At 46.1% G+C, this 126,574-nt stretch overlaps 1 protein-coding gene across 4 annotated transcripts; it reads left to right on the top strand.

Annotated features, from left to right (window-relative positions):
• The first annotated feature begins 11,335 nt into the window (after window positions 1-11,335).
• ZWILCH (zwilch kinetochore protein) lies at window positions 11,336-107,908 on the top strand. 4 transcript variants are annotated; one of them, XR_010985744.2, is made up of 19 exons: window positions 11,336-11,498; window positions 15,086-15,128; window positions 18,088-18,186; window positions 21,077-21,243; window positions 33,079-33,275; window positions 42,514-42,593; window positions 42,800-42,955; window positions 43,328-43,399; window positions 64,364-64,457; window positions 65,191-65,252; window positions 74,835-74,934; window positions 87,317-87,396; window positions 90,931-91,087; window positions 91,529-91,557; window positions 91,687-91,829; window positions 102,665-102,757; window positions 104,706-104,848; window positions 106,507-106,691; window positions 107,020-107,908. XR_010985744.2 is itself a non-coding variant. In XM_068126221.2 (18 exons), exons 1-18 carry the CDS (start codon window positions 11,461-11,463, stop codon window positions 106,593-106,595), a joined length of 1,842 nt encoding a protein of 613 aa, XP_067982322.2. In that variant the 5' UTR covers window positions 11,336-11,460; the 3' UTR covers window positions 106,596-107,902. The 4 variants fall into 4 exon arrangements, 3 of the variants coding, with proteins under 3 accessions (XP_067982322.2, XP_067982323.2, XP_078642159.1); XM_068126221.2 differs by having other exon boundaries at window positions 106,507-107,902; XM_068126222.2 differs by lacking the exons at window positions 104,706-104,848; window positions 107,020-107,908 and having other exon boundaries at window positions 106,507-107,017.
• Window positions 107,909-126,574: the final 18,666 nt, after the last annotated feature.

Genomic DNA, 126,574 nt, shown 5'->3' with positions numbered 1-126,574 from the left:
GACCCCTTTTGGTTCAGTCGTCGCTGACCACAGAACGCGCCATGGCCAGCAACGCGGTAAAGCTCCCTGAGTTTTGGGAAGTACAGGCCGAGGTATGGTTCGTGCAGGCCGAAGCACAGTTCCAGCTTCGAGGAATAACGGCGGACGAGACGCGTTACTATCACGTGATCGCCGCCCTCGGGCCCGGCACGGCCGCCCGAGTCGTGTCCATCCTGTGGCACCCACCGGCGGAGCACAAGTACACGGCGTTCAAACGTCTCCTCATCGCCACGTTCGGCCTCACGGAGCTCGAACGGGCGGACCGCCTCCTGGACCTTCCCGAACTCGGCGACACACGACCATCGGTACGGATGGACTACATGCTGTCGTTGCTGGGTGACAAAGCCCCGGATTTTTTATTCCGGGCGCTTTTTCTACGCCAGCTACCGGCACAGGTACGCCTCGCGTTGGCCGGTTCCAAAATAGGGGAACCCCGCGCTCTGGCCGTCGAGGCCGACAAGTTTTTCGCGGCTTGTGACACGCGGGCAAGCTTCGGTGCGGCCGTTGCGGATCCCGAGGCTGATGCGCATGCACACCTCATGGATCCCGAGGCTGATGCGCATGCACACCTCGTGGCCGCCGCCACGCCCCGCCCACCACCACTGCAGTGGCGAAAGCCGCGGCCTCCGCCGATCCCGCCGCAAGCCTGGTGTCGTTTCCACGCCAGGTTCGGCCACAAGGCTATGAAGTGTTGCCCGCCGTGCTCGTTTGGCAAGTCGGGAAATGACCAAGCCGACGCTCGGTAGCGGCCCTGAGCGTCGGCAATTCCGGCAGCCTCTTATTCATTACAGACACCTTGTCCGGGCGCCGCTTCCTCTGCGACACAGGAGCGCAGGTAAGCGTCATCCCAGCCCACGCGTCCGACAAGTGGGCCGGGGCCCCGCGTTGCTTGCAGCCAACGGTACACCCATACGCACATTCGGGAAGCGCTGCCTCTCCCTGCGGTTTGGAAGGCAGCGCTTTCAATGGTCGTTCGTAACCGCCAGCGTGCCCATGGCCTATGTGCAAATGGGTTGTTGGTGGACGTGAAGCACAGAAGGCTCATCCAGGCCGAAACCTTTAGCTCGCTCGCTTGTTCGCTGAGCAGCTCGTTGAGCGGCTCACTGAGTGGCTCACCGACCGGCTCACCAAGCGGCTTGCTAAACGGTTCCGTCCCGGCGAGTTTGGTTTGTACGCTTCCGGCAGCAGATGACTTTACCCGCCTCCTCGCCAGTTTCCCAGCCCTCACGCGGCCCACCTTCTCGGCGGTGGCCGTCAAGCACGGGGTGGAGCATCACATCCCCACCGTCGGGCCACCGGTCTACGCCCGGGCACGCCGCCTCGAGCCGACGAAGCTCGCAGTGGCGAAAGCGGAGTTCGCTAGGCTGGAGCGGCTGGCATCGTGCTGCGCTCCAAGAGCGCTTGGGCATCGCCGCTGCACATCGTGCCGAAGCCCGGCGGGGGATGGCGGCCGTGCGGGGACTACTGCCGCCTCAACGATCCGACCACCCCCGACCGCTACCCGGTCCCTCACATCCAGGACTTTTCCGCCCGGTTGGCGAAAATGTCCCTCTTTTCCAAGGTGGACCTCATCCGTGGCTACCACCAGGTCCCCGTTAGGCTGGAGGACATACCGAAGACGGCCGTCATTACACCATTCGGCCTCTTCGAGTTTCTGCGGATGGCCTTCGGGTTGAAGAATGCGGCTCAGGCGTTCCAGCGGCTGATGGACAGCATCTTGCGCGACTTGGATTTCGTTTACGTCTACCTGGACGACATCCTCGTCGCAAGCGCGTCCCGTGAGGAGCACCTCCGCCATCTCCGCACGCTCTTCGAATGCCTGGGCCAGCATGGCCTGATCATCAACCCCGCCAAGTGCCGGTTCGGCGTCGCCGAAATCGACTTTTTGGGGCACCGCATCACCAGGCACAGGGCCATCCCCTTACCGACCAAGGTGGAGGCGGTCAGGGGGTTTCTGGGCCCCCGCACGATCAAGGGGCTCCAGGAGTTCCTGGGCATGGTGAACTTTTATCACCGGTTCCTGCCCCGCATCGCCCAGCTCCTGCGCCCCCTGCATGAGGCCCTCTGGGGGAAGCCGGGCAAAGGTGATGTTGCTTGGACCGAGCCGATGGACGCGGCGTTCGCGGGCGCAAAGCTCACCTTGACTAACGCCACCATGCTCTCGCACCCGGCACCCGATGCACCGATCGCCCTCACCACCGACGCGTCGGACTACACGGTGGGCGCGGTGCACGAGCAATGGGTGAAGGCCGAAGGGAGCTTGGGAGCCGCTGGCGTTTTTCAGCCGGCAGCTCCGCCCACACGAACGGCGGTACAGTACCTTCGACTGCGAGCTCCTCGGGCTTCACCTGGCAGTCCGGCATTTCCGCCATCTGCTCGAGGGCCGTTCGTTCACGGCCTACGTCGACCACAAGCCCCTGGTCTTCGCGATGGCCAAGGTCGCCGAGCCGTGGTCGGCCCGGCAGCAGCGTCACCTCTCGGCCGTGTCCGAGTATACGACGGACATCCGGCATGTCGCGGGGAAGGACAACCCGGTGGCGGATTGCCTTTCCCGGTCCGTCGCCCACGCGGTCCACCTCAGGATCGACTATGCCCGGATGGCGGCGGACCAGACCGCCGACCCCGACCTCCATGCCTTGCGGACCGCCGTCACAGGCCTCCGCGTCACCGAGGTGCCGTTCGACGGCGCGGGCACGGCCCTCTTGTGCGACGTCTCCCTCGGCCGGCCTCGCCCCATCGTGCCCGCGGGCTGGCAGCGCCGGGTTTTTGACGTCATCCACGGCCTGTGCAACCCGGGCACGAAGGCCTCCCAGAGGCTGGTCGCCGACAAGTTCGTCTGGCATGGCCTCCGGAAGACCGTCCGCGATTGGACCAGGACGTGCCTCGCGTGCCAGAGCGCGAAGGTCCACCGCCACACCCAGGCCCCGTTGGCCACGTTTACTGTGCCCGAACGTCGGTTTGACCATGTTCATGTGGACTTGGTGGGACCTCTGCCCCCCTCACGGGGTTTCACCCACGTCCTCACCATGGTGGACCGCACCACCCGGTGGCCGGAGGCCGTGCCTTTGGCGGCGACGACGGTGGCAGACGTCGCGCATGCGTTCATCGCCACCTGGGTTGCCCGGTTCGGCGCCCCCTCGGACATCTCGTCCGACCGCGGCCCCAAGTTCACCTCAGAGCTCTGGGGGCGCGGTCGCGTGGGGGCTCGGCGTCCAGCTGCACCGCACCACGGCCTACCACCCCCAGGCCAACGGCCTGTGCGAGCGCTTCCATCGCTCCTTAAAGGCCGCGCTCCGGGCCACCCTCCGCGACGGCGGCTGGGTCGACAGGCTCCCCTGGGTCCTGCTGGGCCTCAGGACGGCGCCCAAGGACGACCTGCGCGCATCCGTGGCGGAGTTGGTCTTTGGACAACCGCTGCGGGTGCCGGGCGAGTTCCTCCCCGACTCCACGGCACCATGGTCCGCGGTGCAGCAGCGCTCCGCACTGCAGGAGACCGCCCAGAGGTTCGCCCCGGTGCCGACGGCGCACCACGGGTGCCCACCAACGCACGTCGCCCCGGAGATTCGCACGGCGGAGTACGTGTTCGTCCGCCACGACGCCCACCAGACACCGCTGCGGCCCCCGTACGACGGGCCCTTCCGCGTGCTGGAGACCGGGGCGAAACACTTCACCCTGGACATCGGCGGTACTCCTGACCGCGTTTCCGTGGACCGCCTCAAGCCGGCCCACCTCAACGTGGACCACCCCCCGCCAGTGGCTCGGCCCCCGCGTCGGGGCCGCCCCCCGGCGGGCGGACCCCCGGCACCGTCCAGCCCCGCCGGCACGCCACCGACCTGTCCTGCACCCATCCCAGATGCCGCCAGCGGCATCCCAGTCGGCATCCCGGCATCCCAGACGCCGCCAGCCGCCAGAGGGCGCTTCGGCCGGGTCATCCGTTTGCCCCGCAAACTGACCCTTCAGGTGCGCGGGAATTCTGGGGGGGGGCGCGTGTGGCGGACACGATGGCTCGCTGGCGCGGTGACATCATTCCGCGCACCAAGAGGGTGTCGGCCACGCCCGAGGGATAGGCGTGGCCTCGGGATATACACGGGGCTCGCAGCCCCGAGCAAGTCAGTGCTACAGTTTGAGCTTTACAATAAAGACTCTTTTGACCCTACGCGTTGTGGCTTACCTTCTTTGGCAAACAAGTTGCGTGCGTAGCAGTATGCTACAATATACCTTTTAAGTTTTAACCCTTTGGACTGCTGAGCCTGAGACCCTTCGACCTTTGATTTTGAAGACCCTTTAAGACACCCAAGATCCTTAAGAACCCAAAGAGCTAGAGGACCTAAAAGACCCAGATGATCCGAAAAACACCGAGGACCCAAAATACCCCGAAAACCCAAGACACCCAGAAGTGGGCAGGGACAAGTGAGGCCTGCGTTGCCTTTGCCTGGAATAAAAGATGGTGCTTGATGGTCTCTGCGTGTCCGCGTTTTTATAACAAAGACATTACAGGTCTTGGCATGCCTGCGTTTGTCCATCCGTCAACAATCGCCTCCCTTTCCCCTCCAATCTCTCCTTCCCCTCCCCCCATCCTCTCCTTCACTCCTCTCCTCTCCCCATTCCCTTCTCCTTCTTTCCCACTATTTGGGGTCTTCATGGGCTTTTGGGTCTTAAGGGTCTTTTGGTTCCTCTGAGTCTTTAAGAATCTTTTGGGTCTTCGGGGTGTTTTGGATCTTCAGGGTGTTTTGGGTCTTCGGGATATTTTGGGTCTTCGGTGCCATTTTGGGGCTTCAGGGTCTTTTAGATCCTCTGGGCCTTTAAGGGTATTTTGGGCCTTTGGGGTGTTTTGGGTCTTCGGTGTGTTTTGGGTCATCGGGGTGTTTTGGGTCTCCAGGGTGTTTTGGGGGCTTCGGGGTCTTTTGGATCTTCGGAGCCTTTTCGGTCTTCAGGGTCTTTTGGAGCCTCAGGGCCTTTAAGGGTATTTTGGGTCTTTGGGGTGTTTTGGGTCTTTGGGGTCTTTTGGGTCTTCAGGGTCTTTTTGGTCTTCGGGGTGTTTTGGGTCTTCGGGGTCTTTTGGGTCTTCGGCGCCATTTGGGTATTCAGGGTCTTTTGGAGCCTCTGGGCCTTTAAGGGTATTTTGGATCTTTGGGGTGTTTTGGGTCATCGGGGTCTTTGGGGTATTCTGAGTCTTCAGGGTATTTTGGGTCTTCAGGGGCTTTTGGATTTTCGGGGTCTTTTGGGTGTTTTCGGTCTTTGTGGTATTTTGGGTCTTCAGGGGTCTTGGTGGTCTTAAGGGTCTTGGGGGATTTAAAGGGTCGTCAAAGGTCTGGGGGGGTCTCAGCACTTCAGCAGTCTAAACGTAATTAAAAGTTCACGGACTGTGTTTTTGGCGTTAATTTTTTTTGAAGAAGAAGAAGACGTTTTGGTCGCATATAAACGGACATAACCATATACGTTTGCTCTTATAATAATAAGAAATGCCAACATTGGAAACAATAAAACTGGCAAAACACACATTGTGGACCATGATATCCATAAGGTCTGGAACTTGGTGGAACCCCTAACCCCATGCCATCCCCAGATCCATCCCCAGGAAAAAGATGATTATATGTATAAAGAAATACAAGGAACTTGGATAGAGGAGGAGAGGATTTGGACGATTGTGCCTGTGCTTCCTCCACTTCCCATCAATATGGAACTTTCAAAATGATGTACGATTGCTAAATGAGGCCTTCTGCTCTGCGTATGCGGTGTGTGTGTGTGTGTGTGTGTGTGTGTGTGTGTGTGTGTGTGTGTGTGTGTGTGTGTGTGTGTGTGTGTGTGTGTGTGTGTGTGTGTGTGTGTGTGTGTGTGTGTGTGTGTGTGTGTTTACAGTCACGTCACTCTGTTCAGCTGCCAGGCACTTTTCACCTGCCGTTTCCAGCACAAAAACTATAATAAAATGATCCTTTTAAAATAATTTTCAGAATTTACACGAAAGAGTGGCAATTTCAGGAAGGTTAATCATAATTGTTCTGTTTCCAAATGCAAATTGGACTCACGGAATTTTCGGGAACTACCAGGAGTACCTGGCGTTGTCCGGTGATGTTCTAATCCTGGTGGCATTTTGAAGAAATCCAATTTTGTTTTTTACCTTGCGCTCAGGAAGCGAAAAGCATGGTTAGGCATTCGGGTGCATGCGTGTGGCGTACGTGTGGTGCACGTGTGGCGTACGTGTGGCGTACGTGTGGTGTACGTGTGGCGTACGTGTGGCGTATCTGCATTTTAAAAACTCATTTTCTCAGCAACCGTTGTTCCGATTGGCACGAAATTATATCGTAGGAGCGCCTCCGCCTGTATAATTTTTTTATTCAAATTATGACGTCATAGGTCACGTGTTACGGACGCCATCTTGGAAAAAAACGTTACACAATCTCCCAAACCACTCAATGGAAATAGTTAAAACAAGGCTCATTGTCAAGTAATTCCCATGTGGAATAAGATATGTTGATGATGATGTCATCAGTGCCTTCGTTATGACGTCATAATTCGACAAGTACAACACTTGATCTGATTAGTATGAAAAAAAAATTCCTCTGCAACTGCTAGTCCGATGGACACGAAATTTGTACCATAGGTGTGACTCCTCCTTTAGAATTTTATAATGAGAATTATGACGTCATAGGTCACGTGGTACAGGCGCCATATTGGGAAAAAATTAACACCTCTATATCTCTGAAACCACTCCATGGAAAAAATTGAAACATGGCTCATTGTCAAATACTCCCCATGGGGAATAAGATATGTTAATGATGATGTCATCGGTGCCTTCGTTATGACATCATAATTGGACAAGCACAACGCTTGATCCGATCACTATTCATTCAGTTCGGTTTATTGAAGTAATTAAACACTGGACAAGGCAGTTCGAAGACTGAAATTTGTCAACTTTACAATAATAAAAGTATTTCATAAAACTTACAAATGTATATAAATAATAATAATAATCATATAAAATTACATTAATCAAAATATCAAAATAAGTAAAAGGAATGAACAAACATACATAATCAAACAACAATAAAAATATAACAAATTCTACCAACAAAAATATTTGCAACAAATAAACAATGAATTTATTTTCTCTGCAACTGCGCAGGGTACGTATTTCATGAATATGATCTAGTTTATATTTTCTTTGGGGGAGGGGAGGGGGGGGAGGGAGAGGTAAAAAATATGGGCACAGCTCGGACTTCCAGGAAGGAAGTCGGTATTTCAGAAAAGTGGATCTGGGGTGAATTAACGGGGGTAGAAAAGAGATTGAATCCTCTGCATTTAATTCATTTTATTCCCCTATTCCTCTTGCCATCCTTTGAGCTAGGAAGCTGAAATTTGGGCACAAGAGTGAGCACGTGCTTTGGCAAAAACGGTATTTAAAAAAAATTAATTAATCGATTGATTACTTACTATTATCGATTTATTAAGTACTTATTTATTTCCTTTCTCATCTGAGCAATATCTCAGGCACCTTTGGAGTTCGGAAGGTGATATATGGACACGACAATGACGACGTGATTTGGCTGCAAAGGGTATTTTTGATTTATTGATTAATCGATTAATTATTTAATTATTCGATTCATTAATGTATTGATTTTCAAAAAGTTACAGCTTCGGATGAAACACTGGTGATTTTGGTATTCTGTTAGCCAATTGATTAAGAAATTAATTATTTTTACGATTATTATTTATTACTAGCGGGGTCACCCGTGGGAATCCCACGGGCATGGATGTGTGTGACATTTCGACATATTGAGTTATATGCTGCACATTCATTTTTACAAAATGGTTACTGGCAAGTCATCAGATCCAGAAATGGTGTGAATTTAGTTATTTCACATAATATGTGACCCCTCACTCCTCTCCACCTGACACTCTCCTGTCTCCACCTGACACTCTCCTGTCTCCACCTGACACTCTCCTCTCTCCACCTAGCACTCCTCTCCTCTCCAAACCCTCACATCCCTCTCCTTTCCAATCCCTCACCTCTCCAATCCCTCACACTCCTCTCCTCTCCAATCCTTCACACGCCTCTCCAATCGCGCCTCACACTCCTCTCCAATCGCGCCTCACACTCCTCTCCAATCGCGCCTCACACTCCTCTCCAATCGTGCCTCACACTCCTCTCCAATCGTGCCTCACACTCCCCTCCAATCACTCCTCTCCAATCGTGCCTCACACTCCTCTCCAATCACGCCTCACACTCCTCTCCAATCGTGCCTCACACTCCTCTCCAATCGCGCCTCACACTCCTCTCCAATCGCGCCTCACTCGCCTCTCCAATCGGCTTTCCCCGTCTCGTTTCTCTCCTTTTTCTCCCGTCTCGTTCTTTTTCTTGCTCCAAATCGGCCCGTCGGAATCGGAAATCGGCCCGTCTCGCCCGTCGGCCCGTCGGAATCGGAAATCGGCCCGTCTTGCTTTTGTGCTTGTGCGTAAATAAATTGTGTTCATGACACCATTTCTGGTGTTGGGCTAGCGGCTAGGGTGCCGGCTTAGGATCCTGGGTTCGAATCTCGGTCGATCGCCGAATTAATGCCAGGGGGGTTGACTCAGCCTGTCATCCTTCCGAGGTCGGCTAATTGAGTACCAGTTCACTGGTAATTCCCTGTTTGTCGTTGAAGGCGGCAAAAAGGGTTGGCGTCAGGAAGGGCATCCGGCCGTAAAACATTGCTTCAAAAAGGGGACAAAAAAACAACAACTACCACGGTCCCCGAAAAGGCCAACCCCCGCTTTGCGGGGAAAAATGGCCTCTAAACGGTGGTTTTTACACCATTTCTGGATCTGATGACTTGCCAGTAACCATTTTGTAAAAATGAATGTGCAGCATCTAACTCAATATGTCGAAATGTCACACACATCCATGCCCGTGGGATTCCCACGGGTGACCCCGCAAGTTTGCATTGACGTTCGTCGATGGACTCGTTCGCCCGTCTCATTCGTTTTCTTGCTGCATCCTGTTCAAGTCTGCGTTCTTCATCGATCGTCTCATTCATTTTGGAAATAGAAGTTTCCACGCAGCGCATGAATTGTCACGATCCTCAAGAGGAATATGTCTCGTAATCATCAAATGATAAATGGCAAGTAAATTATATTGTGGAAAATTAAAGATTTCAAATAAACCTATTTAAAGTGTATTCGCACATAACTAATTTTAAAAAACGAAGAAATATCTCTCGGTAATTTCCTGAAACATATTTTACTTCCGGCTAATAATGTTGAATTAAATAAAAACGAAGAAATATATGTCGGCATCATTGTTGACGTTTTTGTGACGACTGTCATCAAACGAAAAAGTAATATATCTTAACGGAAAAGCAAAAGCGAATTTTTAATATATATCGACACGTTGCCGTCGGTGTCATGTTGGGCGGTGTATGATACACCATGACGCGATTTTTAAAAATATATCTCTGCATTTTCCCGCGTGTGTGGAATGTTCTCAATTATTGCTGACACCGAGTCCAAAACCATCGATAAAAATGAAATCATATGGTGAGTTAGATTGGAGATAAAGGCGTGAGAGAGACTCGATGGCCTTGAAGTTGAAGTTACAGGCGTTTGAGAATTCATTTCGTTCTATAAACGGCAACTTTCATTGGATTTCCTTCCCGTTTTTTTTCAACCGAGTCGAAAACTATGTTAGCGACTGTGAAAAATGAAATGATATATCGAATTTTTAATATGTATCGACACGTTGCCGTCGGTGTCATGTTAGGCGGTGTATGATACACCATGACGCGATTTTAAAAAATATATCTGCATTTTCCCGCGTGTGTGGAATGTTCTCAATTATTGCTGACACCGACTCTAAAACCATCGATAAAAATGAAATCATATGGTGAGTTAGATTGGAGATAAAGGCGTGAGAGAGACTCAATGGCCTTGAAGTTACAGGCATTTGAGAATTCATTTCGTTCTATAAACGGCAACTTTCATCGGATTTTCTTCTCGTTTTTTTTCAACCGAGTCTAAAACTATGTTAGCGACTGTGAAAAATGAAATGATATATCGAATTTAAAATAGATATCGACACATTGCCGTCGGTGTCATGTTGGGCGGTGTATGATACACCATGACGCGATTTTAAAAAATATATCTCTGCATTTTCCCGCGTGTGTGGAATGTTTGTGGAAAATTAAAGATTTCAAATAAACCTATTTAAAGTGTATGCGCACATAACTAATAAAAAAAACGAAGAAATATCTCTCGGTAATTTCCTGAAACATATTTTACTTCCGGCTAATATGTTGAATGAAATAAAAACGAAGAAATATATGTCGGCATCATTGTTGACGTTTTTGTGACGACTATCATCAAACGAAATAGTAATATATCATAACGGAAAAGCAAAAGCGAATTTTTAATATATATCGACACATTGCCGGCGGTGTCATGTTGGGCGGTGTATGATACACCATGACGCGATTTTAAAAAATATATCTCTGCATTTTCCCGCGTGTGTGGATTGTTCTCAATTATTGCTGACACCGAGTCTAAAAGTAAAACCATCGATAAAAATGAAATCATATGGTGAGTTAGATTGGAGATAAAGGCGTGAGAGAGACTCAATGGCCTTGAAGTTACAGGCCTTTGAGAATTCATTTCGTTCTATAAACGGCAACTTTCATCGGATTTTCTTCCCGTTTTTTTTCAACCGAGTCTAAAACTATGTTAGCGACTGTGAAAAATGAAATGATTTATCGAATTTGATTTGAAATAAAACTGGGGGAGAGCAAGACACCACGGGCCTACAAAACAGGACTCAAAGCTATGCGAGTTAATAAAATGGTGGATATTTGTTTATAGCCACTCCCAGAATGGGTGGAGCTATGGGTGGAGCTACTCTGCAAACCGAGTAAGCCACACCCCGGACAGACACCCAACAGATAGACAGACAGACAGACAGAATCATCTACGGCTATTATAATATAGATCAGTAGGCCTACTGTAGGTTTTACTGCATAACAGAGGTATGCGGGTATGCCTATGAACATTTTATTGGTTGTATCGTTTTGAATCCGACTATGGCGGTCATTTTTACCAATATTAACCGAAACGCCTCTTCGTAAACTGCTTCCTCCGCTTGCCGAGCGGCTTGCAAAGCGATACCAAGCCGCTTGCTAACGGAACACACCCAGGTAACTCCATGTAGTCTACGAATATACTCTAAAGGCTCAGACTCGATCAAACAATATCGAGTTTGCCGGTTCCTGCTGTGAAACCGCCTTTTGAAGAAGACGCGAGGTCATGAAAAGAGGAGGAAGAACCCTATGCTAGATCATGCAAATAAGAAGAAGAAGCAGAAGCAAACCGGAAGAAGATTCACTGCGCGGGAAATTTACAGTTTGTTTATTCGTTGCCGGTCTTTTCCTCTTTCCCCAGTAAACATATAAATAGAAAATGTTGGAATGTCTGGAGTTTTACAAAGTTTTATCAAAGTAAGTTCACTGAGGAGTGACGACATACTTTCACAATCCACAGACAGTTTTATCGCCGAACCTTCGGAAAGGACGAGTGAGCTATGAATGGCTGTTTATATGTTTATATGTTTATATGTTTATATTGATATAGTTTTTCCTGTTAAGGATGAAAAAGGGTTTGTTGGTGATTGTTGTGTCTCGGACCTCGCCGTGGTTTTGTTAGAAGAAAGAATGCTCTTCTTGGTGAATTTGATGGTGGCTTGTTCTTTGTGGTGCTTTTGTTGGTAACATGGTGTGTGTGCCTTCTGATGGTTTTGTTGGTGACAGGGTGTGTGTGCCTCCTGATGGTTTTGTTGGTGACATGGTGTGTGTGCCTCCTGATGTTTTTGTTGGTGACATGGTGTGTGTGCCTCCTGATGTTTTTGTTGGTAACATGGTGTGTGTGCCTCCTGATGGTTTTGTTGGTGACATGGTGTGTGTGCCTCCTGATGTTTTTGTTGGTAACATGGTGTGTGTGCCTCCTGATGGTTTTGTTGGTAACATGGTGTGTGTGCCTTCTGATGGTTTTGTTGGTGACAGGGCGTGTGTGCCTCCTGATGGTTTTGTTGGTGACATGGTGTGTGTGCCTCCTGATGGTTTTGTTGGTGACATGGTGTGTGTGCCTCCTGATGTTTTTGTTGGTGACATGGTGTGTGTGCCTCCTGATGGTTTTGTTGGTAACATGGTGTGTGTGCCTCCTGATGGTTTTGTTGGTGACATGGTGTGTGTGCCTCCTGATGTTTTTGTTGGTGACATGGTGTGTGTGCCTCCTGATGGTTTTGTTGGTGACATGGTGTGTGTGCCTCCTGATGGTTTTGTTGGTAACATGGTGTGTGTGCCTCCTGATGGTTTTGTTGGTGACATGGTGTGTGTGCCTCCTGATGTTTTTGTTGGTGACATGGTGTGTGTGCCTCCTGATGTTTTTGTTGGTGACAGGGTGTGTGTGCCTCCTGATTTTGTTGGTGACATGGTGTGTGTGCCTCCTGATGGTTTTGTTGGTGACATGGTGTGTGTGCCTCCTGATGGTTTTGTTGGTAACATGGTGTGTGTGCCTCCTGATGGTTTTGTTGGTGACATGGTGTGTGTGCCTCCTGATGTTTTTGTTGGTGACATGGTGTGTGTGCCTCCTGATGTTTTTGTTGGTGACAGGGTGTGTGCCTCATGATGGTTTTGTTGGTAACATGGTGTGTGTGCCTCCTGATGGTTTTGTTGGTGACATGGTGTGTGTGCCTCCTGATGGTTTTGTTGGTGACATGGTGTGTATACCTCCTGATGGTTTTGTTGGTGACATGGTGTGGGTGCCTCCTGATGGTTTTGTTGGTAACATGGTGTGTATACCTCCTGATGGTTTTGTTGGTGACAGGGTGTGTGTACCTCCTGATGGTTTTGTTGGTAACATGGTGTGTATACCTCCTGATGGTTTTGTTGGTGACAGGGTGTGTGTGCCTCCTGATGGTTTTGTTGGTGACAGGGTGTGTGTACCTCCTGATGGTTTTGTTGGTGACAGGGTGTGTATACCTCCTGATGGTTTTGTTGGTGACATGGTGTGTGTGTGCTTCCTGATGGTTTTGTTGGTGACATGGTGTGGGTGCCTCCTGATGGTTTTGTTGGTGACAGGGTGTGTTCTCTCCCTCCTGATGGTTTTGTTGGTGACATGGTGTGTGTCCCTTCTGATTGTTTTCTTGGTGACAGGGTGTGTATGCCTCCTGATGGTTTTGTTGGTGACATGGTGTGGGTGCCTCCTGATGGTTTTGTTGGTGGCATGGTGTGTGTGCCCCTCCTGATGGTTTTGTTGGTGACAGGGTGTGTGTCCCTCCTGATTGTTTTATTGGTGACAGGGTGTGTGTGCCTCCTGATGGTTTTGTTGGTGACAGGGTGTGTGTCCCTCCTGATGGTTTTGTTGGTGACAGGGTGTGGTCCCTCCTGATTGTTTTATTGGTGACAGGGTGTGTGTCCCTCCTGATGGTTTTGTTGGTGACATGGTGTGTGTGTGTGTGCCTCCTGATGGTTTTGTTGGTGACAGGGTATGTTTTCTCCCTCCTGATGGTTTTGTTGGTGACATGGTGTGGGTGTGTGCTTCCTGATGGTTTTGTTGGTGACATGGTGTGTGTGTGTGTGCCTCCTGATGGTTTTGTTGGTGACATGGTGTGGGTGCCTCCTGATTGTTTTATTGGTGACAGGGTGTGTTCTCTCCCTCCTGATGGTTTTGTTGGTGACATGGTGTGTGTCCCTTCTGATTGTTTTCTTGGTGACATGGTGTGGGTGCCTCCTGATTGTTTTGTTGGTGACAGGGTGTATATGCCTCCTGATGGTTTTGTTGGTGACATGGTGTGGGTGTGTGCTTCCTGATGGTTTTGTTGGTGACATGGTGTGTGTGTGTGCCTCCTGATGGTTTTGTTGGTGACATGGTGTGGGTGCCTCCTGATTGTTTTATTGGTGACAGGGTGTGTTCTCTCCCTCCTGATGGTTTTGTTGGTGACATGGTGTGTGTCCCTTCTGATTGTTTTCTTGGTGACATGGTGTGGGTGCCTCCTGATTGTTTTGTTGGTGACAGGGTGTATATGCCTCCTGATGGTTTTGTTGGTGACATGGTGTGGGTGCCTCCTGATGGTTTTGTTGGTGGCATGGTTTGTGTGCCCCTCCTGATGGTTTTGTTGGTGACAGGGTGTGTGTCCCTCCTGATTGTTTTATTGGTGACAGGGTGTGTGTGCCTCCTGATGGTTTTGTTGGTGACAGGGTGTGTGTCCCTCCTGATGGTTTTGTTGGTGACAGGGTGTGGTCCCTCCTGATTGTTTTATTGGTGACAGGGTGTGTGTCCCTCCTGATGGTTTTGTTGGTGACATGGTGTGTGTGTGTGCCTCCTGATGGTTTTGTTGGTGACAGGGTATGTTTTCTCCCTCCTGATGGTTTTGTTGGTGACATGGTGTGGGTGTGTGCTTCCTGATGGTTTTGTTGGTGACATGGTGTGTGTCCCTCCTGATGGTTTTGTTGGTGACAGGGTGTGGTCCCTCCTGATTGTTTTATTGGTGACAGGGTGTGTGTCCCTCCTGATGGTTTTGTTGGTGACATGGTGTGTGTGTGTGCCTCCTGATGGTTTTGTTGGTGACAGGGTATGTTTTCTCCCTCCTGATGGTTTTGTTGGTGACATGGTGTGGGTGTGTGCCTCCTGATGGTTTTGTTGGTGACAGGGTGTGTGTCCCTCCTGATGGTTTTGTTGGTGACAGGGTGTGGTCCCTCCTGATTGTTTTATTGGTGACAGGGTGTGTGTCCCTCCTGATGGTTTTGTTGGTGACATGGTGTGTGTGTGTGCCTCCTGATGGTTTTGTTGGTGACAGGGTATGTTTTCTCCCTCCTGATGGTTTTGTTGGTGACATGGTGTGGGTGTGTGCTTCCTGATGGTTTTGTTGGTGACATGGTGTGGGTGCCTCCTGATTGTTTTATTGGTGACAGGGTGTGGGTGCCTCCTGATGGTTTTGTTGGTGACAGGGTGTGTTTTCTCCCTCCTGATTGTTTTATTGGTGACATGGTGTGGGTCCCTCCTGATGGTTTTGTTGGTGGTTGTGCAGGTTGGCGGAAGACGACCAAGAAGATCAAAGAGCCATCTATAAGGTTTGTAATTTTTTTTGTTTTGTTTTTTTTATACACAAGATCAAGGCTCGTGTAAGAGCCAACATTAATGAAAAAAAACATAAACGGACACATAAAACATATAATAAATGGAGCAGGAAACAAGTTGGGGAGAGAGAGGGAAGCACACAAGTACAACAGTAGAGAACAGGGACATCGGGAGATCTGTGGGAGGGAGAAGCTTTGGGGGGAATGGGGCAGGAACGGGGTTGGGGGGCGGGGGGGGGGGGGAAAGGTAAAAACAAATTGACACTTTCTAGGAAAGAAGTCGCAATTTCAAAAAAGTGGATCTGGGGTGAATTAACGGGGGTAGAAAAGATCAAGGTTTTGGATGGGCAAGATAAGAGATGGTGGTGGACAGCTGTTTTAAAGACCTGGAGGGAGGAGTGGGATTGAAGAGAGTGAGGGAGTTTGTTCCAGAGGTGGGAGAAAAGAGGAATACAAGGGTGAAGGTGAATAGAGAGTCTTGATTTTGGCAGTTTAACCATAAGAGGGTTGCAGGCAGATCTTGTGCGCCCTGCAGGAATATTTGGGGGACAGAGCACAGACAGAGCTGTGGGAGATAGGCTGGAGAGGATTCTGTAGAAGACAGAAAGACCACCAACCTGCCTGTGATGAGAGAGAGACAGAGACAGAGACAGAGACAGAGACAGACAGACAGACACCCTCAGAATCAGCTTCATCGTGGGATATTCCAATTATTCTGAAGCTTTGGTTTCTCCAGCGTGAAGCCGAGCTTGGTGTGAGGCAGGAGCACCAGTCCAGAGGGGAGAGCAGTATTCCATCAAGCTGGGGATTAAAGCCTTGTATGTGGTGAGGAGCTCAGGTGTGCCAAGGAAGGACTCTGCACGACGGAGGATGCCCAGTCGGCGACTGGCTTTGGAGGCCAGCTTGGAAATGTGGTTTTCCCAGGAAAGATCATGGCAGATAGTGAGACCCAAAAACTTGAGTGAAGAACTTCTTGAAGAGGATTGTTCATAAAGTAGATGGGAGGGTTATCCAGATGGTCTTTTCTGAGTGACATCGTAAGAGTGTGACATTTGTCAGGATTGAAAGACATGTTCCACTTGTTTGACCAGTTTGTGATTTTGTCCAGGTCTGCAGAGAGTGAGGTCTGATCTGACGGATGAGGTATGGAGCGGCAGAGAGTGGAGTCATCAGCAAAGAGATGGAGAGGATTTTCCAGAGAGTCAGAGAGATCATTGATGAAGACCAGAAAAAGCACAGGGCCCAGAACACTGTGTTGAGGAACTCCAGACTGAACAGGAAGGGGAGATGAGAGAAATCCATTCAGGGCCACACATTGACTGCGACTGGTGAGGAAGTCCGCAAACCATGCGTGGAGGTTTCCATGGATGCCATAGGAGGAGAGATTGGTGAGCAGAGCGCGGTGCCAGACCGTATTGAAGGCATGTGATATGTCAAGGGAGACGGCTCTGATTTCCTTTCTGGCATTGAGGACCTCCATCCATTGTTGAGGACCTCCGTCCATTGTTGAGACAGCAGACGCAGCATGTCTAGAGAAGAGCGACCTGGTCTGAATCCAAATTGATGATCAGAGATCAAGCCATTGGAGAAGAGGAAGGATTTGATATCCGAAGCTATGATGGATTCCATGACTTTGCTGATTATTGGGAGCAGGCTGATTGGTCTGTATTTGCAAGGAACTGTTTTTGCACCTTTTTTGTGGGCAGCGGTAATGTTGGCTGATTTCCAAGCAGATGGCAGATGACCTTGAGCAAAAGAGAGGGTGAAAAGAACAGAGAGAGGGTGAGATAGAGCGGCAGAGCAGGATTTTAGGACCCGTGGGTTGATGCCGTCTGGTCCGGTTGCAGAATCAGAGTCGAAGTTTGACAGAAACTTCTCCACGTTGTCAGGAGAGAAGGACACAGAGTTCAGATGCAGCTGAGTTCGACTGGGTAAGGTGGGTACAGAGAGAGACAGGTTTGGGACACAAGATTTTGAGGCAAACACAGAGTTGAGGCATTCAGCTTTGTGACGTGAGGTGTCGGCTGTGTAGCCGTTTGAGGTATGGGAGGGGATGGAGGGGGAACAAACACCAGAAACAGATTTGACCAGATGCCACCAGGATTTGGAGGGGGGAGACAGGTTTGAGAGTTCAGTCTTGGGATTAGAGAGATATTGTTTCCTGGCTCTCCTGAGGGCCACACACACTTTTGAAGAGCCATCTATAACGTTTGCAGTTTTGAAGAGCCATCTATAAGATTTGTTTAATAGTTTTGAAGAGCCATCTATAAGGTTTGTAGTTCTAAAGAGCCATCTATAAGTATAAGGTTTGTAGATTTGAATTCAAAACTTTGCCTCGGGAGGGAAACTATAGGGTGGATCTTGAGGACGTACAATCATGATCCGATGTTATTAAAGACTTTATCTCATTTGAATTAAGTCAATGGACCAATGCTACAAACGTATGCAAACGGGTGTAATGAAATTGTGTCTAAGTTGACCCCAGGTGCTATGCTGCCTCTGTCCACTGAGGGGCTTCTATAAGAATTTGGACGGACAGCGCTCCGATGATTCCTGTGACATTTATTCTGTGTGATGTGGTGCATACTCAGATGGTGCGTGTTACTCTCGGTTCTCGGCTTGTACTAATTGCAAATCCATTACTTACTTCTATGATTACTCAATACTGATATGATGCTTGTTGGTTTCTTACAGGTATTGCTAGAGATCGATTCTGAATTAAACTCACTCTTGGGACAATGTTGTAACTCTGATTTTTACAACAACGGGTATCTCAAAGCAAGTACAGTGTTGTTGTTGCTGTTGATCGAAGTTGTATTTTCTCCTTTGTGAGCCGACATTGATGTGTACGTGTGTAACAGGTTGTCCTTTTCAGTGTTTCTTGATGTCATCATTTGGGTCTGAATCGGTGTGCGTTGTTAAGGTTACATTTCTGTGATTGTTGTTGTTGCAGAATCTTGCTGTAAAATGCTCACCGGCTGCATCCATTCACCCTTTGGGGTTTGTTTTACCAAAGGATGGCCGTTTCCTATTGGTCGAAGGATGTCCAACGGTATGCAGAGAATAGCCAAACATCTTGTGCTCAGAATTTTCCTTCTTGTCTTTCTCCCTTTCTGTTTTCCTCCCCCATTCCCTCCCTTCCTCCACCACACCATCCTCTCCTCCTCCCACACGCCCATTCTCTACTCCCAACCCCCTCTCTCCCTTCTCCACCCCTTCTGTCCACCACCCACTCTCTGGCTTCTTCCCCCAATCCTCGCTTCTTCACCCAACCCTCACTCCCTACCCCAACCCTCTCTCCCTACCCCAACCAACTCTCTTCCTCCCCACCCTTTTTCCTCCTCCCTCACACCCTCTGCTCCTCCCCCATCCTCAATTTCTACTCCCCCATCCCCACTCTCTACTCACCCATCCCAATCTCCACTCCCCATCATCGGCCTAGCTATATACTCAGGGAGCAAGGGGAGGGAGAATTGTTTGTGTTCTTCTTTTCTCTTTATAATGGGTGAGGTCCAATGGTACCAAGCTCCTGCCCTGCCTTGACCACGATACTCCTCTACTCCACTTTGTCCTCAGCCAACTCTCCCCACTCTGCAACCACCTCCACTTTACTGATATCCCTCTTCACACAATCCTCCCATCTCAACCGTGGTCTACCTCTTTTCCTCCTACCTTGTTCCCTCAACCAATCCACTCTCTTTGCCATTCTCTCTCCCTCCATCTGCACCACGTGTCGAGCCCATCTCAGCTGGCATTTCACCAATCTCCTCCTTCAGTACATCCATTCTCCTTATATCCACCCTCTTCACTCCTGCATTCCTCCTGACCCAGTTGTTCTCACAAACCTGCAGCCTCTGTTGTTGTCTCTCTGTCAGTGCCACCGCCTCCAAACCGTAAAGGTAGGCCGGCATTTCACAAGACATCAGAACCTTTCCTTTCAATCTCCTTGAAATCTGTCTGCCCTTACTCCCTCCACCCTCCTCCACGCATTCACCCACACCTGAATCCTCCTCTGCACCTCTGCCTCTGACTTACCATCCCCGGTCATTGTTCCACCAAGATACTCAAACCAACTTCCTTATCTGATCTCCTTCCCCTCTAACCTGATATTCATTTATTTTCCCTGCTGCCCAATCCACATCACCCCCATCTTCTCCACGCTTATTTTCAGCCCATGTTTCTCAAATGCCTCCTTCCACTCTCCCAGTACCTCCTGCATCTCCCGCCCACTCTACCCCAACAGCCAGATCTGTGGAGAGTTTATTGGGATATTCATCACAGCCATTTTAGATGCTGAATTGCGAATGATATACAACACACCAAGACACTCAGAGGAAGATCAAAATAAAAAGAATTTCTCACCCTCCCTTCCCCGTTTCTTCTTTCTTTTGATCAAACTGTCTGGGGTATGTATTCGGCAAGGGCCGTGGCACAAAACAAACTCTGAGGTCTCCTCGTCTCTGCCTTTGTGTAAATACTAAAAAAGCAGGGCTTTCTGTTTCCTCGGCATAGCTGTGATGGCTAATCTATGGAGCAACAACAACAGGCATTTTAAGGCAATTTTCCCTGCTAGAGCGGGGGTTAGTCTTGCGGTCCCCATGACAATCTTCTCCATTTTGCCCTATTTTCTGCATCTCTCCTTGTTAACCCCCTTGCCCGCATTTCTTCTTCCACCATCTTTAGCCAAGTCTTTCTCGGTCTTCCCCGTCCTCTACTTCCTTCTACATTCATTTCCATCACTCTTCTCAACCAGTCACTTTCATCCTTCCTCAACACATGACCAAACCATCTCAACCTGTTCCTCTTCACAGCATCAATCACAGGCTCTATTCCCATCATCTTTCGCAATTCATCATTTGTCTTCCTCTCTCTCAACGATACTCCGCACATCCACCGAACCATTCGCATTTCCACCCTTTCCAGCCTTATTCACACTCCTATGGAGCAAGAACAAAAAAAGGATTCCTGGAAGTTCTCTGAATCCATCATAGTTGGATTTATTGAAATCCATTAATCCGTTCTCAAGCTATAACACGATAGACAGACAGACAGACAGACAGACATGGCTCCATTTATAATATAGATTTTTGAACTCTCTTTTATAGTGCTGTATGTTCCACACATGAAGTTGTTACTCCATATTTAGAAACTGCACCTGTTATGTGACATGTCACATGGTTTGCCCGGTATGCTACACACTTGAGTTGTAACGTATGGCTCCATTTGGGTCTTTTTCTTGCTTGGTGTGAGAGGTGCATTGCTGGTGTGTGCAGATAGACTACACACTCGACTCGAGTCGTGGCACAACTTGCACCTACAAATCCAAGCTAAATGCTCGTCTTATCCCAACTTGAGGAATCACCTCCTTGAGTCTGTCTCGTTATGTTCCTCCCTCCACTTCATATACAAGATTTTTGCTATCATAGTTTCTTAACATCTCTTATTCCTACATTTCCTGATTTGTTCTTCTCTCACAAACTCGACTCTCCCAGTTGAACTGAACATTTCAATATCACATCAGATTTTCCTGTCCACTCACACGTCCTTTTTCTATTTATCACTAAGCTTCTTCGTCTTCCTTGATGGCCACAATTATTCCCACATTCTTGTGGTGTTGGCCGGGGGAGGTTTTCGGTCCAAGCCTTTCATGAACCAACTGGCCAGGCCTGACTTTCGACTAAGTAGTGAGGGACTTCTTCGAATCAATAGAGTGAGACGCCCTATATCAGCCACCCTATATATATCTATATATATCTATCTATATATCTATATATCTATATATATCTATCTATATACATCTATAACTATATATATATACCCTACATGTAGACACCCTATAATAAACACCCTGTATCACCCCTCTTGTCGCATGGTGTGGGTGGTTTCACCAATTGTTGAGACAAACTCAATAACTTTAAGTGCAGTCTTAATGTCCTTCCTAGAATGTATCTCAGTTCAAAGGAGATTCACAAAATGCAGAAGATTCTCGTGAGGATGAAGACTCTTGTGAACATGTTGAGCCTGGGCCGTTACCTGAGGATTGGACAGATGCTTCATTCATCGCCAATGAAAAGGAAAGCTTCACTTCGCTCCCTGTCCAAGATGCCAGGTAAGACATGAGTCGATGCACTTTGAGGTTGGAGGGTATGACGTCGTCATAGAGTGGAAAGCACACTTTGGTTTGTTTATTTATTTATTTATTTATTTAATTAACATTATCATTGATTTATTATTGTTTACTAGCAAAGTATCCGCCCCTACGGCCAATCTCTTGTTGACACCGTTGTCTTGCATTCTGACAAATGAAATCCGATCTTTATCTCGGCGCTTTTTGAAAAGGGAGGATATCGTAATCGGTTATATCCATCTGTCCGCCCGTCTTGCTATCTCCTCTGAAAGGGTTGGGCAGAAATTCCCCAAACTTGGTGGTTATGATCACCATGAAGGTGCAAGACCAGTGCAATTGTTGGCCACGCCCCTTGGGGTCAATATCAAAAAGGCAATTACAGGCACATTTTAAAATAAAACTTTGGATATGCAATCGGCATTGGGGGACGGATGAAATATGTAACAATATTTCGGTATTTGATCCCCAGTTTTTGCCCTATAGGGTGGGGATTTAGGGTCGCAGGGGTCAAAACGGGGGAAAACATTTAACGCTAAATTTTATATTGGGTCATTCCTGGTGGAACTTTTTGCCATCTTTCAACTTTGCTTTACGTGGGAAGCGTGGGGATTTGCGTTGGCACGCCATCGACCTCGCTTTTCGTTTTCTTTTTGTGCTGCTTTTGGCTTTTTATTGGCATTGTGATGAAATTGTGTGAATTGCCATTTATATTTTGCTGCAAGCAATACATTTTCCCAAAATAAACTTTCTTTTCATATTTCTTCCAGGAATTCCAGCCAAAGTATTCAATGTTTTCAACATCTGAATAGCTCCACCCCCACCAAATCGAACATTTCCTGCAGCTTTTATTTCATGACATTTTCTTCCATTAGGCCCCATCAGACTTTTTGAAAACTCTTCCCCTCCACCAAAGGTACAAAATGCCAAGATGCACGAATTTTTCGTTTTTTTTTCAAAACTTGATGGAATCGAGCAACTCGCACAGACGCAACTTCAGGATGCCCTTTGTTATCCCTGAAAGTTTCAGCTTATTCAGTCAAATCCTCTCGGATGAGTGGATGATACTTTCCCTACATTATATATAATATATAAATAGATTGTTTAACATCCACACCCTCTCCAACCACATGATCTGTGATTGTTGTTGAAGAAGCAATCAGTGCCCCAACTGTACGCAACACCGCTAATAAAAGTTTGACTTCACCTTTTACCTATTTCCTGGTACTTGTTAGATGATTGTGTTCCTTTTGACAACTTGTTAGGAAATGTTGTTTGTTCTTGTTTCACAGTTTCTTTATTTGTCAGTTGGCAAAGTTTTTCTAGTTTTTAACGTTACACTGGTGTGCACTAAAAGTAATATGGTGTTTGTCGACTCAGGTTCATGGCATTGCAACCCACTTGAATTTCCTGACACTCGCTTTTTGTTTGTCTTTCTGTGCATCTGGTATTACTTTTGTCTCCGAAGGTGGACGGAGGTTATGTTTTCACCCCTGTTGGTCTGTCTGTTTGTGAGCTGGATATCTCAAAAAGTTGTGGACAGATTCGGACGAAGCTTGGTGGACAGGTTGGGTATTTGACAAGAGCAAAACCGATTAGATTTTGGTTCAGGTCTGGATATCGATACCACCAATAACAAATTACTTTCTTATCGAAAAGGATTTAATTTTACTGTAACTGGGCGTTTCACTGGTGGAAAACGAAATGGTTAGACTGCTTCATTGTTTGCTTATCTCTGCCCTTTAAATCGTCTCACTCCCCTGTGTCCTTGAATCCCATAACATTTTCATGACATAATAGGGTTTTTATAATCCCAGTCCAAGACGACACATTATGCTTGTAAATTATCTCCATGACTATGCAGTCATTAACAGTTGGGTCTGCTTAAAAATAAATAAATAAACCGTCACGGCAAACCTTAAATAACAACGAACCTTGACACAGGAGGAGGTCATTCGGCCCATCATGCTTGCGCTACATCCCATACCAGACCAAACACATCCATCTTGGGCCATAGACCTAATCTCATTGGGGGTAGAGGGAGGTGCCATATATGTAACCAAAATATTATTGAAATTAAAATTATTAATATTATTATTACTAGATATATATATACTAGGGCATGCCCGTACTATATATAAGCTAGGACGTGCCCGTACGTGGGTGCCCGTTCCTTGCCAAAAAAAAAAAAAAAAAAAAATTTGTGTAGGGGTGTGTGTGTGTAAACATCCTAGGGCGTGCCCGTACGTGGGTGCAAAAAAACATGCGTGCAAACAACAACAACAAAAAAAAACTTTGAAACCACGTGGCAGTAACGACCACAGAACCCCCCCCTCTATTTACATGAATGGTTTGGTCCATTCGCAACGACCACAGAACCCCCCCCTCTATTTACATGAAATGGTTTGGTCCAAAGCGAACGGCTTGCGGTGTTTGGTAAAGAAATCGCCATAGCTCGGTAACTACTTGTCCGATTAATTTCAAACCTTGAAAAGGCACATCCTCGGGTCCCCAGCAATATACCTGGCAAGTTTCAAGTATATCGGACCGGTAGTTGTCGAGAAACAGCGGTCACAGACAAACATACACACATACACACATACAAACACACATACACACAGAGATTAATGGAATTATAGATAGATATATACACACAGTATTTCCGTTCCATGGGGAACAGAAAGGGGGGGGGGGGGGAGGGGGAAAGAAGTAAGATGATGGAAGACACCTTCCACAGACATCACAATTATTACCCTGCTCTCGCAAAGCAAAAAGCGGGGTAAGCGATCGGGTGCGTCCATACGTACGTATGTTGTACATACACATGTCGTAAGTACAGTCGTGGCCAAAAATATTAGCACCCTTGCACTTTTTTCAAATAATTCACAATTTTCTCTAAAAATAAGTTGAAATTGACAAAAAGTATTTGGTCTCCACAATTCTTTATTTCACTGTTAATATTACAGAACCTTTGTTTTTTTTATTCAAAACTTAATATATCCTTCTGAATCAGAAAATAAATAGATATGGCACCCTAGACTTAATATCTGGTAGCTCAGCCGTTGGACAAAATAACTGCAGTCATTCGCTTCCTCTAGCCATGAATGAGCTTCCTCCACCTCTGTACTGGCGGTTTGGCCCTTTCTTCTTTTGCAAACTGATCCAGCTCTCCCAGATTTCAAGGGTGCCTTCTGCCAAGTGCTGTTTTCAGATCTCCCCACAGGTGTTCAATGGAATTTAGATTTGGACTCATTGCTGGCCACTTCAAAACAGTCCAGCGTTTTGTCTTGAGCCATTCCTGGGTGCTTTTTGAAGTGTGTTGGGGTCATCGTCTTGCTGCAAGACTTTCATGACCTTTGATGGAGACACAGATTCCTGACACTGGGTTGAACATTGCGCTCCAAAATGCTTTGGTAATTTCCTGATTTCATGATGCCATGCAAACATTCAAGGCACCCAGTGCCAGAGGCATCACAGCAACATTAAAATATCACTCAACCTCCTCCATGTTTGACTGTAGGGGAAGTGTTCTTTTCTTTGAACGCTTAATTTTGTTTTCTGTAAACATAGAGATTATGTGCTTTGCAAAAAAGCTCTAATTTGGTCTCATCTGTCCACAGGACATTCTCCCAGAAGGATTTTGGCTTGTTCAGGTGTGTTTTGGCAAACTCCAGTTGGTCTTTCTCAGCAGTGGGGTCTTCCTGGGTCTCCTACCATAGCACCCCCTTTCATTGAGTTGGTGACGGACGGTGCGAGTTTAAACTGTCGTACCTTGTTTCTGAAGGTCAGCTTGAATCTGTTTGGCAGTTGATTGAGGTGCTTTCTCCACCATTCGAACAATCCTTCGCTGCAATCTTCGATCAAGTTTTCTCTTGCGGCCACGTCCAGGGAGGTTGGCTACAGTGCCATGGGCTTTAAACTTCCTGATAACATTGTGTACGGTGGACACAGGAACATCAAGGTCTCTGGAGATCGACTTGTAGCCTTGAGATTGTCCATGCTTGGCTACAATCTTGTGTCTGACATCCTCAGACAATTCTCTGATTTTCTTTCTTTTCTCCATGCTCATTGCGGTACACACAGTGACACAAAACAGCAGAATTACTTCTTTTCTCTATTCAAACTGGTTGAATGAGTGATTTTTATATTGCAGGCACCTGCAACTCACCACAGGTGAGTTCAATTCCAAACTAAAGAAGAATCACCTGCTTGAAATCTAATTCTTTCTAACAACTTCTAAAAGGTGCCAATGATATTGTCCGGGCCATTTTAGGATTTCTGTGTAGAATAAGCTACGATTTAGTAATTTTTCAGCTTTTTTGTTTTGTTCCACTGCAAACCAAAGAAATACATATGTGGATACCAAAATATATTTTTATTTCAACATTTTCCTGGAATAAACGGTGCATTATTAGAAAAAGGTGCAAGGGTGCCAATATTTTGTATGTCATACATGCGTGTCTGCATTTTTGCTATTCATTTGCTTGGCCGTTGGTCCGATTGACACTTATTTTTCACTATAGGAGCGCCTCCTCCTGTATAGTTTTCTTAGTCATAATTATGACATCATAGGTCACGTGGTATGAGCACCATCTTGGGAAAAATGTTGCACCTCTATATCTCTGAAACCGCCCGCTGGAAAAATTGAAACATGGCTCATTGTCAAGTATTCCCCTAACATGGGGAATAAAATATGTTAATATGATGTGAGCGATGCCTTCATTATTACATCATAATTCGACAAGTACAACGCTCAGTCCGATCAGTTTCAATGAGCGTGATCTACACAACAATTATATTGGAGAATTTAAATTTATGATCTAATCGGTCATGTAGTCAGACAAACATATTGGATCAAAGAAAAAAAAAACCCCCCTTAAAAAAAACAGAAAAGTTGGCTCGCAACAAGTTGACTGCGTGGTGAGTGAGTAAGTATTCTATGTATACCATCTAGTTAGAAATGGGAACCATTACCCACCCCCAGCACTTTACACTTGTTCAGCTTAAATTGCATCTGCCAATCTTTTGCCCAATCTATGCAATCCTCGGCACACCTGAGCTCCTCACCACATACAAGGCTTTCATCCGCAGCTCAATGGAATACTGTTCTCCCCTATGGGCCGGTGCTCCTGCCTCACACCTAGCTCGGCTTCACGCTGTTGAAACCAAAGCTTTCAGAATTATTGGAATCTCCCGCGATGAAGCTATCTCTGAGGGCCTTTCACTCACTCACCGCAGGCAGGTAGGTGGTCTTTCTGTCTTCTACCGACTCCTCTCCGGCTTTGCACCCCCAGCTCTCTCTGTGCTCTGTCCCCCAAATATTCCTACAGGTCGCACAAGATCTGCCAGCAACCCTCTGATGGTTAAACTGCCGAAATCTCGGCTCTCTGCTCACCTTCACTCTTTCATTCCTCTTTTCTCCCGCCTCTGGAACAAACTCCCTCACTCCCTTCAATCCCACTCCTCCCTCCAGGTCTTTAAAACAGCTGTTCACCACCATCTCTTATCTTCCCCCATCCAAAACCTTGATCTTTTCTACCCCCGCTAATTCACCCCAGATCCACCTTGTTTGAAATTCCAACTTCTTTCCTGGAAGTCCTGGCAGTGTCCATATGTTTTATACCTCTCCCACCGCCCCCTTCCCATGCCCCCCCCCCAAAGCCCTCGCCCTCTCTCAAATCTCTCGATGTCTCCATGTCTCTCGGTCCCTGCTCTCAAATGTTGTGTTTGTGTCCTTCCCCCTCTTGTCTACCGCTCCCGATGTTATATGTTTTATGTGTCGGTTTGTCTTTCTGTGTGATTAATGTTCGCTCTTTCACGAGCCTCGATCTTGTATACAAAACAAAACAAAACAAAACAAAAAAAAAAAAAAAAAAAAAAAAAAAAAAAAAAAAAAAAAAAAAAAAAAAAAAAAAAAAAAAAAAAAAAATCAATCAATCAATAATTTCCTCAATCTGATCATCAACCTCTCTGTGATGAACCTTGCCTCCAATCTTTGTGTCATCTGCAAATTTGGAAAGCCTACCCTTCACCCCCTATCCAAATTGTTGATGTAAATGATGAATAATACCCTGAGGTACCCCATTACTTGCCTCTGCCCAGCAAGACATCCTCTCACTCACAAGCACTCTTTGCTTCCCATCACAAATCCATTTTCCAATCAAGTTAGCTACCTGACCAGGCATTCCACAAGCCTTCACCTTGGTTAACAACCTACTATGTGGTACCTTATTAAACGCTTTCGTAAAGTCCAGATATACTATGTCCATAGCCATTCCCTCATCCACTCAATCAGAAACTACTTCATAGAACTCCAAAAAATTTGAATGCATGACCTGTCTTTCATAAATCCATACCGACTGCCTTTAACTAGTTTGTATTTATTAGTCCCCTACCGGTGTACACCGGAGGGGACTATAGGTTTGCACTCCGTCCCTCCGTCTGTCAGTCTGTCCGTCCGTCATGCAAAGAACAGTTTTCCGGACTTTTTTTCTAAACCCTTAATGCTAATGATTTCAAACTTAGTACATGATTTCCTCATGATAAGTTACAGATCAAGTTCGAACTTCACGACGTTTCGATCATTTTTGACAAAGTTATGGCACTTTGAACTTTGGGAATTCTGATAATTCTGATGATCCTTAACTCAGTGCCATTTTAAGTTTTAATTTCCTTTAAAAAAGATTTTCTCTGCAATAATAGGACCGATTGAGATCAAATTTTCACCGTATGAGGGACTCTGTCTGTAGAATATTTTAATGGTAATTATGACGTCACAGGTCACGTGGTTCGGCCGCCATATTGTTTTTCGCAAAAACACGAAAACCCCTTTTTCTCTGCAACGGCTGAACAGATCGAGGCCAAACTTTGCAGGCAAAATCGCATACCCATGACGAACAAAAAGGTCAGCGAGCATGACGTCGTGCGTCACATGGTTTCAGAGTTATGACGTTTTTAAGCATGAACCTTTAAAGCCGAGCTCCTCCCTCATTTTTGATCTAATCAAGGGGAAACTTCATAGATCTGTTCAGCATGTCAATCTACTAAAATGTCCTTTTGGAATTTGTGATAGGGCACGTGGTTTGGCAGATATCGTTAATTAAACGAAAATATTTTTTAAAAATGGATATCTCTTGTTTATTCTATTCTATTTTATTCTAGTTCTCCTCAAGCCGCACCACACGCCCTCAGCCTCGTCTCGCGAACGTCAACAGCGCGACACAGCGCGTGCTTTCCGGAGGGGCGGAGCCAAGCCGAGCAACATATATATATTCACATCGATTAATTGATCGTGAACCCGAAAATATAATAAATTATTGATATTTAGCGACTCGAAAGGTTCTTTATCAACAACCTATTTTCTCGTGCTTCTGCTGACCTGTCTGCAAGGTGTATAAATCGAAGTGCCGAGTGTGAATCACAGGTGAGCCCGTCCTGAGGTAATTAGCGATTGGGAACGATTCAGAACCTGTGGGTAAATAACCCTTGGTAATTTCCCCAACAGTTTTCTGGACGACAGACTGCCGGTAGGGGACATATATTGCAGCGCAATACTCAGAATGCTTGTTTTATTAGTCCGCTACCGGTGTACACCGGAGGGGACTGTAGGTTTGCACGCCGTCCCTCAGTCCGTCAGTCCGTCAGTCCGTCACGCAAAGAACAGTTTTCCGGACTTTTTTTCTAAACTCTTAATGGTAATGCTTTCAAACTTGGCGCATGGTTTCCTCATGATAAGTTACAGATCAAGTTCGAACTTCACGACGTTTCGATCATTTTTGACAAAGTTATGGCACTTTGAACTTTGGGAATTCTGATAATTCTGATGATCCTTTCTGATTCTGATGAGCTGGTCTGGCACCCAGCTCTGCTCACTAAACTCACCTCCTATGGTATTCAGGGAAATCTCCACTCATGGCTTGTGGATTTCCTCTCTGGTCGTAGGCAACGTGTGGCCCTGAATGGATTTCTCTCATCTTCCCTGCCTGTTCTGGCTGGAGTTCCCCAAGGCAGTGTTCTGGGCCCTGTGCTATTTCTGGTCTTCATCAATGACCTCTCCGACTCTCTGGAAAATCCTCTCTATCTCTTTGCTGATGACTCCACTATCTGCCGCTCCATTCCTCATCCCTCAGATCGGCAGTCTGCAGCCTCCTCACTCTCTGCAGACCTGGACAAAATCACAGACTGGTCAAACAAGTGGAACATGTCTTTCAATCCTGACAAATCTCACACTCTTACAATGTCTCTCCGAAAGGACCGACTGGACAACCCTCCCATCTACTTTCTCAACAATCCTCTCCAAGAAGTTCTGTCGCTCAAGCTTTTGGGTCTCACTATCTGCCATGAGCTTTCTTCGGAAAACCACATTTCCAAGCTGGCCTCCAAAGCCAGTCGCCGACTAGGCATCCTCCGTCGTGCGAAGTCCTTCCTTGGCACACCTGAGCTCCTCACCACATACAAGGCTTTCATCCGCAGCTCAATGGAATACTGTTCCCCCCTCTGGGCTGGTGCTCCTGCCTCACACCTTGCTCGGCTTTATGCTGTTGAGGCCAAAGCTTTCAGAATCATTGGAATCTCCTGCGATGTAGTCAACTCCGAGGGCCTTTCACTCACTCACCGCAGGCAGGTTGGTGGTCTTTCTGTCTTCTACCGACTCCTCTCCGGCCTTGCTCCCCCAGCTCTCTCTGTGCTCTGTCCCCCCAATATTCCTTCAGGTCGCACAAGATCTGCCTGCAACCCTCTTATGGTTAAACTGCCAAAGTCTAGGCTCTCTGCTCACCTTCACTCTTTCATTCCCCTTTTCTCCCGCCTCTGGAACAAACTCCCCCACTCCCTTCAATCCCACTCCTCCCTCCAGGTCTTTAAAACAGCTGTTCACCACCATCTCTTATCTTCCCCCATCGAAAACCTTGATCTTTTCTACCCCCGGTAATTCACCCCTGAGTCCTTGCAGTGTTCATATGTTTTATTCCTCTCCCACCTCCCCCCCAAGTCCTCCCGATGTCCCTGTTCTCAAATGTTGTGTTTGTGTCCTTCCCCCTCTCTCCCCATCTTGTCTGCCGCTCCCCTTGTTTTTTGTGTTTTGTGTGTCGGTTTGTCTTTTTGTGTGATTAATGTTAGCTCTTTCACGAGCCTCGATCTTGTATCCAAAAAAAAATAAAAAAAAAAATATCCTGAACTCAGTGCCATTTTAAGTTTCAATTCCCTTTAAAAAACAATTTCTCTGCAATAATTGGACCGATTGCGATCACATTTTCACCGTAGGGGGGACTCAGTCTGTACAATATTTTAATGGTAATTATGACGTCACAGGTCAGGTGGTTCGGCCGCCATATTGTTTTTCGTGAAAACATGAAAACTCCTTTTTCTCTGCAACGGCTGAACAGATCGAGGCCAAACTTTGCAGGCAGAATCGCATCTCCATGACGAACAAAAAATTCAGCGAGCATGACGTCATGCGTCACATGGTTTCAGAGTTCTGATGTTTTTAAGCATGAACCTTTAAAACCGAGCTCCTCCGTCATTTTTGATCCAATCGAGGGGAAACTTCACAGATCTGTTCAGCACGTCAATCTACTAAAATGCCCTTTTGGAATTTGCGATAGGGCACGTGGTTTGGCAGACATCGTTAATTAAACGAAAATATTTTAAAAATGGATATCTCTTGTTTATTCTGGGGTTCTCCTCAAGCCGCACCGCGCGCCCTCAGCCTCGTCTCGCGAACGTCAAAAGCGCGACACAGCGCGCGCCTTCTGGAGGGGCGGAGCCAAGCCGAGCAATATATATATACACCGATCATTGATCGTGAACCGGAAAATATAATAAATTACTGATATTTAGCGACTCGAAAGGTTCTTTATCAACAACTTATTTTCTCGTGCTTCTGCTGACCTGTCTGCAAGGTGTATAAATCGAAGTCGCGAGTGCGAATCACAGGTGAGCCCGTCCTGAGGTAATTAGCGATTGGGAACGATTTAGAACCTGTGGGTAAATAACCCTTGGTAATTTCCCCAATGGTTTTCTGGACGTCAGACTGCCGGTAGGGGACATGTATTGCAGCGCAATACTCAGAATGCTTGTTAGTTCCTCATCTGGTTCCCAATTAATATTTCAAACACCTTCTCCACATCTGAAGTCAACCTAACAGGTCTATTGTTCCCCAATTCTTAAATAATGGTGTTAAATTGTCTACTCTCCAATCCTCCAGAACCTGTCCTGACTCCAGTGAGCTTTTAAAGGTATCCGTTAACATCGCACGTACCTGCTCAGCCACCTCCTTCAAAACTCTCAGGTGCATATTATCTGGAGCTTTATCTACTCTTAGATTTCTTACCTGCTAATTTGCTTCCATCACTACTCTCTGGATCTCCTCAAAAAGCCCTTTCTCACTTCCTTGATAGATACTCTCAGCTATTGGTAAATCCTCTTTCTGTTCTTGTGTAAATGTTGAAGCAAGATGACTGTTTAATAAGCCTGCCATCTCACTTTCCTCACGAACCACCCACCCTTTGCTATTCCTCGATGGGCTCACACTTGTCCTAATCTGTTCTTTACTCCATGTGTATTTGACGAATGCCTTGTTATTACCTCTGCCACCAGAGGTGTACTAAGGTTATGTTCTCACCCCTGTCTGTCTGTTTATCTGTGAGCAGGATATCTCAAAAAGGTATTGACGGATTCGGACGATATTTGGTGGACAGGTTGGGTGTATGACGAGGACGAATTGATTACCTAGACTCTTATCTGGATATGATAATTTTAAAGTGATTCTTCACCATTGAGAGATGGGGCTAAAAACGGTACATAGCATGATATCTCAAAAAGTTTTGAACGAATTATGACAAAATTTGGTGGATGAGTTGGTTCGGTGACAAAAACAAGCCAATTAGATTTTGGTTCAGGTCCGGCCTATCAGTGGTAGACAAAATCTAAACTGTTCAGCTGGGAGGAGGTATGCACTCTACCGACTGCCGTTCTAGGTATGTTTAACATTCGTAGCTATGTCCTTCTCGTATTCTCTTTTGGATTGCCGAGTTATTTTCTTAACAAACCTCGGTTAACACCTGTTCTGATACAAGTCTCACTCTCGTCCTGTTATTTTGCATCTGGTAAATGGCTTCTGCTTCTCCTTTATATCACTCTTTATCTACCTGCCCATCCACCCTGGTCTCTTTCTGTCTCTGGCTTTACACTTCATTTGAATATACCTACTCTGTACCTTATACGTTTTCCCCTTTAAGGTTTCCCATTTCTCTGATGCTGATTGTCCTCTTGTTAACCTCTCACCATCTACATCACCCAACATCACCCAACACCATCTTCATCACCCAAAACCTAATAGCCTTACTCTACTATTCCGAACTCTAACTCTTAACAGTACTCTTACACGATGTTATTGTGACTTGTCCCTAAATTCTCTCCGACCTCCACCCCCTCCACCATACGGATCATTATAGAAAGTTTATCACTGCACCCTCTCCCACCCCCTCCTCATCTGCTCTAACCTTTCGCTATTCCTCGACCCAATATATCCTGGGCAAGTTACAATCTGCCTTAATCAATACTCTTCCCTTACCACATGCCTTTCATGAATTATTTATGTAACCTTCTTTTCTGCTCTTTCCTCACACCAGGAGCCCAATTTAAAATGTTTTGAAATTTTGAAACTTTTTCCTTTTTTTTGTTTGTTTTTTTTTTTGTAATATTTTTGTGATACTATCATTGTGGAGTTTTAAAGAGTGGGTGTTCATGCTGCCAGGTGTCTTAAATGCTGCAATTTATTTTTGCGAACACCTCTTGCACTTGGTGTTTGTGTGTGTTCAGACGCCTTCTCTCGTGGTTCTGTATTGGCCATAACAACCACATTTGGGACTCCTCCAGCAATCCACCCAGCTTGCCCTTGCCACCACTGTGGGTTCGCTGTGACATGAAGGACAAAGAGAGCATCTGCTGGATGGGGGCTTGTCCTATGGTCCATTCTTCATCCATTGAGATGCAACTATACACTGCAACTTGTAAAGGTAAAGCAATCCTCATCCACAGGCTGAAACCCCTATGTGAAGAAATCTATTTCTCGCTGTCCTTGTCCACGCTAACGTCTCCTAGTGCAGTGGAATATATCCGGCTGCATATGCCTCACCCACACCAACCTCATGTTTTTTTGGTCTGGTACGAACTACCCAAATGAGGACTATATATATATATATACTCATAATGCTTCGATTTTAGCGAACACTGATCAATTTGTAACCATCCATCACAACTCTGTTCCTCATCTTTGGCTACTTCATCTGCCATCATTTCAGCTGGCTGGGCGTTAGCTCTGCATTAACATTGCGACAAAGGCCTTCTGTGGGTCTGACCCAATCAAAATTTTAAAACTTGAACTTTTGTATTTTTCTGTAACTGTAACAGAAAACCTGTAACCTGTTTTTCAAGAGGTGTAGTGACATCAGGGGTAGACTGCAGGTGGTTCCTGACTTTAAATGTGCTGTCTGTGCAGGTAAACAAGTGGCACCAATCAGAGTGGAAAGATTCGTTTATGGGGACATATCCCTGGAATGTGTAGATATATTTTGTTACCTTGGTGATATGATTGCTGCAGGTGGTGGTGGTGCAGAGGCAGCGGTCTTTGCAAGAATTAGAAGTGGTTGGAGGAAGTTTAGGGAGTTGTTACCCCTATTGATATTGAGGGGGATCTCGAACTAAAGGGAAAACTTTCTGCAGCTTGTATTAGAAGCACGATGTTGTATGGCAGTGAAACCTGGGTGATCAAAAGGGAGGATGAACGGGAGGTGTGAACGAAATGAAATGAGAATGGTGACATGGATGTATAATGTGACACTGAACAACAGCACAGCAAATGTGGAATTATGAGACAGGTTAGGTATATAGAGCATTAGTGAGGTTATGCGTTGGGGTATGTTGAGGTGGTTCGGACAAATGGAATGGATGGGCAGCTGGGTGAAGAGGTGCCTAAATATGAATGTGAATGGAAGGAGAGCTAGAGGCCGCCCGAGGAAAACATAGGATGAGTTGCTGAAAGATGATCTCAGGGTTAAAGGATTAACAAGAGGGCAAGCAAATTGGACATCATTTTCTCTGAAACCGCTCAACGAAGAAAATGAAACTTGGCATATGTCATCAACTCCCCATTGGGTATATAGAGCGATCATGATGATGTCATCGGTGAAGTCGTATTCCAGCTGTAATTGGTTGCATTGAAATCTGTAAGGTTGAGAGTGAAGTATTAAATTTATAACATTCATAACCCATGCCAAGAAACTACGTGATGTAATATGGTGCATGGATGACTCGGGTATGTGGGCCATAATGGCAGCGTGTTCAGTTAATGATGGCAATCAGGAAGGGAATTTTTGTTCACAATGAACGCGCTAGGCGAGAATATGCACTCTACGAGCGCCATTCTAGTTTGCAGATGAGTTTACATTGTTTTGTGCAGTACCATTATCCCACCAACAGGCAGACTGCATCACCTTGTTTATCTGGAATTGATTAAACTAGGGCATTGCCCGTACTATATCTATATCTAAAATTATATCCCCCCCCTCTATTTACATGAAATGGTTTGGTCCAAAGCGAACGGCTTGCGAGTACGGTGACAATCCCCCCCCTCTATTTACATGAAATGGTTTGGTCCAAAGCGAACGGCTTCCGGAGTTTGGTAAAGAAATCGCCATCGCGTGCACAAACGCGCAGGAAAGCGAATGAATCGCAAATTCGTTTTTATTAGTTTTAAAACATAGTTTAACGCCAACATAGTTTGCAAACGTGAAATAAATGAATACGCTCTCAAATGTGCCATCCGAGGCAGAGTGTGTCCGCCACGTTCGGCACACGCGATAGTTCGCTGCTCTCTGATTGGTTGAATCGTTTTTTGGACATAGCTCGGTAAGTAATTGTCCGATTAATATGAAACCTTGAAAAGGCACATCCTCGGGTCCCCAGCAATATACCTGGCAAGTTAAAAGTATATCGGACCCGTGGTTGTCGAGAAACAGCGGTCACAGACAAACGTACAAACGTACAGAGATTACTGGAATTATAGATAGATGCAGGTCTGATAAACGGAACTTGTACTATTTCAATACTGGAAAATGCAAATCTCACCCTTTTGCTACAGGTGGATTGTCCAATGCATCCACCTATGTGTTTCCATGGTCATCTACTGGAAGAGTTTCATATTCTTGAACTTGTAGGCCTCACTGTCAGCCGTTACCTCTCCCTGGCTGACCATGCAGCAAAGCTGGCTTCCAAAGCCAACTGCGGACTGATCATCCTCCGTTCTTCCATATCAATCCTTGGAAAATCAGAATTGCTCACAGTCTACAAGGCCTTAATCAATCAGTCGCTCACTGAAGTACTGCTCTCCCCTATGGGCTTGTATCCCAGCATCACATCTGTTGGCTGATAGGATAGCATAGAGTTATGCTTACTCATGTCTGAGCTATCTAATCTGTGGTTGAATGTTGACCCAGATGTAAATTGTCATTCTGGTGTTTTGCAGGTGATTCATCAGTTTGGGTGCCGTCCCTCAGATGGACGTTTAATTAGGCATCCTGTCTGTCGGCATTAGTTACTGGACATTAAGATTCCACGGTGTCCTTCGCAAAGAGTAGGTGAGCTATTGCCGGTAACCTGGCCGAATTCCTTCTCTAACCGAAAGGAGGCATCACAGCTGCACCGCCAGTAAATTATACCACCTGCAGCCATGTGCTGCACATGAAAGAAGATCACATCTGCGTCGACTGTGAGGCCTACATCTGTGCATCTGTTGCAATCCAAAGATCTCAAAATTGTTGCAGTTCTGCGAACAGAGAAGTCTTCTTCCTCCCCTCCTTTGCACGGCAATGAGTACCACCTCCCATAACCCGAAACCCACAGACATGTAGGTTGGTAACCGTTGCACATTTTAGACACTATTTAATTCAGCTTCTCTTCTTTCCAGACACAGTTAGACACAGTTTCAATTCGGTATTTGCCTGTCCAGACACATTTGAGACATCAGTGCTACTTGTACTAATCATAATAAATAAATTATTTTAAATTTACCATTTAGTCCATATTTTCTCTGCATCCAGACACGTTTATTAAACAACAGCATCTCACACAAATCATATAGGAAAGCAGCATCGCCGCGCTCTGTTCAAACTCACTTTACAGGAACAGTGATTGATTTGAAAAACCGTTGCAAGGTCCAACAGCAGTGAATCCGTGCAAACTTTGGCACCGCGCCTCCCGCAATGATGATTGACAGGGAAAGGAGGGCGGTGCCTTCAGAGCGCACCAATGAAGACTCTCCGATGTGGATTACAGGTGGAGTCCTGACCTCTGCTTCCAGAAGCTCCGCCTTGTCCGAACTTTGATCCCACCGAGCCCTGCCCCGTTTAATTATAGGTGTAAGGCGGAACGCAAGGGGGTTTCGTCCCCTTCTGACTGGACTTGAGATCTGCTGCCAAGAGGAAGAAGAACCTGCCTGCCACTGGAGAAAGACCCGTTGAGCTGGAGAGAGACCCGTTGCGCTGTTCTGAGGAGAACATGGCGCGGAGGCAGGGTCGGCGTCATGGGGGGGAATTCGTGGGCCTTGCCCCCCCAAATGAGTTATTGTGCCCCCCCCCCCCCCCCCACCTGCAAGCCAAGCCTTTGGCGCCAAACTTTGCGTTTTATTAATTAATTTATATTTATCATATTAAAAGTGAAAATATTTTTGCTAAATGAAATGAAATAAAAACAAAAATAAGAAAAGAAAAGAAAACACCCTGTTGGTCATATTTGCATCAGGTCACATTTGAGGAAGTGGTGTGCTCATTGACGAGGAGTTTAATAAGGTGTGGGACATGGCCATGGCTGCCAGCGCATCACTGAGACCCGCGATCCCCAAACGGAGACGCAAAGCGAACACGAATATGGATGAGTATGTCGTTATGGGAACTATAGGACACAGGGATGATGACGAAAAAACAGAACTTCAGAGACTGCACTACAACACCATTGATTCGGTGCTTGGAGAGATGGATCACAGATTCAGCGAGCAGAACTCACACTTGGCCGGTGCACTTGTTGCACTGAATCCAGAAAGTGATACATTTCTTGATGTAAAGATTGTGAAGCATATTATGGACCTGCCACGATCGCCTATAATTGAGGCAGAGTACGAAGTTGCTAAACAGTTTTTCAGCTCACAAAAACAATCACAGCCAATCGAGAGGGATTGGACGACACAGCACATCCTCTCAGAGCACCACACACAGCTGATCGGAATGCCCAGTGTACTGACTGCTTTCAAACATGCCTCAACATTTGGCGCCTCCACAGCAATGTGCGAGAATTCATTCTCCACTCTGAGAAACGTATTTTCGGACCACAGACACGCAATGCTCCACAAGAGAAAGGCCCAGTTGGTTCAGCGAGCGTTTGAGAGAGACTTAACCCGAAAATGCACAACTGAGTGGAAAGGACGCCATTCTTAGGAGGTTCAGCACCAACACTCGCCGCCTGCAACTCTTCTGAAGGTAAGCCATGCGTTTCATTCACTTTATGATGCCAGCCTTGGCTTTCATGATTACTACGCAAAATGTTGAATGATTTTTGGGTCTGTCTGCATTTATTCGGTAAGAGTGGAGAAAAATAGTCTATTTCAAATGATGGTCCAATGACGCGCACAGTGCAGTGAGTGAAAAGTTTGAAGTAGAAAAAGTAAAAAGAAGTAAAAAAAGAAAGAAAAAAAAAAAAGAAAAAAAAGAAAAAAAAGACAGAGACGTGGCTTGCACGTAGGCTATATTTTGTGGTGTGTGTGTGTCTGTGTCTGTGTCTGTGTCTGTGTCTGTGACTGTGACTGACTGACTGACTGACTTTGCAGCATGTTTTAAAATAATTGTAACTGGGTTGGTGTGTTGATTGTTGACGGCAAACTTATTATCAAGCATTTACATCATAGATTGAGTTCTCGAACGGCAGTTTGTGCCCCCCCCCCCCCCCCGCGGTTACCCTAATGCCCCCCATTAGATTTGTTCTGACGCCGACTCTGCGCGGAGGTCGAGGCGGCGCTAAGACAAAGTGCCGTCCAGAGGTCTCTGGTGAAGGACGACAGTGCATTACTGATGTACACATTCTGTCTCTTGCTATCCTCTTTCTTAATGTTCTCGACCTCGTCTCCCTTGATGCACAAATAGCCTGCTGACCACAGAGCTAAAGTCAACAGCAGTCAACACCTTCAGCGAAAGAGCAAACAACAACTTGCCTCCCCTTTGGTCCAGGGCTAGCGTACTAATTAGCACTCCAGGGTTTCCTCTCCACTCACCACACAACAATACCACACTGACATTCCTTCCCCCTTTACCCGAACGCTGTATGAGGACCGGTACCGGTCCGTCAACGGTGCCTGGTGAGCCCAGTGGCCGAACCTACGCCCTGAACTTGACTATCTCCCCTCCTCTCTTCTTCCTATCTAATTTCCTTGGAGTGTGATTCTGCTGGGCCCATGTGATGTGTTAGATAACCAAGTCGGATTGTAGAAGGGGTTAAGAGTGAAGGGGAATAAGACTTTTGGGTTGTCCTTTTGGTTGTGTGGTTTATTTTATTGTTTATTGTTGCTTGTATTGATGATTGTAATTTGTAAATGTGTTGCTTTGATTCTGCTTTGTCAATGCCTCCTCTTGCAATTCTGGTAAACTGTTGATATTCTGGTAAAAATTCTGTTCCAATGTGCTAGTTTCATTTCTTTCCTATTGACTATATCAAGGTGTACTAGTGATAGACGGGACATTTTACCCCAACCAATTGTCTCTGTAACTTTAGCCGGTGCGAGCTTGGCAGTTCGCTCAGCTGCATCTGATTAAATAAGATAAGTATGTATCGAGGGTGTGAGCCCCCTTGATTGATATTGCACAGCATCGGAAAAGGAACGCACGTAGTAGCGAGAACCCTGCCAGGTTCAGCGGTACCGGCAGAGTTATCCATAGCCGGTGACCTCAGGTACGGGAGGAGTCCGAAAGGTCCCCTCGTGGTAAACCCCGAAACCCGGGTCCGTAACAATATTATCTTCCGCGACAATACCAAAGCACAATTCTTGTTGGTTTTACGCAGACAGGTCGGTGGCCTTTTGTTGTCCCCCGTCGCACCGCGGAGCGAAAGGGGGACTATGGTTTTCCCCTCCGTCCGTGTGTGCGTGCGTGCGTACGTGCGTGCATGTGAAGGACCGAATTCTAATTTGGTGTGTGGGTGCAACCCACGTCAAAATCCAAGATGGCCGCCGCCATGTATGTCTGACGCCATGTATGTCTGAACCTTGTGAGCGGAATATCTTGAAAAATAAGCGAAGTACCAACTTCTAATCTGGTGTGTGGGTGTATCTAGGCATAAGGAAGAACGCTATTGAAAATTGGGTCGCCACGTCAAAATCCAAGATGGCCGCCTTGCGTCTTCCACTTTGTCAACTCGCATCACTTCACCGCTGGGGGACCTCGGCGTAACGCTTGTTTTTGTTTTTAACCACCTTTCTTCGAGTCGAGCTTAGTCTGTGAATTCTCCTAAAAACCGATCCAATTTTACAATCATAGATTGGTGTCATTGACAAGATTTATGAACATGGATGAACGTTTTATTATGTTTTGGTGCCTTTTAGTGCAGCTGTAGACTTGGACACTTGCTTGGGAGTTTTTACCTGTCTTGCAACAGTTTGCTGGTTTTATTTGATTGTTTATTATCAGAAACTTCTTCAGAAGGTTGGTTGACTTGATTTTTGGAACCTTCCACCCTGATGTATGTCTTTCATTTAATTTTATTTGTCTGGCTTTGAATCTTGGCCCAGGTACCAACTTATTCTGGTGTCTCGCAGACAGGGCAAGGCATCAATGTGTGTGCCATCCCCGAGATGGGCTTTAAACTGGGTGTCCCGTCTGCTAGCATTAGTTTGTAGACGTTAACGATACCATGGTGTCCTTCGTGAAGAGCAGTGTGCAAGGTATCGTCGACACCATGAACAAATGACAAATTCCTGCCCTAACCTGCAGGGGGCATTGCATCAGCTGCACATCCACACCTTCAGCCAATGATTATACCCCACAGCTTTGTGCTGCATAGCAAACTAGAACGGCACTTGGTAGAGAGCATACCTCCACCGGGATGAACAGTTTGTTTTGTATCCCACTGATAGGCCGAATCTGCATCTGGACCTCAACCAAAATCGAATCGCTTGTTCATGTTCATAATCGCAAGTTTTAAGGCTGAATAGCCATTAATGGTTCATTTTTCAACTGGTAAACCTGGCTGAGCTATGTAGTTATTACATCTGTCCACCTGGCTATGTCTGCGGTAATGTGTGTATATTTACTCGTACAACATCCCATGTCATGCGTTGCGCCATGTGAACCTTGAACCTCGAGAGAGACAACGGTACGCTAAACCTTTGGCACAGTGATAGTTGTGGAAAAGTTCATAAAGTGGCTAAATTGTTTTGCGACTTCATGCATTACCATGTTTTGCACTGTAATGCTGTACTGATGTAATTTGTGGTCAGAGTATCACCTTTGGCACAAATGCAAAGATCATTCACCTGCCATTGCAAATGAACATTTCATTCATTCATCTGTTAGGTCGGATTCTAAGTGAAAGCATCTAAGTGCAAATGCATTTGATTGAATTATTGATGTGATTTTAGAAAATTGCGTCTTCGTTTGCTGATTCTACACCATTCCCCGACACCCCAAACACAGTATATCTGGCAATCCCTATTTTGTGACTTGATGTCTGAATATAGTAAAGATTTTTTTTTTTGTATAAGAAGTCAAGGCTCGTGGAAGAGTTAGAACACAGAACAGATCAGGAAGCAAGCAGAACAGAATAAAACGAACAGCAGGAGAAGGGGGAAATGCTAAAAGAATCAAACTCTCAGGAAGGAAAAACTGGTAATTTGTAATGTGGGCTCAGGGGAGAATTGAGGAGTCGAAATTATAATGGTTTTCTGTCTTGAAGACCTGGAAGGAAGAATGAGATTGAAGAAGATGTGGAAGTTAATTCCACAGGTGGGAGAAAAGAGGAAAATAATGAGTGGAGGTGAGAGTGAGAGTGATCCTGGATTTTGGTCTTTTCACCAGAATGTTCTTGCACCCTCCATCGCTGGTGGACCATGTATGCCCTGTGCAGAAGCCTGAGGGGTGGTGGGGGTACAAAGCAGGAAAAGAGCAGAGGGTGCAAGACCAGAAAGGGGGGGGGGGGGGTGGTAGAAGACAGAGAGACCATTGACCTGTCTGTGATTTTCTTAAGAGTTTACTAACACTATACAGGTGAATGAAATGAATGAATGATCGTTTTAAGGCCATTTTTCCCCGCTACAGCGGGGGTTAGCCTTGCGAGCCCCATGACAATCATGGTTCCCTGTTTGACGCAATGTTTTTATGGCCAGATGCCAATCCTGACGCCAACCCTTGGTCGCCTCTTACGATGCGCAGGGATACGGTGTACCTATTCTAAATCGGGGTACACACCGTGATCATTCATCCCAGCAAGCTGGTACTCAATTAGCCGACCTCGGAAGGATGACAGGCTGAGTCAACCCCCCTGGTGTTCAATTCAGCGATCGACCGGGATTCGAACCCAGGATCCTAGGATCCCAAGCCGGCACCCTAACCGCTAAGCCAACAACCTTCAACACTATACAGGTGGAGGGTTATTAATAAATGCACTTTTTGTGTTGACTAAGAGAGGTCTGGATGCCAGGATGGTTAAAAGAAAGTCGATTTGCTTTTGAGCTGTACATTGTCTGGGTAGAATTGTCCACCTGAGTGCTGTTTCGCAGGTAGGGCATTGCATAAGTTTGTTTGCCGTTCTTTGGAGTGCTCTTGTTTGCTGGTGGAAGCAAAATTCCCATGTTGTTTTTCCTCTTTTGCAAGAGTAGGCCATTGTTGCTGCCTACGAAAGGAAAAGTTATCGGTCTATTCCTTACCATACGATTGGCATGACCATCAAATCAATGCAGCTTGTCCAACAATAGTCGAATGTTTCTAAGGAAAGTCGAAGTTACTGCCATGAAATATACCACCATGGCCATTTACCTATGCTGTATTGAGTATGTCCGAGAACATTGTGTACGTGGGCCTACTGATATTTTGTAACATAGCATTCATTTGTACTGGAGAATCCAACGGTCGTACTTGCCTCGTATTGTTGCGCAGTAATGTTTGCTTGATGTACAACAAGCAAGGCTCTGACTTGTATAGTTCACCGACTTCTGCTTTGTAGGGCCACTGGTGGGGACATCTGCCCTTCCCAGCCTTGATGAAGTGATTTTGAAGCACAAGGCACGGCATCGAGTGAACAAAGTGAGTTTCTTTGCTGTAAATTTACCGTTAGCGGGAAAAAAACAAAAACAAACAAACAAACAAAAAATCCATCATGTCCGTATGGAAAGGTGAGGAGCTATGGCCTTGCCACTGTTTAAGAGAAACAGGAAGTAACTTGTCTGTTTGTCCATATATTGTGCACTATGATTGTACTTTTTTTTTTCCCCTTCATTCCTTGCCCACAGGTGAGGACTACAGGTTACACTCGATACGTCTTGTTTGGGCCACCACAGGGTAATACCAGCCTCTTCGAGAGGTGCAGCAACATAAATGTTGAGTTCTGGTGGAGCGATGTGAACCACCTGTTTCAGGTTCCACCAACTGATGCCACCGCAACTCTGGTGAGTTGAATTTTTATTTCAATCTAATCTTTTATTTGAGTCGAGGGGGAGGTTGTTGGGAGTGGCTGGTTTTGAATAATGGGCTATCGATGTGGAGTACAGTATATAGTTTGTCGAAATATTAGTGTTTTGCCTTAAGTCGAATAGTTCCACTCCCCAAATAAGTCATCTTCTATAGTCAAGTGAGCTTGGAGGAGAGTGAGAGAAGGTAAGGTGAGCTCGGTTCACACAATGAAAGGTTAAAAACCGAGTCAGTTTTTCTCACTTTACAAATTCCCTTTTTTACATTTCAGCCCGTTATTTTAATGGCAAAGACACCAATTGTGTTCAGACTGGCTGTAACTTTATTGCAATATTCTGCCTTCACTTCAGCGCATCAGAGTTGAACCTGGAGACGTGCGGAGCCCAGTGCATGCTGCATACAAAGAGCTCAATTTCCTTGCAGTGAGTTTTTGAAATTTTTCATTTGTATTTAAACTACATTTAGCATTTTACTTACTTTAGCTTCTTCTGCCTCCCTCACTTTTATCACACAATATATTTTCTTTCTGCAGTTATGTTTTAAATAGTGTAATACGTTGTATTATTATTACTAGGACGTGCCCGTACGTGGGTGCCCGTTCCTTGCCAAAAAAAAAATAAAAAATGTCTTCGCCCATGCATGCATGGGCGTGCCCATGGGCGTGCCCGTAAGTGCGTGATGTGACCGTACAATGAATGTATCGTCCCGACGCCGCAGCTCGGATGGCGCTGCAGTTAATCGGGCCTGTATCGGCAGAGTTATTATAAACGTGTACTACAATTGATCGTACCTTACAGCGTCTGCTCGCCACGTTCAGCATCAGTACGTCGTCACTATGACTATCCGTAAGTCCGGAAGTGACGTCCTCATTTGACTGTCCGGAAGGTCGCATATCGCAGTTACGATGAATCGCAAAGACCTCATTTGACTGTCCGGAAGGTCGCATATCGCAGTTACGATGAATCGCAAATTAGTTTTAATTAGTTGTAAAACATAGTTTAACGCCAACAAAGCGCCAACATAGTTTGCCAACGTGAAATAAATGAATACGCTCTCAAATGTGCCGTCCGAGGCAGAGTCTGTTCGCCACGTTCGGCACACGTGATAGCTCGCTGCTCTCTGATTGGTTGAATCGTTTTTTGGACATAGCTCGGTAACTACTTCTCCGATTAATATTTAGTTTTAAAACATAGTTTAACGCCAACATAGCGCCAACATAGTTTGCCAACGTGAAATAAATGAATACGCTCTCAAATGTGCCGTCCGAGGCAGAGTCTGTTCGCCACGTTCGGCACACGTGATAGCTCGCTGCTCTCTGATTGGTTGAATCGTTTTTTGGACATAGCTCGGTAACTACTTCTCCGATTAATATGAAACCTTGAAAAGGCACATCCTCAGGTCCCCAGCAATATACCTGGCAAGTTTCAAGTATATCGGACCCGTGGTTGTCGAGAAACAGCGGTCACAGACACACATACACACACACATACACACAGAGATTACTGGAATTATAGATAGATATTTTGCATATAATATTTTTATTTTTATACACAAACTTTGAATTTTGCATTGCTCGATAATATATACATAATGTTAACAGGGGTTTGACTTTAGAATTTCTTTATTTATTCAATCATAGTCTCATTCAATCATGACTTGTATCTTCATTTATTTTTCGGTCGAGGTCAAATTTACGAGCATCAAACCAGAAATAAATATTTTGGGGAATAACCTTGTAAACAAGCTGGTTTTTTCTGACAGATAAGAGAGAAAATTGTTGGTTTGTTTTCCATGCGTCTTGGTAAGTTTCCTCCTGTGTGGAGTATACCCATGACGTTCCACATTGTTTTTTCCTTGAATTTTTTATATATATATATTTTGTGTAATTAAATACCATGTATATATGTATACTATATATATATATATGTATACTATATATATATATGTATACGTGTATATATATATATATATATATATATATATATATATATATATATATATATAAAACCACCTTTAGAGGCCATTTTTCCCCGCAAAGCGGGGGTTGGCCTTTTTCGGGAGCCGTGGTTGTTGTTGTTTTTCGGTCCCCTTTTTGAAGCAATGTTTTACGGCCGGATGCCCTTCCTGACGCCAACCCTTTTTGCCGCCTTTAACGACAAACAGGGAATTATATATATATATATATATATATATATATATATATATATATATATATATATATATATATATATATATATATATATATATATATATATATATATATATATATATATATATATATATATATATATATATATATATATATATATATATATATATATATATATATATATATATATATATATATATATATATATATATATATATATATATATATATATATATATATATATATATATATATATATATATATATATATATATATATATATATATATATATATATATATATACATATATATATATATATATATATATATATACATATAATATACATATATATATACATATATATATACATATATATATATATATACATATATATATATATATATATATGTATGTATATATATATATATATATATGTATGTATATATATATATATATATATATATATATATATATATATATATATATATATATATATATATATGTATATATATATATATATATATATGTATATGTATATATATATATATATGTATATGTATATAGTATATATATATAGTATATATATATAGTATATAGTATATGTATATAGTATATATATATATATATGTATATATATATATATATATATATATATATATATATATATATATATGTATATATATATATATATATATGTATTATATATATATATATATATATATATATATATATTGTTGCGGATATGAGGACTGTATTTTTTTGATTGTGTTGTATTGTGGTAAATTGGTGATTAATATTGCTTGAGTCTGCGCCTCCTGCCTCCGGAGCTGTGTAAAGGTCAAAAGGGCGTCCCATAATTAGTCCACAAGCATACACGTCAGCCAATCATAGAATACCCCTGTTCGATAGTTATATCTTATTCTGTGTTTTAGGGTAAGGCTGTGTCTCCCATTAATAGAAGTACTCCATTGCACCAAGTGAAAGAGATAGATTCCCTTCATTCCCATTCCCAAAACCTCCATTCCCCCTTTTCGTCGATTGGAAACTACCTCCGCTCCAATTGCCGCCATTGACCACGAGGCAGGGTTGGGGAAGAAAGGCGGGTCCCCACCTCGTCATAGAGGGGAGGAGTGAGTCAGCCCCACTCAACCAACCACGAACAAGGGGTTGGACTTGGAGAGGGTGTGGAAAGAAACATCGAGGAGGTTCGCGAAGGTTGAGGGGTGGGGCCTATATAACCCACGGCAGGGCGTTTCCCAAGTGGCAGAAGAGAGATGAGCCTTTACAGCAGACAAGGGAGATGAGCTTTGACGACAGAGAAACTGCGAAAGAAGTCCAGGGTTGAACTGCAGCTCGAGCCACCGAAACTGCACTCACTGCAGCTCGAGCCACCGAAACTGCACTTGCTGCAGCTCGAGCCACTGAAACTGCATTTGCTGCAGCTGGAGCCACCGAAACTGCAGCCACAGCAGCGTGAGGCCTGGACGGCAGTTTGGAGCAGGGCCGCGAAGGAGCGGCGGCTGCCCACGAGTCGATCAGCTGCAGGACCAGTTGGACCTCCCTATCCCGCAAGCCATCCATCACCTGCCATCCCTATCATCATTCCCCGTGTAAGTGTGCTCGTAGTCTGTCTTTTGTCTTGTCCCTGGGTTAGTTAAGACTGTAGGTAAGCTAGCGTTGCACTGTGTATCTAATCTCGTCTGTAAATAAACGTGACTGCTTTCTTCTTGATTATATGTGTAAATAATAAATCCAATTACTCTTCTGTACGTCTTCTCGTCTTATTCCTTTTTCCTCTTTGTATTCGTTCGCTTTAGAGTTTTCCCGATTGAATAGCGGTGGCGCGATCCAGCCAAAGTTTGGGGTAAATCGGGTGTTAGAGTCGGGGAATAACTGTTCGGTCGCGGTCATACCAACCGCTCGGTAAATAACATCTTTAACCGAGTCCGTAACAATTTGGTAGTCAGGAGTTGGGATTCGAACCTGGGACTAAATTTATTTAGCCCAAATTTCGGACCCCAATTGTGTTATTACCGTAACAATTGGTGTCGAGGAGTGAGATACGGACCCGAAGCGCGCTTAACGCGCTCAAAATTACAAGCTGCTGGAAATTTGTGTTGTAAAGCAAAACCCGAATTTTGAAATCACGCCATGGCTGGTCAAGGCGATCGGATGCCGGTGGGTGAGCTAGAGGAGGGGTTAGGAGTAACCCAGGATCGGAGGGACGAAGTAGAGGAGAACATTGGCAATGTGGTTGAGGGAGTATCAGACGCACAAAATGGCGTCCTCGCGCACGTGGGTGTAGCGGCACCAAATTTTGCCGCGCCCGTGACCGTAGCAGCGCCACTGGTGGATTTGAACCTTTTTATGATGCAAATGAAGGCCCTTATGGAAAAGAATAGTGAGCAATTGGGAGACCAAATTAGAGGGTTGAAAAGCAGTATGGGACAAATGGGGAACCGGATGGATGCTCAGAGTGAGCAAATGGGAGCAATGAGGGACGAATTGGGGGGCAAAATGGGCGAAATGGGGGGGCGAAATGGGAGAAATGGGGGGCAAAATGGGAGAAATGGGGGAACGGCTAGAAGCTAAAATTGAGGGGTTAGACAATAATCTTAAGGGATTAGACAAGAAATTTGAGGGGTTAGACAATGGGATAGAAGGGGTGAAAGATGGGTTAACGGGGGTGGAAAATAGAATGGCTGCCCAGGAGAATCAGTTAGAGGGGGTGAAAAATGGGTTAATGGGGTTAGAAAATAGGATGGAAGACAAATTGCGGGAAATAGGGGAGCAATCCGCCCGGGAAATCGAACAGATGGGGAACCAGATGGAGGAGATGAAGGAGGAGATACGACGAGGTGTAAGTGAGGAGGTCTCGGGGGTACGCGAGGAGGTAAAGCGAGGCGAAAAGCGTATAGAGAAAGAGGTGAGGAATAATACGGCTAGGTTACAGGGGGGCATAGAAGATCTGACGGAGGAGGTGGAACAGCTGACGGAGGGACAAAAAGAACTGGTGGAGCAGGTACAAAAGAACACTGCGGTACTAGGAGGGTTAAAGGCGACACAAAAAGAAATTAAAAATGACTTAATAGCGACACAGAGGCAATGTCAGATGGTACGTGAGGGACTGACAATGAGGTTGGACGAGGTGACAGAGGTAATGGAGACGAAGGACCGGCAGGTGAGGATGCACATAGAGACGGTCACGGTAGCCTTAGAGGACGAACTTGAGGAGACGCACCGGGAAATAAAAGAGGTGAAGCAAAAATTAGAGGAAGTGGAAGAAGAGGTGAGTGAAATTAAGAAAAGACGGACAGAAACTAAAAGAGAAATCCAGGAGGAGGTGATGGAATTGGTACAAGGTCGGTGCTCAACTCATAATGTGATGCTCACTAACCAAATAAAGAGTTTGCAGGTGGCGAAGGAGGTGAGGAGACGAGGTGCCAAGGTGAGTGGCGATATACGTGAAAATGCATATGATGTGAGGGGAGCTTCAGTCGGCTTGGGGGTTGTTGTGGACCCGGGTGTTCGTGAGAGGCCGTTGGTGAAGTGTGCGACAGGTCTGGTGTGCGAAAAAAGAGGTGTGCGAGAATGTCCGACCATGGGGTGTGAGGAAAAAGTGCGCGCCGAGGAATGAGTGTGCTGTCGAGAGTGAGTCGGTCGTAGCGCGTGTGCGAGGGAGCACATGGAAGCGCGTAGTGAGAAGTGTTACAGAGGATGTAACGGAAGCATGCACGCCTGTGGTGAGTGTTACGGAGGAAGTAACGAAAGAGTGTGCGCAAGAGGATGCGCGAGAAAGGTGTGTAACGGACATGTGCATGGGGAAAGAGTGCGTTGTCAAGAGTGAGGGAGAATGCATGCCTGTGGTGAGTGTTACAGAGGGTGTAACGGGAGAGTGTGCACAAGAGTGTGCGCGAGAAAGGTGTGTAACGGACAGGTGTATGAGGAAAGAGTGCGCTGTCGAGAGTAAGGGTGAGTGCGCGACCGAGAGTGGAGGTGAGAGTAGTGAGAGTGGCACGGAGCGTGAGTTAGTTGTGACAGGTGAGCGAGGATGTACACCTGGCATGGAAGGACGCACACCTGGAATGGTAGAGCGTGTGTGGGAAAGCACACTTGAGTTGGTCGTGAGGCACGTGGTTGGGTGTGCGAGTGAGAGCACACCTGTGATTGTCACAGAGGAGGTGACAGAGGAGGGGGCGCGAAGAGGTGTGTTGGTGAGGTGTGCGAGCGACGAGTGTGTGCAAAGGTGTTCGGTGGTCAGGTGTGTGACCAAGTCTGTGAGCGGAATGAGTGTACCGAGGTGTGTAAGGAAAGGTACGAGGAGCATGGGAACAGCTGGATGTATGAGCAAGGAACGGGCTGCTGGGTGTAAGCATGCAGGTGAGGCATCGACGGTAACCGGGTTAGAGGTTAGAACGACATTTAGCCGAATCGGGCCCTCGGTGCGCGTCGGGCAGCTTTGCGTGCCGCGAGAACCAGCGGGGATCCGAGCCACGGCGGGTTCGAAAGGACCGCCGTACGCGATCCACGCTGGGCCGCGTTTCGAACGGCCGCGTCCGTGCTCCACTAGGCGGAGCGGGCATCCCGATAGGAAGGGTCGTCATGGCGACCCCCTTTTGTGGAGACGTTCCGGCAGGTCGAGATCGGGCAATTGGATGGCTCCGCGCCGAGGTGGTGCGTAGGATCTCGGCACGGGTAAGCCCCCGTCCCTGCACCGAGTGCCGGACGCATCCAGCCGCCGGCACCAAAGAACCCGCATTCATTGCTCGGCTGTACGAAGCCGAGCTTTCGAAGTGAATTGGCGCACCGAGAGGATCTAATAAGTAGACAGGTGATGAGGTTAGTGGTTTGGACCCAAAATTAGAAAAAAGCAAAATTTGATGATTGGTAAAGGATTGGCAGAGTGATGATTGGCAGAGGATTGGTAATGGTACAGTGATTGGCAAATTTTTGATTTGTTGGATTTGGAAGAGCAAAATTTACAGTAAGAGATGCCCCATGTGAAGGGATGGCCAATCCACCATCCCTCACAGAGGGGGGCAAAGGAGCACTAGTTTATGGGGTTTATGGCAGTGTAAGCTCGCCGAGGGAGGGTTTGGATAATGTGTAGGGATCTAGCGAAGATGACATTAGGTAACGTCAAGGTTAGTTAGTGACAAGGATACCTGTAGTGGGGACGCAGGTAGATTAGTGTGGATTATAATGACGGGGGAGCGCAATAGTTTAAAGGGACGACTGGGAAGCGCAAGTTTCAGAGGGGAGTAGTTAGCTGAGATGATGCCGAGTGTGTGAGGATTGAACAGGTGTGATTGCACAGGTGTGCAACTGAACAGGTGGATGGAGCAGTGTATGAGTGAGAGTAATAGTGATCAGTATTGTGCTGACCAAATGGTCCAGGAAGAGGAGGAGGGTGCAGGTGGCACCAGGTGATTGCACAGGTGTGCAACAACAGGTGTATGTGGCTATGTGGAATAAATGGTAGTGTGGAATATCTGGAGTATTAGAATGGATGGTCATGGAGTGAGTAGGATGGAAACTATGGAGTGGAGTGGATGGTGCGAAGGTGTGAATGGGGGAAGAGTGGACCCCCATCACGAATACCCGGGGCGGGTAGTGTAAGTGTTAGGTAGAGGGTATAGGTAAATTGTGGTTGGATATTGGCATCTGTGGTGCGAGGTGAAAGAATGGTATTTGGATGGGTGCATTAGTGTTGTGGAAATGGCTGGGCGTGTAGCCTTTTAGTGTGTGTAGTTGGTTTGGGCACTCCACCACTGTGAGGATGTCGGCCAGGTGAGGCCGCAGGTGGGCTCTGGGAGCCGGTAGTTGTTGTGGATGGGGCCTGAGGATCCGGAGGACGGACCCGGGTAGCCCAGTGCCAGAGGGCACCGAGTGGGGTGACAGAGCCAGGAGGGGCCTTCCCCAGTTAGTTAGGTTAGGGTGAGGAGCTAGGTAAGCTCGGGTGGCAACTGCAGTGGTGGAGGTGTGCAGGTGGGTAGACCTGCTGGGAGAGCTACACGTCACAGCCCAGAAATTGTGCAAGGGCACCGGGAGATGAATCGGGGGAGTGAGACCCCAAATTGAGAAGCACCACAGTTTGGTCAATGGGAATTGGTTTTTAGAACCCATAGTGTAAGTGGCCAATGGATTGGCAGGGAAAGACCCCGGGTAGTGTAAAGTGTGTTAATGTCATTTAGAGGATAGTTAGGATTGGAGTCTCCTCGCACCATCTGCATCCACTCACCTGAGATGAGGTAACTCCACACCATGCCATGTGTTATTATTTTTCATTAATGCAAATGTTTTGGATGTGAGACGCATCATGACGTGGGTGTGACATTGTGCTTGATGTTCCATCTCTTCCTCCTTATGAGGATTGATGATGAATTGGGTGATGGCAAATTTTGGTTAGAGGGATTGTGGTGACGAATTTGGTGTAGAGGAAATATGGGGAGACGTGACAGTAGCGACGGATTGGTAATGTGTAGATTTTGTACATATGGGGTAAGGGCAAGGGTAGTGTAGGTGACAGGGGGGTGACGTACGGTAGGGACGAGCTTTCTCACTTCGCCCTCCGTACGCATTTCGCCTTGCATTGCCTTATTGATGTGTACCCTTGTGACCTTACCCCTCGCTCATTTGTCTCTTTTGTCTCCCACATGACCTGTGCGCCATTGGGCGCCGAGGGGAGCGTGCGTGAGTCGGCCATTGTGCGCCCGGCACTCTCAGAACCAGCTGTCTGCATCGATGCACCACATTATGGACCACATGTCTGTGGCCGAGCACCACTTATGGACCCCATGGGTTGGGGCATGGCCCCTCTGCTGGAACCGGCCATGAGGGCCCGAAATCTTGCTGGCGGACCTTGGCCACAGGGCACCGATGCCCTACAGGTGAACCACACGTAGTCGGCCCTGTGGGCCATAAATAAAATAAATAAAACGGACACATTAGGTGCATTCTTTTATTGCAAATAGGCCGCCAGTAAGACAATGAAAGAATGACAACAACTGGAAGACATAATAATAGCCAGCAGAGGGAGCCGAAGAGCAAGAGATCACCTGCAGGGTTAGGGGTTGTTGATTTATTTTTATTGTTGAACTGTGGTGACTGCACCGATTGGTGCTTGAGGGTGCTTTGGTGCGTTTTTTGGGTGCTTTCATGGTGCATTGATGCAGAGCAGACTGTCTCCCCCCCAGAAAGAACAATCACAGGTCCTGGGTTAGTCTTGTAAATAAAAGCAGAGTCATTGTAAATAATGCTCCCCACCGTCAGTGTGTAGTTTGAAGACCATTCCGCAATTCAGTTAACTGTGGGCGTAAGTCTGTTAGGCAGGGTACAATGGAGCAGCGGGACACATTTATTTATGTTTTAAAACTGTCGCACTCAGGGTCAGGTTAAAAGTAGAGGGAACTACACCTACGTGTCACACTAAATAAAAGTTGTAGGCCTGGGACGTGCCTAAGAGGAGGAGGGTGCAGTGTTGCGGATATGAGGACTGTATTTTTTTGATTGTGTTTTATTGTGGTAAATTGGTGATGAATATTGCTTGAGTCTGCGCCTCCTGCCTCTGGAGCTGTGTAAAGGTCAAAAGGGCGTCCCATAATTAGTCCACAAGCATACACGTCAGCCAATCATAGAATACCCCTGTTCGATAGTTATATCTTATTCTGTGTTTTAGGGTAAGGCTGTGTCTCCCATTAATAGAAGTACTCCATTGCACCAAGTGAAAGAGATAGATTCCCTTCATTCCCATTCCCAAAACCTCCATTCCCCCTTTTCGTCGATTGGAAACTACCTCCGCTCCAATTGCCGCCATTGACCACGAGGCAGGGTTGGGGAAGAAAGGCGGGTCCCCACCTCGTCATAGAGGGGAGGAGTGAGTCAGCCCCACTCAACCAACCACGAACAAGGGGTTGGACTTGGAGAGGGTGTGGAAAGAAACATCGAGGAGGTTCGCGAAGGTTGAGGGGTGGGGCCTATATAACCCACGGCAGGGCGTTTCCCAAGTGGCAGAAGAGAGATGAGCCTTTACAGCAGACAAGGGAGATGAGCTTTGACGACAGAGAAACTGCGAAAGAAGTCCAGGGTTGAACTGCAGCTCGAGCCACCGAAACTGCACTTGCTGCAGCTCGAGCCACTGAAACTGCATTTGCTGCAGCTGGAGCCACCGAAACTGCAGCTGGAGCCACCGAAACTGCAGCCACAGCAGCGTGAGGCCTGGACGGCAGTTTGGAGCAGGGCCGCGAAGGAGCGGCGGCTGCCCACGAGTCGATCAGCTGCAGGACCAGTTGGACCTCCCTATCCCGCAAGCCATCCATCACCTGCCATCCCTATCATCATTCCCCGCGTAAGTCTGTCCGTGTTTGTTCTGTCCCTGGGTTAATTAAGACTGTAGGTAAGCTAGCGTTGCACTGTGTATCTAATCTCGTCTGTAAATAAACGTGACTACTTTCTTCTTGATTATATGTGTAAATAATAAATCCAATTACTCTTCTGTACGTCTCCTCGTCTTATTCCTTTTCCTCTTTGTATTCGGTCGCTTTAGAGTTTTCCCGATTGAATAGCGGTGGCGCGATCCGGCCAAAGTTTAGGGCAAATCGGGTATTAATCAAGGAAGCACTGTTCGGTCGCGGTAATACCAACCGCTCGGTCAAAATAACATCTTTAACCGCGTCCGTAACAATATATATACAGTATATATATATATATATATATATATATATATATATATATATATATATATATATCTATATATATATATATATATATATATATATATATATATATATATATATATATATATATATATATATATATATATATATATATATATATATACATACATACATACATACTGTTGCGAATATGGAATTTGGCCTCCATATCCGCTTGTAAATATTCCCCTATTTCCCCAATACTCCCCAACTATCCCCAATCCCCCATTCCCTAGTCCCATTGCCTGTAAATAACACTCTGTAGAACCGACCTTCCCCTTTTTCCCCCATTAAATGTCGTGCCCAGGTCCACCGCATCTCACGTAGACAACTTTCGGACATCTTGCTAGTTATTCTTAGTCTATGTCAGTTAAGGACTCGTTTCCATTAATTCTGACTCTTCGTTGCACCAGAATGTGATTATATGGCACCAGTAGTGAGTTTAGGACCTTCCCATGCCTCCTCCCGTCTTCTTCCCCAAACAACAACAACAACAACAACAACTACAACTACAACTACAACAACAATTACAACAACAACTACAACAACAGAGGGGCGCGGCGTGCGGGGAGTGTGCGTCCTCACTCCGGCTCGGTTAGCCGCCATGACCATGCGCTCCGACGGGGTTACCACGAAGGGGCTCCCTGTCAGCCCCTCGTCAAGGGCGGAGCCGGTAACCCCCCCGCACGCACCCAATGAGAAGCAACGGGCCGATTCCATCTGGGGCGGAGCTAACGAGCCGAGGGCGTGTCACTCCCCTCCGGATATACGCGGCGACTTACCGGATGTGAGGTCAGATGCGCCTGAACTACGGAGAGCAGAGGAAGCCACCGCCACCCCCAGCGCGACGATACCTCCCCGCATCTTTGGACCGGACCGAACCGGGTCGATTCTGCCCTGAGCCCAGGTGCACCTGGAGCCATCGACTGCCTGCCTTTCCTTGCCATCAATCCCCGTGTGAGTCAGCCTTTTGTCCCGTTTATCTGTCGTCTGTTGGGGTTAATATAAGAGTGTGTCTAAGTGCTTGTCTTTCTATGCTGTCCCTCTCATTTCTGTAGTCTAACCTTCCGCCATAATATAACCTCCTCCGGAGGTCTTGAGAACTGAACCCTTGGTGTCGTGTCATTTGAATCCAGCAGTTGTGTCCTTTTCCTTCATTGATCTAGCGTAGCGCGACTAGTCAACGTTCGAGCATAATCGGGTAAACTGTGCAGACGTGGTCATACCAAACCGCTCGGTAAACTAACATCCACCACCGCGTCTGTAACAATTGGTGTCGAGGAGTGGAATTCGAACCCGGGACTAAATTTATTAGGCCCAAATTTGTAGTAGAATCGATTCGGAGCGCGTTTCCCGCGCGAAATTATAACGGCGAAATTTGATTTTGTTATACGGAAATAAAAACCCGAATTTTGAAAGTCGCGCTATGGCAGACCAAGACAGCTGGGGTCCGGTAGGGGAGAGTGAGGCAGGGTCGGTCCAGGACCAAATTGAGGGACGCGAGGAGAGCGAAGCAGTGAGGGCGGCAGGGTCACAAAATAGCGTTGTCACGCACGAGGTGGCCACGGCGTCCACGCCCGCGACCGTGGCAGCGCCCCTGGTGGATCCGAACCTTTTTATGTTGCAAATGAGGGCCCTTATGGAACAAATGGGTGAGCAATTGGGAGACCAAATTAGAGGTTTGAAAAGCAGTATGGGACAAATGGGGAACCGGATGGAGGCTCAGAATGAGCAATTGGGGGTAATGGGAAACCAAATGGGGGTAATGAGGGACGAAGCGAGGGGTACCGGTGAGGGGTTAGACAATAATTTTAAGGGATTAGACAAGAAATTTGGGAAGTTAGACAATAATTTTGAGGAGTTAGACAAGAAATTTGGGAAGTTAGACAATAATTTTGAGGGGTTAGACAACGGGATAAAAGAGGTGAGAAATGGGTTAGAGGGGTTAGAAAACAGGATGGAAGGCAAATTGAGGGACATGAGGGACCAAGCGGAAAGGGAAGTTAACCAAATGGGGCAGCAGATAGAGGGGGTCAGAATGGGGGTAGAAACTAAACTGGATGCTCACAGGGAGGAAATGGAGCAGATGAGGGTGGCATCTGGGCAGGACAAAGACAATATCTCGGGTCCGCCGGAGGTTCTATTGGGTGAATATGGGGCGCGACATACAGGACTGGTGTCGGAGATGCGACGCCTGTTCTGCCAAAAAGGGACCAGCACGGAGGATGAGGGCCCCCCTTCAATTACATCAGGTGGGGGCCCCCCTTGAGCGGGTGGCTATGGATATTCTAGGACCGCTGCCCCGCACCCGCCAAGGTAATAAGTATATCCTCGTTGTAATGGACTATTTCACCAAGTGGCCGGAGGCCTACGCCCTCCCCAACCAAGAAGCAGGGGTGGTAGCGCAGGCCTTCGTGGAAGGATTTGTGTGCCGGCATGGGATTCCACAGGAGTTGCACACCGACCAGGGACGAAATTTTGAGAGCAAATTGCTAAAAGATGTGTGCAGTCTCCTGTCAATTCGGAAAACAAGAACCACGCCCTTGCGGCCACAATCTGACGGGATGGTGGAACGGTTCAACAGAACATTGATGCAACAACTGGCACTGTTCACCGCCACCCGTCAGGATGACTGGGACGAACATCTCCCTTATCTGCTTATGGCCTACCGAACCAGCCAGCACGGGGCCACCGCATGCAGTCCAGCGTTGCTTATGTATGGGCGGGAGTTACGGGCTCCCGCCGACTTGCTATGCGGTCCCGTGCCAGACACAGTGGTTAACCCGCCGAGGGAGGGGTACGCACGTCACCTAGAGGAAGGCATGGAGCTAGTCCATGCCTTCGCCCGCCGCCAACTCCATCTGGCGGGGGAAAAGATGAAGCGCAGGTACGACGACCGGAGCCAGGGGAGTCAATACGCTCCGGGGCTGAAGATTTGGTTCTTTAATCCCCGGAGGCGGAAGGGAAGGTGCCCAAAACTCACCTCCCCCTGGCAAGGCCCAGGAGTCATCCTGTCGCAAATCTGTGACGTGGTCATTAAGATCAAAATGGGGCCACGAGCCCTCCCTCGGATCGTCCACGCCGACCGGATAAGACCTTACACCGGCGAGCAGGCGCCTCCGTGGATTGCCTCGGCTTTAGATGCCGAGGCGGGACCCAGTACCTCTGAATAAGGGGGGCTTATTAGTGCCAGAGGACTGGGGAATTGAGGAGCGATAGGCCCGGTGGGTAAGGGTGGCATCCCTGCCACCCTTCCCATGGGGGCAAAGGAGCAATAGCTTATGGGGTGTATGGCAGTGAAAACTAGCCCGGGTGGGTTAGGTTATATTGATAGGGCCCTAGAAGATGACATTAGGTGACGTTAAGGTTAGTTAGTGACTGATACCTGTAGTGGGGACGCAGGTAGTTTAGTGTGGATGATAATGACATGGGAGCGCAATAGTTTAAAGGGACGACTGGGAAGCGCAAGTTTCAGAGGGGAGTAGTTAGATGAGATGATGCTGTGTGAGAATTGAACAGGTGTGATTGCACAGGTGTGCAACTGGACGGGTGTGTGGAGCAATGGATGAGTAGTGAGTGTTGTGGATCAGCGCGAATGCGCTTGGGGAGAGAAGGGTGCAGGCGGCACCAAGAGTGAGAGCACAGGTGTGCAAGTGCAGGTGTGTGGAGAGAGTTGGAGTAAGTGGTACGGAGTGGTGTGCATGGTGCGAAGGTGTGGATGGGGGAAGAGTGGACCCCTTTCACGAGTACCCGGGGCGGGTAGTGTAAGTGTTAGGTAGAGGGTATAGGTAAATTGTGGTTGGATATTGGCATTTGTGGTGCGGTTGCAGAATGGAATTGTGAATGGGTGCATTAGTGTCGTGGAAATGGCTGGGCGTGTAGCCTGTTAGTGTGTGTAGTTGGTTGGGCACTCCACCACTGTGAGGATGTCGGCCAGGTGAGGCCGCAGGTGGGCTCTGGGAGCCGGTAGAGTTGTGGATGGGGCCCGAGGATCCGGAGGACGGACCCGGGTAGCCCAGTGCCAGAGAGGGCACCGAGTGGGGAGAGCGCCAGAGGGCCTTCCCCAGGTAGTTAGGTTAGGGTAAGGAGCAGGTAAGCTCGGAGGCAACTGCGGTGGTGGAGGTGTGCAGGTGGGTAGACCCGCTGGGAGAGGTACACGTCGCGGCCCAGAAATTGTGCGAGGGCACCGGGAGATGAATCGGGGGAGTGAGACCCCAAATTGAAAAGCACCACAGTTTGCTCAATGGGAATTGGTTTTTTAGAACCCATAGTGTAAGAGGGCCAATGGTTTGGCCGGAGAAAGACCCCGGGTAGTGTAAAGTTGTTAAAGTCATTTAGGAAATAGTTAGGATTGATGAACCTGTCGCACCATACGCAGCCACTTACCTGTGGTGATGATGATGACTCCACACCTGTGTTTTCTTTGTTCTGTTGCAGGAAATGAGATTGCTGTGGATTTGTGAGACGCATCACGACGTGGATGAGACATTGGGGTGATTCCATCTCTCCCTCCCTAGGAGGGACTGATGATGAATTGGTGATAGCAAATTATGATGTTCAGTTGGAGATGGCAAATTTTGATGAAAGTTGAAAATGGCAAATTTGATTGGTTAGGAGGGAGAGAAGACGAATTTGGTTTATGGGAGGAACGGGGAAGACAGTAGGGATGTTTGTTGATTTGTAAAGTAGATGTTTATGGGTAGTGTTGTGTTTTGTGGATACAGTAAGGGGTAAGGGAGGGGCCATGTAGGTTACCTGGTGGGGTGGGGGGGCGTACGGTAGGAACGTACCTGTCTCACCTGGTTCCCATGTGCCCCCAGTGTGCATTACCTTACATTGCGTGCACTTTTGCGCCCTTACCACCTTACTCACTTGTCTTCTTCTTTTGTCTCCCACCTCCGAGGATCTGGCTTTGGGGCAGAGAGAGAGGAGAGAGAGGTGCTGGCTCCGCAGTTGTGGGCCTGCACTTTCGCTGCTTGCTGCTTGGATCGATACACCATATGGACCGCAATGTTTGTGGCCACCCACAATGGACCGCAGTTCTTTTGCGGCCAAGCACCACCCATGGATGGACCTATGGGTCAACGTGGCACCTATGCCATACAAGGTGAACCACTAACAGTTGGCCCCCTGACGGCCACAATAAAGAAATGGACGCGGTTGGCGCCTTTCTTTATTTTTCTAAGGAAGTAAGAAGGCCAAGTGCACCACACGAAGGCAAGACCAGCGGCAGAACATCGGCCGGCTGCGACACCACACAATGATCACTAAACACTTTATTGGTGCACCGGATGGTGCTGACTGTGTGATGGGGTGGTGCTTTTCGTGCTGGGAAAGGGTGCTCTGCACGTTATTAAAGGCCGTAGGCCACAGAGCACTCGTGGGTTGGTGTATCGATGCTGGCATGCGTGCTCTCTCTATGCATAACATCTGCATGTGTCCCTCCAAAAACAGGTCCTGGATCGTAGTGTAAATATCAGCGTAGTCTTGTAAATAATGCTCCCTACTGGCTGTATGTTTAGTTTGCGAATTCTTTCCGGATTCGGTTATCCTGTGGGTGTGTTTCTGAGAGGAGAAGGGTGCAACGTCGCAGGGGGACATATTTACTCATTTGTGAATATCTGTAAAACTGTCGCACTCAGGGTAGAGTTAATAGTAGTGGGAACTACATCTGAGTGCCACACTAAACTAGGTAAAAATTTATCGGGTCGGGACGCCCCGAGGGTAGAGAAGGGTGCAATGTTGCGAATATGGAATTTGGCCTCCATATCCGCTTGTAAATATTCCCCTATTTCCCCAATACTCCCCAACTATCCCCAATCCCCCATTCCCTAGTCCCATTGCCTGTAAATAACACTCTGTAGAACCGACCTTCCCCTTTTTCCCCCATTAAATGTCGTGCCCAGGTCCACCGCATCTCACGTAGACAACTTTCGGACATCTTGCTAGTTATTCTTAGTCTATGTCAGTTAAGGACTCGTTTCCATTAATTCTGACTCTTCGTTGCACCAGAATGTGATTATATGGCACCAGTAGTGAGTTTAGGACCTTCCCATGCCTCCTCCCGTCTTCTTCCCCAAACAACAACAACAACAACTACAACTACAACAACAATTACAACAACAACTACAACAACAGAGGGGCGCGGCGTGCGGGGAGTGTGCGTCCTCACTCCAGCTCGGTTAGCCGCCATGACCATGCGCTCCGACGGGGTTACCACGAAGGGGCTCCCTGTCAGCCCCTCGTCAAGGGCGGAGCCGGTAACCCCCCCGCACGCACCCAATGAGAAGCAACGGGCCGATTCCATCTGGGGCGGAGCTAACGAGCCGAGGGCGTGTCACTCCCCGCCGGATATACGCGGCGACTTACCGGATGTGAGGTCAGATGCGCCTGAACTACGGAGAGCAGAGGAAGCCACCGCCACCCCCAGCGCGACGATACCTCCCCGCATCTTTGGACCGGACCGAACCGGGTCGATTCTGCCCTGAGCCCAGGTGCACCTGGAGCCATCGACTGCCTGCCTTTCCTTGCCATCAATCCCCGTGTGAGTCAGCCTTTTGTCCCGTTTATCTGTCGTCTGTTGGGGTTAATATAAGAGTGTGTCTAAGTGCTTGTCTTTCTATGCTGTCCCTCTCATTTCTGTAGTCTAACCTTCCGCCATAATATAACCTCCTCCGGAGGTCTTGAGAACTGAACCCTTGGTGTCGTGTCATTTGAATCCAGCAGTTGTGTCCTTTTCCTTCATTGATCTAGCGTAGCGCGACTAGTCAACGTTCGAGCATAATCGGGTAAACTGTGCAGACGTGGTCATACCAAACCGCTCGGTAAACTAACATTCACCACCGCGTCTGTAACAATACATACATACATACATACATACATACATACATACAGTCATACATACATACATAGTCATACATACATACATGCACACATACACACATGCACACATACACACATACACACATACACATATATATATACACATACACGAGCCTCGATCTTGTATACCAAAAAAAAAAAAAAGAGGAAACCTAATTACGGATGTGGCTTCAGGACGATCTTTATTCAGACAAGCTTTCGGCCAAGTAGGCCTTCTTCCCAGTCTCACCCTCACTCTTGTTGAGGAAGACCAGGAAGAAGGGCTATTTGGCCGAAAGCTTGTCTGAATAAAGATCGTCCTGAAGCCATGTCGTAACCCATTTTATTACTTCGCCTATATCGCCTTTATCACAGGCACTCTGAACCAATTGTAAATTTCTGCCCGAATTTGTAGATGCACTGCATCAGTAATGATGTAACCAGTGCACTGAATTCAGAATTGAATCACAGTCCAATATGCATGTGCTTACAACTGTGCTTAATGTTCAACTGTCAAAATTGTGCTTGATAAGTATAAAGCTATGTTGAACATTTACTCCCTTAAAATAGTAGTATCCCAAACAAAAGCAAGAATGATGATTTTTTATTGGCTGAGTGGGATAGGATGGGGACTTTTAAGGTTGCAATGACTTTCTTATTAATTACTTTGTTCCATTTAACTATTTTTGTGTTGAGCACTTTTTTTTGGGCACCCTAAATAATACCTTGGGATGGTGTGTCATCAATCCGTCTGTCCGTCAGTCCATCCGTAAACACTTGCAACTTCTCTGAAACTGCTGATCAGATTGTGACCAAACTTGGCTAAAATTATCTTTGGTGTGGTAGAACTCAAGTTTGTACATGGCATCCTTCCCCTCCACCTATAAGTAAGGTCATTGTTTGGTTTAAATTTCCAAAAAGCATTTGAATTTGATTACCATACAGGAAACCTTTTAACGATGTTCTTCTCTGAAATCGCTTAGCTGATCAATGCGAAACTTTACTTTTGTGATTGACATCCCATAGGAAATGTAATTTCTTCAGAATGACATCATCAATCATATTGTATGGCAGCCATATTGGATCCAAGGAAAACTTTAAAATTCATCATCTCTAAAATCGCTTAACCGATCAATACAACAACAACAACAACAACAACAACAACATGCATTTTAAGGCCATTTTCCCTGCTAGAGCGGGGGTTAGCCTTGCGGTCCCCATGACGATCTTCTCCATTTTGCCCTATTTTCTGCATCTCTCCTTGTTAACCCCCTTGCCCGCATTTCTTCTTCCACCATCTTTAGCCAAGTCTTTCTCGGTCTTCCCCGTCCTCTACTTCCTTCTACATTCATTTCCATCACTCTTCTCAACCAGTCACTTTCATCCTTCTCAACACATGACCAAACCATCTCAACCTGTTCCTCTTCACAGCATCAATCACAGGCTCTATTCCCATCATCTTTCGCAATTCATCATTTGTCTTCCTCTCTCTCAACGATACTCCGCACATCCACCGAACCATTCGCATTTCCACCCTTTCCAGCCTTCGTTGCTGCTCTACATTCATTACCCATGTCTCACTCCCATAAATCATAACAGTTCTCACACATGCAGCATACACCTTTCCCTTCAGCTTCAACGACACTCCCCTCCTCATCAGCATGCCACTCAGTTCCCAAAACTTCTTCCATGCGCATCTCACTCCAGCAACCGTTGCCGAGTCTGATCCACCTTCTCCATTCAGCACGTCTCCGAGGTAGCAAAATGTTTTCACCTTCCAGCTTCACGCCGTCTCCAAGATCCAACTCAACATTTCCTCCATCTGCAGCTCCCTCTGTGCACACCTTACATTTGAATGTAGCTGCCACACTGGCTAATGACCCTCTCGGACCACTACATTTTTGATGAACCCACTCAGCGCACATTGTACATTGAATGGAGTTCACTCCGACACCCTTCCTGCACACAGCACATGGCCACTTCCCAGTTCTTTCCACCTCACCACATGCCTTACCACTTGCCATCACCTTCGTCTTTCCGATATTCACCTTCAGACCTTTTGTCTCCATACATTCCTTCCACTTGTTCATCTTTTCCTTCAGTCCATCCATACTTTCCGCAATCAACACCAGATCATCTGCATACAACAACTCCCACGGTAAACCCTCCTTTACGTTCTGAACCAGCACCTCCATCACAGCTACAAATAGTAGTGGACTTAGTACCGACCCCTGATGCACTCCCACCTTCACCTCAAGCTCACCACTGTTCCCGTCCTTCTTCCTTACAGCTGTGCGCGCTCTTTTGTACATTGCCATCACTACTCTGATCAACCATTCCTCCACTCCTAACTTCCTCAATGCCCATGTCAATACTTCGTGTGGAACCCTATCGAATGCTTTCTCCAGATCAACAAACCCAAGAAACAACTTCTTCCTCTTCTCCATGTACTTCTCCTGCAACTGCTTAACCGATCAATGCAAATCTTAAAATATATGATCGACTACTTATGGGAACATTTGATTAAACGAAACTGATCCGAAACACAATATGGCCACCATTGAGTCATAATACAGAAGTTCGGCAATATCTTGAAAAATATGAATTATGGACACCTTGGAGTTGCACCTTATCAAATAGGGCTAGTTTTGACACAACAGGAAGTTATATCATCATGCCGGAAGTGGATAATATCTCGAAAACTAAGGCGTATAGACAGCAGGGATTTGCACTACTGTAAACATCACGTCAATCCTACCTGACCTAAAATGTGTGTACTAAATCCAGCTCTTAGTTTTACCCTAATCCATCCAACACTCCACTTTTTGGCAACCAGCCAGGTAAGCTGCAGGAATTGGTCCTATATTTCTTTCTAATTGTGAGAGGAGCAAGTATGGCTTGCTTGCATTTTGCCCCCCACCCCCTCCAAGAATGACTTGGTAAGTCTTCCATATGATGGAGGGTTATAGTTTAAACATAGGTGCAATACCCCTGGCGCTCACCTGGTAGAAACTACAGTATACTACACTGACTAAAGGTATTTTAAACCAATTCAATGGTTGCTAGAAGACAGGGCGGCATGGAGAATCATACCAACATAATCACAAGCCTTTAAACAAACAAACAAATAAAAAAGACCTATTCTGGGGGGCAACCCTCCGATTTTCTTAGTGCCGTGAACAAACTTCGGTACATCATGGGGGTGGAAGGTTGTGGTCAAGTTTCATCGAAATAGTGTGCATAGTTTCAGAGGAAAAAGCAAATTCCTATTTTGGGGGGTCAAACCTGGATCCACTTTGACCCCCTGGAGACACACTTAGACCCCGATTTTTTTTTTTTTTTTTTTTTTTTTTTTTTTTTTAATTCTGTGAACAAACTTTAGTCACAACATAAGTCTAATTTGTGCCAAATTTGGTCACAATCCCATCAGCGGTTTCGGAGAAGAAGTTTCAAGTGTTTACGGACGGACTGACTGACGGACGGACGGACAACACGCCATCGCATAAGTTCCCCTGAACTTCGTTCCAAGTGAGCTAAAAACCAATGATGCTCTGCTCTGCTGTGTCACTAAGGGTTTAGCTTTAAATGTCATAAAGCATTTTTCACTTTTCATTATTCAACACGGTTCTGTAAATCGTGTTTCTCTTCTTTTTTTTTTTAGAGGGTCATTTGTGGTCTACAGACAGGGGAGATGGACTGGTGTCTGGGAGATGAAACCCAGACAGCTGCCACACTTGTGGAGACTTTAATCAATGGTATAGTACAATGTTATGTTCAAGGACATGCTTTTATTCCTTTAAGCTAAGCTGTCTCATCCCTACTGAGAACTCGACTGAGCATCTTGATTGACCTCCAATTCCACTTCCATATTGATGATGGGGCAAAAAGTATTGTGCACAATGGAAGGAAGGACATTTCAATAATAATTTTGCTGTTAAAATCGTGAAAGGCACAGAAATTTATTGAGAAACTCCAACCACTGTCCCTTCTTTGTTACCCCGACACGTCTCAACCTCACATTGTGACCCACCATCGATCATCCATGCAAAACACTCCTCAAAAGGAATGAGATGTTTGTCCGTCACTGTGGTCTCCATTCTTAGACGGTGTGCGTCGTAGCGCCGTCTGTTCACAATCAGACTATTCCTTCCCTTGCATTCTGATCATAATTAGATCATGCCTCACTATGCTCACTTTTGGTGCAAACATTTCTAACAAGTACGATTATAAAGTTTGTGCCTATAGCATAGAGTTTTGCAAAAGTAAGCAAACACGTCTGTGAGTGCAATTTTCAGTTGAAGCTGACTACCTTCTTTCTTGACTGAGAGAAGATCGAGGCTTCAGAGGAAGTGTTATAGGAAAATGATAAATTGGATGAAAGAAAATGTGTTTGAGCTTCAGAATCTCATTTCCAATCGCTAAATGTTTGTATAAATATTTCCTTTAAAGTTCGCTGTCATTCTTTTCATGACTTTCCTTTCTTTTCAGAACTCAAGAGCTGCCAGAATCCTCTGCAGGGCTATGCAAAAAAAGAAAGTGAAATTGTAGAGGTGATTTTAATTTCTTCCTCTCGTTACCTTCGCCACCAAAAGGAGTTCTTTTCTGTCTGTCTTGTTTGTCTGAGCAGGTTATCTCAAAAATATGGATGGATAAAGATGAAACTTGGTGGACTGGTTGGGTGTGTGACAAGGACGAATCGATGAGATTTTTGTGAAGATCTGGATCCAGATTCTAGAATCTTCTAAGTTATTCTTCACCATTGAGAAATAAGGCTAAAAACGATATCTGATATCTCCTATCTCATGAATCAATAGCATGATATCTTACGTTTTGAACGGATTCAGACAAAACCAGGTGGATTGAGTTGGTTAAGTGACAAGAACATGCTGATTAGATTTTGGTCCGGATGCAGATCCGACCTATCAGTGAGATACAAAACGTAAGCTGTTCAGTCTGGTGGAGCTATGCGCTCTACCGTGTGCTGTTCCAGTTTACGATTGCATGTTTTATTTTAGTAAGGGCATTTTATGAGATATTTCACAAATCTGTTAACTAAATTGTTACCAAAAAATTTCTTCACCAATATGTTTGTAAAGGTGTGTAATAACATGTGTTAAAATGTTGAAGTTCAACTCCCGTGGGAAACCCAGAAAAAAAGCTGTTGAATTCGGGTACCGAAAAAAAAATTTCGAGAATTTTTTTTTTTTTAATCGGCCCTTAAGTAACTTATGAGGGGTCAAATAAGGGTTTTTCATGATTCTGAGTTGATTGTTAACATTTATATTTTCACTTTTACATTTACACACAAAGTAGCTTTTATTTCACATACATATATAATACTCAAGAGTTATTTCTCATTCACAATGTCAGAAGTTTCAACAGTCATTGTCTATGTCTTCTTCAGACTCAACAACATCATGACTGCAGTTTCTGCATGTAATGCCATTACAGACGCCACAGGCCGAGATGCACGTGACCCCATTCTTCTTGCAGCTGCATCGCCGGTTGCTGCAATCTCCATGACAATTACAGCTCGTGAACTGCAATAGCTCCTCAGGAGCCGTGGGGTCCAGTGTTGGAACTGGCTCATACCATTAGGGTCTCCTTCAATAACTGGGAGGAACTCGATCTGTGTGCTCTGCTTTGCATCATTAGCATGGATTCTCTTCATCCAGCCATTCTAGTTGGAGTGTGGGAACTCAGGATCGTTGGCTTTGATCACCCACCCCGTTGCCCAGAGTGTGTCACCTGGAGTGAGGAGTGGCTGATCATGAGCCAGGGAGGAGGAAAGCTCAGCGAGGGGGAGAAACATGATCGCGTTCGTTCCTATCTGTTTCCTGTTCGTAAATGGAATAATCTTTACTTAAGTTCCTCTCAGGATCTTAGCTTTGTCGAGTGCCTTCGACTTCACCCGGGGGAAAGCTGCTGTTTGTGGATCTGGCAAAGGTGGTGCCGGAGAGGTGACTTCGATCCAACCCATTGAGTGAAAGGGAGTGTTTCCGTGAATAGAGACAATGTTTAAATCTATATTGTCTCCAACAAACTGAGTGACTGCATTGTTTGTTTCCCCAACCTCCATAAAGACCACCTGATCATTACTTGACAATTCACTTTCACTGGCTGGCACTTTGGCTGTCATCACTGATTGATCCTCAAGCGCAGCATCAACCGCAACCTCATCATTGATCTGTTCATCGGTTTCCTCCACAATGGTGTCAAGAGTGCCAGAAGTATCTGGAACATCATCTCCACTCCTACTATTAAGGAAGCAGTATTTGTAGTTTTGTGTCTCCGTGTAAGACTCAGTGTATCCCAGCCGGTGGAACTTGTTGAGCATCCATTTTGACCCAAATCTATGATCAAGTTGTATGGCAAGCCCCATTTGGTGTGGCAATACTCCAGACCGAGGTCGACAGGCCTTAATAAAATTCTGCCCCCAAACGGCAACTCTTTCGTCTGTCTTGACAATCGGTCTCAAGGACATCTGAAGGCTTGCAGGAACAAGTGTCAGCTGACTATCGATGTCAGTCATACTGTGTGTGGTGGGGTATGACTTTGGACCTAAATCAATCAAGGCAATATCATTGGATATGAACTTGAGTGCCGTCTTTATGATCTGAGTCTTCTCATCTCCATGGTCAAGATTAGCATGATGCACTCGCAGAATATTGTCGGTGCCATCTTTGAGACAGAGTACATCTGCCCTTCTTTCCTGTGTTGTGAAATACAAGGTGTCTTCGTATTTCTCTAGAAGTTTTATCTTTAGCCAATGCTTTGAATAAGAAAGGCTCTTCTCTGGTGACTGATCAAACTCCTGCAGCTTTTCATGGACTTGGTCCATGTTCATTACCCCATGCTCTAATTCTGAGTCTAACCATTCGCAGAATTCAATAAAAACTGCCTCTCGCTCCTCATCAATACTCCTCTGTCCTCTCTTCCTTTTTCCTTCCTCATCAGTCTTGGACAAACTGTCACCTCTCGCAAACATAAGTTTGCATCGCAAATGGTACAGTGTTTCTTCTGCTACCAAGTCGTTGATCCCTTCCAGGCGTCCAGTGACTTCAGTGCCCCAGTCATCCCCGCGACTCCGTGCTGTCTTCAGCAAGCTTGCCTTCAGTGTATCTGCAGTCAAATTATCTGGCACTCTGTATTTCTTTCTAGCTTGTGCTGGATTATTTTTGTAGAGCTGGGCTGGTTGGTTGCAAAGAATGCATACATCCTTATACAGGAGGTCAACTGACTGTGATCTTCTAGAACTGCAGCCAGTTGATGAACTGAACTCACAAGTAGTGCGTCTTCTCTTCAACTTTGATGACTCTTTCTCTGCCTTTGATGCTTGAGCTGACTTCTTGGTGGTTGCAACAAAGTTGTTGTACAGATCATTTTTACACTTCTGGTGGTACCTCAGTTTTCCTTCCTTTTGAGCCTTCTTCATACGTTCCACAACAGTAACATTTTCGACAGTTTCTGCTTGTTTCAATAAAGTTGAGTATCCCTTTGGAGTTGCCTGTATGAGCCTTTCAGCTGGTGTATCCGAGCGTGCACAGATGAAGCAATTGAGCACAGGTGGAGTAACGTCTTCATCCATATTGCTAGACTCCATGTCCTGCAAAGTAGAAAATGAGATATATTTAGAAATTATTTTTCCACAAAGGAGTGTCTGTGGTGAAATATAAATGTTAACAATCAACTCAGAATCATGAAAAACCCTTATTTGACCCCTCATAAGTTACTTAAGGGCCGATTAAAAAAAATAAAAATTCTCGAAAATAATTTTTCGGTACCCGAATTCAACAGCTTTTTTTCTGGGTTTCCCACGGGAGTTGACCTTCAACATTTTAACACATAATAATAATAATAATAATAATTCATTTATTTTGTATAGCGCTTTTCCAGAAGCCCAAAGGCGCTTTGACAGAGTGGAAAACATAATGCATAACAATACATGAAAACAACAATTGCAAAAAGACAAGAATCAAGAAAACAAACAGCAGCGATATACGGCATATATATAAGACAAGAATAAAAAAGACAAGACAAGAATCAATAGGGAAATATTTAAAGCAAAAGGAGGGAGAAGGAGAAGAGATAGTCAGGGGTTAAATGCTGTGGGTTGAATGTTGAATGCAGCGTTGAACAGGTGGGTCTTTAGTGATGTTTTGAATGTGGTGAGTGAGGAGGAGTCTCTGATGGTGTGAGGTAGTGAGTTCCAGAGGGTGGGAGCAGCGATGGAGAAGGCCCTGTCCCCCCAGGATCTGAATTTGGTCCGGATGGAGGGGGTCAGGAGGTTGGTACCAGCAGAGCGGAGGTTGCGGGTGGGAGTGTGTCTGGAGAGGAGGTCAGCCAGGTAGGATGGGGCCAGGTTATGGAGGGCTTTGTATGTCAAGAGGAGGATTTTGTACTGGATTCTCTGGGGGATGGGGAGCCAGTGAAGCTTGTAAAGGACGGGGGTGATGTGGTCACGGGTCCGGGAATGAGTGAGTAGACGGGCAGCGGAGTTCTGAATGTATTGGAGTTTATTGGTGATTTTTGAGGGTGAACCATAGAGGAGGCTATTGCAGTAGTCCAGACGGGAGGTGATGAAGGCGTGGATGAGGGTTTCTGCAGCCGTGGAGGAGAGGGATGAGCGGAGACGGGCAATGTTTTTCAGGTGAAAGAAGGCTGACTTTGTGATCTGTTTAGTGTATTTGTCGAAGGAAAGGGTTTGGTCAAAGATGACGCCAAGATTCCGGATGTGAGGGGAGGTGGATACTGGGATACCGTCGATGTTGAGGGCAAAGTTATGGGTGGATTTTGTGAGCGTTTTTGGGCCAATGATGATTATTTCAGATTTATCACAGTTAAGCTTGAGGAAGTTGATTTGAAGCCAGGATTTTATTTCAGTGATGCAGTTTGTCAGGATAGAGTGGGTGTCGGTGGAGACGGACTTGGTGGAGATGAAAAGCTGGATGTCATCGGCGAAGCAGTGGAATTGGAGACCATGACGGCGGATTAAGTGACCGAGCGGGGACAGGTAAAGGATGAAGAGGAGGGGGCCAAGAACTGAACCTTGGGGGACACCTTGGGGGAGGGGAGCAGTGGGGGATTTGCAGTTATTGATGGAGATGAACTGGCATCTGTCAGAGAGGTATGATTTAATCCAAGAGAGGGCAGTGCCGGTGACGTTAAAGGTGGATTCAAGTCGGGTGAGGAGGATAGTGTGATCGATGGTGTCAAAGGCAGCGCTGAGGTCGAGGAGGACGAGAATGTTGAGGTTGCCAGCGTCAGAGGAGAGGAGAAGGTCGTTGGTGATTTTGAGGAGAGCAGTTTCAGTACTGTGGTTGGAGCGGAATCCGGATTGGAATGTTTCATACAAGTTATTGGCAGAGAGATGATGTTTGAGTTGAGTGGCTACAGCGCGTTCCAAAACTTTTGACAGAAAGGGTAGGTTGGAGATGGGTCTGAAGTTGTTTAGGGTGTCAGGGTTTAGACCAGGTTTTTTTAGAATGGGGGTAACAGCAGCAATTTTGAGGGAAGGTGGGACGATGCCTGTAGACAGGGAGGAGTTTATTGTTGCAATGATAAGTGGAGAGAGAGCAGGGAGGGAGGCTTTGACAAAGCTGGAGGGGATGGGGTCAAGAGTGCAGGTGGCAGTTTTCATTCCTATGAGGAGTTCAGAGAGGTCAGTAGGAGAGATTGGGGAGAACCGAGACAGGGGATGGCAGGACAAGGGGGGGCAGGTGGTTGGAGGGGGAGCGGGTGCGGCGGTGGTCAAGCTGTTGTAGATGTTGTCAATTTTGCGTTGGAAGAAAGAGAGGAAGGAGATGCAGTTGTCTACTGTGAATGACTGGGTGGTGGTGTTCAGGGGGCGGAGGAGTTTGTTTATTGTCGAGAAGAGTGCTTTTGGGTTTCCGGAGCCAGAGTGGATAATTTGAGAGTAGTAGGCAGAGCGGGCGCGGGAGAGGGCATCTTTGTAGTGTTGTATGTGGTCCTTGTAGGCTTGGGAGTGAACTGTGAGACCCGTTTTATTGCGGAGTCTTTCAAGTTGGCGAGCACGAGTTTTCATCAGGTGGAGTTCAGGGGTAAACCAGGGAGCAGAATGGGTGAAAGAAACTGTTTTGGTTTTTACAGGCGCAAGCTGGTCAAGGCAGGAGGAGAGAGTGTGGTTGTAGTAGTCAGTGAGGTCGGAAGGGGTGTGGAGGTCAATGAAGGGAGAAGTGGACATTTTTTCAGAGAGGGTGGATGAGAATGAGGTAGGTGAAAGAGCGTTTAGCTTACGGAAGTTGATTGTGCGATAATGCCTTGGTGTTGGGGCGGGGATGTTGATGGTCAGAGTGATGGCTAAGTGGTCAGAGAGGGTGAGGTCGGAGCCATAGAGATGGTGCAAATTTAATCCAGTGGAGCAGACAAGGTCCAAAATGTGACCACGGATATGGGTAGGAAAGTCGATATGTTGAGTGAGGTTAAAGCAGGTGAGTAAATCAGTGAAGTCAGTGGTTATTGTGGAGTCAGTGGAGTCCATGTGGATATTGAAATCACCAAGGAGGAGGATTGAGGGGGAGAGGGAACATAGCTGGGTCAGAAAGTAGGAGAAGTCAGACAGGAATGATGGGTGTGGTTTGGGAGGGCGGTAGACGACAGCCATGACTGACTGCGTGTGACCAGAGAGTTTTAAAGCCAGGTGTTCAAATGATGGAGCAGATGAGATGGAGATGAGGTTGGTCTTGATGTCTTGACGGTGGATAACGGCAATTCCACCACCTCGGCCCTCCGAGCGTGGTTTATTGACGTAGGAATATCCATTGGGTGTGGTGAGGTTGAGTGTGTAGTAGTCCAGAGGTTGTTGCCAGGTTTCGGTGAGACAGAGAAAGTCCAGTTTGTTATCCAGGATGTATTCGTTCAGGATGAGGCATTTATTGTTGAGGGACCGGGTGTTGAACAGGGTGAGCTTGATGTTGTTTTGAACAGCAGGGATGAATTCAGGTGATTTAGCCAGGGTTCGTAGGCAAGAGGTGCGATCGTGTGGGTTGCTGTGACCAGGTGCGCTGGGACGAAGAGTGAGAGTGCGCTGAGCCGACCAGAGGACGGGGATGGAGTGACCTGATTGCAAATTGCAAAATTTGTTATTACACACACATGTTATTACACACCTTTACAAACATATTGGTGAAGACATTTTTTGGTAACAATTTAGTTAACAGATTTTCATGTTTCCCTTACTATTTATTACTTGGCAAAAAAAATTTTTTGACAAGTGTGTGTGTGTGTGTGTGTGTGTGTGTGTGTGTGTGTGTGTGTGTGTGTGTGTGTGTGTGTGTGTGTGTGTGTGTGTGTGTGTGTGTGTGTGTGTGTGTGTGTGTGTGTGTGTGTGTGTGTGTGTGTGTGTGTGACTGCCTCGACGCAACTGAGGTTGTGGATCCACTGATTTACCATCAATTGATGTGGATCCATGATCGAGGTTGTGGATCCGCCGTTTGGAGAGGTCCTGGGCTGAAAGGATTGAAACCTCGAGGAAGAACGGTGCCCAGCTGATGATCCATGCAGTCGGGAAACTAGTCAGTTGCTTACGGGTTAAAGTTCTTGCTTTAGGTGGAGAAACTATGTTTGAGGTTTACAATTTAAATAAAGTTGAATATGGGATGTTGTAAAATTAACATCATTTACAACAATCCTTTCAATTATTTAAGTTTAGGAACAACAACCGATACTGTACAATTAATTGAGTGTGTGTGTGTGTGTGTGTGTGTGTGTGTGTGTGTGTGTGTGTGTGTGTGTGCGCGCGCTCACTTATACTTGCCTGCAGGTGACAATTTTAAACTGATCTTCACGAAACTTAACCAAATGGTAGAGTTGGTGGTCTGACAGAATCCTATTTATTTTTGAAGTCAAAAGGTCAACCTATGTTGCTATGCCAAAGGTCAACCACCTTTTTCAAATTTCTAGAATTTTCAATTTCTATCTGATTGACTTGAAATTTGAATACGATTTGCATATGAGCTAATGAAATTCAACCACCAACTATTTTTTTGAAGGTCAACATCGGTCGCAAGGTCAACATAGGCCTTTTCTCAAATTTCTAAAATCCTCAAATTGTCATCCGATTGACTTGACATTTGAATAGGATTTACATGTCAGCGAACTGAATTCAACCACCAACTATTTTGGAGATCAACATAGGCCAAAAGGTCAACATAGGCCAAAGGCCAATAACCTTTTCTAATTTCTAAAGTTCTCAATTTTCATCCAATATCTATCTATAATTCCACTAATCTCTGTGTGTATGTTTGTTTGTATGTTTGTATGTTTGTCTGTGACCGCTGTTTCTCGACAACTACCGGTCCGATATACTTGAAACTTGCCAGGTATATTGCTGGGGACCCGAGGATGTGCCTTTTCAAGGTTTTAAATTAATCGCAGAAGTAGTTACCGAGCTATGTCCAAAAAACGATTCAACCAATCAGAGAGCAGCGAGCTATCACGTGTGCCGAACGTGGCGAACAGACTCTGCCTCGGATGGCACATTTGAGAGCGTATTCATTTATTTCCCGTCGGCAAACTATGTTGCCGTTAAACTATGTTTTAAAACTAATTAAAACTACTTTGCGATTCATCGTAACTGCGGTTCGTAACTGCCGTTCGCTTTGGCTTTGCGAATGGACCAAACCATTTCATGTAAATAGAGGGGGGGGATTGTCACCGTACTCGCAAGCCGTTCGCTTTGGACCAAACCATTTCATGTAAATAGAGGGGGGGGATATAATTTTAGATATAGATATAGTACGGGCATGCCCTAGTACTTGAAATTTGAATAGTATTTTCATGTCAGCTTTCTGAAATCAACCACCAACGATTTTTAAGGTCAACATAGGCCAAAGGCCAATAATCTTTTCAGATTTCTAAAATCCTCAATTTTCTTCCAATTGACTTGAAATTTGAATAGGATTTGCATATCAGCTAACAGAATTCAACCAACAACTATGTTTGAGGTCATTGTAGGCCAAAAGATCAACATGGCCAAAGGTCAACAACCTTTTCAAATTTCTAAAATCCTCAATTTTCATCTGATTGCCTTGTAATTTGAAGACGATTTGCATATCAGGTCAATGAATTGAACCACCAATTATTTTTGAGATCAAAAGGATGCTCTATAAACCACCTTTTAGAGGCCATTTTTCCCCACAGAGCAGGGGTTGGCCTTTTTCGGGCACCGTGGTCCCCTTTTTGAAGCAATGTTTTATGGCCGGATGCCCTTCCTGCCGCCAACCTTGTTGGTCGCCTCTTGCGACACACAGGGAATTACCAGTGAACTAGTACTCAATTTGCCGACCTCGGAAGGATGACAGGCTGAGTCAACCCCCCTAGCGTTAATTCAGCGATCGACCGGGATTCAAACCCAGGATCCTAGGATCCCAAGCCGGCACCCTAACCGCTAAGCCAACAAAAGGATGCTCTATGAGTGCCATTATACTTTGTTCTCTTTTGCCAAGTGTCGCTCTATGAATGATGTTTCATTGTTGTGTTGATGGTAAAAGTTTATTTGCAGGTCATATTGGAGTTTCTTTATGAGCCCTGCGATTGTCTGCCACATATTCTTTGCATGTATAACATGTACTGATAGCTAATTGACCTTGCTTTCAATGGTCAACAATGTCGTTTTGTAGTCGAATTTAGTAAGTATTCATCTCATGGAATCTTCGAATTTGCCGTTCTGATGTGGCACATTGCATTTGAGCCTTTACCCGATTTATGTATTGTCGTCATCTGGCCGATGCTCTGGCTTCATCCATTACTGAGATGATTTATAGGATTTCATTGCCCTTTGACCTTTTATTCACATAACCCTTCATTGAGCTACACAAATGGTCAGCTAATACTTGCATGTGCCCACAGCAGGTGCAGGTTTTCATTTCGATGAATCGTCATCTGTTTTTCAGCTTAAAATTGTGCATTTCATTTAGTCATATAACTTTGAGAAGTGTATAATACGTAGTTTGTTAGTTTTTTTTTTATCTGATTGAGGTTGATCAAATGTATTGCAAGACTTTTTAACATTCACTTGTTTAAAAACTTCTCAGAAAAGCATCCTTTAACCTGCTAATGGTTCTTTTTCAGCTTATTTATTACTGTACTTTGTTTGTGGTGCGGGTTCACAGACCCCAGCTATGGAAGCTGAAGTGGTCATGCAGTCCAACGCCATCCCTGAGAGAGAAGATTTGGATTTCTGTGAGCAGCTGTGGTTTAAGATGAAGTCTGGTAAGTCAAAAAACAGACATATCCATTTTTGTTTTTTGTTTCTTTATTTATTCTTTTTAATTCAAATAAACTTGGTAGTAGGAAAATCTTGTTAAGAGATACAGTCTTTGTGCAGAAGATATTGGCCAGAAAAATAATACCAACAATAAATTTAATTACAGTATTGATCTTTCAGCAAAATTTGTCTGAGAGACACTTCCTCTGAAGTAAACATTGATCTACGATGTTTTTTTATTTGGTTTTCAATGTCTAGTACTTCGATAATAAATTAACTTTGCACCAAACCCATCTGATGCCCGATGCGGTGAAGCACAGAGCTGTGTGGATTTTTTTGATGCAATATTGATCAAGTCAGTCCATGTAAAGTGAATCTTCTCATCTGACCTACTGCATGGGCCTATTTATTTAATGTGTTATCTGGTGATGTTTCCAAAGTTATAGCATCCAACTACTCATGTTATGGAAAATGTGGCTTCAGGGGTTGGGCTTCTCCTCCGAGGCCAAAGCATTTTATTTTTTAAACATTTTCCAGCAACTGTATTTTCAATTATTTGAGACATCCTCCCAAAATGTGTTGTGCAGCTTGCCAGCCTTGTATAGATCGCAACCTCTACGTGAGGCTTGGCTAGGATTTTCCTATCATGAGGCTTGGCTGGAATTTTCAATCCCAGTCAGGCAAAATCCTTGAAAATCTAAATTGTGACAAATCGCAAATTACATTTTTGGTCTAAGTTTGAGATATAAACTTCCCCTGTTCAATCATTTTCAATATTTTCAATCATTCAAATAATATTCCTGGATGACCGGGTCATACTTCTTTTCATAATTTACAGTATACCTCGGTACACACTCTCTCCCCGCCCCCACCCCGACTCTCACCTTTATTTAATTAGGCCAAAATATGAGATGTGACATCAGCAAAGCACTTTTTATTTGGGAATCCTTTGGAGCTCACCTTAATCTATAGGTGCTGTGAATGTTTAAGAAAAAAATTGCTAATGTATAATCTAGGCTTGTGGAAGAGCGTGGTGACGGAGGATATAAGATAATTCACTGACAGTAGGACAACATGTGGATGCAACAACGGGATGAATGAACAGAAGAACCACCTTTAGAGGCCATTTTTTCCCCGCAGAGCGGGGGTTGGCCTTTTTTGGGCACCGTGGTCCCCTTTTTGAAGCAATGTTTTATGGCCGGATGCCCTTCCTCCCTGTTAGTCGCCTCTTGTGACACACAGGGAATTACCAGTGAACTGGTACTCAATTTGCCGACCTCGGAAAGATGACAGGCTCAGTCAACCCCCTGGCATTAATTTAGCGGTCGACCGGATTTGAACCTAGGATCCTAGGATCCCAAGCCGGCACCCTAACCACTAAGCCAACACCAGATGAATGAACATGAGGAGGAGAGAAAATGGAATGAAACAAAGCAACCTGAAAGTAGATGCAGAGTGGGTTAATGAATATATAAAAGGTCATGGATTGGGATGGAGGATGAGGTGGTGCACTGCCAACTTCAATACTTGAAGTGAAAATATGGATTGACCAGGCTGAGGAAGGAGGTTCCACCATTGGTACAAGAGAAGGAACCAAAGGAGTGGAGATGAGCAGTAAGTTAGTAAATTTGATGAATGTAATCTTTTATTTCAAAATTAAATTGATAACATCTGTTCTATTTTGAATTTGCAACTGCTGTCTAAATCTATAATAATAAAAGAAACGGTGTCAGTGTGTCTCCTCCATAACTCAAAAAACATGACACGTAGCGGCCCCAAACATTTCATGGACACTAAGGGAATTCCAAAAGAGTGTATGAATGAAAACTGGGTGTTTAGCTAAATATAAACACCCCTTTTGAAGAGAAATAACAGCTTACTTTCCTAATAGGCTTTATCCACAGTCAGCCCAACATCACCTCACAGGGGTCCTAACCGCCATTTTGTTTCTGCCTATTAAAACGTGCCTTGCCTTGGAAACACGATCTACTCTGGCGGACTAATTAAAGTGTATAATTGAAATCTGTGTTTGGGTTTGAGGATCGCATCTTGAGGACTAAATAAGTGTCAATCTGGAGTGAAATCTGAACATTAAAATAAATTTGTGATTCTTATAAGTGTATTTCTTTATTTATTCAAGAATGGGTGTCATCCCTCCTTCTGCTCTGTCATCTTAATTCATACCTCCATAGGATAGGGTGTCACTCTACTGGGACCTGCCATACTTGGAGGAAACCCGAAGATTTGAACCATTTGATTTTTAAAATTCCCTCCATATGACGGACCCAGATTGAGTGTATGGTATTTCAAAGCATGAAATAAGTGAGGATTGGCGGATCGGATCTGTCGAACATTTTTGCCCATTTGAACCAGAAGCATTCACGACTCGGCATGGCGGTTCTGAGATTTTAAAAAGAGAGTGGGAAATCCATAGAGTATTATGGATTACCTAAAGGCTCCTTCATTCACCGTTGTTGTTTCTGGGCGTGTGGTGTATATAGAGCCTAATGGCTCTGAAAACACCATTATCCTTAAAAAGACAGAGAAGATCCCTCCTTCATATTCAGCGAAACGATGGGTAGAATTTGCTGGTGACAGGTGGTATTTTGAGAGACACCCAGGGTGCGGCCCCTTGGTGTTCACACACGTCAGATTAACAATGCAATCAGTTTGCTATTACTTGCCAAGCCAGATGCTCATGATCAGCAGTTTCTTTGGAGTGCTACCTTGGGTGCTTAAGCCAATTGGTGAGCGCTGTTCAAGCTTATTGCTAATGAGGAGGGGAAGAGGAAAGGGGTGGGAGAAGGAGAAGAGGGAGGGTATACCCGCTCACACCTTCTCCTGCTTGCCCGCTCAGTCCTCCTGTTTCCCGCTCACTCCTCCTGTTTCCCGCTCAACCCTCCCCCTGCTCCACGCTCACCCCTCATCCTGCTCCCCTCTCCCTCCTACTTCCCGCTCACCCCTCCTAATCCCTGCTCACCGTCCTCCTACTCCCTTCACTGTTCCTCTTGCTCTCCCCCATCTCCATCCTCCTGCTCACCCCCTCCCCAACCTTCTGCTCTCTTTCCCCCACCCCTCCATGTCCTTCTCCTGTCTCCCCCTTCTCCTCCCTTCCTCTACTCTTTTCCACGCCTCTTATCCCCCCCCCCCCTTCTCTCATGCCCTCCCCTCCCCCTTCCCTTCCCATCTCCCACCTCTCGCCCCTCTTCCCTCTCCTCCCTCCCCCTCTCCCCTCCTTCTCTCTCTCTCCCTTTCCCTTCTTTCTCTCCCTTCCTCTCCTCTCTCTACCCCCCTCTCTTGATATTCCCATCAGCGAAGCAACCCCGCATTGCCCGGCAATGCCGGTTGCCTTTGCTATAGTACATAATAAATCTAGAGAGTTCATACAACACCTTACCCCACACAGTCTTGAGAAACAAGGATATGGCGAGGTCTGCGAGTGGCAAATTTGATTGGTCATGATGGTGTAAAATGCTGTAATAATTTGTCCAAGTACTGCTAAACGAAAGTTTTGAAATTGTCACAAAGGCGATTTGTGTTCTCGTGTTCATATTGTTGCGGATCTCGAGCCCGTCGACGTACAGAGGGGGGTTAAACCCTTTTCCCCCTCGGGCCTTCGAGTCCACGAGGCCGCGACCCACTTTATACTCTTGGGGCGGATTGCAGAGCAATTCCAGCCGCCACCCCTGTAGCGAGTGTGCAGAAGGGTATCGGGTCGAATCCCCACGTACCTTTGGTACACACGCTGCCACGAAGACGGGTGCTGGACCTCGCACGGGTCACGCCAGTCGGATACGCCCGAGCGGTTTGCGTATCACGTGACTCGTGCCGTTAATTCTTATTGAACCCGATTGAGCGGTTTTATTCGTGCAATGCGAAGCCAATGTTACGAAATGACGTGGACGGCCAAATGGAAGGAAGAACGCAGGTTTTTTTTTTTTTTTTTTTTTTTTGTATACAAGATCGAGGCTCGTGAAAGAGCGAACATTAATCACACAGAAAGACAAACCGACACATAAAACATATAACATCGGGAGCGGTAGACAAGATGGGGAGAGAGGGGGAAGGACACAAACACAACATTTGAGAGCAGGGACCGAGAGACATGGAGACATCGAGAGATCTGAGAGAGGGCGAGGGCTTTGGGGGGGGGGGCATGGGAAGGGGGCGGTGGGAGAGGTATAAAACATATGGACACTGCCAGGACTTCCAGGAAAGAAGTTGGAATTTCAAACAAGGTGGATCTGGGGTGAATTAGCGGGGGTAGAAAAGATCAAGGTTTTGGATGGGGGAAGATAAGAGATGGTGGTGAACAGCTGTTTTAAAGACCTGGAGGGAGGAGTGGGATTGAAGGGAGTGAGGGAGTTTGTTCCAGAGGCGGGAGAAAAGAGGAATGAAAGAGTGAAGGTGAGCAGAGAGCCGAGATTTCGGCAGTTTAACCATCAGAGGGTTGCTGGCAGATCTTGTGCGACCTGTAGGAATATTTGGGGGACAGAGCACAGAGAGAGCTGGGGGTGCAAGGCCGGAGAGGAGTCGGTAGAAGACAGAAAGACCACCTACCTGCCTGCGGTGAGTGAGTGAAAGGCCCTCAGAGATAGCTTCATCGTGGGAGATTCCAATAATTCTGAAAGCTTTGGTTTCAACAGCGTGAAGCCGAGCTAGGTGTGAGGCAGGAGCACCGGCCCATAGGGGAGAACAGTATTCCATTGAGCTGCGGATGAAAGCCTTGTATGTGGTGAGGAGCTCAGGTGTGCCGAGGAAGGACTTCGCACGACGGAGGATGCCCAGTCGGCGACTGGCTTTGGAGGCCAGCTTGGAAATGTGGTTTTCCCAAGAAAGATCATGGCAGATAGTGAGACCCAAAAGCTTGAGCGACAGAACTTCTTGGAGAGGATTGTTGAGAAAGTAGATGGGAGGGTTGTCCAGTCGATCTTTTCGGAGAGACATAGTAAGAGTGTGAGATTTGTCAGGATTGAAAGACATGTTCCACTTGTTTGACCAGTCTGTGATTTTGTCCAGGTCTTCAGAGAGTGAGGAGGCTGCAGACTGCCGATCTGAGGGAAGAGGAATGGAGCGGCAGAGAGTGGAGTCATCAGCAAAGAGATAGAGAGGATTTTCAAGAGAGTCAGAGAGATCATTGATGAAGACCAGAAAAAGCACGGGGCCCAGAACACTGCCTTGAGGAACTCCAGCCTGAACAGGAAGAGGAGATGAGAGAAACCCATTCAGGGCCACACGTTGACGACGACTAGAGAGGAAGTCCGCCAGCCATGCGTGGAGATTTCCATGGATACCAAAGGAGGAGAGTTTGGTGAGCAGAGCGGGGTGCCAGACCGTGTCGAAGGCACGTGATATGTCAAGGGAGACAGCTCTAATTTCCTGTTTGGCATTGAGGACCTCCATCCATTGTTGAGACAGCAGAAGCAGCATGTCCAGAGTAGAGTGACCTGGTCTGAAACCAAATTGATGATCAGAGATCAAGCCATTGGAGAAGAGGAAAGATTTCATATCCGAAGCAATGATGGATTCCATGACTTTGCTGATAATTGGGAGAAGGCTGATTGGTCTGTAGTTGCTAGGATCTGTTTTTGCACCTTTTTTGTGCAAAGCAGTGATGTTGGCTGATTTCCAAGCAGATGGCAGTTGACCTTGAGCAAAAGAGAGGGTGAAGAGAACAGAGAGAGGGTGAGATAGAGCGGCAGAGCAGGATTTTAGGACCCGTGGGCTGATGCCGTCGGGTCCAGTTGCAGAATCAGAGTCGAGGGTTGACAGAAACTTTTCCACCTTGTCAGGAGGAAAGGACACGGAGTCCAGGAGCAGCAGGGTACGACTGGGTATGGTGGGTACAGAGAGGGATGGGTTTGGGACACAAGATTTAGAGGCAAACACAGAGTTGAGGCATTCAGCTTTTTCACGTGCGGAGTCAGCTGTGTAGCCGTTTGAGGTAAGGGAGGGGATGGAGGGGGAACAAACACCAGAAACGGATTTGACCAGACGCCACCAGGATTTGGAAGAGGGAGACAGATAAGAGAGTTCGGTCTTGAGAACGGAGAGATATTGTTTCCTGGCTCTCCTGAGGGTGGACACACACTTGTTTCGGGCTTTGTGAAAGGAAATGAGATTTCCTTCCGTTGGATTTGCTTTCCAGGAGACGAAGGCAAGTTGTTTCTGGGCAACAGCCTCACCACAAGATTCCGTGTACCATGGACGGGTGAAGGGTATGACAACTGAAGACGAGATGGGATAAATCTGTGCATGAGAGAGAGCAATTTACTTTGGAAGAATTCCCAGGATGAGTTGATGTCAGAGGTGGTAGAGATGGGAGACCAGTCCAGATGATTGATGGCTGCTTGAAGACCGTGCCAGTTGGCCTGAGTGAAATGCCAGACTCGTCGACGCTGAGCAAGCTCCCTGAGGATGGTCAGAGAGATGTCCACTTTAACAAGGACATGATCAGATGATCCGATTGGAGCAGAAGAAGAGCAGCAGACATTTTCAGGGAAGTTAGTCATAACCAAGTCCAGAAGAGAAGATGTTCCGTTGACTGAGATCCGGGTCGGGAAATTGACAGATTGTGTCAGTCCCAGTGAGTCGCAGAAGTCCTTTGCTGAGGAGCCATGGCTGGTGAGAGAGGTACCCACACCCAGCCAACTGGCATGATGACAGTTGAAATCACCACATATGAGGAAGAGAGAGTTGGGATGAGTAGATAGAAGTTGGTCTATTATACAATTTACAATGATCAGGGTAAAGAGACACAGAGCAGATACTTAATCAGTCTTATCTTAAATCCCGGACAAGGGCCCACTCACTCACGCGGGGAAAAGGAGGAAGGAAAATTACGCGCCCCAATCGCGGTCGTTGGCGCCGTTCGCCCCGGTCAGCTCGCTGGGCGTGTCCCTTGGGATGTTCGCAGCACGTGCAGGGAGCCCAGGTAGGAAGGTCGTTGGCGTAGGTGGCCCCGGTAGAGACCGTCCTCGCAAGCGCAATGGACCGACAGCAGAGCGCAGGGCAGGGAGAGTTCGTGCACACAGAGCCTCGATCACAGAGAGCTAGTTCGGGGGCAGTCTCGGGCAGTCTCTCACCTCTCTCTGTCTCTCTTCCTCTCTCTCTGTCTCTCTTCCTCTCTCTCTGTCTCTCTTCCTCTCTCTCTCTGGGGCCCCGGGGCCGGGTTTTATATAGCCCCTCCCCAGAGTCTTACCCGAATGTTCCAAGCCCCTCCCCTGGTGGTCGTTGTTAGCCACTCCCCTTGAGCTTCCATTGGCTGCTTGCCGCTTACTGGCCACTCCCCTGCAGCTCCTCCCTCCTCCCTCCTCCCTCCTCCCTCCTCCCTCCTCCCTCCTCCCTCCTCCCTCCTCCCTCCTCCCTCCTCCCTCCCAGACTAGTTCCAGTCTCTAGCACATGGTAATCCAGCCCAAAGAGCACATGGTAATCCAGCCCAAAGAGCACATGGTAATCCAGCCCAAAGAGCACATGGTAATCCAGCCCAAAGAGCACATGGTAATCCAGCCCAAAGAGCACATGGTAATCCAGCCCAAAGAGCACATGGTAATCCAGCCCAAAGAGCACATGGTAATCCAGCCCAAAGAGCACATGGTATTCCAGCCCAAGGAGCACCGAAGCCTACACTTACTCGCCTGCTCCAACGCATACTAACACAGGAAAGGACTATGCTTACATTTAATAGGAAATAACTAAACTAAGCGAGGCTACATGTTGTGGTGCAACTAACTAAAAAGGGGGGGTTACCTTTATTCCCAAAACTGCAACACTACCCCCCTCTCTCATCAGACTCGTCCCGAGTCGACCCCAACATCGGAACGACCGGTAGGGTCTGGCATGCAATTTTACCATTACTTTTAATGTGACACATAGGTGTAATCCCCCTAACATTTATTCTGACCCATGTGTGCGACATTTTTAACACTAGATATGTCCCTCCTAATGCGTTGAGCAGCTATTCTATCAGACTCACACCCACAACTATCCCAGTATTTCCGGAATTTTGTAAACTACACACATAGCCGGTGGGCAACATTCTTATATTTACAGGCACATATATTTACAAGCACAAACGGAATCTTTATTTACAATGCTATGATCCAGGACCTGTATTTTAGGAAGAAATTGGAGGAGAGAAACAAAGCACTCAATGTGGCACTTGCTGCTTGCATCTTGCATCTTGCATCTTCTGTGTGTGGCTAACAAAACCGGCTGGCCCTGACCGGCATACAGGCCATATGAAGCATCGGGGCCATCTAAATCTTCCATCTTCCTTCTTGGCACACAATAGCACACAATTTCTTTTTTTTATTTGCCAGCAGGGCCACTCTCACGTGGTCCAACTGCGTGGCGTCAGTGCCACTCAACAAGTGGTCCGAAGGTGCAAGATTAATTGCAGCAAGATGCTGCACAGCAGAGGTGCGGGCCACAAGGCTTGTGGTCCATAGGTGTAGCAAGGGTGCAGCAAGGTGGGGTTGGCAGCAAAGTGCTGCACAGTTTGGCTGCACAGGTGTAGCAAGGGTGCAGCAAAAGGACTGGCAGCAAGGTGCTGCACAGGTTGGCTGCACCGGTGTAACACGGTAGCATGGATGCTGCACAGGTGCGATGGTGCTGCACAGTTCGGCCTCCATAATGATCCTGGGGCGGGGAGGGAAGACAAGGCGCAACAAGCAAATGGAAAGGCACACGGAAGCTCACGAAAAACAAGGTGACCATGCACCACCATACCTGGTGCAGTGTGAGGGACGCGGTAGAGCGAGCGGAGCAAGCTCGTCCCTAGCCGTCCGTACCCCCCACCGTTGGCTACCCTACCCTAGCCCCCCTTGTATTTAGAATTCGTCTATGTCTTGTCTCCCATATCCCCCTCTATACCAAATTCATCCCCAAATCCCTCCCAGGAAGGAAGGGATGGAACAGAACAATGTCTCATTCACGTCATGATGCGTCTTACTTCCAAATGGCATACAGAGCCCTGGTGTGAAGCTCATCCTCCTCGGTGACTGGCTGTGGATGGTGCGAAGGGATCTCACATCCTAACGACACTAATAGCATTACACTTTTAAACTACCCGGGGTCGTACCCTGCCAATCGGCCTCTTTAAACTAAGTGGTTCTAAGAACCCGAATTCCCATTGCCCACACTGTGGTGCCCTCCAATTTTGGGTCTCACCCCCAACAAATTTTTGCACTGTGCCCTCGCACAATTTCGGGGCTGGGTCGTGTGGCTCCACCAGCAGGTCTACCTACCTGTGCACCTCCGCCACTGAAGCCGCCTCCCGAGCTTGCCTGCTCCTGACGACTACACTAACCGGGGAAGGCCCTCCCTGGCACTTACCCCCTTTATGCCCACCTCGGCATCGGGCAACCCGGGTCCTCCCCTGGGATCCTCGGGCCCCACTCACACACTATCCCAACCGGATCCCAGAGCCTACCTGCGGCCTTACCTGGCCGACAAGCTACCAGTGACGGAGTGGCTCAATAACCACACGCGCTAATTAAGCCACACGTCCAGCCATTCCACAGTCTACTGCACCCTACAAAACACTACTTCCTACGACCCGCACCACAGGTGTCAATATCCATGCAATCTACCTATGCCCTCTACCTGGCTTTACACTACTCCACTCCACACTCGCACAACCAGGCGCACACGCGCCCCTCACACACTTCGCTATCGCACAACTAGGGAGCACACGCGCCCCCCACACACTTTGTTGTGCTCTCTTGCTCGCATTCCGGTGCACACATCTTTTGCACACTCGGTCATCACACACTCTTTTTCCACACACTCCGATGTGCACTCCTTCTCCACATACTCTGTGATCGCAGACTCCGGTGCACACCACCCAGGCGCACACGCACCCTTCATACACTCAGCTATCGCACACTCCGGTGCACACTCTTCCCACACACCCTCTGGTGTGCTCTCCCGCTCACACTCCGGTGCGCACTCCTGCTCCTCGCACTCCCGCTCCTCGCACTCCAGTACGCACTCTCTCTCACGCTCCGTACCACTCTCTCGCTCCACGCACTCCGGTACGGACTCCCTCTCACACCGCCCAATGGGCCCTTCGCGAACGCCCAGGTCTCGCCTCTCTCCCAAGCTCACCGAGCACCCATTCCCGCCAATCACATTCCCCCCATCAGTGCCACTCACCTCGGGGCTCTCCTTCCCCGGCTTCTCCGCCAGCACCTGCAAACTTTTTATGGGGTTAGCAAGCACGGCATCACGGTGCGAATACGAACTTTGTGCGTGTTCCATTTCCACCTCCCGTGATTTATTCCTCATCTCTTCTGTCTCTTTAGCCCCAATTATTTCTTCTTCTAACTCGACGATCGTCGGCGCCCCTAAAATTTCCTTTTCCAACTCGGCCTTCGCCCGCGCCCCTAAAATTTTCTTTTCGAATTTGACGATCGTCGGCTTCTCTACACCCCGCGTCACTACTCCCATAGCCCCAGTCAATTTGGCTGTGCTACGCTTTAACTCACTCTCCATGCGTTCCTCGTACCGCGTCACCTCGTCACGTACCACCGCAACCTCCTCGCTCAGCTTGCGCCCGATCTCCTCCCCCATTCTTTTTATGTCCTTTTTTTGACTTTGCTCTCATTTTTTCCATACGGCCTTTCTTGATTTGTCCCCCTGGGTATCCATTTTGTTTTCCAACCCATCCTTCATTTCCTTCATTTCCCGGGTGGATTTGTCCCTCATTTCTTTCATTTGACCACTCATTTTAGTCATTTCCCTTCTTGATTTGTTCATTTCTTCACCCATATATGCCCTGAGTTGCACCATAAAAAGGCCCATATCCATTGGCACTGCGGGCTCGGCTTCCGCCCCCACGTGCGAGGCGCCGCCATTTTCTTTACCACCTGCCGCACCCTCATCAGCTCACTCCACTACCAACTCTCCCTGCTGGTCCTGGGCCATTAGTTCGTCCTCATTCATTATTCCCACCGGCATTTGGTCGCCTTGGCCAGCCATTGTACGAATTTAATTTAATTTTTAAAGACTAAATTTCGTCCGCTCGTAATTTCGAGCACGTGAAGCGCACTCTAGGTCCAATTATCCCACTCCCAGACACCAATTTGTTGCGGATCTTGAGCCTGTCGACATACAGAGGGGGGTTAAACCTTTTCCCCCTTGGGCCTTCGAGTCCACGAGGCCGCGACCCACTTTATACTCGTGGGGCGGATTGCAGAGCAATTCCAGCCGCCACCCCCGTAGCGAGCGTGCAGAAGGGTATCGGGTCGAATCCCCACGTACCTTCGGTACACACGCTGCCACGAAGACGGGCGCTGGACCTCGCACGGGTCACGCCAGTCGGATATGCCCGAGCGGTTTGCGTATCACGTGCCTCGTGCCGTTAATTCTTATTGAACCCGATTGAGCGGTTTTATTCGTGCAATGCGAAGCCAATGGTACGAAATGACGTGGACGGCCAAATGGAAGGAAGAACACAGGTTTATTATACAATTTACAATGATCAGGGTAAAGAGACACAGAGCAGATACTTAATCAGTCTTATCTTAATCCCCGGATAAGGGCCCACTCACTCATGCGGGGAAAAGGAGGAAGGAAAAGTACGCCCTCCAAGCGAGGTCACAGGCATGAATAACTAATTAATGTAATGTGTCGTCCTAATTACGGGATAACTAATTAATGCACATGTTCTACATTACAATATATATTAGTTAAGATAGATTTGGTTGAGGTTTATTGCAATTTTTGTACACAACAGACAATGAGGCTATAATGACTAAATGTAGTCTCGAGGTTATACGATCCAAAGCAGCTATAAACAAGAGAAAAATGACCACAGTGTGGTCACCAGCTGCGACATGTAGAATCATGAGGATATCCGTTGCAATATGCACTACCAAATTCGACCAGTCATTAAATTATACGCATGCACTAGCATCTTTTTGTCTTTCAGCTAAATTTATTCTGGTTTCTTCAAACAAATCGCGATTTTAGTCCGCGATGTTCTTACCTCATACCAACGCACGTCCGAGTGTATGCGCATGCGCTATTCAAAAAGGCACTCCAACAACAAGAACAACAACGCGGTCCTCTCATAGAGCTGCTCGTCGCAGCTAAAAAGACATTTAGGACTTATTCTGGAAGAAGGCATTAATTCCAAAACAGTCTCTGGGTCTTTCTGCTCCAGCCTGTACTTTCTTTCCTGAGTAGTAAGTACAATTGGGTTGATGAAAGGAATCTGGTCGAGAAAGTAAGCATAGCATCTGGTACTGCCCCTGTGTGCAACCCTGTGCTGTCACCATGTGTGGATGTTCTAGACTCTAGAGGGTTCAGCAACATTGTACAATGAGAAGGTTAATGTGCTGCTGTCTTTATGCCCCTGGCCTCCCTACCAAACCAATCCAGCCGTGTTTTCATACACATCTATTCAGGATTGCCTTAACCTCGTGCTCCAAGCTCTGGCAAATCAAGAAATTCAACCTTGGGTGAGTTTTATGGTTATTGATTGATCAGAAATTTAAAGCATAAGTTGATTATTCATACTTATGATCTATTATGAATTTGTACCAACACCCTATAAAAAATATTTTATGTATCCTCTAACTTCCTGAATACATCGACACATTCCACACCATTGTGGTAAATAAAAAAGCTGACATTCAGGGTCTACTGGTGATGTTCTATCCCTAATCATGACGATGATGACGGTGTGATAGTGTGGTGCGCCGTGTTGGGAGAGGTGCGTGTGAATGCTCATGGTGCGACAGAGGAAGTTGTGAATGCGAGTCAGTAACCCAGCACTGAACGGGTCAAGGGTGTAATTGTTGAATGCTCTCATGCATTCCAACTTGCCAAAATACTCCAACAGATCTTTCCAACAGACAACAATTCCAATAGAAATAGGGATAGAAAAAGAAAGTGCGAGTCAGTGTTTCGGCCAGCGCGTCCTGGGAAAACTCCACGGCTTGTCAGCTCTCGCTCCGTGGCACCAGCCCATTCGTTCCCTCAGGAGCGAAGGCTTGCTCTCGAGGGTTCAGCCTGCCTCTCGAGGGTTCGGCCTGCCTCTCGAGGGCTCAGCCTGCCTCTCGGATGTTCACTGGATGCATACCAGTCCCAGTCATGGAATTCTCCATCCGTATAAAGCACCTGGTAGAGGCGTGTTCCAGGGACTGACAGCTCCTCGTGCAGTTTCCTGATTGGTGTGTTCTTGTTGCCATGTGGTTCTCATTGGTTGAGGCCATGGTCCTGCAGTGGGGTCGACAGGCAATAACGCCCTATGCGGTGCTTTGTTCAGCCACTTTTCGCCATTGAGGAGGTTCGCTTCCCTGGTCCACACCACTTTATGCCGATGGCTGTTGGATTTCTAATGATGTAGATTTTGTAAAATGTAATGTTGTGTGTGTATGCGCTGCAAAGCGGTGCAGAGAGAGAGAGACATAAGAAGAGAAGGGATTTAGAAAAAGAAGAATTGGAAAGGGGGGTTTGAATATTGCTCCACAAACACAAAGCACTTCCCTGTCCACTGATACGAGGGGAGGGTTAATCTAACTGAACACAATACTACAGATATATCTAAACTTCAGGGTTCCTTTGCGTTGGATGAGACTCCCAGGGGTTTCCGAAGCCACAACAATGTTGTCATGGATTGTACTCTGAGGGTCTCACACAGGTCGTTCCACCTGAGGGTACTTTTAGTTGCTCTACACGTTTGGCAGTTTCTTCCCATCCATACACTTATCTGTCCAAAGGACTAAGACTAGATGAGGTACAGTAAAGCCTCGTCCGACGTGGGTATTCACAACGTGGATTCGTTTGTACACGTGGGAATAAATGTGATGCTTATTTCCTGAGCGTGCATAAAACTTGATATCAGAACGTCATAAAACTTGATTAGAGCCTCCTCACCGGATGAGACTATGGGTTTGCTCTCCCTCTGTCTGTCCGTCCGTCCCACCTGTGGTTTTCCAGACTTTTTTCCCATACCGTTTAACATATTCAACTGAAAGAAACTTGGTCGATGCCTTTATTATGATAAGTTACCGAACAAGTTTGAGTGTCAGGGCGTTTCGTCAATCTTTCACAGAGTTATGCCCGTTTTGGACTTATAAAATATCACATCGGTGGTGGACATGTATAGCAAAGCACGGACAGAGGAATGCACGGGACACAACACTGGACTATTAGAGGAAACAAACCCCCCAGGCATTGAAAGTTCGGAAAGTGCCGTCACTTTCCGGGCCACTATGGGTACAAGCAGCGTCACAACATTGGCGCTCCTCCTCCACATGGATGCCAGCCAATGGGGATTGTGCATGTCTCGTCCTTTTAAATGCTGTTTTAAAAGTCTTTGGTATTACTCGGTCACGGTTTGAACCACCGACCTCTCAGACACTTAGCAGACACTCCGACCATTACACCACCGAATTTGGTTAACCACCACCGCCGACTCTTGCTTCACAATGTAACTAGATGGTATTCATAGAATACTTACCCTGTGCAGTCAACCTGGTGTGAGCCAACCCTTCTGGTTTTGAACGTTTCTTTTTTTTTTGATCCAATATGGCTGCCAGACCACGTGAGCGATGACATCATAAATTTATATTCTCCAAATAATTGTTGCATAGATCATGCTCAATTAATTTCAAATTGATCAGACGAAGCGTTGTCCCTGTCAAATTATGACGTCATAATTATGGCACCAAAGATGTCATTGTTAACAACACCTATTCCCCGTATGGAGTTATTTGCAATGAGCCACGTTTCAATTTTTTCCATCGAGCGGTTTTGGAGATATAGAGGTGCAACGTTTTTTGTTTTTTTCCAAGATGTCGCCTGTAACACATGACCTATGAAGTCATGATTATCATTAAAATATTCTAAAGGAGGAGGCGCTCCTATGGTGAAAATGTCGTGTCCATCAGACCAACAGTTGCTTTAAAAAAAATTCATAATGATCGGATGGATAGCTGTTGTATTTGTCGAATTATGACGTCATAACGAAGGCACCGATGACATCATCATGTGGAGTCGGTGACAATGAGCCAGGTCTCAATTTTTTCCATGGAGTGGTTTAAGAGATATAGAGGTGCGACGTTTTTCCAAGATGGCACCTGTACCACGTGACCTATGATGTCATAATAATCATTCAAATATTATACAGGAGGAAGCGCTCCTATGGTGAAAATTTCGTGTCAATCGGACCAAGAATTGCAGAGAAAAAAAATTCATACTGATTGAATCAAGCGTTGTACTTGTCGAATTATGACGTCATAATTAAAGTACCGATGACATCATCATGAGCATATCTAGATAGTGGGGCATCTCAAGCGGAGTACTTGACAATGAGCCATGTTTCAGTTTTTTTTCTCATGGAGTGGTTTCGGAGATATATAGGTGCAACCTTTTTTCGATTTTTCCAAGATGGCGCCTGTACCACGTGACATATGACATCATAATTATCATTTTTGAAATTCCACAGGAGGAGCCGCTCGTATTCTGAAAATTACGTGCCAATCAGACTAACAGTTGCAGAGGAATTTTTTTTTTCATACTGATCAGATCAAGTGTTGCACTTGTCGAATTATGACGTCATAATTAAGGCACCGGTGACATCATCATCAACATATCTTATTCCCCATGGTGAGTACTTGACAATGAGCCACGTTTCCATTTTTTCCATTGAGCGGTTTGGGAGATGTAGTGTAACGTTTTTCCAAGATGGCGCCTGTACCACGTGACATATGACGTCATAATATACATTAAAATATTCTTCAGGAGGAGGCCCTCCTTTGGTGAAAATTTCATGTCAATCGGACCAACGGTTGCCGAGAAAATGAATTTTAAAAATGCAGACACGGCACACACACACGTATGTACGTACGTAACTGAATGCTTAACCCCGCTTTTCGCTTCGTGAGCGCAGGGTAACAATTCTGTTAAATTGTTTTGCTAATCAAAATATCGCTGGTTTTGCTGTTAGTTGTATATATCTTGCCGAGTGTTGTGCTCCACCATTACAGACCCATCGAGACAACAGCAGTCTATTGAGTGAAATGGTGCAACAGTCTTGCACTGGCGCTATGAAGTACGTGCCACTTGTTGGAAAAGCTCCCCTCGAAATGCTGGCACAAATAGGCCTGGACAAGATACATCGGGACTATCTCACCTACTTCTTGGGTTTGTTGTTCATCAAGGCACCATCTCATTTTTCATATCGGGGAAAGTTGAACGTTTTCCTTTTTTTTTTTTTTTTTTTTGGGTGGGAGGGGGCAGGGTTTGTATACATAGTCGAGGCTCGTGGGAGAGCTAGTACTAGTAAACCGAATGGATCAAGACAAGAAGGAACAGCAGAGTGAGAGGGAAAACACCAACAGCACAGCCGAATGCCAAGATGGAGGGAGGCGGACAAACATTTGGTGTGGGGAGACATGTGGGCAGGAGAGAATGCATGGGGTGGACAAGGTGGATACAGAAGGAAACTCTCAGGAGGGTAAACTGGAAATTTGGAGGTAGGAGAGGGTGGTGGGGATTAACGATGGTATTAGTTGCTCCCATTTTATATCCTGTTATGACAAGTGTCAAACATGCCTCCCATACCCATCCCCACCTTTCCCCCAGGACAAGAATTGACGACATTGAAGCACTTGGTGAGCTGTTTAATCTTGTGTTAATTTCTACCCTTTTGCACATTTATACCAACGCTATTTCAAATATTATCAAGTGACATTTTCCCCAGCTGTACATCTTTGTCGTTCCTCTCTCACGCTCTTCCTCAGGAGTATTTCTTTGGGATGCGTAGTTCCCTCGGACTTCAAGAGCAGTTGTGCCGTCTCACGAGGCTGGAACACATTTTTGAAGTCGTGGCGATTTGTCGTACTTTTCTTAGCATTCCTCACGAAAACCTTTTCCTCCTGACAATGTAGGTACCCTCGAAAGTGTGCAGCTTTTTATCGTCGCTCGTTTCATTCACCTGCTGCTTACCTTTGCTCCTTGTTGTGATGTTGTTTTCTTTGTCTGAGTTGCATTCTTCGGGTAATTACACCCTCAACAAAAATTGCATCGCACAAAAAGTACCCACAATGCACCAGATGGTTCCACGTGATCGCAAATAAACGTATATACTGTACTATTTGCTTTGAGGTGAGTAGCATATACATCGAGTTGCATTCTTCGGGTCACGATTGGTTCAATGCAGTGGGGGATTTTAGTAGGATCACGTGCGGCTTTAGTTTCCCGTGAGGTGTAGGTTGCTGTTTTACCTGGCCTTGGTTATCCTTTGAGATTATGCCCACCTGGTGCTTCTACCTTTTAATGCTGTTGATTGCCTAGATTTGCATCATACACATCTCGGATCAACCAGGTTGTGTTTCTGAAAACGTTATCAAGTGTGATATAATTGTCCAAAGCTGCTGTTGATGTACATCTATCTATAATTCCAGTAATCTCTGTGTGTATGTATGTATGTATGTATGTATGTATGTATGTATGTCTGTGACCGCTGTTTCTCGACAACCACGGGTCCGATATACTTTAAACTTGCCAGGTATATTGCTGGGGACCCGAGGATGTGCCTTTTCAAGGTTTCATATTAATCGGACAAGTAGTTACCGAGCTATGTCCAAAAAACGATTCAACCAATCAGAGAGCAGCGAGCTATCACGTGTGCCGAACGTGCCGAACAGACTCTGCCTCGGACGGCACATTTGAGAGCGTATTCATTTATTTCACGTTGGCAAACTATGTTGGCGTTAAACTATGTTTTAAAACTAATTAAAACTAATTTGCGATTCTTTCGCTTTCCTGCGCGTTTGTGCACGCTATGGCGATTTCTTTACCAAACTCCGCAAGCCGTTCGCTTTGGACCAAACCATTTCATGTAAATAGAGGGGGGGGGATTGTCACCGTACTCGCAAGCCGTTCGCTTTGGACCAAACCATTTCATGTAAATAGAGGGGGGGGGGATTGTCACCGTACTCGCAAGCCGTTCGCTTTGGACCAAACCATTTCATGTAAATAGAGGGGGGGGATATAATTTTAGATATATATATAGTACGGGCATGCCCTAGTTCTTATAAATCCACTTGTATTTTGTACGCTAGAAGGAATAACAAGAAAATTATATGCAGGAGAAGGCCATTTGGCCCATCATGCCTGCATTACACCAACATCAGATTCTTTAAATCCATCAATGGCTTAGCGGAGCCTGGTGTTGGCTTAGCGGTTAGGGTGCCGGCTTGGGATCCTAGGATCCTGGGTTCGAATCCCGGTCGATCGCTGAATTAACGCCAGGGGGGTTGACTCAGCCCGTCATCCTTCCGAGGTCGGCAAATTGAGGACCAGCTTGCTGGGATGAATGATCCCGGTGTGTACCCCGATTTAGAATAGGTACACCGTGTCCCTGCGCATCGTAAGAGGCGACTAAGGGTTAGCGTCAGGAAGGGCATCCGGCCATAAAAACATTGCCTCAAAAAGGGAACCATGATTGTCATGGGGCCCGCAAGGCTAACCCCTGCTCTAGCGGGGAAAAATGGCCTTAAAACGATCATTCATTCATTCTTCAAGCTAATGACTTCATTTCATTGGAGGGATGGGGATGGGAAAAGTGTTGCAGGTTCAGGGATATGGGGGGGGGGGGGGGGTATTAAAATAACAATCCTGCTGTGAAAAGGGGAACTTGCATCAACTGGTTATAGTCCCAGCTCTCTAACAACCCCATTTGAACCAACCCTAATCACCTTATGGTCCACATTTGCATTGGTTGTAAAGTATACGCTCACAAATAAATGGAGAGTGTGTACTGGAATGCTGTACGATTTGTAATAACTAGCCATACCAACAGTGGTCATTTCGTTGATGGGTCGTTAATCAAAGACGACAAAGTGCAGGGTTCGGCGCGCGTGAACACCCGATCGCATGTGAACACCTAATCGGCACTTGATCCTTCCAGTTCATCGAAGCTAAGTTCCCCGGGCCTGATACGTTGTGTTTTGTTGTTTTTCTATTAAAAAGCCTGTCAATTATGACTGGTTGGAACAGTTTATTCGACGGTGCAGCCTCGTTAACGTGCCAAAGTCTAAAGCCTCGGCCTGGTGTCAGGTGTGCTTATATCTTCTTTATTTATTTTACATCCTACGGATGTAAATTAACACCCATTTTTATGTCAGGGTGTTGCACATCACGTGCAGTGAATTTCACCTCCCCGCGCCTTGTATTTATTATTATTTTTTAAAAAACACTTCTGTACACCACTATTGAGTCTTGGTTTGCAAGCCACCGTCTACATTTCCAATAGGAGACATAATTACTCTTTTATGGAAAAGGTTTTTCGAGTTTGTTTTATCCTCAAAAATAGGCCATAGTTAACAAAGCCAAACAGTTCAATCTTGGTTTCATCAGAGCACAGAATCTTGTTTCTCACAGTCTGAGAGTCCTTTAGATGCTTTTTTGCAAACTCCAAGCGGGCTTTCATGTGTCTTTCACTGAGGAGAGGCTTCCGTCTGGCCACTCTGCAGTAAAGCCCAGATCGGTGGAGTGTTGCAGTGATGGTTGTCCTTCTGGAAGTTTCTCCCATCTCCACACAGGATCTCTGGAGCTGAGCCAGAGTGACCATCGGGCTCTTTGTCACCTCTCTTACCAAGGCCCTTCTCCCCCGATTGCTCAGTTTGGCCGGGCGGCCAGCTCTAGGAAGAGTCCTGGTTGTTCCAAACTTCTTCCATTTAAGAATTATGGAGGCCACTGTGCTCTTGGGAACCTTCAATGCGGCAGAATTTTTTTTGTAGGCTTCCCCAGATCTGTGCCTCGACACAATCCTGTCTCTGAGCTCTGCAGGCAGTTCCTTCGACCTCATGGCTTGGTTTTTGCTCTGATATGCATTGTCAGCTGTGAGACCTTATATAGACAGGTGTGTGCCTTTCCAAATCATGTCCAATCAATTGAATTTACCACAGGTGGACTCCAATCAAGGTGTAGAAACATCTCAAAGATGATCAAGAGAAATGGGAGGCACCTGAGCTAAATTTCAAGTGTCATCGCAAAGGGTATGAATACTTATGTAAATGTGATATTTCAGTTTTTTCTTTTTAATTAATTTGCAAAACTTTCCAAAATCCTGTTTTCTCTTTGTCATTATGGGGGTATTGAGTGCAGATTGATGAGGGAAAAAATGAATTTGAACGATTTCAGCATAAGGCTGCAACAAAACAAAATGTGAAAAAAGTGAAGGGGTCTGAATACTTTCTGAATGCACTGTATGTATGAATGAATTTTTTTTTTTTTTTTTTTTTTTTTTTTGTATACAAGATCGAGGCTCGTGAAAGAGCGAACATTAATCACACAGAAAGACAAACAGACACATAAAACAAATAACATCGGGAGCGGTAGACAAGATGGGGAGAGAGGGGGAAGGACACAAACACAACATTTGAGAGCAGGGACCGAGAGACATGGAGACATCGAGAGATCTGTGGGAGGGAGAGGGCTTTGGGGGGGAGGCATGTGAAGGGGGGGAGGCATGTGAAGGGGGGGAGGCATGTGAAGGGGGGGGGGGTGGGAGAGGTATAAACATATGGACACTGCCAGGATTTCCAGGAAATAAGTTGGAATTTCAAACAAGGTGGATCTGGGGTGAATTAGTGGGGGTAGAAAAGATCAAGGTTATGGATGGGGGAAGATAAGAGATGGTGGTGAACAGCTGTTTTAAAGACCTGGAGGGAGGAGAGGGATTGAAGGGAGTGTGGGAGTTTGTTCCACAGGCGGGAGAAAAGAGGAATGAAAGAGTGAAGGTGAGCAGAGAGCCGAGATTTCGGCAGTTTAACCATCAGAGGGTTGCTGGCAGATCTTGTGCGACCTGTAGGAATATTTGGGGGACAGAGCACAGAGAGAGCTGGGGGAGCAAGGCCGGAGAGGAGTCGGTGGAAGACAGAAAGGCCACCTACCTGCCTGCGGTGAGTGAGTGAAAGGCCCTCAGAGATAGCTTCATCGCGGGAGATTCCAATGATTTTGAAAGCTTTGGATTCAACAGCGTGAAGCCGAGCCAGGTGTGAGGCAGGAGCACCAGCCCATAGGGGAGAACAGTATTCCATTGAGCTGCGGATGAAAGCCTTGTATGTGGTGAGGAGCTCAGGTGTGCCGAGGAAGGACTTCGCACGACGGAGGATGCCCAGTCGGCGACTGGCTTTGGAGGCCAGCTTGGAAATGTGGTTTTCCCAAGAAAGATCATGGCAGATAGTGAGACCCAAAAGCTTGAGTGACAGAACTTCTTGGAGAGGATTGTTGAGAAAGTAGATGGGAGGGTTGTCCAGTCGATCTTTTCGGAGAGACATAGTAAGAGAGTGAGATTTGGCAGGATTGAAAGACATGTTCCACTTGTTTGACCAGTCTGTGATTTTGTCCAGGTCTTCAGAGAGTGAGGAGGCTGCAGACTGCCGATCTGAGGGAAGAGGAATGGAGCGGCAGAGAGTGGAGTCATCAGCAAAGAGATAGAGAGGATTTTCCAGAGAGTCAGAGAGATCATTGATAAAGACCAGAAAAAGCACAGGGCCCAGCACACTTCCTTGGGGAACTCCAGCCTGAACAGGAAGGGGAGATGAGAGAAATCCATTCAGGGCCACACGTTGACTACGACCAGAGAGGAAGTCCGCAAGCCATGCATGGAGATTTCCATGGATACCATAGGAGGAGAGTTTGGTGAGCAGAGCTGGGTGCCAGACCGTATCAAAGGCCCTTGATATGTCAAGGGAGACGGCTCTGATTTCCTGTTTGGCATTGAGGACCTCCATCCATTGTTGAGACAGCAGAAGCAGCATGTCCAGAGTAGAGTGACCTGGTCTGAAACCAAATTGATGATCAGAGATCAAGCCATTGGAGAAGAGGAAAGATTTCATATCCGAAGCAATGATGGATTCCATGACTTTGCTGATAATTGGGAGCAGGCTGATTGGTCTGTAGTTGCAAGGATCTGTTTTTGCACCTTTTTTGTGTAAAGCGGTAATGTTAGCTGATTTCCAGGATGCTGGCAGATGACCTTGAGCAAAAGATAGGGTGAAAAGAACAGAGAGAGGGTGAGATAGAGCGGCAGAGCAGGATTTTAGGACCCGTGGGCTGATGCCGTCTGGTCCAGTTGCAGAATCAGAGTCGAGGTTTGACAAAAACTCCTCCACCTTGTCAGGAGAGAAGGACACAGAGTCCAGGAGCAGTTGGGTTCGACTGGGAAAGGTGGGAACAGAGAGAGATGGGTTTGGGACTAAGGATTTCGAGGCGAACACAGAGTTGAGGCATTCGGCTTTGTCACGTGCGATGTCAACTGTGTGGCCATTTGAGGTAAGGGAGGGGATGGAGGGGGAACAAACACCAGAAACGGATTTGACCAGACGCCACCAGGATTTGGAGGAAGGAGACAGGTTTGAGAGTTCATTCTTGAGTGAGGAGAGATAGTGCTTCCTGGCACTCCTGAGGGTAGACACACACTTGTTCCGAGCTTGGTGGAAGGAACTGAGATTTCCTTCAGTTGGATTAGCCTTCCAAGAGGCAAAGGCAAGTTGTTTCAGGGCAACTGCCTCACCACAAGATTCAGTGTACCATGGACGGGAGGAAGGGTGAGACAATTGAAGGCGAGATGGGATAAATCTGTGCATGAGAGAGATCAGTTTGCTTTGGAAGAATTCCCAGGAAGAATTGATGTCAGAGGCAGTGGAGATGGGAGACCAATCCAGACGATTGATGGCTGCTTGAAGACCGTCCCAGTCGGCCTGAGTGAAATGCCAGACTCGTCGACGCTGAGGAGGCTCTCTGAGAATGGCCAGAGAGATGTCCACTTTGACAAGCACATGATCAGAAGAACCGATTGGAGCAGAAGAAGAGCAGCAGACATTAGCAGGGAAGTTAGTCATAACCAAGTCTAGAAGAGAAGATACTCCATTGGCTGAGATCCGGGTCGGGAAATTGACAGATTGTGTCAATCCCAGTGAGTCACAGAAGTCCTTTGCTGAGGTGCCATGACTAGTGAGAGAGGAACCCACACCCAACCAGGTGGCATGATGACAGTTGAAGTCACCATATATGAGGAAGAGAGAGTTGGGATGAGTGGATAGAAGTTGGTCCATGTTGTCAGACATTGAAATGTAGATGGAGTCATCACTGTTTGGGGGACGGTACAGAACACATATGAACAAAAGGTGGGAGCGGAGAGGAAGCCGTAACCAGAGGTACTCCTGCGGGTGAGGAGGAAAGAGAGCAGTGCAAGGAGAGTGAGGAAGAGAGTTTTTGACAAAGATAGCCACCCCACCACCAGGCCGAGGCTCAGGTCTATCATACCGGAGGAGGGAGTAACCAGGAAGAGATATTAAGGAATCAGAGACATCTTGAAGGAGGAAAGTCTCTGTTAAGCAGATCAAGTCTGGATTGTCAGAAGCAACCTGTATGGAGAGATCAGTCAGGTTTGAGCGAAGGCCCCGGATGTTTGAGGTCCATACCGTTAATGAAGAGAGAGGGGGAGCATCGGGTACAGGACAGGGGAGGGGAGGAGTAGGGTAAGATGAAGGATGAGAGGGGGAGGTAGGGAGAGCAGTTGATAGTGTTTCAGATGTTGCAGAAGAGTTCCAAGAAAGGGAAGGATGAGGAGGATGAAAGGTTTGATGGTGAAGGGATGCGGCACAGTGAGGGGTTGTTTGAGGGGGGGCAGAGGAAAGTAGAAGGTTTGGGGGGGGTGGAGGTATGAGATAGAAGGGAGACGAAGTGGGGAGGAGGCAGCTTGGAGGAGGAGGGGGAGGAGAGAGAATTGGAGAGGAATGGTATGGGGGGAGAATTGAATGGGAGGGATTGGGGGGGAGTTTTGAAGGGGAGGAGTGAGGGGGGAGTTTAGGAGGGGAGGGGCAAGGGGGGAGTTTTGGAGGGAAGGGGAAAGGGGGGAGATCAGGAGTGGAGGGGCATGGGGGGGGGATTAGGAGGGGAGGGCCAAAGGGGAAGTTTAGGAAACAGAAGGTGCAAGGGGGGAGTTCAGGAGTGGAGGGGCAAGGGGGGAGTTTAGAAAGTGGATGATTAATGAAAGACGAACATTGATAACAAATTGGGTTTGTTGTGATTTTCAAGTTAGCAATCCGGTTCAGAATGATGGAGGAGGGATGGAATGAATGTGAATTTAGACCATGTAGTGAGGGAGACGTATAAGATATTGAATTTCTTTTTTTTGAAGTGGAATGAGTTGGAGAGGAAATTGAGAAAAGCCTTTTAAATAGGAAGAAAAACAGCGTGTTGTAATATACCACTGAATAAAAAACAGAAGGGGAAAGGTTAAACATATTTAAATAATATTTAAACAGAACTATGAACAATCTTATATGCACAAAAATACCAACGGGGGGAGAGCCGAGAGGGACCACCACGAGTCACGTGAACAGGGCAAACGGTGGATGGCAAGGAGATAATGGGGGTGGGGCGAACAGCACAACTGGACAGAAAATACAGGATGAGACAACAGTACACGTGGAGAAAAGAAAATAAATGTTTTTGTTTTTTTTGTTTTTTTGGGGGGGGGGGGGGGGGGTGGGGATTTAGAACGTTAGACAGTATTATGTTCGGGGTAGAAGGGAAAAAACCAAGAGCCAAGCAAAACACACTTAAGTTAACAAAACACCGACGGGGGTACAACTACAAGGCCACACACGAGGAGCAGAAAACGATTAATTAATTACGAGTTACAGGAAATTCAAACCAAAACTAACTATAATCAAACAATATCGCATGGACGATAAAATAACGAGTTGAAATTTGACAATCTATCTGGGGAAATGGGGGAGAAACACGTGGTCGAAGAACGAACGAACGAATAAGGAATGATCGTTTTAAGGCTATTTTTCACCGCTGGAGCTGGGGTTAGCCTTGCGGGCCCCATGACCTCATGGGGCCCGCAATTGGTCCCCTATTTGAGGCAATGTTTTTATGGCTGGATGCCCTTCCTGGCGCTAACCCTTAGTCGCCTCTTACAATGCGATGCGCAGGGATACGGTGTACCTATTCTAAATCGGGGTACACACCAGCTAGCTTTTACTCAATTTGCCGACTTCGGAAGGATGACAGGCTGAATTAACCCCTAATGGATTCATTTGAGAACTAAAAATGGATTCATTTGATTTTAATCCTAACCGCAAGTCATTACTTAACAAACATATATATATATATATATATATATTTATTTATTTATTTATTTATATATATATATATTAATTTATATATATATATATATATATATATATGTATATACAGTGAAACCTTGACTTACGAGTTTAATTCGTTCTGTGACCGAGCTCGTAACTCAATTTGCTCGTTTCTCAAATTAAATTTCCCCATTAAAATGCATTGAAATGCTATTAATCCGTTCCAGCCCGCCAAAAACCACACCAATTTTTTTTTAAATATACAGTATATATAAAAATATCTCGCGCTTTATATTTCACCTGTATGCAGCATACAAGTTGGCAGGATGGCCTGGACTGGAGGTACGCACACTTGACTCTAAACTGTCCAGCCTGGGTTTGAATCCCGACCCAGCTATAACCTGTCATGGGTGAATCACAGGCAGGGTGATTCATCAATGTGTGTACCGCTAAACTGGGCGCCCCGTTTGCGTCCCATTAGTTGTTGGATGTTAAGGATCTCACCGTGTTTTCCACAAAGAGAAGGCGAGCTATCGCCGGCACTCTGAACAAGTTGTGGCCTGGCATGCTCTTCTCCTCTGCCGTTATATACGTCCTCCTCGGCATCTTTTTCCAGAAGAGCCCTGTCTCGTCACAGTTGAAGATTTGCTGGGGGATGTATCGTTCGGCTTCTATCAGTTCGGCAAAAGTTATAATAAAATCTTCAGCTGCCTTCACATCCGCGTCACCAAGTCGACAACACGCACACCTCGCTCATGTTTTTCGACGATTGTGTGTTTTATATCCAAGCACATCATCCTCTTCTTCTTCTCAGTACTGCCCTTGGCACTCAATTTCTTAGGACCCATGGTTAAAACTAAGAAATTTTCCAAAATAACCAAAATGCGAAAACAAAGCAGCAGCTATATACGGCAGAGATGCTTGCACGGCAAGATAACCACGTGACCGGAACCCACCTGGTGGCGGGTGGCGTAAGCTCCAAAATAACCAAAATGCGAAAACAAAGCAGCAGCGTTATACGGCAGAGATGCTTGCACGGCAAGATAACCACGTGACCGGAACCCACCTGGTGGCGGGTGGCGTAAGCTCCAAAATAACCAAAATGCGAAAACAAAGCAGCAGCGATATACGGCAGAGATGCTTGCACGGCAAGATAACCACGTGACCGGAACCTGGCGGGTGGCGTAAGCTCGTAACTCAGATCTCGGCTCGCATCTCAAAGCAATAAACCGCCCGAGCGACGGCTCGTATCTCGGAAAACTCGTAAGTTGGTGCACTCGTAAGTCAAGGTTTCACTGTATATATATATTTTTTATTTTTTATTTATTTATATATCTATATATATATTTATATATTTATATATACAGTATATGTATGTATACATGTGGCTTTTTCAGATTTCCGATATATATAGTGGGTAATTGTGAAACTGAGTCAAAATCTTATTTTTGTGATTAGCCATGACGTCACACCATGAAGTCGACAGCCATATCTGTACTTTCTTCAGGTAACATCTCAGTGTGATTGAACTCAAACGGCGATTATCTGTGCATCCTTGGTGGTTGTGGTAATACAAACTGAGTTGGTTTAATGCTTCATCAATGGCCGAAAGATCCAAGGGTTGCCATAAATTGGACGAGAGGTTTGTCTGAAATACCTGAGTGTGGATCGGGCCTACAAAATGTTCATTTTTGTGCTCGAACGTTTTGCAGAACACTGTTATGACACAACAGAGATGGCTAAATCTTGTGGTTTATATCCATCACAATTGAGAGCGAATGCCATCCCCACGATTAAGTGGTAGAAACAGCCATCGCTTGAAAATGTAACACCATCTCTACAGAACTACCAGCACATGCACATGCATTCTACTGAGTGCCATTCTAGCTATATCACTTCTATCACTATCATTTCTGTGTGTCAATCCGGGCCAAAACGTTTTTCCCGTTTGGGATTTTGTCATCAAATTTTCAATAAAGTTTTATTGTGAGAATATGAAGAAGACACCTTCATAATTTTGTCAAAAGGTCAAAGGTCAGCATCCCATAAAATCAACAATATTAATCCAATCGACCTGAAATTTCAATTTACCATTTGAGCTTCGTCATCAAATTTTCAACAAAGCTTCATTATAAAAAAGAATACGGAGAAGTCAAATTAATAATGTGGTCAAAAGGTTAAAGGTCAGCTTCACATAAAATCGTCAATTTTCTTCTAATTAACCTGAAATTTTAAGAATTTGCATATTGGGTCACTGAATTGGTTCACCAATAAAAAGCTGGAAGGGGATTTTATATTTTTTATTTTTCGTCAATTTTTTTTGCATAAAATCGTCAATTTTTTTGGTTTTTTTTTTTTTTAGCTGTTTTCGTCATGTTTAGCCTACGGAAGAAGAAGACGTCTGAGTACAAAGTAGATGCGGACGGGCTTTGCATTTTCAGATGCTTTCTCGTTACTTATTTTATTAGATGCGGCCTTTGAACTGTTGGTTTAAATAGGCAAGGTTATCTACTGCCGAGTAGACCGGTAGTTAATCAGAATTGAAGGCTAAATTGCAAACGGTCTAATTTAAGCTTTTGTCATTTATTTTATTTTGCACTTGTAGGCAGATGCTGCAGTTTTACCACGACCGTCCAGTGGATCCCAGCCACGTGTTCTCACTGTCCAAACCCTCCGTAGACAAGTCCTTATATGAGAAGTGAGTATCAAATGATTGGACAAGTGTATGATGTGTCCACCCCAAGTTGTCCAAATTGCATTAAGAGTAAACCACAGTATGTGGACTAGAAGCACGAGAAGACATGGCAGGGTTGGCAGAATATTGCCTCCCTGAGTCATCGACGAGCCAGATATGTTGTTACTAAACATCTCAAAGCAACATGGTATTTCTCTTGAGATGAGCAAATCCTTAATGCTGCTGTCTTCAGGTGGATTTTAATTCACAACCTCTGGGATGCCAATCCAGTGTCCTTGCCACTGGGCCACTGTACCTTCAGTCTTTCCACTGGGTATATGCGACTGCAGGACTAGAGTCAATGGTTTGAATTTATATTAAACTATTAATCGTTAGTTTTGGAAGAGACCTTTGGTTGTTTCGTTAAAACATACATTTAACTAATAATTTGTTGCTTTTTCATTTGGCTTTTTAATTGCTGGGGGTTGTGCTGCTGCTGCAGTGCCCCTGTCAGTTAGGGTAGGAATTTGTTCAGGGTGCAGGCGATAGGTCACCTACTCTTTGCTAAGGACACCGTGGAATATTTTCCATCCACCAACTAATGAGAGCAGATGGGGCATCCAGTCCATCTCACAGTGTGATCCAACATCCATCCAAGGTCGGCATACACATTGATGAATCGCCCTGCATGTGAAACACCGGGATGACAGTTTATAGCTGTGTCGCGATTCAAACCCAGGATGGACAGCTCAAAGGTGACTGTGTGTCCCTATAGGTCATCCTGCCAGCCCTCTTACGGGTTGGTGAGGAACATTCATGATGTAGCATGTAACACGACATGGCTGTTGGTTGCATCATTGCTGCTGTGTTGCTCCCTCATAAATGAGAGAAAATTTTTTGAATTTGGCTCAAGTACCGGTGTACAAAAGCACTGTGGGATCTTTAATGTCCAAAAGCAAATGTTAGTGGATGAAACATCTGGTTTGGGCCCTGTTTATAGAACAAAAAGGGGTCCTCCCCACCCCTCCAAGATCACCGATTTCGTTCTGTAAATGCAAACATTTACCGAGGCGCCTTTTCATCGGAAGTTTTTACACCAAAACTTCTGGTGAAAGGTCCATCTTTTTTTTTTTTTGCACGTTTGCCGTTTCATTTGCAAGATTTTCATTACTCGTCGGGATATTGCCGATGCCGAGTGCCTTTGACAATTGATCCTGGTGTTGGTTTAGCGGTTAGGGTGCAGGCTTGAGATCCTAGGATCCTGGGTTCGAATCCTGGTCGATCGCTAAATTAACGCCAGGGGGGTTGACTCAGCCTGTCATCCTTCCGATGTCGGCAAATTGAGTACCAGTTTGCTGGGATGAATGATCCCGGTGCGTACCCCGGTTTAGAATAGGTACACCGTATCCCTGCGCATCGTAAGAGGTGACTAAGGGTTGGCGTCAGGAAGGGCATCCGGCCATAAAAAAAAACATTGCCTCAAAAAGGGAACCATGATTGTCATGGGGCCCGCAAGGCTAACCCCTGCTCTAGCGGGGAAAATGGCCTTAAAACGATCATTCATTCATTTCATTCTTCCAGACGCAATAATCACGGTAATCAAAAGCGAAATGTTTTTTTTTTTTTTGGACTTGCGATTCATTCTGGGTTTGGTTATGGGGAACAATTACCCATGAAACCAAAATAAAGGTGTGTGCCGAAGATAAGGTCACAGCGAGGTCAAATATTATGAGGGGAAGCCATTTGGGTCACCTATTCCCACGTTCTATAAGTGCTCGCTATTAAGGCCAAAGGCGATCTTGAGGAACCTATTCTGGGGTGCCTCGAGAGCGCTCCGAGACAATCTTTGTACTATACACACCGTCTTAGATCATCCTTCGAAGGACTGCATGCTCGCAATGCAGTAAGGATGTGTTTGGAGTCGGGTTTATTTATATGTTGTTGTTTTTGATTTCTCTCTCTGTGTTGTTAGTGAGCAGCCTGCAGTTTGGCATGTTGATGTGACAAGTGAGCAAATGTCACGGGAAGCTGTGAGTACCATATACGTCAGCCGGCATCCCCCCGTGGAACACTGCACATCTACCATGGATGGGACTATGCAACCCTTTTTTAATGGTAATATAATAGTTATACCTATAAAAGGCAAAAAGACCTCTCTCTTTGTTTGTATGTGTTCTATGCACGGCCACATCTTTTAAGTTACAAACGCCAAACTCGGGGTACAAGTACAACTTTGTACGGGGAGAAACATCGGCTGTGTGGCCACGGCCTCACGCAGGGGTTGTGGGGAGCGGGAGGAGCGTAAATTCGCTATGTAAATGCATACCGTGTAGCGCCACCTGGTGGTGGTGGCAGGGGATATTACAATTTCCTTTTTTACCTGGGCAACGCTGAGGTTGAGGCACTCTTCACATGGGTAAATTAATTTAGGCAAACAGGACGACTAATTGGTCCATCAGCGAAGCGACGGGTTGGTTCCGCTTGTAATAACTGAGGTGAGCTTGTGGAAAACGAGGTCTTCATTGTACACCCACTAGTTGGATGAATAACACTTAGTTGCATTTAGGAGAGTTTAAATTCCATTCTTGGGTTGAGGACGTATGAACAGCATCAGGAGATTATCTCTAATATTCATGATCCACTTTGACAATCCGGTTAGTCTCGTATGGGCACATAGCTCATGACGCTGGGAACCCAGATTCATATTCCATCTTCTGTATCAATTTGTCATTGTTTATTAATATCCTTGTAATTTATGTGTAAACTATAAATGCATGAATGTCTCAAAGTCAGCTCCTTGTTTGTCCTGCAAGTGATATAAACAAGCTCTTTCATGAGCCATGGATCACTTAAGAACAGCATCTAATCGGGTTGTTCTTAACAACCTGTTAACAAAGCGCATCCACAACCTTTGAGATAATAAACTATATGTATCATTTATGGCCCTACCTCTCAATGTTTTTATAGCCGGATGCCCTTCCTGACGCCAACCCTTGGTCACGCTCTTACGATGCGCAGGGACACGGTGTACCTATTCTAAATCGGGGTACACACCGTGATCATTCATCCCAGCAAGCTGGTACTCAATTTGCCGACCTCGGAAGGATGACAGGCTGAGTCAACCCCCCTGGCGTTAATTCAGCAATCGACCGGGATTCGAACCCAGGATCCTAGGATCCCAAGCCGGCACCCTAACTGCTAAGCCAACACCAGGTTTTCCAACACAGACAGATGGGGTTTAAAACATAGCCTCCGACGACCTTCCGTGGCAGAGGAAAAACATTTTTTTATTTGTAGTAGTGATACGCAAGCTGCATATTGGCGGCGTGGGGGTTCATGTTAAGTCTCACCGAGTCCAATGCAGAATCTTTTTGCCAAATGTATTATTTGAAGCTACAGGGAATGGAATGAGGGACTTCCGGCACAAGGGGGCAGTAAAGTACAGTCCTGAATCGCACCACCGTGTTAGGTCACAATTTATAATGATCATCTTGCTTGTGATATATTATTTATTTATAATTAACGTAATTATTCCGTGAATGTTCCTATATGTTTGGTTTTGCATTTGCAAAATAATAATATTGACACTTGGATCGTAATATTGTCCAGAATATTGATCACAGCAACTGAGCAAACGTTTTCCTGTTCTAATTGCATTCCGAAGCTGCTTCTTAGTCATCAATTTGATGGCACTGCTCGGCGTAGTCTGTTATTGCTCTTTTCATCAAATGATGGATGAGAGTTGCCTTCTGTGATATCTCCATATTTCCCAGGAGGAGATGGAGGAACTACCCTTATTGACTATGAAGAGAATTGCTTGTATGCCCTCACCATCACTGTCAGCCACGTCAAGCTGGGATGACGTCAGCAGGTTTTGCCCTGAGCCCTTTTGCTGCGGAACTGCCTCCACGTTTAATTTGTTTCACTCTGGCGGGTTATTGAGCAAAACCCTAATGAGGTGATCGCTTTGGCGGAGGGTGGAGGTGTTTTAATTGCACCTAGCTACTGGGCTAAATGTTTATGGGTCAAAGTTTGTTCCCCAAGTCCTGGAAAGAAAGCCGTTCCGAGGCCAGATTTGGGTACATTGCTGACTCTATCCATTCATTACATTACAGCAAGAACGATCACCTTTATGCTACTCGTTATACCTTGGCAATTTGCTCTGGGTTTATGATGTTTACCCTGTTGCTTTGCACTAATCTCCATTCCTGTAAACATGTTATTTATCTCACCGTTTGCTCATCTTTGTGTTCTTGCCTCTTCATTAAACACCCTTGTATTTACAGAAGCGCTTTTCTGTTGCTTTGGCTGAGCGTGACCTTTTATTGGCACAGGCGGTTGATATTACTGTTGTAAGAGGTCACAGCTCTCAAGAGATCAGTAATTGCTGCAACGATGGCAATTTGCTGGGCAAGCAACGGTTTGTATGCCGAGCCAATTGGTCGGGACTTTATTTGATGCCCGATGGCATTCGCATTTCATCATTGTAAGCTCTCTGTGGCTCTCAGCTCCAACATTGCTGGCTCGTCTTGTTATTCAACATTTTATATGGAGTCGTAGAATTCACAAAGTTGCAAATTACGCTTCCACGTTTCTATGATTTCTGCCGAGATATCTGAATTATTTACGTCGCCGCTGTGATTGTTCATTTGTTGTTTTAAATGTTGTGTAATACATCTCAAGTTAGTCACTATCATCATATTAATGTCGATACCTTAATTGTCAGATCTTGCTCTTCAATATTATTCTGGATTTCTTTACAAACGCCCCTGAACTTAAAATAGTATTATGGACAAAACACGGGGTTATCCGTCGAGTTTGTCTTTTCTTTAATTCCAACTTTAATTTGTTGCATCATGGCTGGTTGTCTGAGCAAAGACAGTTGACACAATGTGATGGCAATTGTTTGGTCAACGTTCGTCTGTAGGAAACTTTTTTCTTTTTCTTTTTCTTTTTTTAAAAATAAACACTGCGGAGTTGGATTATTTAAATAGTGTCGTGTATCATATCGAGGGTTGGCATGCTGCTGATTGTTATGCCGACAAATTTGACATCTTTCCAGCAGCAGCAGTATGATGATTTGATTGATCAGGTTGTCCTGTTAACTATTAGTCTCACATGCTGTTGTGGCTTTTATGTGAAAATTGAAAAAAAAAAATTATTTCAAGAAAACAGCAAACTCTCACAAATTATATGGTGGAGAACAAACAGATGTGAGATGGCTGAGACAGTAGGTAGTAATATGATGTGAGAGAGAGACACACAGAGAGACAGAGTGACGGGGAGAGAGAGGGAGACTTTGACTTTGGAGCTCTTCTATATACAGGGTGAGTCAGAAGTAGCGCCCGATTTCTGTTTATACTGTCTATACAGACTTGGCATTTAATATGGAATATTTTTTTTGTGGGGGTGAACTTACTTTTCAAGATGACTTAGAACCAAAAGTTCATTGGAATTATGTTGAAATTATTCTAGATTTTGTTCATGTGACCTTCAAAAGAAACAAAAACCACATTTGACATTTCGAAACAAATAAATTGATCCTTGAAAGTGATGTAAACTGATATCGAACTCAATTCATGGACAGTACTGTGTTAAACTTCTGTACGTTTTCCAGAAGTATCTCTTTATTTTGCACATTAGCCAAATTTTTTTTTAACAAAAACAAAAGTTAAATTACGACTGGGATTACGGACAGTAAAATTACAGTTCAGTACTTCGTGTAACCCCCACGAGCATTCAGGAGAGCACGTACACGTCGAGGCATGCTGTTCACGAGATTTGCCAAGGTTTGGACAGGAATCGCTTTGCCATGCAGTCACAATAGCCTGCTGCAATTCACGCACAGAGGTAGGCTGCTGGTCCTAGTTGTCGATTTGACTCATTAATTCTGCCCACAAGTTCTCTATCGGATTCATATCCAGGGACATAGTAGGCCACTCCATATGCTCTACACCACGGTCAGCAAGAAAGTGTTGGATCATGCGAGCACGATGAGGCCGTGCATTGTCATCTTGGAAGACAAAGTTTCCTCGAAAGGCTGCACGAGCAAATGGAAGCAATGTTTCTTCCAGAATGACCCTGTAATTGAACTGGTTCAGGTTTCCATTCAGAACAACCAGGTAGGTTTTGCCCCCTGCATGAAAAGCAGCCCAAACGGTCACCCCACCACCTCCAGCTTGGACTCTTGGCACTATACAATCTTTGTTGTAGGCTTCATGCACTTGTCTGCGCACTCGGACGCGGCCATCTTGACGATAGACCAGAAATCTAGGCTCGTCACTGAGAAATCTAGGCTCGTCACTGAAGATCACGTGATTCCAGTGTCCTGGCTGCCATTGCCGGTGCTCTCTGGCCCACTGCAATCGGCGCTGGCGGTGTTGTCTGGTCAGGCGTGGCTTTCTCAGGGGACGCCTGGCACGATAGCCTGCTTGAACCAGTTGTTTGTTGACTAGCCTTCTGGATACAGGCACATTTGTCAGTTGCTGCCTACTCAGCCCTAAGCCGATTAGCTGACTTGGTACGGCCATTGCGGACTAACCGGTGCAGCTGGCGATCATCCCTCCTTGTGGTTCTGCGGGGACGTCCTGGCCTCGGTATTGGAGTAGGGACACCCCTCTGAGCATTTTGTTTCAGGATCTTTGACACCTGGCCTTGAGTGATGCCATACTGCCGAGCAATAGCATGCTGTTTCATGCCGTAATTTCGTAAAGCCACCACTCCATGACAAACAGCATTGTCGAGTTGACGGACCATCTCCAGAGGAAGCGGCAATAACTTTTGGAGACGTGCAGCAGTTGTTTTCCACCAATACAGAACGCAACAACCCTTGTATACCCGACTGAAGCCAATCATCAAATGCACCTGTCCATACATTTTGCCACGCCACCTGTGATATAATCCTGTTGTTGACTTCTTGCTGCGACAGACAATCAGTGACATGGTTCTTTTAACAAATAAATCACCAAAGTGTAAAAGAAACTCACCAGATTGATATACTGAGTTAAGAAAGTAAACCCAAGTCAAGAAAAAAAAAGATTCCATATTAAATGCCAAGTCTGTATATACATATTTCTGTCAGTTGATTGTTTGTTTGCCATTTGTATTACAGTGTACAAGAAGGTAGAAATAAATGAATGACATGTTTATCTCACCATTTATTCGGGGGAGAATTATTACGGAAGTGCACCAAGCTATTTTACTTGCAATTTTCATAGTGCCCTCCTTCATGATCGATGCACAATTGCAGCCGAGCAGGCATAGAGTGGCACACACGCTTGCAGAGTTGGATATCAATTTCCTCAAACTTTGCAGTGACTTGAGCCTTCAATTCCTGAATGGTACGAGGCTTTTCACGATAAACAAGGTCTTTCATGAGCCCCCAAATAAATTAATCTGGAGGTGTAAGGTCTGGGGAGCGTTCCGGCCACTCGATCAGACCGCGGCGGCCGATCCACTTTCCGGGATCCACTTACACTTCCGTAATAATTTTCACCCGAATAAATGGTGAGATAAACATGTCATTCATTTATTTCTACCTTGTACACTGTAATACAAATGGCAAACAAACAATCAACTGACAGAAATATATATATAAATAAACAGAAATCGGGCGCTACTTCTGACTCACCCTGTACAGTCACGTGAAAAAGTAAGTACACCCCATGTAAAGTTTTGACTTTTTCAACATATTTCAACATACAGCTATTTGATCTTCATTTCAACAATATTGATAGATAAAGCTGATATAATATAACAAATATCATGAAACATTTACATTTTGTAGTCCATTCGAAAATTTAAATAAACATAAATGCAAATTTTTCATGTTGAAAAAGTAAGTACACCCTTGGCTCTAATAGGTGGTATTGCCCCCTTTGGCAGAAACAACCTCAAGTAGGCGTTTCTCATAACTGTCTACCAGTCTCTGACATCGACTGGGAGAAATTTTTGCCCACTCCATGCAGAATTCTTTCAGCTGTGCGATGTTTGAGGGGTTTCTTGCATGCACAGCTCGTTTCAAATCCCCCCACAACATCTCGATGGGATTTAGATCCAGGCTTTGACTTGGCCATTCCAGAACCCCCCATTTCGTTCTTTTCAGCCACTCCTTGGTGGATTTACTGGTATGTTTAGGGTCATTGTCATGTTGCAAGGTCCAGCTTCGGTTGAGCTTAAACTTTCCGACAGATGGCCTCACATTATCCTCAAGCACCCTCTGGTACAATGAAGAATTCATAGTGGATTCTATGATGGTGAGCTGCCCAGGCCCTGATGCAGCAAAGCTGCCCCAAACCATAATATTTCCACCACCATGCTTTACAGTTGGTATCAGGTTCTTGTGGTCAAATGCTGTCTTTGGTTTTCGCCAAACATGTATTCTGGTACTGTGGCCAAATAGCTCTACCTTTGACTCATCTGTCCAGAGCACATTGTTCCAGAAGTGCTGGTCTTTGCCTAGGTGTTCATTGGCAAACTTTCGTCTTGCCCTGATGTTCTTTCTGGACAGCAAAGGTTTCCTCCTGGCACACCTCCCATGTAGATCAAATTTGTGCAGCCTTTTTCTAATGGTAGACTCGTGCACTTTGACATCAACAGTGGCAAGAGCTACCTGTAGGTCCCGTGATGACAATCTGGGGTTCTCAGAGACTTCTTTCAGCATATTGCGGTCTGCTCTCGGGCTGAACTTGCTGGGGCGGCCTGGCCTGAACAAGTTGGCAGTCGTTTGGAATCTTCTCCACTTGTAGATGATCTTCTGGACAGTCGAATGATTGATTTCAAATTGTTTGGAGATCTTTTTAAATCCCTTCCCAGACTCGTAGGCATCTATAACCTTCTTTCTGAAGGCCTCAGAGAGCTCTTTTGATCTAGGCATGGTGACGCCGCACACTTCAACAACAAAGAGCAAACCAAACTAAATGTCTGAGGTTTAAATAAGACAGGTTCCTCCAAGATCCTCTCTAACGATGTTTTAATCATTTTCACCTGAGCTGGTGCACCTGATTCTAATTTTAGGTATTTGAAGTAGTGATAAATGTAGGGGTATACTTACTTTTTCCACATGCGAAATTTGCATTTTGGTTTATTTAAATTATACAATGGACTACAAAATGTAAATGTTTCATGATATTTGTTATATTATATCACCTTTATCTATCAATATTGTTGAAATGAAGATCAAATAGCTGTATGTTGAAATAAGTTGAAAAAGTCAAAACTTTACATGGGGTGTACTTACTTTTTCACGTGACTGTCTATTTAAAAGAAAGTGTTTGTTTGTTTATTTGTTTGTTTGTTTGTTTGTTTGTCTGCATGTGCTAATCTCTTGAATGGTGAAAGATAGGAGGAAACTTCTAACACAAAAAATGTCGGGACGGGCCCCGGGAAGGTTATAAACTAGGTGGCGAGGCCGGTCGAGGCAGCCTCGGCCAGGCTGGGCCCATTTCGCAATTAAAAGCTGAGCTTAATTATAGTAGTCAATCTTCTACGGCTGCGAGTAAAAGCTGAATTATAGTAGTAAATTCATTCAAAAAGAACTAAAAATGTCGGAATGGGCGCCGGGAAGGTTATAGGCTAGGTGGCGAGGCCGGTCGAGGCCGCTTCGGCCGGGCTGGGCCCATTTCGCAATTAAAAGCCAAGCTGAATTATTGTAGGCAATCTTCTACGGCCGCGAGTAAAAGCTGAATTATAGTAGTCAATCTTCTACGGCCGCGAGTAAAAGCTGAATTATAGTTGTAAATTCATTCAAAAAGAACTAAAAATGTCGGGACGGGCCCTGGGAAGGTTATAGGCTAGGTGGCGAGGCCGGTCGAGACCGCCTCGGCCAGGCTGGGCCCATTTCACAATTAAAAGCTGAGCTAAATTATAGTAGTCAATCTTCTACGGCCACGAGTAAAAGCTGAATTATAGTAGTAAATTCATTCAAAAAGAACCCAGGCAATTCCGGGTGCATTCGGCTAGTTTATTATAAAGGTAAGAAAACCACACAAGTCATGCAAATAATAAAGTCACTCCAATTCCAAACATGTGCAGCCGAACAACAACAATAAAAACACCAAACACTAAAATAAAAAATTTAATAAACCATTATCAAGTTTACAAAACCCACCCTTTACACACCATTTTTCCACAAAGGTTTGTAAATCATCTTTCATTTGGCAAAAAGAAAATTCCAAGCATAACCTTGACATGACCAGAGCCTTAAACACAATTACCACATCACATAAAATATCAGCATTTGCCAGGAGCTTTGCTTTTCTTGTCTTGTAGATTGCTAATTTTCCAATAGAAATTAAGAAATTAACAACAGCAGTCTCAGAGTTTTTTGTAACTAAGTGGTATTCCAAAAATAAAAACCCGTGTAGAAAAAGAAAAGTTCATACGATTATTATAAAAAGTTGATAAAAAACCAAAGAAGGGCGAGAGTCTTGCACAATCTACGTAAGCATGGAAAAGGTCTTCAGAAATCATACAAAAAGGGCATTCCACTGAATTATCCTCATTAAAACGATGAAAGAAAACATTGGAGGGCAACTCGCCCATATGGGCAAGTCTCCAAGCAATATCGCCAGTTCTTTTAACAATCGGTGAAACATACATTGCAGACCATTGCGGATGAGAGGGAGACCCAGAAGTCAGTTTCTCTTTCCATCGAGCCCCAAAAGAAACCAGCTGTAACGAGGGAAACTGGATTGAAATACACAAACGATACAGTCTCTTTTAATCCTTGCTGGAAAGTGGTGATGAGGATAACAAGATAGATGTTGTGGCGCTATCAGCCAGGAGGCTAGAGCTGGCACAGATCTGTGGTGGTGTATGGTGGTCACCAATGTTGGCGGTTAAGCTCAGGCCCAAGTGCCTAAAAACACACAGGATTTCCTGTAGGACCTTGGCTACGCTCCTCAAAGATCTGATACCAGTTCTTACTTGAAGATGTCCTGCGGAGAACCAACAATTCCTGTTAGTCACGAAGGTCCCGAGTCATGCTCACGCCAGCACTCAAAAAAACGTTGCACAAAAGCACGTGAATGAGGAATAGCAGGAAAGAGGGCATTGTAGAAAAGGGGTTCCCGGAGGAACCTTTCACTGTTGTACGTCCCCATTTGCCGAGTTACTGAAATGGACCGCCAGACGTGCAAGACATCTTGGTAAAAGTCAGGGAGCAGCGAAGCATCGACATGTTGCAACTCCATGAAAAAGAGTTCACAATTGTAGCCCAGCATGCCAGCTTGTTTTAATATACAGTTTGCAGTACATTTCCAGGGCAAGGCCTCCAGAAATATAAAATGACGAGCTGTAGAGACTCGGAAGGCCATCACCCGACAAAGAATGTCCACAAGTCCATGACCCCCTTCCGCCAGTGGAAGGCAAATAGTCTCTGGCTTTAGCCAGTGTTTGCCATCCCAAAAGAAGTCAAGTAAGCATTTTTGGATTGACGACACAAACGTTGCAGGTGGCTGCAAGGCAATCATTTTATGCCATAAGAGAGGGGCCACCAGGTTGTTAATGACCAGGGCATGACCTCAAAAAGACAAGGTCGACAAAATTCCTCTCCATCTGTTTAATTTATTGCTAATTTTGTGGAGCAAACCATCCCAATTCCTTTTGACAAAACCAGGGGTTCCAAGATAAACACCGAGATATTTCACACCTTCTTTTCCCCATGTCAAATTGATAAGGAGAATTGGAAGGGCAGAAGGTGGCGTACCGCCGACCCAAACTGCTTTGCATTTCGACCAATCAATTTGCGTTGTACATGCTTGAGAGTAGACCCGTAGACACTCAAATAGCAGAGCAATGTCATTACTGCTGCGAACAGCAACACATACATCATCAGCATAGGCCGAAATGATAACGGGCTTTTCTGATTGAGTCACTGAAAAGCCCATAAGAGAAGATGGTAAACGAATCAAAAGGGGCTCAATGCAAAGAGAGTACAAGATTCCAGATAAGGGACAACCTTGCCGAATTCCCCTCCCAATCCGCAAAGGTGAACAGAGGCCATCATTGATTTTGATCAAGCTAAAAATGTGATTATACAATAAGGATACATAAGAAATAAAAGAAGGCCCAAAACCAAATTGCTTTAAAATGTGAAACAAATACTCATGATTAACAGAGTCAAAAGCCTTTTCTTGGTCAATAAAAAAGAGACCGGTATGTTGTTGTTGAAATGCGCACACATCCCACAGGTCTCAAACCAAAAAAATGTTATCGTGCATAGATCTGTGCAAAACACAGTATGACTGATCCTGATGTATAACTGTGCTTAAAACGGTCTTTACACGGTTAGCAAGCGCTTTGGCAAAAATCTTGTAATCTGTGCAGCGAAGAGAAATTGGGCGCCAGTTCTGTATCAATTGCAGATCGTTTTTCTTCGGGATAAGGCAAACAACTGCACGTCGACAACTAAGGGGTAACAATCCCTCACGCAGACTGTATAAAAACGCTGAGTGCAAAGCAGGACCAAGCATGTCCCAAAAGGTTTTATAAAATTCAGCTGGTAACCCATCAAAACCAGGAGCCTTATGATCAGCAAGGTCATCTAGCGCAGTTTTAAGTTCACCGAGAGTAATGTTCTCATCCAAGACATGCCGCTGATGCTCATCTATCTGCGGTAAATTGGTCGTTTTCTTGGTTTCTCCATTTTCTTGAATTAATTCCTTAAGCAGAGTTTGTTTTTCAAAGAGGAGTTGACACCGTCTTTCATCACTGAGGACCTCAGCACCTTCCTGCAATCGTAGAATTTCTTGTTTCAAGGCATCAATACATAATTGTTTACTTTGAGAGCAATTGGTTTTGTATTGCTGACAGAAAACACGGATCTGCACTGTAGCATAGTCCCACCACTGACAGAGATTTCGGAAACGATGTTGGAAATACACAACCTTGTCCCAAAAAACCACAAAGGATGATTTAAAGAAAGGATCGCTCAGAAGTGAGGTGTTAAAGGACCAATACAGGGTGCGGCGTTTGAAACGAGGAAAAGAAAAGCACAGTTTTACCAAAGAATGATCAGAGAAGCCTGAAGGGACAATAGCCGTATATGTCACAAGATTGACAGCAGAGTTAGGAATATAAAATTTATCAAGACGAGCAAGTGAAAGATGATTTAGTAAAACCCGACACCAGCTAAATTGCTGCAGGTTTGGGTGTTGTTGCCGCCATACATCGTTGAGGTCATGCCGTGAAATTATGTTGGAAAGAGGCCGACTTGAAGCTGGATGTGGCTCTGCACTGTTCCTATCTAAAGTTGGGTTTAAAGTACAGTTAAAAGTCACCCCCTAAGCACAGCAACGTATCAGAAGAGGTGTCCCAGGAAATTAAAGGACTGATTAAAAAACGTTCCTCTATCTGTACTATCGCTTGGAGCATAGACGTTAACAAACATAAATCGTTGCTGATTGTATTCAAGCTCTACAGAGGCTAGATAGCCTGGTACGATTTCCTTAAAGATAGGGGGAGAGACAGACAAACGTGTACCGACAAAAAAAGCAATACCAGCACTCAGAATCTGTATTACTAATAAACCAAGTGCCAATCAGCTGTTGCTGCCAATCAGCCATGCAGTCTGCAGTGGCACGAGTTTCTTGCAATAAAAGTACATCAATCTTTTCCCTCCTGGTTAATTGCACAGTCTAGGACCTACGCAGCTGACTGCGCCCACCATTAATGTTCAAGCTTGCTATGTTCATAAAAACATAGGCAGCAACACAGCTATTACAGGTTTAATTCTTTCCTTGCTGTGACAAGGTACCTCTTCAGTCTTTTCAGTGATTGATCAGAAATATGAAGGGCCGCAGATTGTTGTACAACTTCCTGAGCCCCAATAATGAAGGCGTGAATGTCAACGAAGAAATCGCAAATTTTCATGCACTTTTTACAGAATGTTTTTTTGTGGGAAATCTATGATTTCAGCAGGAGAAACAGAGTCTCCAGAGACATGCTCCGATGAGAATTCGGCCTCACCATCACTCAGTGAGGCAACGGAAGAACCCCCAACAGTCACAATCATTGCATTGAGAGTCCATTGCCGAAGCAACAGGCTCATCAACGCGACAATCTGAGACTTCAACACCATCACCCTGCTGACCATGAGCTTGACAAGGCTCAGCTGCCTCAATGGAGGATTCGATCACAGACGGATCACCAGTTCCTACACACTCACCACTCCCCACAGAGGGAGGGGTGGCACAATCAACACAAGCTTCAGCAGGGGACACACATGGAGGCTCAACCTCACATGGAGGTTTACCCTCAGAACACCGGAGAGACTCAGGTGCTGTCTGGCCAACACATAAGTTTTCAGCATTTATCACATTACCCTCAGAATATTCTGAAGGCAGAGGAGGCTGAGGGATTACCTCAACTGGAGGAAACTGCTGAGAAGGAGGTTGCGCTCCATCGTTACCTTCACTAACCACTTGAGCGTAGGTTGCGCTCCATCGTTACCTTCACTAACCACTTGAGCGTAGGGTGGAGGACCGGCCAAGACCTTATTATCAGGCTGGTTGAGGTCGCTAGAAGGTGAGAGGGTTCTTTTCCTGGTTCTCTGTTTGTCGACAATGGGGTTTGTGTCAGCACCATCCATACTGTTTACATCATTGACAACGATCGCAGTAGAGCCCTGCTGTTCATCACCATTCAGGCGAGTGACTATCCGTGGACTTTTTCGGGCACGAGTGTTTTAAATGACCATATTGACCACACCCAAAACAAACTAGACTCTGTGGAGACAAAGACCCGATAAGTGTGACCTTCGACTTTGAAGGGCAATACCGCATTTAAAGAGGTTACACCACGCGGTAAAATCATATAAACAAAACGACGAAAGGACATGGCGTGTTTTAAACGGTTATTTTTCCCTCGTATAGGAACCATAGTAATTGAAGAGACGACAGAACCAAGTTTGTTTAGTTCAGTAACCATGTCTTTGTTCTTAAGGAACAGAGGAGCGTTAGAGAGAGAAACCCGAACTGCCGGCGTGTCGAGTGGACAAACCTGAACAAACACGTCGGGAGTAAAGAAAAGCCCATGCTCGACTATTTGAGCAACCATTGGTACATTGGTATGCCATGACCGCACCCAACGCACCAACAGCCAGCAGGTGGAGAGAGAGAGAGAGAGAGAGAGAGAGAGAGAGAGAGAGAGAGAGAGAGACAGACAGACAGACAGACAGAACAAAGAGATTAACATTTTGTGAGTTTTTATTTTACTTGACGAGAGGGGAAGTTAGGCAAGGTTGAGATGATTCTTGAATACAGCCACCCACCAACTACTATAGCTGCTGCTCAGTAAGCAAGGCTGATGTTCAACATTTAAACCACCTATCTAACCTAACTCCCTTACATCTCACCATCTGCTTATTGTAGTCACATGACCCCTACATTACTCCTCCCCCTTGGTAGGATACGTGATATCAAATGTATGATGCCGACACAGGCCTAGATGAAGACCCCTCAGTGGTCAAAACATCAGCCATCAACCATGCCTGCTGGGCAGCTATATAAGTTTGTGGTGGCTTCATTTTTCAATATGGACCTTCCAACCCATCTTCAACAATTTTTTTCGCAAAGGTGTTGAGAAGTTAAGTGACTGAATATAGAGCATATTTGATGCTTTATCCCATTGGTTCCTTTGATCATTTGATTTTGGCAGCTGTTGTGAAACCACGTTTTTCATAATCCAACATGGAATATAAACGACGCCACTGCTGTCTTAATTAGTCTGACTGCAGTATTGGCTGATAAGGGGGATAGTCTGGGTGGAAATTAAAGCTGTAAAAAGTGAAGATTGGATGTCATTATAAACCACCCCAGCAAGGGTAGTAGCACGATAAATAGTTGTACAGACAGATAAGAGGATAATAGGAAAAGTAGCTCTTCCACACACAGAAAAGTAACAACAACAGGCATTTTAAGGCCATTTTCCCTGCAAGAGCGGGGGTTAGCCTTGCGGATATATATATATTGTTACGGATCTCAAACGTCGGCCTTTTCCCCTTACCAAGAGGGGGTTAATCCCCTTGTCTGTTACTGACCGACGTGATCCTGAAGTTACCCCGTTCCTTCCGGTCGGTATTAGGTAGGGTTGCTGGTCAATTTGGTCCTGTTACCTAATTACCAACACCAACCGTGAAGCAAGGAGATAACCTCCCACCCGAGCCACAGCGTTAGTGGATACGCCGAGCGAAGCGAGCCGCGCCTCGGGCCGTTAACAATGACTAAACCCGATTATAAGCGGTTCCAATCGTGCCACGTTTACCCAATGAGAGAAAAGACGAATGCGATCGGACAAGAGGAAACCAGAGAATAGGAAGAACAAAGATTGATTTATTAACAAATATACAGAAAGAAGAGGAAACGAAAGAATGTACAGGATAGGAAGAGGAAGGAGCAGAACACAGGGCAGTCTTAAAACAGTCTTATTCTTAATACCCCAGACAAACGTACACACACGGGGATTGTAGATAGTGGATGGTCAGGTAGCGGGTCCGGCGATGGGGTCCAGGCTCCGGTCCAGCGAGCGAAACCCGGCAGGCAGTTCCGCGTGTAGTTGAGCACGACCGGACAGTTTTATATAGCGGGGGGAAGCTGGTGTCCTGCGTACGTAATATGAGCACACTTGTGCCAAACGCCCCCTCTCCAAAGTCCTCTTAATCAGCGTGCCGTATATCTCATAAGGTTCTTCTCAATGCGCTCTCGCCCATCAGTCCTGTAATGCGCGCTTCCAATAAGGGTTCTTTGTAATCACGTCAGTCAAGCGCATTAGTCTTGTTACAACGCGCGTGCCTCCAACAAGTCCTCTCAAATGCCAACCTTCCACTCGAGTGCTTCGCGAGAGTCCTCTGAAAGGGCTTTGCGTTCGCGCTTATATAACGACCAGTGATCACTCCGCAAGCCAAAAAGCCACGCCTGTCGGTGATGTCACCTCAGCCCTGGTTGGCTGGTGAGGACCTACCGGCCACGCCTTTGACGACTGGATGACGTGGCCACACCTTCTTCTTGGCGTTCCACCCCCTTTTCTCGGGCCTAACCGCGTGGCTTATGGCGGCGCTTGGGCGGAAGCCCAGTGAGGCTGCGAGCAGCTAACAAAGGCGCGTAACAAATTGGGAGAGCCATGAGGCACCGACTGTTGGGGCGCGTAATGGCGTCGCTTGGAGAGGGAGGTCGCAAAATGGACGGAATGGGGCCTACTCCTTATTTAATTGACACAACGCAGATTCAACTATTGGAAACACGGCCTTATCTAAAACACATACTAATGAAATAACTGGAATCCTATGGTGGCCTATGTGTTGCTTGTGGACTAACTATGGGGTGCTACCTTTAACCATTTAATAATGTCATATTTATACAAGTGAGGGTTCTAAAACCACAATATATATATATATATATATATATATATATATATATATATATATATATATATATATATATATATACAGTATATATATATATATATATATATATATATATATATATATATATATATATATATATATATATATATATATGTATGTATGTATATATATATGTATGTATATATACACAAAGAATTAAGTTAAGCACCCCTACACAACGAATTAAGGTAAGCACCCCCTAATATATATTCTTTGTGTATATGTATACATTGGCATATATTCTAAGGTATGTGAGATCAAATAATGATTGGTATGACATTAGTTATTGACGTTATTGACGTTATTGACGTCACTTACACGTTATTGACATTACACGTTATTGACGTTATTGACGTTATTGACGTTATTGACGCAAAGATCGCTAGAGGTCTTCTCAGAACAATGACTGTACGTTAGAAAACATAAACGTCATCCACACTGTCCGTGATGGACCTATAGCTCCATACTTAAATTGAGGTGAAAATATGCCTAAAATTCCCAAAAAATTTCACCTTAAATTATGCAGAATAAAATATTGAAAACGGCATGATTGTTATGTTTTTATGTGACCATAATATCACTTCTCCAGAAAATATAGCAATATCATGGGTATATTACACTGTTTTGACGACAACAAACTTGTAATGTGCGAGGTTGTAAAAAAACGGGGGGGGTGCTTAACTTAATTCTTTGTGTATATATATGTATGTATATATATATGTATGTATATATATATGTATGTATATATATATGTATGTATATATATATGTATGTATATATATATATATATATATATGTATATATATATGTATGTATATATATATATATATATATGTATATATGTATGTATATATATATGTATGTATATATATATGTATGTATATATATATGTATGTATATATATATGTATGTATATATATATATGTATGTATGTATGTATATATATATATATGTATATATATATGTATGTATATATATATGTATGTATATATTGTTGCGAATATGGAATTTGGCCTCCATATCCGCTTGTAAATATTCCCCTATTTTCTCCAATACTCCCCAACTTTCCCCAATCCCCCATTCCCTAGTCCCATTGCATGTAAATAACAATCAGTAGAGCCGACCTTCCCCTTATTCCCCCATTAAATGTCGTGCCCAGGTCCACCGCACCACACGTAGACAACTTTCGGACATCTTCCTAGTTATTCTTATTCTATGTCAGTTAAGGCCTCGTCTCCATTAATTATGACTCTTCGTTGCACCAGAATGTGATTATATGGCATCAGTAGTGAGTTTAGGACCTTTCCCATACCTCCTTCCATCTTCTTCCCCAACAATTACAACAACAACAGAGGAGATGGCGGCGGAGCGGGGGAGGATGCGTCCTCACACCGGCTCGATTAGCGCCATAGACCATGCGCTCCACGGGGTTACCACGAAGGGGCTCCTTGTCAGCTCCTCGTCAAGGGCGGAGCCTGGTAAACCCCCCGCACGCACCCAATGAGAAGCAACGTGCCGATTCCACGAGGCGGAGCTAACGAGCCGAGGGCGTGTCACTCCCCGCCGGATATACGCGGCCCCGCGCCGGATGTGACGTCAGATGCGCACCCAGCTTGGAGAAGGAAAGCCACCTGCGAGCGCTGAGTCAGATGCGCCTCAGCTTGGAGACTGGAGAGAGAAGCCACCGCCACCCCCAGCGCGACGATACCTCCCCGCATCTCTGGACCGGACCGAGTCGATTCTGCCTTGAGCCAAGAGTGCACCTTGAGCCATCGACTGCCTGCCTTTCCTTGCCATCAATCCCCGTGTGAGTCAGCATTTTGTCCCGTTTATCTGTCGTCTGTCCGGGGTTAATATAAGAGTGTGTCTAAGTGCTTGTCTTTCTATGCTGTCCCTCTTGTAGTTGTAATCTAACCTTCCGCCTTAATATAACCTCCTCCGGAGGTCTTGAGAACTGAACCCCTGGTGTCGTATTGTGTTATTGTAATCCAGCCGGGTGTCTTCTTTTTCTTATTGAGCCAGCATCGCGCGACTTCGTCAACGTCGAGTATAGTCGGGTAATTTGTGCGGACACGACGGCCATTCCGCTCGGCCCACTTTAACATCAAAGTCGTGTCTGTAACAATTGGTGTCGGGAGTGAGATTCGAGGCCCGACCAAATTTTGAAAAAAAAAAAAAAAAAAAAAACGAATAGAGGAAAAAAAAAATTTGGTCAAAATTTGGAGCGGCCGAAATTTGTTTTGTTTTACGAAACTCGAATTTTGCAAGTCGCGCTATGGCGGATCAAGACGGCTGGGGTCCGGTAGGGGAGAGTGAGGCAGGGTCGGTCCAGGACCAAATTGAGGGACGTGAGGAGAGCGAAGCAGCGAGGGTAGCAAACGCACAAAATGGCGCCTCGCTGGTCACCGCGCCCGCGACCGTAGCAGCGCCGCCGATGGATTGGGGCCTATTTATGGAACAAATAAAGGCGCTCATGGTCCAGACAAGTGAAGACCTGAGGAATGACTTGGGAAACCAAATGGGGGTAATGGGAAACCAAATGGGGGTAATGAGGGACGAAGCGAGGGGTACCGGTGAGAAGTTAGACAATAATTTTGAGGAGTTAGACAAGAAAATTGGGAAGTTAGACAATAATTTTGAGGAGTTAGACAAGAAAATTGGGAAGTTAGACAATAATTTTGAGGGGTTAGACAACGGGATAAAAGAAGTGAAAAATGGGTTAATGGGGGTAGAAAATAGAATGGCTGCCCAGGAGAATCAGATAGAGGGAGTGAAAAATGGGTTAGAGGGGTTAGAAAACAGTATGGAAGGCAAATTGAGGGACATGAGGGACCAAGCGGAAAGGGAAGTTAAACAAATGGAGCAGCAGATAGAGGGGGTCAGAATGGGGGTAGAAACCAAACTGGATGCTCACAGGGAGGAAATGGAGCAGATGAGGGTGGCATCTGGGCAGGAGATGCAAGTGATGGGAGAGGAGATCAGAAGAGGAGTGAGTGAGGAGGTCGGAGGAGTGCGCGAGGAGGTGAGGCACTGTAAGGAGCACATGGAGAAGGAGGTGAGAAAGGGGACTGTAAAGTTACAAGGGGGCATAGAGGTCCTGACGCAGGAGGTGGAACAGCTGACGGAGGGACAAAAAGGACTAACGGAGCAGGTTCAAAGGAACACTGCGGTATTAGGAGGGTTAAAAGCGACACAAAACGACATAAAAAACGACTTGATAGCGACAAAGAGGGAATGTCAGATGGTACGTGAGGGACTGACAACGAGGCTGGACGAGGTGATAGAGGTTATGGAGACGAAGGACCGGCAGGTGAGGACGCACATGGAAACGGTCAAGGTAGCCTTAGAGGATGAGCTTGAGGAGACGTACCGGGGAATAAAAGAGGTGAGCACAAATTAGAAGAAGTGGAAGAAGGGATGAGCGAAATTAAGAAGCGACGGAGAGGGGATAAGAAAGAGATAAAAGAGGAGATAAAAGAATTGGTCCAAAGTCTGTGTTTGGATCGTGATGATGTGCTCATTAACCGGATGAGGGATTCGCAGGTGATGGAGGAGAAGCGAAGAGGAAGAGGACCCGGTGTAAGTGGTGACCAATATGGTCGTGCGTATGATGCGCCAGGGGATTTAAGGAGCTTGGGGGTCGAGATGGACCCGGGTGTTCGTGAGAGGCCGTTGGTGAAGTGTGCGACAGGTCTGGTGTGCGAAAGAGGAGGTGTGCAAGAAAGTCCGACTCTGGGGTGTGTGAGGAAAAAGTGCACGCCAAGGAGTGAGGGTGCTGGCGAGAGTGAGTCGGTCGTAGCGCGTGTGCGAGGGAGCACATGGAAGCGTGCTGTGGTGAGTGTTACAGAGGGTGTAACGGGAGAGTGTGCGCGAGAAAGGTGTGTGACGGACAGGTGCATGGGGAAAGAGTGCGCTGTCAAAGGCAAGGAAGAATGCACACCTGTGGTGAGTGTTACAGAGGGTGTGACGGGAGAGTGTGCGCGAGGAAGGTGTGTGACGGACAGGTGCATGGGGAAAGAGTGCGCTGTCAAAGGCAAGGAAGAATGCACACCTGTGGTGAGTGTTACAGAGGGTGTAACGGGAGAGTGTGCGCGAGAAAGGTGTGTGACGGACAGGTGCATGAGGAAAGAGTGCGCTGTCAAGAGTAAGGGTGAGTGCGCTGTCAGGAATGGAGGTGAAAGTAGTGAGAGTGACATGGAGCGTGAGTTAGTTGTGACAGGTGAGCGAGGATGTACACCTGGGATGGAAGGATGCACACCGGGAATGGTGGAGCGTGAGTGGGAATGCACGCTGGAGTTGGTGGTGAGGCACGTGGTTGGGTGTGCGAATGAGGGCACACCTGTGATTGTCACAGAGGAGGTGACCGAGGAGGGGGCGCGAAGCGGTGTATTGGTGAGGTGTGCGAGCAACGAATGTGTGCCAAAGTGTTCGGTGGTCAGGTGTGTGACCAAGGCTGTGAGTGGAATGGGTGTGCCTGGGTGTGTAAGGAACGGTACGAGGAGCATGGAAACGGCTGGATGTGTGAGCAAGGAACGGGCTGCGGGGTGTAAGCGTCCAGGTGAAGCATCGACGTTACACAGGTTAAAGGTTAGGTCGACTTTTAGCCGGATCGGGCCCTCGGTGCGTGCCGGGCTTCGCGTGCCGCGAGAACCAGCGGAGATCCGAGCCACGGCGGGTTCGAAAGGACCGCCGTGCGCGATCCACGCTGGGCCTCGCGTGGAGCGGCCGCGTCCGGGCTCCACTAGGCGGAGCGGGCAGCCCGATAGGAAGGGTCGTCATGGCGACCACTTTCTATTGAGACGTGCCGGCAGGTCGAGATCGGGACATTGGATGGCTTCACGCCGAGGTGGTGCATGGGATCTCGGCCCGGGTAAGCCTCCGTCCCTGCCCCGAATGCCGGACGCATCCAGCCGCCGGCACAAAACAACCAGCATCCATTGCTTGGCTTTACGAAGCCGGGCTTTGGACAGGGATTGGCGCACCGAGAGGTATTAGTGAGTCGACTGGGTGATGAGGTTAGTGTTTTGGACCCAAAATTAGAGAAAAACAAAATTTGATGATTGGCAAGGGATTGGCAGTAGTGATTGGCAGATGATGGGTAGTGATTGGCAAATTTTTGATTTGTTGAAATTTGATGTGCAAAATTGGTAGTGAGAGACCCCCGGTGGGTAAGGGTGGCATCCCTGCCACCCTTCCCATGGTGGGGGCAAAGGAGCACTAGATTATGGGGTGTATGGCAGTGAAAACTAGCCCGGGTGGGTTAGGTTATTAGTAGGGATCTAGAAGAGATTGACATTAGGTGACGTTAAGTTTAGTTAGTGACTGATACCTGTAGTGGGGACGCAGGTAGATTAGTATGGATGATAATGACGAGGGAGCGCAATAGTTTAAAGGGACGACTGGGAAGCGCAAGTTTCAGAGGGGAGTAGTTAGCTGAGATGATGCCGTGTGTGTGAGGATTGAACAGGTGAGAATTGAACAGGTGTGATTGCACAGGTGTGCAACTGAACAGGTGTGATTGCACAGGTGTGCAACTGGACAGGTGTGTGGAGCAGTGTATGAGTAGTGAGTGTGTGGATCAGCGCGAATGCGCTTGGGGAGAGAAGGGTGCAGGTGGCACCAGGTGTGAGAGCACAGGTGTGCAAGTACAGGTGTGTGGAGAGAGTTGGAGTAAGTGGTATGGAGTGGTGTGCGTGGTGCGAAGGTGTGGATGGGGGAAGAGTGGACCCCTTTCACGAGTACCCGGGGCGGGTAGTGTAAGTGTTAGGTAGAGGGTGCAGGTAAATTGTGGTTGGATATTGGCATTTGTGGTGCGGTGGCAGAATGGTGTTGTGGATGGGTGAATTAGTGTTGTGGAAATGGCTGGGCGTGTAGCCTGTTAGTGTGTGTAGTTGGTTGGGCACTCCACCACTGTGAGGATGTCGGCCAGGTGAGGCCGCAGGTGGGCTCTGGGAGCCGGTAGTTGTGAGTGGGTGCCTGAGGATCCCGGGTGTGGATCGGGCAGCCCAGTGCCAGAGAGGGCACGGAGTGGGGAGAGCGCCAGAGGGCCTTCCCCAGGTAGATAGGTTAGGGTAAGGAGCAGGTAAGCTCGGAGGCAACTGCAGTGGTGGAGGGGTGCAGGTGGGTAGACCCACTGGGAGAGGTACACGCCACAGCCCAGAAATTGTACGAGGGCACCGGGAGATGAATCGGGGGAGTGAGACCCCAAATTGAAGAGCACCACAGTTTGGCCAATGGGAATTGGTTTTTAGAACCCATAGTGTAAGAGGGCCAATGGTTTGGCCGGAGGAAGACCCCGGGTGGTGTAAAGTTGTTAAAGTCATTTAGGAAATAGTTAGGATTGAAGAACCTGTCGCACCATACGCAGCCACTTACCTGTGGTGATGATGATGACTCCACACCTGTGTTTTCTTTGTTCTGTGTGCAGGAAATGAGATTGC

This window comes from Myxine glutinosa, chromosome 10 (genome assembly GCF_964187855.1).
Source record: "Myxine glutinosa chromosome 10, kmMyxGlut1.1, whole genome shotgun sequence".
Classification (NCBI taxonomy): Eukaryota; Metazoa; Chordata; class Myxini; order Myxiniformes; family Myxinidae; genus Myxine; species Myxine glutinosa.
This window is presented reverse-complemented; position numbering and strand designations above follow the sequence as displayed.

Bases quoted from the DNA above. Each gene is read 5' to 3' on its own strand.
- ZWILCH (XM_068126221.2), top strand. From the start codon at position 11,461: ATGTTGGAATGTCTGGAGTTTTACAAAGTTTTATCAAA. The intron at 21,244-33,078 runs GTAAGACATGAG...GTGTGTGTTCAG, and splicing joins CTCCCTGTCCAAGATGCCAG to ACGCCTTCTCTCGTGGTTCT. The intron at 91,088-91,528 runs GTTTGTTGTTCA...CCTTTCCCCCAG, and splicing joins CTATCTCACCTACTTCTTGG to GACAAGAATTGACGACATTG.